At 37.3% G+C, this 144,179-nt stretch overlaps 1 protein-coding gene, 2 long non-coding RNA genes and 1 pseudogene across 7 annotated transcripts; all 4 read right to left on the bottom strand.

Moving 5' to 3' along the window:
- Positions 1-50,666: 50,666 nt before the first annotated feature.
- LOC121977532 lies at positions 50,667-53,705 on the bottom strand. Of its 2 annotated transcripts, XR_006110900.1 has the most exons (9): positions 53,556-53,705; positions 53,102-53,280; positions 52,932-53,027; positions 52,759-52,825; positions 52,508-52,632; positions 52,254-52,349; positions 51,104-52,169; positions 50,894-50,944; positions 50,667-50,815 (listed from the first exon to the last, which is right to left on the bottom strand). It is a non-coding gene; the product is annotated as an uncharacterized LOC121977532 (long non-coding RNA). The 2 variants fall into 2 exon arrangements; XR_006110901.1 differs by lacking the exon at positions 53,102-53,280 and having other exon boundaries at positions 50,668-50,815.
- A 185-nt stretch (positions 53,706-53,890) lies between these two features.
- Positions 53,891-60,096, bottom strand: LOC121978245 (annotated as a pseudogene).
- A 4,607-nt stretch (positions 60,097-64,703) lies between these two features.
- Positions 64,704-95,741, bottom strand: LOC121977531. The gene is made up of 4 exons (XR_006110899.1): positions 95,676-95,741; positions 87,105-87,195; positions 64,893-64,960; positions 64,704-64,814 (listed from the first exon to the last, which is right to left on the bottom strand). It is a non-coding gene; the product is annotated as an uncharacterized LOC121977531 (long non-coding RNA).
- An 18,180-nt stretch (positions 95,742-113,921) lies between these two features.
- On the bottom strand, positions 113,922-137,962 carry LOC121975036. Of its 4 annotated transcripts, none has more exons than XM_042526391.1 (8): positions 137,673-137,962; positions 137,119-137,318; positions 136,633-137,024; positions 126,912-127,492; positions 117,242-117,552; positions 117,115-117,165; positions 114,935-115,320; positions 113,922-114,523 (listed from the first exon to the last, which is right to left on the bottom strand). In XM_042526391.1, the coding sequence occupies exons 4-8, from the start codon at positions 127,466-127,468 to the stop codon at positions 114,074-114,076; spliced, it is 1,755 nt and encodes a 584-aa protein (XP_042382325.1). In that variant the 5' UTR covers positions 127,469-127,492; positions 136,633-137,024; positions 137,119-137,318; positions 137,673-137,962; the 3' UTR covers positions 113,922-114,073. The 4 variants fall into 4 exon arrangements, with proteins under 4 accessions (XP_042382325.1, XP_042382324.1, XP_042382327.1 ...); XM_042526390.1 differs by having other exon boundaries at positions 137,140-137,318; XM_042526393.1 differs by lacking the exon at positions 137,119-137,318.
- Between the last annotated feature and the right edge of the window lie 6,217 nt (positions 137,963-144,179).

The raw sequence follows: 144,179 nt of genomic DNA, 5'->3' as shown, positions 1-144,179 counted from the left end.
CTTAAATGAGCTTAGATTAATAGAACATTGGTAAGAAATCCCAGTCCAATTAGATTAGCTCTAATGAGGACAATGGACAGAGCTTAGGATCTGGATTCCCAATCAACCAATCAAATGGATCAGTCGATTTAGACTCCTGAAAATCAAAAAGATTTATTTTTCTTGATTAATAATGTTGGTTCTATGCCTATATAAATTAACACTACAAGAAATTTTGGATTTAACCACACCTAATAGACAATAATTTTTCAAGAAATTATTGTCTTTTTTCCATTTAACAATAGTTTTATTAAAAATTGTTGTTGTTCACCGTAATGTTTTTTAAATAATAACAGTTTTTCAAAAAACTGTTGTCTAATGTGTGTCAAAGACAACAGTTTTAAAAAACTATTGTCTTTTAGTGTTGCTTATGTGATAATATACAACATTTTTATTAAACTGTTGTCTATTGAATGTTGTTGAATCCTAAAAACACAACATTTTTTTTAACTTCATGAAAAAAAACCTAAAACCCACTTCTCTGTGACTCTTCAACGAACAAAAACCTATCTCCGACTCCTCCTTCGCGACTCCTCCGCGAAAGACGCTCCTCGTCGCTCTCACTGCTTTGCCTTTAAAGTGTTAGCGCATCGACTTTTTGGCGCTTCCTTGGGAGGTAGAATTTTTTTAAAATTTTTAGAATTTTTTTAGAATATAAACGGAGTCGGTATGACACATTTAATAGGGTAAATCGATTAAACTTAGAGAAAGCCTATTTCGAGTACCAATAAAGTGGGAGTTTATTTATTTAATAACCTACATATATAAATCTAAACAATCTCATTTTTTTCCCCATTCCTCCACTTCTCCTGCCGATCTCACCGTCACCGCGATCTCCTCTTCATTGCTGACCTCCGACGCAGCCGGCGCTGCCCTCACATTCCCGAAGACACAGCCATCGCCAGCCTTCGAGGGTGCTGCCGGTTACTCCCAATCACCGCCGCCCTTTCCCCTCTCCCCGTGCCCTAGTTTCCTATTGCAGTCGCACTGCCGCCCTTTCCCCTCTTCTGTGCCCTAGTTTCCCCTCTCCCGATCTTGCCGACGTCGAGCTCCTCTGTGAGATATCGGAAAATTAATTAAATAGGATTATTTAATTAATAGCCTTATAGAATTTTTTCAAAATTTTTAGAAATTTTCTGGGAATTTTTCGGAGCTCATGCGACGTGTTTTGAGGGGACAAAATTATGGATACGGATAAGACCTGTTTGGGATACTCGTTTAAATGAGAAAATGTTTAATTATTTATATTCCTTTTCTTATTATTTCTCCCTAGCCGATGTCGATCCGAGTTCCTCACCTCTCCCGAACCTTTTCCTTTCTTCCCTTCTTCCTCTGTTCTTTCTCGCGGACAACACTAAGGCGACGGGCAACAGAGTTCTACCTCCGATGATCGTCGACGTCGACTGGTAGCATGTCTCCGGAGCTTGCTAGAGATCGAAGCCCGGATCATCCTGATCTCTTCTTCTTCTCAACTCTTTCCACCCGAGCCCTAGGTTTTTCCGTCGCCGAGTCCTCCCTCTCCTCTCTCACGCGACGCCGACACTGCCGAGCTCTCCCTTCCTTCGCAAAGCCGTCATCACCTTGGCTTGAGGACAGATCGACAACACCGTTGATCGAGGGAGTGCGTAGGTTCCCTGTGCTCCGATTTCCCCTGAATCGTCGCCGGCGTCTGAGGTATAGCCGTGCCCTAATTTTTGTTCTGGTGTCGTGGGATCAAGCTAGAGCCATCCGATCGCCGGCGTGAGGTTGCCTTAGGGCTTCGAAGGTAAGCAACCAGCCCTAATATCTGAAGAGAATCACCATTGAATTTCGTTTTAATACTCTTTTTATATTTTGGATGATAATTTGCTTCATTTGGATTCAGATTCTGTGATTTTGCATAGGACAAAAAGTCATTGCAATTAGGGTCTGAGGACAACCTTTATGTGGAGGGTTTTGCATCAAATCTTTTTGCAAAGGCATATAAGCAAGATCGTGCTGGTCGTGCAGATCTGTATGTGAAGGAACATGTTTCTTTATCATTTTCTTATCTATCTAGGCATATTTATTAAGACATTTCACTGGCTTTTCTTAGTCTCACAATGGTTGGGAAATTAAGTACTAGTAATATTACAGGAATACTGCAAAAACTTTTTATGCTGCAAGTATATTTTTTGAGATACTATATCAATTTGGTGGACTTCATCCTCAAGTAAGTTTTGCACTTTGCCATTTTATAAAGAACTATTTTTTTGGTTCAATATGAGCAAGCAGACTAATTCTGATCATACTCTACTTTCCAGATTGAGCAAAAACAGAAGTATGCAGTTTGGAAAGCTGCAGATATAAGGAAAGCTCTTAAAGAAGGCCGGAAACCTAAACCAGGTCCTCCAGGTGGTGATCCTGATCAATCAATTTCCTCAGGCCTCTCGAGTTACACTTATGTATGCTCTATCACCTGTATTTCATAGCCAAATAAAAAAAATACAGAATGTTTCCTTTTTATGAACCATAACATAATGTTGTGGAGAGGCTTTTCTTTTGCTTGGTTGGCCTAATAATGTCATGCTTTTTTTTATCTTTTGTTAGGGCACACAACCAAGCGATGGATTGCCATCTAGTCAGCAATTTGACAATGCATCGCCTCAGCATATACACAAGGTCAATTTGAATGTGTAATTTGTGCATCGCTTGCTACATATTTCTTGCCACAGTATTGTTGAACCTCGTCTATTTTGTTTTTCTTTTTCTTTTCCTGTACATAATTCAGAAGGAAGTGAGCATTTTGTGGATAATTATAGAAATGCTGATTTACCCCCTAAAAATGCTGGTGAGCCACAGGGTTTTAGTCAGGCGCCACAGGATTTAAATCTAGAATTAAATCGTAAGTTAGATTAAATTACAGTTACTTTATCATTTCTTAGTTTTTTTTCTAACTTACATTTGCAATATTTGCATCTCGATTCATTCGATTATGTTCACTTTGTATTCAACATGAAGCTAAAAGGTGTTTTGTACATATTAAAGACTCTTTGGTGGTTTTTTTAGTTTCAATCTACTGCTCTTTTTAGCATCTTTATCCTGCTATAATGTTATTCTTTAAGATTATGTTGCATTGATTTCTAAAAGTTGCATGACATCTCTCTACTCTGCCTTCAAAACTAACGATTTATATTGTTTCAAGTAATTACTGCAGCCATTCCTACTATTGTTTCAAGAAGTTACCATTTATGTTACATAGATAACGCTTTTTGCACTTCTATTAGATGACTATATCAAATGGTTTTTATGGTTATGTAACATTTATGCAGTGCAATTAGAATCACGCGTACATTTTAGTTTCTAATTTGTAATATATATCTTTATTCGAATAGGTGTCCTCAAGAGTATTGGGAAGAATGCCGACAAGCTAAAAAAATGGAGAGACTTTAACAAATTAAGGAGCACTAGGAGCTGCAATCCCTTCTCTTCACCGACATCTAAGTAGAAAATCTCGTGTTATATTATTCTACCTTTGTTTTAATAGTGTTATCATTTTGTTGGCTGCTTATGAAATTTTGTTGGTTGCTTATGAAATTTCTTCAGAATGTTATAGATATAATTTTTGAATGTAAAAAAATTGTATATTAAATTTTATTTTGAAATTTAGTATTTTGAATGATTTATAATATTAGAAAATTGTGTATTAAATTTTTTTATTTTTTATCTAAAAAAGATAACGGTTTTTCACCGTTGTCGTAGATAGTTTAAAACTGTTGTTGAAGACCCTGTTATTAAAGGTAGACGCTCAAAGACAACGGTAAAAACTGTTGTCTTTGAAGGAAAAGACAACAGTTTTTCACCGTTGTAAAAATGTTGTCTTTGCCTTCAAAGACAACGGTTAAAAACTGTTGTCTTTGGGCACCCCTTTTAACAACACGGCCTTTAACAACAGTTCAAAATGGGCTACCACAACGGTGAAAAACCGTTGTTGTTAGGTATTTTTCTTGTAGTGTAAATTAAGTCGATTTTGTACTGGTTAGTTGGTTTTGTACTAACTTATTTAATTTCAATGTAAAGATGGCATAATGATTACCAGTATTGGAAACTCGAATAAGAAGAGTTTCCAATCCTAGATAACTACAAGATCTGGGCGTTGATTCGTTCACTGCCATAGAATTGTAAGGTGGTAGCACACCAGATATGGAGGCTCTCCGAAAGGAGAACCTTATATGCATAGTTGTGTGTGGAGATACTTCACCATGAGTTCCTAGAGGAAGATCTTGAAGAATTTGGGAAGGATCCAGAGGAGGATCTTGTAGAATCTAAAGAGGATTCTGAAGAAGTTTCGATGATGGATTAAATTGAAAATCTTGAAGTTGGTATATCTAAGATTGCCTCAAATGAGTTCAAGTTGAAGGGGATTATATTAGTCATTGCACTAGTTTCTATCCTAGTAGGAGTGGTATCAACCTATCTAGTTTGTAAGAATTCTGTTATTGTTACTGTCATTATGTATGAATAGTATTAGTCCATTTAGTTTATGTCTGTTTGTTATAAGTTAACAATATACGACATGTTTATATGAATGATATGTTCATTCATATGCTAATTACTCTACATGATACATGAAAAATGATTAGTTCATTTTATTAAATGATTAGATCATTTAATTAAAAAAATCATGATAGAACGATGATTAGTTCATTTGTTGGGATGTATGTAATAGTATTGATCAATGTTAATTTGATTGGGCCATACAAATGATGAGTGGAAACGTAGTTATCACTTAATTTTGTAAACCAACTCAAATTAATATTGAGTCAATCATAAATTATATGTATATGAATTGCACTGAATATTAAATAATATGTTTATTTATGTTAGATCGTGACAAATAAGAACATTATAGCTAAACTCAATAATAGAGAGAAATTATGTGAGGATAACTACAAAACCTGGTAACTCAAAATACAATATGTTCTTGAGAGAAAAGAAGTTTTTGAGGCTATAAAATAGGTTATGGAAGAACCTATAGATCCCATTACACAGAATAGACGAGATCTTGATGCCTATAAGGCATTGGAAGAAGAAGGACTCCATTGCTAAGGGAATATTAATTAGTTCACTAGTTTTTTAATATGAGTCATATCTTACGGCTCATGTAGTTTGGGTAGCCCTTAAGGAAAAATATAGTGGAGTAAATCTCAGTAAGCTCCGTCAGCTAACAATTAAGTTTGATAGTTGTATAAAATACTCGAATGTTACCATGGCCCAACATCTCAGGGAGATGGGTAATATGATTCGAGAGCTTACGACTGTTAGTCATGCGTTGACTGATGAACAACATGTTCAAGCAGTAATTGTTTCCCTTCTTGATTCTTGGGAAACGATAAAACAGAACTTTATCCATAGTGAGTATTAAGACTTTCACTGATGTCTCATGCCATGTTGAACTTGAGGCTGAGAGGATTGAATCCACAAGGATTTCTGGTCAAGCTTTTGTAGTTGAAGGTTCTGATTCTAAGAATAAGAAAAGATGATTTAAGAAAGGAAAGGAAAAAAGGAAAGGAGGCTAGTGTCGTTGCTGTTAAAAACCAAATCAAGAAGAAAGGAAAGAAATATGGACAAAAACCTAAGAGCAAGTTGACTTGCTTCAACTGTGGCAAGAAGAGTCATTTTGCTCGAGATTATACTGAGGCTAAAAAGGTAGATCCATCTTTAATTTCTTTCAATGGGCATTATGTTGTAAGTACAGTGTTGTTAGCTGATTCTTATCCTTTGTGGATTGTAGATTCAGGAGCAATGAACCATGTAGCTCGTGATCAAGCTACATATGTGGAGTACTGTCGGGTACTAGTTGGCAACAAATGGATATATGTAGGAAACAATGCAAGAATTTAAGTCAAAGGAATTGACACTTGCAAGCTCAACCTACATGGTGGGCATATCTTGTTTCTACATGATGTCCTGTATGCTCTTGAGATTTGACGAAATATGGTTTTCATCATTTTTCTTAATTTAGGTTATTGTGTAAATTTTTATAGCCGTTGTGTGGAACTTTGAATTAACTTTGTGTTAATTGGGTATGGTTATGTAACAAATGATTTTGTGGTTCTTGATATAAAACCAAATAATAATGATGCTTATTTTTCAAACATTGCTCTTACTAGTAATGCTGATATTAATGATGAAATTTGGCATGCTAGAGTAGGACATATAGGATAAGAACAAATGAATAGATTAACTAAGGAGGGCCTTTTAGGACTCATGCTAAGATTAACTTGTCTATATGTGAACATTGTCTTGCTGGAAAGACAACTAGGAAACCATTTGGTAAAATTATTAGGGCCAAATCACCATTACAATTAATTCATTCGGATATTTGTGATCCAATGAATGTGAAGGTTAGACATGGAGCTTCCTATTTCATTACATTTATTGATGATTTCTCTTGTTTCGGTCATGTGTATTTGATTTCTCATAATCTGAAGTATTGGATTACTTCATTCATTAATGAATGAAGTTAAGAATCAAACAAAACGTAAAGTTAATATTTGTCTGATATGTTCAAGACAATATGTAATGATAGAGGGATTATTAGACAGCTGACAATCCCAGGAACTCCACAGCAAAATGTAGTTGTTGAAAGAAGAAATATAACTCTTTTAGATATGGTTAGATCTATGATGGCGCAGGATAATTTGTCGATCTCCTATTGGGGAGATGCATTATTAGTTGCAGTCCATATACTTAACAAGGTGCCTTCAAAGTTAGTTCAATCTATTCTATATAAACGTTAGACGGGCAGAAAATCAAATTTGAGTAATCTGAGACCTTGGGGGTCAGCTGCATATATTCATGGTAGTTCTCACAAATATGAAAAACTAGGATCTATGGGTAAGAAATGTATCTTTATTAGATGTAATGAGACCTCCAAATGTTATGTTTTCATAGGTGAGCAACTAGATGGCACCATCTCCAAAATAGATTCAAGAGATGCTACTTTTCTTGAAACTAAGTTCCCAACATGATGTGAAGTTGATAAGATAATTCCTCTATATGAAATATAGGATGAGGATAATATTCCTTTATCAACAAATCAGGAGATGCCTAAATCTAATCAACCTAGTGGGAGTAATTTGTCACTGAATGAGTCAGTTTCTCAAAAGACTAACCTACGAAGAAGTAGTCGCCAGATTATTCCTCGGAGAATGTTTGATGTTGAGAATGAAGCATTGATGATTCTCCCAGTTGATGATGATGAACCTCAAACAGTTAAGGAAGCTTTGAGATGCACAGTTAGAAAAGAATGGAAAGTTACAATGGATGAAGAAATGGAGTCAATGAAAAAGAATCAAGTTTGGGATTTAATTGATCTTCCTCCGGGCCAAAGGGCTACTGGGAATAAGTGGAATCTCAAACGAGGAAAGTATATGGATCGATTAATTGATACAAAGCTTGATTAATTACAAAAGGATATACCCAAATGGCGGGTATTGATTTTGAAGAGATATTCTCTTCAGTTGTGAAGTTTGTGTCAATATATGTCATCCTAGCTATAGTAGTATAATTTAACATGGAATTACATCAAATGGATGTAAAAACGGCTTTCCTTAATGGTAATCTTGATGAAGAAATCTATATGGTACAACTAGAAGGTTGCGTTGCTGAAGGCCAAGAGAATAGAGTATGTAGACTTAAGAAGTACATATATGGGTTAAAGCAAATATCAAGATAATGGAACATAAGATTTAATGAATTCATTTTGTCTTATGGTTTCAAAATGATCAATGAGGATCATTATTTTTACCTTAGAAAGGAAAAAGGAAAGTTTGTCATTTTATCATTATATGTTGATGATATGCTAATAGCTGGAAGTGACATAAAGTATGTGATAGAAGTCAAATCTTGGCTTTATTACAATTTGACATAATAGATATGGGAGAAGCAGAGTACATCTTAAGAGTGAAAATCATTAGAGATTGGTCAAAAAGGCTTTTGGGTTTGTCTCAAGAAGCTTATATCATTAAGATTCTACAATACTTCAATATGTTAGATTGCAACATCGAAGAGATGCCTATAGCAAGAGATACTGTCTTGACCAAAAGTATGTATCCCAAGACTCCTGAAGAAATAGCCGAAATGAAGAAAAAATCATATGCCAGTGCTATTGGTAGTTTAATGTACACTATGTTGTGTACTCGTCTTGATACAAGCTATGATGTTGGCTTAGTTAGTTGTTTCCAGTTAAACACAGGATCGAGACACTAGAAAGCTGTGAAGAGGATATTAAAATACCTCAAAAAGGATAATAGATTATTGTATCTGTTTCCAAGGATCTATGATGAACCTGAAGGGTTGTACAAATGCAGATTGGGCAGGAGACCTTGATAACAGAAAATCCATATCTAGCTATACCTTCTTGCTAAATGGTGGCGCCATCTCATAGCAAGAGGCAGGCTTATGTAGCCTTGTCAATAATGAAAGTTGTGTGACTTGGCTTGTGTAGCCTTCTCGACAATAGAAGATATATGGCTTGGCTTGTGTCGCGTTGTTGACAATGAAAGTTATGTGGCTTGCTCATTAGTTGTGTAATAATCTGCTTGGTTGAAAAGGTTCCTGAAGTATTTGAAGATTGCTGAAGATAGTGGGAGTCTTGTTACAGTGTATTGTGATAATCAAGCTGAGGATCCCAAATATCACAGCAAAGACAAGCATAAAGAATTAAGTATAATTTTGTAAGAGATATTGTGGATAAGAAAACGATAATTCTTGAGTATATCCCTACACATACTATGTTTACAGATATTTTTACTAAGCCATTGACTAAACAGTCATTTCAAAGCATGGGAAGTCTTTGTGACATCGTAAAATATAACACGTTGTAAAATATCATGATCTATTCAGTGTATAAGTTGTTACATTTTGGCTTAAAGTCTCAATGAGTATGTTGGAAGGTTAAGATTGGTCCACTCACATCGACAATTATCTCTATTTGTTAAGTATAACTAAAGATAAGACTGTTACTTATAGGACAACATATATAATTATGAACAGAGACAGATTCTTAAGTTAAGGTCGCCTTGATAATTGGGTCAAGATGAGATCATTTATGTTGAATAATGATCGAAGTAAATGAACCCACCATTTACTAAACCTGTTGAAAGCCAAATTGGAATTTATATGTTGAATTCAAGATTAGACATTAGGTATGTCTAGATCGAATCTGTACGATGTTAAAATTTGAGAAAAATATGCGCTATTTTTAGTAAAGAGAATAACATCGTAGTATGTAATTCATACCACATGTGCTATGACGACAATAAAAGTAGTAGGAGAATGAATCTCTGTTTCTCTACTATGTGAGACCTTTGAGATTATAAGTTAATCTCAATTTTTGCCCTTAGTGACTATTTAGCTGTTTACTTTAAGTTTTAATCACCGTCTGCTACTTTAGCATGTATCCTATGGTTATAGATGATTTGTTCTATGGAGCATAACTAGGAAAGCGACTGATTGAAATGAATAGATTCTACCTAAAAAGGAAAATTTAATAGATTTACATCTTTTGACATTATTCACTGGTCAACCCATTTCTGTTATGTATAGAAATGAATGTGAATATTGAATATGGAGCATGCTCTTGACATAATGGTCATTATAAGATATTAGAGACGTTCATATTGATGTAAATGAAGATTATTTAATCTGGGTAAATAGCAAGACATGAAAATCTCCAAGATAATAGCTGTGTGCCACTGGGAGATTGAATGTTTCCTGGATAAGGGCTATATGCCACTAGGAAAGAGAGGTTATGTGTCATTATGAGGATGTCTCTTATTCGTTGCTCAAATAGGGGTTATGTAAAGTGTAATGATCTTCTTAGCATCTATCTCTCAATGTGCTTGCTATCGCACGAATCATTTTCTCTAAAGTATGAATTGGATGTTCATTTTTTTGGTCTTTGTGACTGACTAATTCTTATTTAGTCTTTGTGACTAATTAATATTTTACTTTGGTATTCGTGACTTAATTATCATATACTCTATGTGACTTATTTGGCCTTTGTGACCAATTAATGTTTAGCTTTGGCCTTGTGATATGATCATCTTATATTCTATATGATTGACATGGTCTATGTGACCAGATAACATTTATGGATTGATTTGAACGAGTGGGAGATGTTGGACGTTGCATTAGTTGCAACATTAGGAAGATGAAGGGATACCCATTCACCTTCATCTTCCTCCATTATATGCCATCAAAGCATCGGTTACAAACCGATGCTTTCTTCTTATATAATGAAGCATCCAAGAGCAATCGGGAGAAGGTGATCAGTATGTGCACAGCGGAGGCGACAGTGGGCAAAGAAGAACATTCAAGGTTGGTTTGTCCTATCTCGCAAGAGAGATTTGGTTTCTGAACCATGAAGAACTTTCCGATTCTGTGATCGTTCTTCTGTCAGCAGGTCTTGCCGGAGCCAATTACTGATCTATAGGAGATTGTTGTAAGTGTTTATTATTTTTCATGCTTTAGAACTATCAACAAAAATGATCAAACACAAATTCACTTTAATGATGCAATTTAAAGGGAAAAAAAATCATAAAGTCTAGCAAAAAAATCATACATTTTCTCTTGTTCATTGGTTTTTTTTCTTGGTTTGAACAAAATAAAGCAAGTTGCTTCTTCATTTAAAAGGTCAGTTGCCTCTCTGATTTTGACAGCCGACTCCATTCGATGGGCATAATTATCGATAGTTTTGGGTAGAAGCCAATGTTGGAAATCGGAAGGGGAAAATGTATTATGAGGGTTTAATTAGAACTGAGGATAATGGAGTAAATTCCTATACATTATGGAGTTAATAAATAAATCTATTTGTTAGAGAGTGGAAATGTATTTCATCTGACACAAAAAAGACTGATGAGAGAGTTGGAATTATCATTGAGGATTCAAAGACAATTTGTCCAAAAATTAACTCCATTCGTTAGTTATAGTGCTAGCTCTAAACAATTTGATTGTACATAGAGAGTCTATCTGACTAGTAGGAGCAAACACCTCAATCAGCTAAATCAAGTTTCAGCCAGGGAGCTCGCCACGGCCATGGCATGCATGACTGTGAGCTCAGTGGCGGCTGCGGCGTAGCATATGGCTGCGAGATCGGCCACTGTTGAGCTGTGACTAGACAAGCATGTGGACATGGTGGGCTCGTGATTGCCACGGGCATGAGCTTGCATGCAGCGACGGGCATCAAATTCAACATGAAGGTTGCGAAAAAAGGAGAAGGAAAAATTTATATCAATTCCTGTCAACTTAGCATGAAATTTTTTTTTGAATAACCTAAATATTTGAACAGTGCATAAAAGGGCTCTCTGTATTAAGTCCAAATCTTTGTTCCCAGATCTCGTCTCCTCACGTCCCTTTATCGATCGGACATGATAATTAAAAACCTAAATTAAAATTATCTAAAAATTTAAATTTAAATTAAAACTTAAACTTTAAACTTAAAATTAATTAAAGTTTTAAATAAATTAAAAACATAAATTAAATTAATTAAAAATTTAAATTAATTAAAAACTTAAATTAAATTAATTAAAAACTTAATTGAAATTAATTTAAAAATAACTTAAATTAAAATTAATTACATAATTAAAATTAATGAAAAAATTAAATTAAATTAATTAAAAACTAAAATTTAAATTAATTAAAAACTTAAATTAATTAAAAACATAAATTAAAATTAATTAAATAATTAAAAATAATTTTTTAAAAAACCTAAATTAAAATAATTAAAAACTTAAATTAAAATTAATTAAAAACTTAAATTAAAAACATAAATTAAAATTAATTAAAAACTTAAATTAAATAAAAACTTAAATTAAATTATTTTTTTTAAAACTTTAATTAAAATTAATTAGAAAACTTAAATTTAAAATTATTAAAAAACTTAAATTAAGATTAATTAAAAACTTAAATTAAAATAAAAACTCAAACTTTAATTAAACTTAAACTAAAATTAAACTAAATTTAATTTGAAAAACTTATAACTTAATTAAAAATTTCCACTAATGTAACGCCCGAAAATTCTCAAAACTATTTTAGAAATATTCTATGATTTTTCAGGAATTTTAGGATATTTTTACAGAATTTTTAGAGTAACGGCAAAAACAAATAGAAAACAAAAACAGCTTAAGCGGGAATTGAACCCGAGACCTATGGTTTACAGATAACTCTAGTAACCAGTTGAACCCAGCAGGGCCATGCTGAAAGAAAAGGGAATCAATTAGATTTATATTTGAGTTGGGTGAATTACCCACTTAATATAAATAAGGAATTAATTAGTGGGGAGATAATTTTTAACGTAACTTTTCTTCTCCTCAACCTAATTCCGCCGACCCCTCTCCCTTCCTCTTCTTCTCTCGGCGCCAACCACAAGCACACCTAGGGATTTCGTCCCTAGGGCCATAGGAGGACTTTCGAGCGACATCTTGGATACGAGGACGCTCCTCTCCGCGAGAGGAACGCATAGACGCAAGGAGATCGTCGAGAAGATCGTCTCCACCGGAAAACTAGCGACTAGATTCGTAAGAAAACTAGCGCAAGAGGTAAGAAACCCCTCACCTGCAGTATAAGTAGCTTTTCGTACGATTGAATATTTTTAAATTAGCTATATGTAGACTTTTCGACGCATAGGGTGTATTTAACCCTCCTTTTCAGGTTTAGGGATCTAGTTGAGCACCTCTAGATGGGCCAGACACGTTTTCTCCTTTCAGTTGGAGATTCCAGACGTTGTCAGGTGCCTAGAGGTGGTCTCCCTAACAGAGAGGAGAGTTGGAGCACACCAAGTGTTCGATAAAATGCTTAGCTCAGTAAAATGCTACAGTAGACATTTCTAATAGCTCAGTAAATGCAATAGAAGCATTTAAATAGATTAGTTAGTCTTGCAACAGCTTATATGGGGCTACGGTCCAATGGGTGGGCACCCACAGTCGCCTCTAGGTTCAGATAACCTAGTAAAAGCAAGATAAATTAATTAGCTATGATTCAGTATTTTATTTTCAGTAGGGGCACTGTACATGATTAGATATCCATTGGGCTGGGCTCCCATAGTCGGTCCCTAGGTTTAGATAACCTAGTAAACCCTACTAAATGCGGGACTTGCAAACCAGGGTCTAGCTAGGGATGCGCGCACAACAAGTACAGTTGCCGGGCCCAAACAGCAGCATGATTACTATTTTCACTTATTATGATAATAGCTTTCAAACTCGTAATCTAGTTATGTGAATATAGTGTTAGCTCAGTTTTAGTTTCAGTTTCAGTTTAGTTCTCCTAGCTGATACCATGAAATAGCTCCATGCTTAGATTTTATTATGCATGCCATGTTTCAGTATTTATGCCATGTTTCAGTATTTATGCCATGTAACTTCAGTATGCCATGCTTTAACAAATTCAGTGCATGTTTTTAAATAGCATTCTTTAAAAACATGTTTGCATCGTTGCATGTTTTAGTGAGGTAGTTGGTTTCTTACTAAGCTTAAAGCTTACAGATACTATTTTCCCTTATACTGCAGATAAAGGTAAAGGGAAGATGGACTAGCAGAGGAAGCTGGAGGTCAATGCAGAGATGGTGTGTGTGGCAGGAACCTGGAATGAAGATCCTTAGGGAGTTTAGCAAATTAATAACTTAGTTTCTTTTCTTAAGATACCTTTATGCATTTCTAGTGGCTTAAATGCTATAAATTAATAAACCTCGCACTATATCATGTTAGAATGCTAGTTGATAGATATTAGAACGTTTTCCATGCATTATATAATTGTTGTGTGAGATTTTGGCACGAACAAGTGCTGAAATCCGGGGTTCTGATTCGAAATCAGAAACCTGATCGATCTACAGATCGATCAGAAGTGGGGTGTGCCACTGGATCGGTCAGCTCCAGATGCGAACAGAGAGTACAGAAGCTCACTGATCGGTCAGCCGACTGATCAGTGAGCCACTGGATCGGTCTACCGACCGATCAGTGTACTCCTGGATCGGTCGATAGACCGATCCAACCACATACAGAAGCGATAAAGCTTGTGGATCAGCCAGCCGACCGATCCAGAGTTTTCTCCGTGCCGGTATCAAGCTGGATCGATCCGACAGCCCAATCGATTCATGGATCGATTGAAATGCCTGATTACAGCTAGCAGGACATCCGAGAGGCATAGATTGTCTTCCCTAGCATGTGTACAACTCCTAGGTACACCTAGAATATTAAGTTCATATTTTATAGTAATCAGTTTAGTAAAATTTTAATCAATCCAGATTTCCGCAATAGTATAGCATAATATAGCGATCGACCTCACAGCCTAGTCAGTAGAAGGCGGGTCGTTACAGAGTGGTATCAGAGCAGTTTCCATACTTCCTACACACACATCAGCATTGTACCTGCAGCTTCCAAGTAAGAATACCTCTCACTTTGTATGTTTATTGCTTTTCTGTTATGGATAACTAAAGCATGCTTGTTTATGATAGTAGTTAACATGATAACAATAGTTTCTCTATTATGCTTGTGTTAGTCATGTATGTCCTGCATGTCTTTAGAAATGGCACGAGGACGCCCAGCTAGAAGGCACCGACCCGAGCCCCAGGCGGGCGGTTCGGTGCCTCCCGGACCTTACACTAGTGGCTCGATTCTGACTAGGCTGAGCAATAGAAATAGCCACCTTAAAGGATAGTCAGCAGAACACTCCCACTGTCACCCCGGAGCCTAACTTAGCGACACCCGTGGTTTTAGAGGTTCCACCAGTCCAGCCTACGGCACCAGTAGCCCCAGCAGCAGGGACGTAGAGAGAAGCCTATCTGATCCAGTGGCAGAGAGTCAAGCCAGAGAATTTCTCAGGCAGCAATGAACCATGGGATGCTCAGGCATGGTTCAAAACACTGGAAAGTACGATGGAGCTTCTGGACTGGCCAGAACATGAGAAGGTGAAGTGCGCCTCCTTCTGTCTGACAGGAGATGCACGTATGTGGTGGGAGAGAGAGAAGCGCCCAGTGAACCAGATGACATGGGCTGACTTCGAGAAGGAATTCTTTGAGGAGTTCTTTCACGTGCGGGTCACCAACCGTCACTACGACGAGTTCACTGAGTTTCGTCAGGGCAACCTATCAGTTGAGGAAGCCGTGAAGAAATTCAACAGGTTGGCTCGTCTATGCCCTGAATTAGTCAGCACAGAAAGGGAACGAATCCGGTTGATGCTCAAGATGCTGAGGCCGGAAATAGCAATGAACGTGGCTGGTGGCGTTCATAGGCCACAAACCACAGAAGAATTAGTGAGCAGTGCTCTAATCACTGAGCATTACCAGAATAGCATCAAGCAGCAGAAGCAAGTCCTCTCAGAAACTAAAGGTCAAGGAGGCTCAGGCACTCAGAAACAGCAGGACCACAGCTCCCATGGCTCTAACTGGAAAGGGAACTCCAGCAACAAGCGCAAACCAGGGAGTTACCCAAAAGGAGGGCATTTGCTGAGAAGTTAGCAGTACCTCCAGAGGTACTCAGTAGCTAGTTCCTTACGACGTTACCCTCAGGAGAAATCATGGCGTCTACGCACTGGCTCAGAGCAGTGCCGGTCACTATAGCAGACAGAGAGCTCTTTTGCGATCTGATAGTGATTAATATGACCGACTACGACGTCATCTTCGGGATGGACTTCTTGATCAAATACGGTGCCTCCATCGAGTGCCGTAAACAGAAAGTCATATTCCAACCTGAAGCGGAAGCACAGTTCAAATTCGTCGGAGAACCCAGGAGAAAGGCCAAGAAGTTTCTCTCAGCTATGAAGGCACAGAGGTTGATGGATTCAGGATGTACGGGGTTCTTAGCACACGTAGTCAGCACCAGTCAGGACAAGGACCAACAGCTAGCAGAGGTCCGAGTCGTATGTGACTACCCAACAGTCTTCCCTGAAGAGTTACCAGGCCTAGCACCAGACAGGGAGATCGAATTTGAGATAGAGCTCATTCCCGGTACAAATCCTATCTCCAAAGCACCTTACCGCATGGCTCCAGCAGAACTGAAGGAACTTCATGAGCAACTACAGGAGCTGCTTGACAAGGGCTTCATCCGTCCTAGTCACTCACCATGGGGAGCACCTGTATTGTTCGTGAAGAAGAAAGACGGGAGCATGCGCCTGTGTATAGACTACCGGGCACTGAACCAAGTCACAATCAAGAACAGGTATCCTCTTCCCAGAATAGATGACCTGTTTGATCAGCTAAAGGGAGCAGCAGTGTTCTCTAAAATAGACCTCAGATCAGGTTATCATCAGGTGAAGGTTAAAGAAGGGGACATACCCAAGACAGCATTCAGGACTAGATACGGACATTACGAGTTCGTAGTCATGCCCTTTGGCGTGACAAATGCTCCAGCTACTTTCATGGACCTTATGAACAGGGTATTCAGAGAATATTTAGATAGGTTCGTTATCGTGTTCATCGATGACATCCTTATCTATTCCAGAACTCAGGAAGAACACGTAGAGCACCTGAAAATAGTATTGCAGACCCTTCAGCAGAATCAGCTGTACGCCAAGTTCACCAAATGTGAATTTTGGCTAGATCAGGTGTCCTTCCTGGGTCATATCATCTCAAAGGATGGTATCATGGTAGACCCCAGTAAGATAGAAGCTGTGAGCAACTAGAAAAGACCCAAGAATGCCAGTGAAATCAGAAGCTTTCTGGGATTAGCAGGTTACTACAGGAAATTCATAGAGGACTTCTCCGGGATAGCCTCCCCACTGACAGCTCTTACCAGAAAGAACAGAAAATTTCAGTGGACAGAGGACTGTGAGAACAGATTGACCAGTGCACCTATACTGACTCTACTAGAAAACGCAGATAGCTTCGATATATATAGTGATGCCTCGAAGTTCGGACTAGGAGCAGTGCTGATGCAAGATGGCAAGGTAATCGCCTATGCCTCTAGATAACTCAAGGATTATGAGAGGAATTACCCCACTCATGACCTTGAGCTTGCAGCAGTGGTGTTCGCTCTCAAGATTTGGAGACATTACTTGTATGGAGCTCAGTGCAGAGTGTATACAGATCATCAGAGTCTGAAGTACTTCTTCACTCAGAAGGATCTGAATATGCGACAACGTAGATGGCTAGAACTGGTCAAAGACTATGACATAGATATCCTCTACCGCCCAAGAAAAGCGAATAGGGTAGCAGACGCCCTCAGCAGGAAGTCCAGCGCTACCCTATTATCTCTAGCAGCCATGTCACTGCCCCTACAGAAGGAGATCTCATATTTCGGTCTCGAGCTCATAGTCGGACAGCTCTCTACTATGACATTAGAGTCAACCTTGCTCGGTGACATCCAGATAGCTCAGGAGCAGGATCCTGAAATTCAGAGAATCAAACAAGGTTTAGCAGAATCAGAAGGTGGAGAGTTCAGATATCAGATAGCGGGGTGTTGTATTTTGGTGACAGGCTATGTGTTCCGGATCAGGAGGAACTACAGAGGAAAATCCTAGACGAGGCTCACAAGACTCCCTATGCGATGCATCCTGGCTCCACCAAAATGTACCAGGACATGAAGAAACATTTTTGGTGGCCTGGGATGAAGAGAGACATCGCTCGATATGTCAGCACCTGCCTAACCTGTCAGAGGGTTAAGGCAGAACATCAGAGACCAGGGGGAGTTTTGCAGCCCATACAGATACCAGAATGGAAGTGGGAAGACATTTCTATGGATTTTATAGTGGGATTACCCAGAACCACGAATGATTTTGATACCATCTGGGTAATAGTCGACAGATTGACTAAATCAGCCCACTTCTTAGCTATCAGGATATCCTACTCCATGGAACAGCTAGCTCAGTTGTATCTCAAGGAGATCGTTAGATTACATGGAGTCCCAAGAACCATTATTTCAGACAGGGACAGCAGGTTCACGTCACACTTCTGGGAGTGTGTACAGACAGCTTTGGGCACGAAGTTAAAGTTTAGCACAGCCTTCCATCCTCAGACAGATGGACAGACGGAGCGAGGATATGCTCCGAGCATGTGCCCTCGATTTCAAGGGAAGTTGGTGCAAATATCTGAGTTTAGCAGAATTTGCATACAACAACAGCTATCAGGCCACTATTGGTATGACACCTTATGAGGCTCTCTATGGGTGGAGGTGTAGATCTCCAATCTGCTGGTATGAGAGTGGTGAACAGAAAGAGCTAGAACTTCAGACAGATCTAGTGGCAGATACCACAGCAGTTATACAGCAGATCCGCCAGAGGATAGGACAGCTCAGAGCCGCCAGAAAAGCTATGCTGATACACGGCGCAGACCTTTAGAGTTTTCAGTTGGGGATTCAGTGTTCCATAGAGTAGCTCCCATGAAGGGAGTAATGCGTTTTGGGAAGAAGGGCAAGCTAAGTCCCCGATATGTGGGACCATACCTTATCAGCAGAAGAGTGGGCAAGGTAGCATATGAGCTAGAGCTACCCCAGGAAATGTCAGCTGTCCACAATGTATTTCATGTCTCTATGCTGAAGAAGCATATCCCAGATGCCACCCAGGTGATTGAGCCCCAGTCGGTACAGATCCGCGAAGACCTCAGCTATGACAGCCGGCCTATTCAGATAATAGACCGAGCAGTTAAGAAATTGCGGAACAAGGAAGTACCATTAGTCAAAGTCATTTGGCACAGTCACACAGCAGAAGAGGCAACATGGGAGACAGAAGCCAGCATGAGACAGAAGTACCCAGAATTATTCTAAGTTCGAGGACGAACTTTTTATAAGGTATGGGGGATTGTAACGCCCGAAAATTCTCAAAACTATTTTAGAAATATTCTAAGATTTTTCAGGAATTTTAGGATATTTTTACAGAATTTTTAGAGTAACGGAAGTAGCAAAAACAAATAGAAAACGAAAACGGCCTAAGCGAGAATTGAACCCGAGACCTATGGTTTACGGATAACTCTAGTAACCAGTTGAACCCAGCAGGGCCGTGCTGAAAGAAAAGGGAATCAATTAGATTTATATTTGAGTTGGGTGAATTACCCACTTAATATAAATAAGGAATTAATTAGTGGGGAGATAATTTTTAACGTAACTTTTCTTCTCCTCAACATAATTCTGCCGACCCCTCTCCCTTCCTCTTCTTCTCTCGGCGCCAACCACAAGCACACCTAGGGATTTCGTCCCTAGGGCCATAGGAGGACTTTCGAGCGACATCTTGGATACGAGGACGCTCCTCTCCGCGAGAGGAACGCATAGACGCGAGGAGATCGTCGAGAAGATCGTCTCCACCGGAAAACTAGCGACTAGATTCGTAAGAAAACTAGCGCAAGAGGTAAGAAACCCCTCACCTGCAGTATAAGTAGCTTTTCGTACGATTGAATATTTTTAAATTAGCTATATGTAGACTTTTCGACGCATAGGGTGTATTTAACCCTCCTTTTCAGGTTTAGGGATCTAGTTGAGCACCTCTAGATGGGCCAGACACGTTTTCTCCTTTCAGTTGGAGATTCCAGACGTTGTCAGGTGCCTAGAGGTGGTCTCCCTAACAGAGAGGAGAGTTGGAGCACACCAAGTGTTCGATAAAATGCTTAGCTCAGTAAAATGCTACAGTAGACATTTCTAATAGCTCAGTAAATGCAATAGAAGCATTTAAATAGTTTAGTTAGTCTTGCTACAGCTTATATGGGGCTACGGTCCAATGGGTGGGCACCCACAGTCGCCTCTAGGTTCAGATAACCTAGTAAAAGCAAGATAAATTAATTAGCTATGATTCAGTATTTTATTTTCAGTAGGGGCACTGTACAGGATTAGATATCCATTGGGCTGGGCTCCCATAGTCGGTCCCTAGGTTTAGATAACCTAGTAAACCCTACTAAATGCGGGACTTGCAAACCCGGGTCTAGCTAGGGATGCGCGCACAACAAGTACAGTTGCCGGGCCCAAACAGCAGCATGATTACTATTTTCACTTATTATGATAATAGCTTTCAAACTCGTAATCTAGTTATGTGAATATAGTGTTAGCTCAGTTTTAGTTTCAGTTTCAGTTTAGTTCTCCTAGTTGATACCATGAAATAGCTCCATGCTTAGATTTTATTATGCATGCCATGTTTCAGTATTTATGCCATGTAACTTCAGTATGCCATGCTTTAACAAATTCAGTGCATGTTTTTAAATAGCATTCTTTAAAAACATGTTTGCATCGTTGCATGTTTTAGTGAGGTAGTTGGTTTCTTACTAAGCTTAAAGCTTACAGATACTATTTTCCCTTATACTGCAGATAAAGGTAAAGGGAAGATGGACTAGCAGAGGAAGCTGGAGGTCAATGCAGAGATGGTGTGTGTGGCAGGAACCTGGAACGAAGATCCTTAGGGAGTTTAGCAAATTAAGAACTTAGTTTCTTTTCTTAAGATACCTTTATGCATTTCTAGTGGCTTAAATGCTATAAATTAATAAACCTCGCACTATATCATGTTAGAATGCTAGTTGATAGATATTAGAACGTTTTCCATGCATTATATAATTGTTGTGTGAGATTTTGGCACGAACAAGTGCTGAAATCCGGGGTTCTGATTCGAAATCAGAAACCTGATCGATCTACAGATCGATCAGAAGTGGGGTGTGCCACTGGATCGGTCAGCTGACCGATCCAGTCGCGAACAGAGAGTTAGCAGAGAAGCTCAGCGATCGGTCGGTACCGATCGGTGAGTAATCGATCGGTCTACCGACCGATCGGTGTACTCTGGATCGGTCGATGGGCCGATCCACCGCATCTGGCGATAAAGCTTGTGGATCGGTCAGCCGACCGATCGAGAGGCGATCAGAGATCATTGGATCGATCGGGCGACCTCGATCGATTCATGGATCGATTGAAATGCCTGATTACAGCTAGCAGGACATCCGAGAGGCATAGATTATCTTCCCTAGCATGTGTACAACTCCTAGGTACACCTAGAATATTAAGTTCATATTTTATAGTAATCAGTTTAGTAAAATTTTAATCAATCCAGATTTCCGCAATAGTAATTTAGCACAGCATAATGTAGCGATCGGCCTCACAGCCTAGTCAGTAGAAGGCGGGTCGTTACAACTAACCAAACTTTAGTCTAACTCTTACATTTTGTGTAGGAATTCAATGATCTAGATAAATGAATTTTGGATAGCAGCTACTCCAAGTATATGACTAGGGATCTGCACAAATTCACTAGTATCAAGTTCAAAAATTTAGGTTCAGTTGCCTTTGGAAATAATAACAAAGTAAAGGTAATTGGTACAAGAGAAATTCAATTACAATCAAGTATATCAATTAAAAAAGTATTACTTGTTGAACATTTTCATTATAATTTGCTTAGTATAAGTCAATTATATGACTCTAAATTTAAAGTAGAATTTTTATCTTCTGAATGTCAAATAAGTTACACAAACTCATCTAATATATTATAGAAAGGATTTAGAGATAAAAGTATTTATTCAATAAATCTACCAAAAATCTCACATAATTATCTTTTAACACAACACGAAGAAACATGATTATGGCATAGGAGACAATCTCACACCCATGTTAGAAATTTACTTAAATTAAACAAAATTGATTTAGTTAGAGGTCTACCTAAATTATGAATCCTTGAAAATAAAATATGTAATCCTCGTCAACAAGGAAAATAAATTAAATCCACTTATAAACTAACTAATCAAAATATAACTAATAAAATACTTAAATTGTTACACCTAGACTTATTTGACTCTCATGGAGTGAAGTCACTAAATGGAAGTCTTTACTACTTAGTTATAATAGATAAGTACTCCAAATATATCTGGATTAAATTTTTAACTCATAAATATGAAACTTTTAAAATATTTAGTAATTTCTACAAACAAATAGAAAATAAAAAAGAAATTAAAATAAAGAAAATTAGAAGTAATAATGGAGGAGAATTTAAAAATTAAAATTTTACAAACTTATGTTAAGAAAATGGTTACCATCACGAATTTTTATGTCCCAAGACCCCCACAACAAAATAGAATAGTAGAATATAAAAATAGAACTTTACAAGAAGCTGCAAGAACAATGCTAAATGAATTTGATCTACCTAAATATTTTTTTGCTTTAGCCATTAATACGGCTTGTTATGTTCAAAATAGAATTATAATAAATAAAATTCTAAATAAAACATCGTATGAAATTTATTTTAATTGTAACGACCACCCTTCTTACTACTACTACTACACTCTAAGGATGACCGTTACTTAACTACTAACTCTACTTAACCGGTATGATCAAAACCACAAGGAATCCCTACCGAAAAATTTCGACAGAGTATCCCCTGTACCGGTGACCAAATTCATCAATACATGCAAATAATAAACCATCAGCCACATGCGGCTGGTATATATACTTCACAACCACGCAGTAATAAGACAACTTTAAAAAAAACTACTCTAGCAATAGTAAATGAATAAAGCTCCAACAGTGGAACAACCAAACTAACAATGTGGAATAGACTCAATTAGCAACATCAGAAAAATAAGACTCAACTCCTTAAACAATCTCAATTGACATAAATTATAAAGTACGACTCAATTTCCCAGATCTCTCCCACAGTCCTGGCTTCACACACCATCCGCACCACCTTGTCGCCTTCCTTGCTAAATCTTTTCCTTTCCTTTATCTGCAGTAAGAGGAAGTGCAATCTATAAGCAAAATTTGCTTAGTAAGCGCTATCTAATTCACAAAAACACGAATATGCATGTATACAGAAAGAACTAGAAACTATATGCTCTAAAAGAAAGTAAAGCATAAACATATCTGCTCATGTCAAACTAATAGCAAATAAAAGCTAAGGAATCTACTCATGTAACTCTAATAGCTAATCATGCTATACAAGGATAAAACTGCATGCTGGTAGATAAAGCTAATCATGCTCAATAAACTAATCAGGAAACAAACAAAACTAATACTGCATGCTTCAAATTAAAAGAAGTTAAACTTACTGACTCTAAGCATAAATGAAGCTTGTTTCATTTGTTTCAAAACTTATACTTTATTACTAATAATCAACTTCTCTTAGGCCCGGCATTGTACCAATTTACGCGCATCCTTAATATGAGTCGAGGTAGCTAATCCCGAAACTACTAAGGTACTTCTAGGCGATCTTGTGCCTAGGGGCGATCTAGGAGCCCACCCAATGGACTGTTGATTGCTACTCGGAAAACCTAATGGTTCCACTGTACAAAAATTTTGTACAAAGGTCTGAACCTTTTCCTAGCTACCATATGTTCTTTTAAATTAAACTTGGATCGCCTGCGGAACTTAACACATTTGATCCAAAGTTTAATCTATTTGTTCTTTTAGGTTTAGACTCGGATCTCCTGCGGAACTTACCACGTTCGATCCAAATCACCTAGGTTATTAATTTCATTAAATATTAATTTCCAAAATTAGCTTTCAGTACTGACGTGGCGAGGCACATGGCCTTCTTGGATATGGGAACAACCACCACCGACTAGACAAAGCCTTTTAAGGAAAGTTAATATTTAATTTCCTTAAATACTTTAGGTCAACCGAAAAGAACAATCAAATCACAAGGAAAAGTAAAAAACAAAAGAACACAACATCGAAAACAAATTCGAAATACTAGAATCGCATGCCTCTTGTATTTGGTATTATTTCCAAAAATAACTAGTATGATGCGGAAAGGAAAAATACTAGTTATACCTTTTAGAAAAACCTCTTGATCTTCTACCGTATTCCTCTTCTAACCTCGGACGTTGTGTGGGCAATGATCTTCCGAGATGAGAAACCACCAAAGCACCTACTTCTCCTTTCTTCAAGTTTCGGCCAAGCACAATGCTTCCAAAAGATGAAGATCTTTTTCCACCAACCAAGCTCCAACGGATGCATGAAACAAGACTCCTTTCTCTCCTTTTCTCCAAGCTAGATCCGGCCACTTCTATGCCTCCAAGAGATGATGAAGTCTCGGCCACAAGAAGGAGAAGAGAGAAGGAGAAGGGGAACCTCTAGGGGCCGGCCACACCAAGGAAGAAAAGAGAGGAAGAAAAAGAATAGAGTCGTTCTTCATGAAGCCTCCTCTATCCCCTCTTTTATAATCCTTGGTCTTGGCAAATAAGGAAATTTAAATAAAAACTTCCTTAATTCTTTTGCCATGAAAAGGAAAAATTATTAATTAAAAATAATTTTCTCTTCTCCAATTTATTTGGCCGGCCACCTCTTTCCCCAAAACAAGGAGAGTTTTAATTAAAACAAAAATTAAAACTTCCCAATTTGTTTCTAGAAATTTATAAAAATTTCTCCAATAATTTAAATCCCTTCATGATTGGTTAATAAAAAGAAATTTTATAAATTAAAATCTTTCTTTTAAACATGTGGATAATTTCCAAAAAGGAAAGTTATCTCTAAAAATTAAAATCTCCTTTCAATCTACAAATAAGGAAAGATATTAAATCTTTTCTTAATCTTTTGTAGAAACTAATAAAAGAGAATTTTTAATTTTTAAACTTTCTTTTAAATCATGAACATAATTAAAAGGAAAGTTTTTACCAAAATTAAAATCAACCTTTTAATCTACAAATAAGGAAAGAGATTTAGCTCTTCTCTTAATCTTATAAAAGGAAAGATTTAAATTTTTAAACTCTCTTTTAAATCATGTTATCCACATAAGAAAAATTTTAAAAATAAAAATCCTTTTATTTTAATTTGGGCCGGCCACACCAAGCTTGAACCCAAGCTAGGGCCGACCACCTTGAAGCACCCATGAACCAAACTTTGGCCGGCCCTAGCTTGGTCTCCAAGCTAGCTTGGCCGACCCCTATGGGATGGGTAAGAAGGTGGGTATAGTACTCTATAATTAAGAGGCTATGATAGGGACCGAGAGGAGGAATTGATTTTGGTCTCCCAATAAAATTAAGCATCCCGTGTTCGCCCCGAACACACAACTTAATTTTATCAATAATAATTCATTCCACTAGAGAACTATTATTGAACTACCGCACCAATCCCAAATTACATTTTGGGCTCCTTCTTATTATGAGTGTGTTAGTCTCCCTGTGTTTAAGATAACAAATGTCCACTAATTAAGTAAGTTACTGACAACTCACTCAATTAATATCTATCTCCAAGCGTAGTACCACTCAACTTCATCGTCATGTCGGACTAAGTCCACCTGCAGGGTTTAACATGACAATTCTTATGAGCTCCTCTTGGGGACATTCTCAACCTAGATCACTAGGACACAGTTTCCTTCTATAATCAACAACACACACTATAAGTGATATCATTTCCCAACTTATCGGGCTTATTGATTTATCGAACTAAATCTCACCCATTGATAAATTAAAGAAATAAATATCAAATATATGTGCTTGTTATTATATTGGGATTAAGAGCACACACTTCCATAATAACTGAGGTCTTTGTTCCTTTATTAAGTCAGTATAAAAGAAACGACCTCTAATGATCCTACTCAATACACTCTAAGTGTACTAGTGTAATTATATAGTTAAGATAAACTAATACCTAATTACACTACGACCTTCCAATGGTTTGTTCCTTTCCATCTTGGTCGTGAGCTACTGTTTATAATTTATAAGGAACCGATAACATGATCTTCTGTGTGTAACACCACACACCCTGTTATCTACAATATAAATTAATTGAACAATTACATTTATAATAAATATAGACATTTGACCAATGTGATTCTTATTTCTTGATAAATGTTTATACCAAAAGCTAGGCTTTTAGTATACATCCTAACATGGACCTTGTGTCCGGTACATGCCATTAAAAAGTAAAATACTTATTTTCTTTTTAACTATAACTTCCTTATAATAAAATGCCTTGGCATTTCTTTGAGCACTTGATGTGCTGCTGATCCCAATACTTAAAATTTACGGATTCTATCAAGACCTTGGTCTTTTCTCTACTCACAACTTCTCATAATCCCCTAAGAGAGCTTATTAGAACACTGTAAGTATATCTAACAAGTAGTGAATTGCAACTAAATGAGCATGCTATAAAATAAAGCAAAGGGAAGAAAATCTGACTCCTTTAAGCATGCTACCATAAACATAAATCTAAGAAAAGCAAATCTGAACTCTCTAAGCATGCTACAATAAGCATAAATCAAACTTTGCAGAACCAGATTAGTCATGCTGGAATTTAGGTAAGGCTGTCCGAAAAATAGCAAGGAGAGTCTAAGCCACAAATGCTAATATGAAAGGCATGTCCCTGCTCCTGGATTAGCAAAGAAAACTGAAAACGGAAAACTGAAATACTAACTACACAACGAAGATCAAAGATAATAAATTCAAAAGACTAACCCTTTTTAGCTATTTCTTCTTATTAAGGATACAACATGAAGAAAAATAACTGAGTTGCTTAACCACATGTCATCCTAAACAATTCATTCATTTTCCCTAACCTAACCACAATAGACTGCTAACACTACCATTCGTTCACAATTATACTGTACTTTATTAAGCTATTGGATCTAAAATTAAGGCTTCATTTATCAAATCACACTAACCATTCTTAGGTGATTGAGACGTTATTATTATGGACTTTAACACATGGTTAGGCCAAGTTCAATTATTCCATTGGACAAGTAATGGTAGGACATGTTCTCCCTCAGGATTATATTTGATATAATACCATTAATATTGTTATCAAACCAACCCAAAACTGATAAAACTTGTAAAGGAAACATGAGCATTCTGATCACAGTATCACCATCTCATCAACATCTTTTAACTCTGATTAAGGCTTTCAACATTTGGTATGCAACAAATTAACCAGATCATCATCATCAATGATATTAAACCATGCTTACCATAGCTATTTGGACTCAGCTATATAGGTTTTATTCCTCTATTAAGCCCATTGAGTCGTATGAGACTATACTGCTAGTAATATTCACATCAACCGAATTTAATCCCTTTTGGCAACAATTCATCTAGATAGGAATCAGGATTCATCAACACAGAAATAAACCAAACTACATGCTCCAAATTTATCTAAAACCTCTTCTCATCTCCCTGATGAACTCCACGGCAGAAACAAAAAAAAGAATTGCTACTGGAAACTCATGCAAAGCTTCAGAAACAAGCAGAGAAACAAGGAATAAACCTCAGAGCTATCCTACTGCAGGTGAGTAGCGACTTACCCTTGCTTTTAGGACTTACAACTGAAGAGGAAGAGATCTAGGGTTCGGGTAAAGCTTCAAATCTCGACTCTTCTTCGTGCTCAAAGCTTCTCCTTGACGAGAAGTGAAGAAAACCCCTCATAGAAGAACCTCGCCGGCCGCCGGAGACGTGATCGCTCGCTGTCGCGATTTCGCCAGAGAAGGAGAACAGCGCCGCGCCACGCGTGCGTGAGAGGAGAATAGGGTTTCGGGTGAGGAAATTAAATAACTTAATCCTCTTAAATCCTAGGTATTTCTGTTCTCAACTATAACTTAAATATTATTCACTCTTTCCTTAATTAACACCGCCTGCCAGCACACTTGGTTGACTACGTTTTCGCCGAAACCCTTGGTCACGGTTTCGAACCCTCAGCCGAGCCTTTTTATTCCAATTTATTTCCAATTTCTTAACTACTGCTTAAATATATTTCACTTCCTAATTTACCAGCAACGACCAGGTCGGCCGGGTTTTGACCGAGTCAAAGGTCGCTGGTTCAAACCTCGGCTTGGACATTTTTTTGTCAAAACTTCTTTCGTTTAGTAAAAATACCAAACGACCTCCAAAAATTGCATAAAAATACTTTAAAAATTTCTAAAAATCTCTAGAATATTTTAAAAGAATTTCCAAATATTTTTAAGGACATTTAGAACTCGAAATAGGGAAAATTGGGTCGTTACATTAATAAAATTTCAAATATTAAATACTTTAATGTATTTGGATATAATATACATATTTTAAATCTAAAATAATAGATGATGTCATATCTTAACCTGATTGGATAACTGTAATGCAAGAGGAGATGAGTAAATTTGAAATAACCCAAGTATGAGGTTTAGTCTCTCCACCTAAACATAAGTCAGTTATTAGCACTAAGTGGGTCTTTAGAAATAAATTAGACGATAAAGGAGAAATTGTGAGAAACAAAACCCGTCTAGTTGCCAAAATGTTTAGTCAAGTCAAAGGACTGGATTACGATGAGACTTATGTGTTGGTGCGGAAAGCATCTGTCGATCGAACCAAAGTTTTGATAATGACAAAGGATTCAAAGTTAAGGTTATTTATGATCTAATGTGTTTGAATGAGTTCACAGGAAAAGTCCTAAGGTATCTTAGGCAAAAGTCCTAGCTGCCGTTAGGCAGGCAGAAAACCCTAGGGGGTGGTAATCCTTGGTCCTAGGGGGTGGTAACCCTAGGCGGAAAGCCTTGGCGAGTCGAAGTCTTCGGGAAAAAGTCCTAGAGTCAGAAACTCTACGTGAAAATTCCGGTGTTGCGAATCGGGTGGAAAGTCTGGGCGGGTCGTGGAGCGAACGTCCAGTAGAAAGACTTGAAGACTCGGGCGCTGAGCAAAAGCCCAGTTGATCTGGAGGATCGAACTGGCAACAGGTATACTCTCCTGTGAGGACGCGTTCCCCGTTGAGGGAACAGTAGGCATCGGTTCGACATAGAGATTTTTAGACGAAAACCTAAAGTCAAAATCGGACAGTCCAGAGACTATCAAATACTTCTGTTATCATGTTTATAGTATGATAACTTTGTTTTGCAGGATATGTTGTTGTTTTATGGACTAACGTATCGTAGGACGTAAAAAGAACTCAAATCTCGAGATGAACAGTGTCTGGGGCACCTCCATGGAGCTTGGAGGCACCTCGGGTGCTTTGGCAGAAGCTGCATAGAAAGCTGGGTTGAAGGCGCCCTCCTAGAGTGCTGAGGCACCTCGGACGGACTTGGAGGCGCCCTCAAGGGCATCGGAGCCGCCCTCAAGAGGATAAGCAGTGGGTGAAGCGGAGCTTATCCGCGCTGCGAATCCGCCGGTGATGGAGGTGCCCTCAAGCGCTTTTCAATCCAACAATTGGTATAAGAGCGGGGTCGCTTCGATTTGGTGCAACCACCAATTAAGTATATTTTTTTTAGTGATTTTCATTTTTTCGAAGTCGATCAGAATCGGTATTATTGCCACCTTCTGATCTAGTTTTTTCACGATTGAATTTTTCCTCGAAGTTGATGCAACACCACTTGAGTTCGCGTGTTTATTTTTTTTAACCCACACTACTAAATCCAAGACCTAGTCTTGGAATCTTTGTCGTTTATTTTTGTGTGTGCGAGATTCATTTCTTAAATGGGCCATCAAGAAGGCTATAACACTGCCCGACCACCGCTCTTCTCCGGGGAAGACTTCGTCTACTAGAAGGGTCGAATGGAGTCCTACCTCCAAACTCAGTTTGAGGTATGGATGATCATCAAGACCGGCATCTCGCTCCCACTTGACAGCGCAGAAAAACCCATATCATGCGAAAACTGGGAACCTAACATAATAAAGAAGGTAGAAGCCAACGCAAAAGCAACGTGTATCCTCCAATGCGGCCTTACAAAGAAAGAGCTGAATCGAGTCAGTCCCTTCTCAAGTACAAAAGAGTTGTGGCAAAAACTGATCGAGCTACACGAGGGTACATCAGACACGAAGGTAAGTAAGAGGGATCTCATTTTTAACAAATTATATGGAGGGTGAAATGGCAAGCCAATTGCATGCACGCATCCAAGACCTCCTCAACGGTCTCCACGCAATCGGACAAAAGGTGGAAAACAGAGACATAATCAGGTATTCACTCAATGCTTTTCCGAGGAATACCTTGTGGGCATCCATGGTTAGATGCTTACAAGGTATCCAAGGATTTATCTCTAATTAAACTTGATGAATTATTTTCTGAATTTAAATTACATGAACAAATTAATGCTCGATCGGTCGAGAAGGGTATAACTTTGATTGCAGGTACAAGCAGAGCGCGCGAACCAAAAGCAAGACGCAGAATCGAACCGGAGTCAGAACAAGAACCAGACTTAGATGACGATGAGATCACAGCTAAACTTGTCAACTTAGTAAGAAAGCTCTACAAAAAGAAGAAGGGCTTCAACAAGAAGGACATCAAGAAGGTGATCCAGTCCAAGGAGGTTCAACCAAGTTCAAAGGTGAAGTTCAAAGTAACCTGCTACGGCTGCAACCAAAAGGGACATATCAAAGCCAATTGTCCGAATCAAAAGGATGTAAAGAAGCAAAGAAATAAAAAAGCTCTGAAGGCAACTTGGGATGAGTCCTCATCAGAAGAGTCCGATGAAGAGCTTGAACAGACGAGCTTCCTTGCACTGACGACCCAGAACCAAATCAACGAATCCGAAAGCGAGAACGAATCGAAAGCAGAATCGGAGAGAAGCCACGAATCCGTATCCGTTTCCGAAGGGCCTAACCCCAATGTAAGTATTTCTCAATTGCATAATCTAGTCAATTATCTTATGCGTAAATTAGCTAAATCTAACGTTCGGATCAAATCACTTCTAAAGGAGGTAACAACCCTTTTAAAGAAGTGACTAACTTCGAATCCTTGACTGGCCCTATTCATACTGAAACCTCAACTCAAGTCCAAAAGTTTGAGGAGGAGAATTCCAGCCTGAAAACTCAAGTCAAGGATTTAAAGATCACGTTGGAATGGTTTACACTGGATTCCAAGAATCTTGATTTGATTCTTAGAAAACAAAAGGTAGTATACAATCGATCCGGACTAGGATTTAGGACAAAAAAGAAATACCGTTCATATATATCTCCTATCAATAGAACAAACAAGAAACTAGTCCAAGCATGGGCCCCCAAGTCAAACTTGGTTAATCAAGTTGGACTTGGTAAATATTAGATTTCCAAGGATCAAATTCATTACCTTGATAAACCATATCGAGGCTATGATCTAGGGGGAGTCAATAGAAAGATCATTGTTAGAATTGTTTGATGAATGCTTTGTTTTTTCTGCTTTCATTATATGCTTAGATTAGGATAGATTAAGGACCCAGGTAAAATTTACACTTGATTGGTTAGTCCTAGGAGTTTCAAAAAATAAAATTAAATGCCCAATTTCTTTGGGCGGCTTTGTCTAGAAGTGGTGGATAATCCTATACCCAAGAAGGCCTAGTGCTTCGCCACAGCTTGGAAGCTAATCTTTGAATTGTGCATTTAATTGACCAATTGAAAAACCTGAGTATAACTCAAATGTAAATTAATCCTTAGACATAACATAAATCAAAGATAAAATTAAACTATCTCACAAAATCTATAAGGATCCATGATTGACCATTTAGAAATGGGTGAGATGAACCTAGGTAAAATTTAGAAGTGAATTAAAATAATTTTAAATAAACAAATTAACTTTAAACAAATCAATTATAACCTAATTAAATCAATTTCATTTTAATTAATTTTAACTTAATTAATTTTAACTTAATTTTCACTTAATTAATTTTAACTTAATTTTCACTTAAAATAATTTCAACTTAATTTTTACTTAAATAATTTTAACTTAATCACTTAAATAATTTCAACTTAATTTTCACTTACAAATTCCTTTTTTAGAAAGACACTAGTTCTAGCAACAAACTGTTAGCTAGAGTCCTAGAGCCAATCATTTGATGATTGTATTTTTGGACTTGTTGTATCATATTCTATATAAATAAAGGCATTTGGTTTTTTGGTTATTATACTTACTTGTATTGGTGCCAAATAAACTAAGTATAATAACGTCCTTGAGTAGAAGGTTCTTACCTATATCAATCGATTGGTTGAATCGATAGTGAGATTATATAGGGAACACTACTCTTAATCATTCCTAGTCGAGTATTAACATTCAGGGACAATATTAATGCAATAAGACTAGCATGTAGGTCAACTCGATGACTTGATCTCACAAGTCATGGATATAGAGATATCAAGTTGACACATGGGTATGCATTGGAGAATGTATACTGAATGACCCGCCATGAGAAAGTATCATGGATCGTTATATGAGTGTCATATACTTTCTCATGTGACTATTAGTATGACTATTGGTCCTTAGACCTGAAGTCACCATGGTTCCCTACATAAGGAGTTATGTACTTTGGTTTCGTCAAACGTCACCCGTAATTGGGTGGACTATAAAGGCGATTACTGGATATATAACGAATTATGAAGAGGGATGTGAGTGATGTAGATGGGATCTATCCCTCCCATATGACGGGAGCGACATCGATATTCTTGATAGAGTGAGACCACGAAGTGCATGGCCATGCCCAAATGAGTCAACATGAGATGTTAAGCTCATTTGATCGAGTGAGTCTACTTGGAGTTCAAGATTTAGATTGATTAGAGGATGACACGGTCTATGCCTCACATTGATCAATCTAGATGTCTAGGATAGAAGGACAATGTCATATATTGTGAGGAGTCACAATTAGTAGTCACAAGGTGATGTTGGATCTCAACATTCTTGTAACTTGGGTAGCAATGATGTATTGCTAGAAGCCGCTCATTGTTTATGTTTCTAAAGGAGTTTAGAAACATTGCCAACGTTACAAGAACCTATTGGGTCACACACAAAGAACAAGTGGATGGAGATTAGGTTCATATGATGAACCAATTGGATTAGGTTCATATGATGCACCAAGGATTGGATTCGGATTAATTCAAATTAGACTTATTGAGTTAGACTCAATTAGATTCAATTGTTGAATAAGTCTAATTTAAATTTGATTCATTGAGTCAATTTGTATTAATGAATTGAGATTCATTAAATTCAAATTGACTTGAATCAAAGGTTGGATTTAACTCGACAAGGAAGATAATTGGTCAATTTTGACTTGACTAAATGAAAGTTGAAACATCAAGTTTGAGTTGATGTATTGCCACATCATGAAGGTTGACTCATCCTACATGGCATGACTAACCTTGCCACATCATTTCCACCTCATAATGGTGTGCCACCTCATGGAGGTTACACATCTTATACCACTTAATGTGGCCGGCCACATTAAATGAGGGGGTTACATTGTGTGGCCGACCACACTAATGTGAAGAGGGGGTTTTTATTTTGTGGCAATTATGTGTGATGAATGTTATCTTCTTCCTTTGGTCTTTTCTTCCTCCTTCTCTTGCTGTTTCCGTGGGTTTCAAGAAAGGGAGAAGGTGTGTGAGTTGTGTTCCAAGAGAATAAGGGAAAGTGAAGGTCACAAAGGAGGATACTACTAATGAGTGTATAAGATTCCTTTTTGCTTTCTCTCTTTTCTCTCTTTTAAATCCTACCCGAGAGCCCAAGAAGTGCTAGCACACTTGTGGTGCTCTCTTCTCCATCCTTGAGTGTTAGAGAACACTTCTTGTTCATGTGGATATCACTAGAGAGTTGTCTACATTGACAACTTCGAGATCCGGCGTACCGTTGGACGAGCGGGATTTGCGAGGGCACGCTTCAAAGGTATAACCTTGTCTTCATGTAGATCTAGGAGTAGACCTAAGTAGAAACTCGTACATGTAAATTTTTGAAATCTATCCTTCGCACGAGATCCAGTGGCATGGGTGATTCGGGGTTTTCGCGACGTGAAAACGCGGTTTTCGCGGCCCGAAAAACCCAACACAAACAATTTGCCTTGTGTGAGATTATTAAAGTAATATCCCTTTGTTTCCTTGGGATATCTTACAAAATAACACTTGTATGATTTGAGTCCTAGTTTATTTGAGACTTGTCATTGAATGTAAGTCTCACATCCCCAAATCTTCATGAAAGACATCTTGGAATTCTTCCCAGTCCATGTCATATATGGTGTCTTTATGATGGTCTTAGATGGAATGCGGTTGTGTGAAAACGACCATCTCTAGAGCATGTCCGCAGAAAGAAGTTGGAAGATCTATTTGACTCATCATCTATCGTACCATATCTAATAAAGTACGATTTCTTCTTTCTGATACTCCATTCCATTGTGGTGTTCCAGGTGGAGTGAGTTGAGATATGATCCCACACTCAACGAGATGGTCATGAAACTCTTGGCTAAGGTATTCCCCACCTCGATCTGATCGAAGCATTTTATTCTTACCAAGTTGGTTTTGTACTTTATTCTTGAATTCTTTGAACTTTTCAAAAGATTCAGACTTGTGTCTCATCAGATACACATAGTCTACTGAAATCATCAGTGAAAGTAATGAAGTAATGATAGCATCCTCTAGCTGTCATTCTGAAAGGGCCCCATACATCAGTATGTAGGAGTCCTAACAAGTCATTAGCTCCTTCACTGTATCAACTAAATGGAGTCTTTACCATCTTCCCTTGAAGACAAGAATCACATATCTCTTATGATTCAAAATCAAATGAGTCCAAAAGTCCATCCTTATGGAGTTGGGATATGCGACTCTCATTTATGTGACCTAAGCGATAATGCTAGAGATATGTTTGGTTCAAATCATTAAACTTGAACCGTTTGGTATTTATGTTATAGATTGGGTTGTCAAACTCTAGAACATAGAGTCCATTCACAAAATGTGCACTACAATAGAACATTTCATTGAAATAAATAGAACAACATTTGCCCTGTATTACAAATGAGAATCCTTTCTTGTCCAAACAAGAAACAGAGATGTTGTTCTTATTTAAGGCAGACATATAACAACACTCTTCAAGTTCTAAAACAAGCCCAGTGGACAAAGATAAGGAATATGTTCCTATAACTATAGCAGCAACTCTTGCGCCATTGCCTACTCGTAGGTCCACTTCGCCCTTTGTCAATGATCTACTATTTCTCATCATCTACACATTAGTACAAATGTGAGATACACACTCGGTATCTAATACCCATGAAGAACAAATAGATAGATAGACTTCTATAACATATATATCTAAGGCGGAAGTCTCATTTCTCTTCCTTTTCAGTTCCTCCAGTGCAACTTGCAGCTCCTCTTCCAGTGTCTGATCTTAGCACAGTGGAAGTAGGTTCCTTACTTAACAACTCTACCTTTGGGTTTCAATTCATGAGTCTTACCCTTGCCTTTGTCTTGGGTCCTACCTGTTGGAACCATAAGGTTGTTTTGGTGTGATCAATAAGTTAAGTTAGGTCCTGTGTGTTTCTAACCTTGTGTCTAAGTGTGCAGGAGCTTAGGAGCATAGGTAGTCGAGCGGAAGACGCGGCCAACGAGAAGGACGGCACGAGGTGCATCCGAGGGATGAGGTGCTGCGGAAGAGTACACTGACGAACGAGAAGGAAGCGTGCAGTGGTTCCGAGGGACGAGAAGCCGGAGCGGAAGACTGCTCGAGGAGAAAGAGACGCAGCTAGCGAGAAGGTCGGCATGAGGTACGACCGAGGGACGAAGACTGTGGATGAGTACGCTGGCGGACGAAAAGGAAACACGCGGAAGACCGGAACCTGGGTTCGGGTGAGCCCTTTTCCGGATGACAGAGATCACCCAAGCGAGCGGAACCAAAGTTGAAGACCTGGACCGAGGTTAAAAAAATCAACCAGAGTTGACTTAGGGTTCGGGGCGCCCGGACCAGCCCAGGGCGCCCGGAACCCTTCCGGGCGCCCGGAGATTGAATTTTGACCAGATCAAGTCAAATCTTGATCTAAACATTGGGGGATAAAATTTATCCCCCCAGGGCGCCCGGAACCCCTCCAGGCGCCCCGACCAAGGCTATAAATATAGCCTTGGTCTAGAAGCTTTAAATTAATTCAGAACAACTCATTGTAACAATACTTGTACGCTCTCTCTAGTTTAGCTTCTCTAGTTGTGCACTTCACTGCTGTAAAAAGGCTTCTCCGCCAGAAAGAGATAATAGTACGACATCTTCCTTGGATTAACAACCTCTCCGGTTGTAACCAAGTCAACTCTCTGTGAGCCTTTTACTTTCTGTTTTCTATTTACTTTATTTGATGCAAGTGTTCTGTTGAAAGTTCGAGAAGGGTGTTTTTGTTTTTATTCTACAAGGCTATTCAACCCCCCTTCTAGCCGGCCACAATGGTCCTACAAGTGTTATCAGAGCCGAGGCGCTTCAGAAGGACTAACCGCCGAATGAAGCAACGAGATGGCCGGACCAAGCATCCACCCGCCGAAATACGAAGGGGACTTCGCCACCTGGAAAAAATTGATGCAGGTATTTTTTACAACAGATTTCGAATTAGTTTTAATAATGGAATCTAGCTTTGTAGCTCTAGAAGGTAAGGAAAAATGTCAATGGACAAAAAAGGAGCAGGCTGAATACGTGGCGAACGACAAAGTAGAATACCATCTGCTAAGCGTTCTTCCACCTCAAGAAATCAACAGGATCAGACACTACGACTCAGAAAAGGAACTTTGGGAGAAGTTCCTCGAACTGCACGAAGGGACGTCTGAAGCCAAGCTTGCCAGAAGAGATCTGCTTCGCAATCAGCTCACCAGCCTGCGACTTGGGGAAGACGAGTCAGTCGCACATTTGCACTAGAGAATAAAAGAACTTATTACCTTACTTTCGAATCTCGGAGAAAAGGTAAGTAACCGAGATTCACTCAGGTACGCACTGAATTCCTTTCCTAGAAATACCAAATGGGCATCATTAGTAGATACCTTTTACATTTCTAAAGATTTGGAAAAAAATTCGTTAGAAGAATTCTTTTTAACATTTGAAGTGCATGAGTCAAGATGTGCATGAATGAAGGAGCCCAAGAACAATGTCACCCTCAAATCTTCGAGAGACGAACCAGAGTCAGAATCTTCTCTCGACGACGAGAAATGGTAATGATGGTAAGAAGATTCAAGAAACTTTGTAAATCCAAATCTACTAACCATCCGTAGGGGAAGAAGAAAAGGACGATCCGCTGCTACCATTGCAATGAAGAAGGGCACGTCAAGGACAACTACCCCAAGCTGAAGAACAAGGACAAGGAGAAGGGTAAGAAGCCTATCCAAAAGCGAAAGGCCCTAAAGGCGACGTGGGACGATACGTCGTCCGAATAAGAACTCGAGGCATTCTCCGGACTCACACTGATGGCGAGTTATCAAGACGACGACTATGATCCAAGCTCTTCCGAGATGAGCATCGAGAGCATTGATGAAGGGGGAGCTTCGTCAGAAGAAAGCAGCAGTTCAGGGGGAGACACGGACAACTAACTCGACAAAGTAAGTCAGGTACGTTCTCTTCCTCCCGATAAACTTTTTAAGTTTGTTAAATTATTAACTAAAGACTGCTGTAAATTAGAAAAAGAAATAAGAAATTTAAAAATAATTTTAGCTAAATCCTTCCCTTTAGAAGAATTAGATAAATCAAAATTGGAAAATGAAAAATTACAATTAGAAAATCAAACTTTGAAAAATCAAATAGATAACTTGAAAAACTATGCATGCTCATCTAATTTTAGAAAATTTAAAAATTTAAATTGGTATTATAGATATCATCCAGGATAAATTAGGAACATTTCAAGAAAATATATCCCTAAAAATCTTTTAGTTAATCCAGTAGGCTGGAACCTTTATTGGGTTCCTAAATCTTGCTTAGTCTAAATATTAATAAAATTAACGCTTTCAGTGAGAAAATTAAATAATGAATTTCTCTATGAGACTTTGTCTAAGGAAGTGGTTGTTGCTCCAATAACCAAGAAGGCCTAGTGCCTCGCCACGACCTGGAAGTCAAAATATTGAAATAAATGTTTAATTAACTTTCTGTCAAAGCATTAAAATTAGAATTAATTAATGCTTTCAAAGTTTTTCAAACATTTTTTCTCTCAAAATATTTTTATATTTAGAAAAATACTTTTAAGTGAAATTAACTTAGAAATTTAATTACTTATAAAGATTTTCAAAGATTTAAGAAAATCTTTTGTCAAAAATATTTTTTTTACTTAAAAAAAACTTTTTTAGTATTTTTCCTCTTAAAAAATTCTCTTTAATACTTAGAAAAATTCTCAGAAGACATTTTGTTTAAGTTAAAGGTTGTTATGAAATAAAAAAATTTTGCTTAAAGTTTTTAAGAATTTTTTTTTAAAAAAATATTTTTGCAAACTGTCTAAGTTATAATTTTTTTCCTTATAATTTCACCTAGAAAATTTTATTAAAATTTTACTTAAATTTTTTTTAGAGACTGTTTATGTGAAAATTATTGTAAATTTTTAAGGATCTCAAAATTTTCTAAGTCTTTAACCCTTAGATTTTTTCTTGAAACCCCATTTTTTGTGATCAAAGAGGGAGAAGGATTAGTATAAGTCTAGGGGGAGGTAGACCAAAATTTAACTTATTTTATTTTTTGCACTTAAATACAAATTTAGTAAAGTTTATTTTATGTCTATTTTTACCCTAGCTTAACTTGGGTTGCTCACACCAAAAAGGAGGAGATTGTTGGAACCCGAAGGTTGTTTTGGTGTGATCAACAAGTTAAGTTAGGTCCTGTGTGTTTCTAACCTTGTGTCTAAGTGTGCAGGAGCTTAGAAGCACAGGTAGTCGAGCGGAAGACGCGGCCAGTGAGGCGGACGAGAAGGAAGCGTGCGGTGGTTCCGAGGGACAAGAAGCCGGAGCGGAAGACTGCTCTAGGAGCAAGAGACGCAGCTAGTGAAAAGGTCGGCACGGGGTGCGACTGAGGGACGAAGACTGTGGATGAGTACGCTGGCGAACGAGAAGGAAACACGCGACGATTCCGAGGGACGAGAAGCCGGAAGGATGTCTGCTCGAGAAGACCGGAACCTAGGTTTGGGTGAGCCCTTTTCCGAATGGCAGAGATCACCCAAGCGGGCGGATCCGGAGTTGAAGACCCGGACCGAGGTGAAAAAAGTCAACCGGAGTTGGCTTAGGGTCCAGGGCGCCCGGACCAGCTCGGGGCGCCCGGAACCCTTCCGGGCGCCCGGAGATTGAATTTTGACAAGATCGAGTCAAATCTTGATCTGAACGTTGGGGGATAAAATTTATCCCCCCAGGGCGCCCGGAACCCCTCCAGGCGCCCCGACCAAGGCTATAAATATAGCCTTGGTCTAGAAGCTTTAAATTAATTCAGAACAACTCATTGTAACAATACTTGTACGCTCTCTCTAGTTTAGCTTCTCTAGTTGTGCACTTCACTGCTGTAAAAAAGCTTCTCCGCCAGAAGGAGATAATAGTACGACATCTTCCTTGGATTAACAACCTCCCCGATTGTAACCAAGTCAACTCTCTGTGAGCCTTTTACTTTTTGTTTTCTATTTACTTTATTTAATGCAAGTGTTATGTTGAAAGTTCGAGAAGGGTGTTTTTATTTTTATTTTACAGGGTTATTCAATCCCCCCTTCTAGCCGGCCGCAACGGTCCTATACTACCCTTACCTTTAGGCTTCCATTTGCCTTTGCCCTTTTGTACCATCAAAATGGTACTTGGCTTTGCCTTCTCAAGGTTGAGTTTAACAGTTCTCAACATGCTCAACATCTCAGGCAATGGTTTGTCAATTTCATTCATATTATAATTCATGACAAATTGATCGTAGCTCTCAGGCAATGACTACAGAATAAGGTCCGCGATTAATTCTTGTCCTAGTGAAAATCGTAACCTTTATAAATTCTCCACATACCCGATCATTTTGAGCACATAAAACCCTACGGGCCTTCCTTCTTGCATTCTACCTTAAAATAGAGTCTTGGAGGTCTCAAATCTCTCATGCCTTGCTTGTCCTTGATATAGTTGTCTAAGATGTTCAACCATATCATAAGCATCCATGTTCTCATGTTGCTTCTGAAGCTCAGAGTTCATGGTGGTGAGCATAAGATATGATACATCAAATGCATCATCTTCATGCTTCTTATAAGCATCCCTATCAGCTCTAGTGGCAGTAGTGGGGGTGGTTCAGGAATGGGTTGCTCTAGGATGTAGAATTTTCTCTCTTGCTTGAGAACTATTCTCAAGTTTCAGTGCCAGTCTAGGAAGTTAGCTCCATTAAGTTTGTCCTTATCAAGGACAAATCACAGAGATAGTGTATTCGATGTACTAGATGACATGATGATTTATAACAATAAAATTCAGAAATAGGTATCATATTTAGATCATTTAATTAGGTCTTGAATTAAATGATTCTCCCACTGAATTCTAAAGCTTGGTAGGAGCAAGTCACTACTAGCTCTAAACCTAGGAGCAAAGACATTCAAGTGGGACAAGATCCATATTATACCTCATCTTGAGTTAGCTTTAGCTAATCGCACAAGACTTGTATAACTTAGGTAGGCAACACATACCAATAGGACAAGATCCATATTATACCTTATCTTAAGTTAGCTTTGGTTAATCGCCCAAGATTTGTTTAACTTAGGTAGACAATATTTACCAATTACATCCTATGTAACTCTTGTATCATTGGGTGAATAAGACTATTTGAAGGCGCTGGAATTCCATTCTATTTCAATTTCCTTGTATAAAAATTTTACAAGTACAGAGCTTTTCCTAGCAACTCGCATGTTCGATCAGACATATGTTTGATCAATCAAGCAAATTCTTAATGGATCAAAGCGCATATTGATCGAAGTACAAGATCGCTGGCCTCCTGTATTGGTATTCAAAATCGATACAAAGAAAACTAAACTAATTACGCAGTAGAATCAAAAAACTAGTTATACCTTTCCTTTATAGCTAAAGACCTTTGAATCTTCTGTTGTATTCCTCTCCTCTTCTTGGATGTCGTGTGGGTGATGATATACCAAGATAACAGACACCCTTCACTTCGTTGTTTCCAAACCGCCGACCACCAAGAGAATAGCTAGGATGGGGCACCTTCTCCTCTTCTTCTTCTTTTCCAATCCGCCACCCTCAAAGGAAAGCTAGAGGAGGCGTCGGCCCTAGCAAGGAGGAGGCGCCGACCCCTAGCAAGGAGGTGGAGGTGGCACCAGCCCTAGCAAGGAGGAGGAGGTGGCACTAGCCCTAGGAAACGAGGAGGTGCTGCCGGCCCTAGGAAAGGAGGAGGTGCCACTGGCCCTAGGAAAGGAGGAGGTGCCACCGGCCCTAGGAAAGGAGGAGGCTAACCAAAAACAACAACTACTATACTGGATGGGTGGATGCGAGGCTTTATATAGAGGCTACAACAGGGACCTAGAGGAGGAATTGGTTTAGGCCTACTGAAGGGCTTGGGCTTCCTGTGTTCTGCCCGAACACTCAACTCAAGTCCATCAATAATAGCCTATACCACTAAAGGGTTATTATTGAATTACCGCACGAATCCCATATTACAATATGGGCTCCTTCTTATCATGAGTGTGTTAATCTCCCTGTGTTTAAGATATCGTATGTCCGTTAATTAAATGAGTTACTGACAACTCAATTAATTAACATATAATTCCAAGAGTAGTACCACTCAATTTTATTATCATGTCGGGCTAAGTCCACCTGCAGGGTTTACATGATAATCCTTATGAGCTCCTCAAGGGGACATCATCAGCCTAAATAATTAGGACATAGATTCCTTCTATAATCAACAACACACCATATAAATAGTACTATTTCCCAACTCATCACGCATATTGATTTGACGAATAAATCTCACCCATTGATAAGTTAAAGAAAAATAAACACTAAGTATACGTGTTTGTTATTATATAGGGATTAAGAGGACGCACATCCATAATAACAAAGGTTATGTTCTTTTATATAGTTAGTACAAATCAAACAACCTCAAACGGTCCTGCTCAATACACACACCATGTACTAATGTAATTTTATAGTCAAGACAGACTAATACCAAATTACATTAGAACCGTTCCAATGGTTTGTCCTAATCCATCTTGGTTGTGAGCTACTATTTATAATTTATAAGGAACCGATAACATGATCTTCTGTGTGGCACCATACACCATGTTATCTACATTATAAATTAAATGGATAACTGCATTGACATATATATAAATATAAAATGTAAACATTTAACCAAAGTGATTCTCATTTTAAAATATTTCAAAATAGATGTTCATACAAAAGCTAGGCTTATAGTATACATCTCAATAGTTCATTTACCCATCTTATGAAATCCACATTATAACACATCTTTAGTTAGCTTTAGCTAATCGCCAAAGACTAGTATAATTGAATTACATCGTATTGTATCTTAGTAAAGTCACATCCAAAGTCCAATAGTCAGACATTACAATTGTCCTGTCACATTCTACCAAGATAAAATGAGTCACTTTACTTTGGCAAAACCTGACTACAAATGATCGAGGTAGTAGTGAGTACCAATCTTTGGTAGGCATATGAAAAGGACCTAATTACGATAGCTACACATGCATCATATGCATTTATGGCATATCATGGCATAATCAATATATATGCTCATTAAATGTGACATGGTTTTGGCCCCATAAACTACAATCTTCTCAAGCCAATGAGAAGATCGAAAGGTCAACTTAGGTCAAAGCATCTTCTCCAAGTACTTCCTTGGTCGCCATGTGTTGTTGTCCTTCTCCTTTTTTTTCACCATCGTCCAGTAGACTCATTCTTTCTCTAATTTATATATTACAAAATCTAAAGAAATCTCGAGTTACATTTGAGGGTAGTCTAAAGTTACAATAAGAGTGATAAAAGATGAAGGCATGACTCGCAGGCCGTATTATGAATTATAACATCACACATAGAATATATTGGGGTAGAGGATCATAACCATGCACCATGTCATATATATTCATAATATCCTTATGACATAAAATCTATTATGATTTTAACAAAGAGTTATGAGTCACAACACCACGGCAGTCTCGCTAGCCGGTTAGCGAGCGGGTCAAGGGGGCAACGCCCCTTATGGAGTGAGGGGGTAGCGCCCCTGAAGCAAAATTATTTTACATACTCATTTGTATGAGTTGCTTCCATACCCGAGACCCTACTACACACAATACCAACTATATTTCACTCCCAACAAAATACCTTTGGATGAGACCTTGCTGGTCACAACACCAACTATGTTTCATTCCCAACAAAACACCTTTTGATCAAGACTCATAATTTGGCTGAGACTCAGTTTGGTTGAGACCGTTTTGTTCACAACAACTTTGTTTCGGTCCCAACAAAACATAGACTCATAATCATGAAAATCATAGTAAACATCTCATGCAATTTATATATCACATATAAAATCTAACAACATAGTATTCGCCTTCGCAAGTGGCTCTGATACCACTGTAGGGATCTAACACACTAAACACACGAAAAGCACAATGGAAAATATACTAGATCCTCTCCAGAAGATCCATTCGAAGGAGAAAATACACATATACTAAGTTTGATGAGATTTATACCTTTGTTACGTGCCCTTTGCAATCCCGACAGTAACTTTTCTTTGGATACATATCTCAGCACGATCAAGCGTTCGCGCCTCTATGGTATTCACATGAACACGTTCTATCCATCACACGAACTCATGATTTGGAGAAGAACAAACTTTATGGTGCTAGCTACTTAGAAGATTCGACCAAGAGTAAAAATTTGCCCAAGAGAAAGAAGAGGAGGAAGAAGGAGAAGATGAAGAGTCTATTTTTCCATCTCTCTAATAAAAAATCTACTGAAAAACCTATTTATATTCATCTAATAAATACCAAGGATTTTTGTCTCTTTGTATTCCTCTTATTAGGTTGGATTATTATATTGGATTAATCATTAATCCAATAACCCAATGAGTCTAACCTATTAATCCAATAACCCAATGAGTCTAAACCATTAATCCAATATGTCTAATTTGGATATGACTCAATCCAATGAGTAGATTCATTTGAGTCTAACTCAATGGGTAACCCAAAAAGTCATCTCATAATTGGCTCTTAGGGCTAATACCAACACTAGGCAAGGAAGACCCAATTGGGAACCTCATAGCATAAAGACCTAATTGGACTAGGCAACGAAGAAATGATTGGGAACCAAGCAAGGAAGACCCGGTTGGTGTTGGAACCCCAAGGTTGTTTTGGTGTGATCAACAAGTTAAGTTAGGTCCTGTGTGTTTTTTACCTTGTGTCTAAGTGTGCAGGAGCTTAGGAGCACAGGGAGTCGAGCAGAAGACGCAACTAGTGAGAAAGATGGCACGGGAGAGTTCGTCCAAGGGATGAGGCGCTGTGGAAGAGTACACCGGTGGACTAGAAGGAAGCGTGCGCTGGTTCCGAGGGACGAGAAGCCGGAGCGGAAGACTGCTCGAGGAGCAAGAGATGTAGCTAGCGAGAAGGTCGACATGGGGTGCGACCGAGGGACAAAGACTGCGGATGAGTATGCTGGCGAATAAGAACGAAGCACACAACGATTCCGAGGGACGAGAAGACGGAGCGGAAGCCTGCTCGAGAAGGTCGGGAGTTGGGTTCGGGTGAACCCTATTCCGGATGGCAGAGATCACCCAAGCGAGCGGAGCTGGAGTGGAAGATCCGGACTGAGGCGAACGGAGCCGGAGTAGAAGACCCGGGCTGAAAAAGTCAGCAAGGTTGACTTTCCCCATCCGGGGCCCCCGGAACAGTCCGGGGTGCCCGGTGTTAGAGTGTATACAAAAATTCTAGCTTTTGTAAACATTTATTTTTGAAATAAAAGAATCACATTGGTCAAAAGTCTACATTTTATTTGTTAAGTGTAGTTGTTCAATTAATTTATATTGTAGATAACATGGTGTGTGGTGTCATACACAGAAGATCATGTTATCAGTTCTTTATAAATTATAAACAGTTGATCACGACTAAGATGGAAAGGAACAAACCATTGGAATAGTTGTAGTGTAATTATGTATTAGTTTATCTTGACTAATAAATTACACTAGTACACTCTAAGTGTATTGAGTAGAACCATTTTAGATAAGTTCTTTTTATACTGACTTAATAAAAGAACTAGACCTTAGTTATTATAAAAGTGTGTGCTCTTAATCCTAATATAATAACAAGCATATATATTTAGTATTTATTTTTTTAACTTATCAGAGGGTGAGATTTAGCTCGATAAATCAATAGGCCCGATAAGTTGGGAAATGATATTACTTATAGTGTCTGTTATTGATTATAGAAGGAAACTGTATCCTAGTAATCTATGTTGAGAATGTCCCCAAGAGGAGCTCATAAGGATTGTCATGTTAAACCCTGCAGGTGGACTTAGTCTGACATGACAATAAGGTTGAGTGGTACTACTCTTGGACTAAGACATTAATTAAAGTGAGTTGTCAGTAACTCAATTAAATTAATGGGCATTCGATATCTTAAACACAGGGAGACTAACACACTCATGATAAGAAGGAGCCCATAATGTAATTTGGGATTGGTGTGGTAGTGCAATAATAACTCTCTAGTAGAATGAGTTATTGTTGATGAACTTGAGTTGTGTGTTCAGGGCGAACAAGGGATACTCAAGCTCATCGGAAGGCTAAAACCAATTTCTCCTCTAGGTCCCTGTCGTAGCCTCATTAATGCCCCAAGTCTACTCATGAAAAAGCACTTCTTGGTATCTAAGAGGGGGACGACCCATGGCTTGGTGACCAAGCCATAGGGGTCGGCCAATTCCTTCTAAAAGGGGTCGGCCCTTTGCTTGGTGTCCAAGCAAAGAGGGTCGACCACAATAAATTCAAATAGGAGGGGTGTTTTGAATTTTTAAAATCTTCTCTTTGTAGAAATCTACAAGTTTTAAAAGAGAGATTTTAAAATTAAAAACTTTCCTTATTTGAATTAGGTCACATGGTTTAAAAGAAAGTTTAAAAGTTTGAAAACTTTCCTTTTTTAACCATCCTCATGGTTTTTAGAAAAAAGGAAGTTAAGTTTTAAATTTGAAACTTTCTATTTTTGTAACCATGTTAAAAAAGAAAATTTTAGAAGAGAAGTTTTAAATTTTAAAACTTGGTTTTAAATTTTTAAAACTTACCTTTTTTAACTTCCACAATAGGAAAGAGAGCTTGTAAAATTTTATAAGAGGATTTTTTCTTTTATAAAATTTTATAAAAATTATTTTTCTCCTTGATGATGTGGCCGACCACCCTTGCTTGGTGCCCGAGCAAGGGGTCGACCAATCAATCCATGATTGCTGATTGAATCAATCAAGAGGAAAGAAAAAGAAAAATTAAAAGGGAAAAGGAAAAATAAGAGGATGATTTAAATTTTTGTAAAAAATCATTCCTTATTTGCCTTGGGCAAGTAATATAAAAGAAGGGGAGGAGAGGCCTCATGATTTATCAATTCTTATTCTCAAGTTGGTGCTTCCTCTTGTGGCCAACCCTCTTCCTCTCTTTCTCCCCTTGCTCTCTTTTGTTCTCTTGTGGTGGTGGCCGGATTTTAGAGAAGGAGGAAGAAGGCTTTTGGGTGGTGTTCATCTTGGAGGATCATTGCCCACACGACATCCAAGGTGAGGCGAGGAATACGGCAGAAGATCTCGAGGTTATTAGCATACAAAGAAAATGTATAACTAGTAATTATTTTCCGCATCATGCTAGTTATTTTTCTTTGTAAGAATTCCAAACACAAGAGGCATTATCTTCTAGTTTTTCGAATTTGTAATTCGTGTTTGTGTTTTTTTTGTTTTTTGAATTTGTTATTTGATTGTTCTTTTTGGTTAAACCTAATATTATTTTAGAAAATTAAATATTTAATTTCGTTAAAAGGTTTTGTCGAGGCAGTGGTGGATGCTCCCATACCCAAGAAGGCCATGTGCCTCGCTATGTTTGTCCTGGGAACCGATTTTCGAAATAGATATTTAATTGAATTTGTAACATAGGTTGATTTGGATCAATAGTGTTAAGTTCCGCTTGCGATCCAAGTCTAAACATTAAGAATAGATAAGTTAAATTTAGAATCAATAATGTTAAGTTCCGTTTGTGATTCATAATTTAACTTCTAAAGAACACAATAGGTTGTTTAGGAAAGGTTTGACACTTGTACAAAATTTTTGTAAAGTGGAACCGGTACGATCTTCCTAGGACCAACCAATAATTGGTATCAGAGCTAGGGTTTGCCTCTGTGTGTTTTGGTTTTCAATTAATTATGCACATGTCATACATAATTTAGGCAGGATAATAGTAGGATGTGCTAACTTTGTGGTTGCAGGCTCCAACTATTATGGCTTATAGATGTTGTGTGTGATTGGACCCTTGGACATGTCAAGGGCATTATTTTGTGTGTGCATGATTGTATGTATCAAATATAGCAAGAGTTGTATTAGTTTTAGAATTTTACTTTTTTGTTTGATCTAGAATACATGTGCATTCCTTTATGGAATATAGGATCAATATATGTAAAATTCTATATTTGTCGCAGATCGTATCCTTGCGAGGCGTGGTTCTATTGAAGGACCAGAGGCGTAGCGGAATAAGAAGCAAGATAGATGCGATGACTGGACCCGATGGCGGTGGCTAAAGATGGCAGTAGCTAGGGTTGGAACACACGGAGGACAGTGATGGAAAATGTCATAATAGTTGGAAAATTAATTTCCACATTTATTGCTTTTATTTACTGTGATATGTGTGTGTGCATGTGATATATGCTAGCATAGGTTAAAATTCCTCACCTCAAATAACTAGGTGGGAGAGGGATTTTTAAATAAATTCCACGGTCTCCATTATTGGTTTGTAAGTGATGCAACAAGCTTGCATGTTGGCTCTGAGTGCCTCCTCCACAATGGATGGGTTTGTTGCAGATCACTAGATCAAACTTCCTTTATGGATGGTTATAGGAAATTATTTAGGAGTGTGTGATCTTCTCTAACTGAAGGGGCACAATCCTATTTAATGGACTAAGTATCAAGTAATGGTATACACTTAGACGCATTCAATAGTATCCTCCCCAACGGAGTCACTGCTATTGTTTTTTGCGTGACCAAAGTAAAACCAACTATTAATTTTATTTGTCATAAAGTTAGGATGACAAGATAATAAAATTAATGGGTAAGACCCTCCTCTTACAAATGTTGAATTTGTATATGTCCACACAAACGTGGCATGCAATATTCACGGTGTTTTAAGGTGTTGGTAAATTTAAATAGTATTGTTTGAGGAATCAATATTATTCTAAATTTAGAGTCCTTACCAAAATTTATTTTGTGATTCTTAGGATGACTTTCAACCCACTGGCCATTATATTAAAAGAGAACAAACTTATTGGTCCCAACTATATAGATTGGAAAAGAAACCTGGATATTGTCTTAACTACTGAAAGCTATAAGTTTGTACTGTCAGAGATATGCCCAGATACACCTAATGGTGATTCTACTCCAGAGGAGATTGAGTATCATAAGAAATGGGTAAAAGCAGATGAGATGGTGCGGTGTTACATTGGCTTCAATGTCAAATGTATTGTAACATGAGCATCAAGATTTACCAACTACTTATGATATAATGAACAATCTCCAAGAACTCTTTGGGCACCAGAGTCGGACTGCTAGGCAAGAGGCAATGAGAAAGTTAATGACAGCCACCATGTCAGAGGGGACACCCGTAAGGGATCATATCCTTAAAATGATGGCTTATCTGAACAAAATACAAGTCCTTGGAGGTGAAATATAATCGATGAGGAAACCCAGGTCAATATAATTCTCCAAACGCTACCCAGAAGTTTTGAGCAGTTCCGCCTGAACTATAACATGAATAAAAGGGAGTATACATTGGCGAAACTTCTGACAGAACTACAGGCAGCATAAGGTATATTTCGTCACAGTTCTCAGATTCACTATGCTGAAAATGGTTCTACTTCTAAGTCGAAAGGCAAGAAGAAGAAGAAACAGGTCTTTTCAGCAAAGAAGGTGAATAAACCTTAGGGTACAGGACAAAAATCTAGAATGAAGAAGTCAAAGGGCAAGTGCTTCATCTGCAAGCAGTCAAGACATTAGAAGGCGGACTGTCCTCGTAGGAATTAGAACAATAAAGGTATATCTCATTCTCTAGTAGTTGAAACATGTTTAGCGGTGTTATCTACCAAAACCTGGTATGTTGATACGGGAGTCACTGATCATGTCTACAACTCTTTGCAGGGGTTCCAGAAAACTCGAGGACTATTTGAAGGAGAGATAACCATCTACATGGGCAATGCTACTAAGGTAGCGGTTGTTGCAGTGGGAGACGTCTACTTATCTTTTGATAGGAATAGAAGTTTGGTTTTAAATAATTATCTTTATGTACCCAGTTTTAGAAAGAATTTAATTTGAGTTTCTAAACTGTATTTGGATGGATATTCTGTTTCTTTTAATAGCAATGTGGTTATAAAGAGAAATAGGGCTATTATCTGTTCTAGTGCATTGGTTGACAATTTATATACTTTAAATCCAATTACTTCCATAAAGCAAAAAATGAAAATTAATAACACATCTTCTAAATCCAATAAGAGAAAGGAACCTTCGGAAATGAACCAAACATATCTTTGGCATCTAAGGCTTGGTCATATTAATTTAAGTAGGATTCAAAGGCTTGTAGCCGATGGACTCTTAGGTTCATTAGAGTTGGAAAACTTTTCAACCTGTGAATCTTGCTTGGAAGGTAAAATGACCAAGAGACCTTTTAAGGTCAAGGGGTATAGAGCCAAAGATGTGTTAGAACTGGTTCATTCTGATTTGTGTGGTCCTATGTCTGTCAAGGCAAGAGGTGGTTATGAATATTTCATCTCCTTTATAGACGATTATTCAAGATACGGATACATTTACTTGATGCACCGCAAGTCTGAATGCTTTGATAAGTTCAAAGAATATAGGGCTGATGTGGAGAAACGTCTTGGTAAAAGTATGAAGACACTACGGTCTGACCGTGGTGGCGAATACCTCTTTGGAGAGTTTAGAAATTACTTATCAGAAGCCGGGATTCAATCCCAATTTTCTGCACCTGGTACACCCCAACAGAATGGTGTGGTAGAACGAAGGAATAGGACTCTTATGGAAATGGTTAGATCGATGATGAGTTATTTAGAATTACCAAATTCGTTTTGGGGATATGCTTTAGAAACAGCAGTATACATTGTGAATATGGTACCTTCTAAAATAGTTCCTTTTACTCTCATGGAATTATGGAATGGGCATAAGCCTAGTCTGAATCATATCCGAATATGGGGTAGTCCAGCACATGTGCTGAAGGGAGATACTGACAAGTTGGAATCACGTACAGAAGTATGTCTGTTTGTGGGATATCCTAAAGGAACGAAAGGGGGTTTGTTTTATAATCCTAAAAATCAGAAGATCATTGTTAGCACCAATGCTCGATTTTTAGAAGATGATTATGTAATAAACCATAAGCCCATGAGTAAAATTGTTCTAGAAGAAATAAGAGACACTACAACAAAAACATAATTGACAGTGTTGTTAAAAGTGGGGGGCTACGACAACGTTTTTAAACCGTTGTCTTTGAATGAAAAGACAACAGTTTTGCAACGATTTTAAACCGTTGTCTTTGAATGGAAAGACAACGGTTTAAAACCATTGCTATTTAGATCATTTTTCTGCATGTTACAATCATTTTTGGGGCTACGACAATGGTTTTTAACCATTGTCTTTGAGAGTGATAGACAACAATAACAGTTTTAAACTATTGTCTTTTAAATTATTATATTTTAATACCAATATATCAGATTTCAATTTAAATATATAATAAAGAATCATAATCAAGAAAGAATATTATTTCCCACATCAAAATCATTCAAAATGTTAGTTATACAAGAATTACAATCATAAAAGAAGAAACATATCTCATGTTCAAATAAAATTTATCCCAATACAAATAAACAAATAAACTCTATTTACAACTAATGAACAATAACCAAAAGACTAGAAACTTTTAATGATGGTTCACGCCATGTAGGATTGCACTTAATTGTAGTTCTTCTTCATGCTTCTGATTGTGGTGTTGAGTTTGGCGGCAAGCAAATGTCGATCTGAATACTGCTACCTTTCTTTCCATTCATTGTAGTTCTACATGTAAGAAAATAACATCGATAGCACTGGTATACAAGAAAATTTAAAAAACAAAAGTCTATCTATATATATTACCTGAAGAATAGGGTGATTGTTGATGTATATGAAGCTAGCTCTTTGTTGGTGCTGAAATGAGTGAATGGAGAGATCGACATCAGAGAGCATTTAAAGAGAATTGGTAGATGAGATCATGGTGGTGCATCATTATTCTATTGATTGACAACAATTCAAGGGAAAATCTAACATGTAAGTATAGTTATATAAAGAAGCTATTGTAAAACTTACTTGAGTCAAATTGCTAACTTGGATATTGAACCTTTGAATGACTGCAATAATGTTCCTCTTTGGCACTGTGGTTTCTTCAATAAGGCTACTTGTTATATATCTATTTAAATACACACTTTAAAATTTAAACAATGTTAAATAAGGTCCAATGCATTATAAACAAAAAATTATAACAAGTATGAGGTCAAAAAAAACATTGAACAACAGACATAAATCTTAAATGAGTTTCATATGCTAAATAAACTCCATCAAGAAGCTACTACTTGATTAAAGGATAAAGTTTCTAGTCTTAGTGAAAGTACAAGCTCAACTTGCAACTTTAATCAACTTATTCATGCAATAGCGGATACAACTTGATCAAGGGTTTCATGTAATTCCCACTAGTGGATGACTCCTAATCAACAATTATTATCTCAAAGGAGGGATAAGGGATTCTCAGATAAATCTGTTGTAACATTGTAGAAACTAAGCTCCGATAGGTCTTGTTTCACCATCAAGTGTCTGGAAACAAAATAAAACCATTAGTGTGTTTAAGAAAACAAAGATTTCTAATCTACTTATCTGTCAAGCACTCAAGAGGTATGAGCTTCATCAAGACTAATAATCTGTGAATAAAGTCAATACGAGATAAAGGACTAAGATTAAGGGCACTTTCAAAGAGAAACAATTATAATGTCAAGTAGAGGGAAAAATATAGAATTAAGTATTCAAATTATACAGTAGCCCAGCACAAGTGACACAATAGACTTCTTCCGAGACAATTAAGATATTAATTGACTTATTTTACACTCATTTCTATCTCAAGTGTCATGTTCTTGCATTAAAGAAAATGTTATCTTTCACATAATCAAATAAAACAGATGCAATGTGTTGACGATTGCTGCTCACGAAACTTAGAAGCAAGGAAAGGCCTAGTCAAAAGAGAGAGCAAGGAGTCATGATCAGAGAGCACCGAACCAGACGAAAGCTTATTGTGTGCATTCTGAAATGCATTTGATATCTTAGGTAGTTCAACCCAGCGGACTGTTCTAGCAGAATTTTCCATTCACTCGAAAGGATCCTCTATCTGTAAAGTTGAAAGATCATCAACTAGCTATAGACTGCAAGTAATCATTCCAAGAAATTTCAGTAGAAACATCAACAATCTTACAATCAGGGGCAGCGATCAACAAAAATGATGGTTTTTTTGTTGTCCTTCATATGTCGAGATGCTATAATCTGAACCAGAAGTTCTAATATCTGAAAACTGCACATATAGATTTAATATTGATCAATATCCCAATAGCCTCTTTCTATCATAACCTACTTTATATAAATTCAAGATAAGAAAATCGAGACTTGCTCAGTCTAAAACGCTAAATGTTGTACAATTAGGTAACTAGCCATGAATCTAAAAGATCGCACCTTGTCGAAAAAGGACAGCAAAAGTTGAGCAAGAGAGCTTTGGTTTATGATTCTGCTAGATCTGAACCTCTGTATATTTGCGGAACACACATCCTCAAAAGGACTCCCAGAGAAGTTACTCCATCCTGCAGCAACAAACAGTAGAAAATACACATACACTAAGGAAAGGCCTATATCATAATTATAGACATGCAGGCATGCAAAAAAGACGTAAGAAATAAAGATGTTTCAAGGCTCTAGAAGATATATACCTCGATCAGAAATTCTTTCTTCATTAATTATTGCTTGCAGTGGTGGGAAAATTGGTGGTTCGCAGGTCTGCTAAAGAAAAAGTAAAACAACACGAAGGATTCTAGAAAAGAATTTGATAGTTGATATTGCATCAAGAAATGAGCAGAAAAGAATCACAAACTCACAACTTTACCTGAAAATGGAAGATAACCAACAAACAAAGGGCATAGGAACTTAAACTCCCAGACTTTGGATCATTAATATCTTGTGCTTTAGCCCACTCCTACAGCTGAGAAAAGGAATGGAATAACATCACAAAGAAATCTAATAACACTTTAAAAAATGCTTACAACAAATGCTAACCACTAAAACCATGTCACAGAAACGGTTATCAATTTCAGATAGCCATTTAAGAACGTTGGACTTCATTACACCAAGATGATTATTAACGGAGACATCAAAAGAAATATTATGTTGCCTGCTAATGTATTTAAGCAAAGGAACTCTTGCATTTGGAATGTACTCAACAGAACTAGCAAGACCTGAAACAGAGATAGGAAATAGAAATCAATCACATTTTTATCGTCTGTTGAAGATTCCAGATAGATAATGTAGATAGTATTAAAAATTTTCTATTTGCAGATTTTGTTGTGCCTTTTTAAAATTTCAAAATAGGTCGACAATTGTTTAAAGTATACCACCATATAAATAATGAGTTATTATAATTGTATAAATTATTTCTTTGTGGGAATCTAGCTTTGCATGCTTTTCATTTAGTATCATATATAAGAAGAATCAACAATGTCGTGTTCATTACCTTACTCGACGATTGGAGATATTGTGATTGATTTGAAAATCAGTAGAGAGGTCATGATAGATTTCAGCAGCCACCTAGATTATGAATGACAGATATTGCATTTCGTTCTCTTAAGCATTTGGGCGAACAATTGGTCTACACACAACAATCATCATCAGTCAATTAAACTGCCTGAGTTGGTTCTCCAAAAAGTTAGGAAATACTAAATATTCATTCTTAAAAAAGCATAACCATGATTCGTTTATCCAAATTCAATAGTTTTGGAGATCATAAAAATAGATAACTGCAAACAGACAAGGAAAAAAAAGCACGGACCTGAAACAGGGATGATGTTGAAGGGTTGTTAAAGGACTTTCAGCAAGTCATCGGTGCCGCTGAAGGTAAAGGCACCTCCATCCTCCAAGTTGAGCACTTTGACAACTCCATCTTCTGCCAGCAACGCATAGCGCTGGGATCGGACGCCTAGGCCCATGGGCTTGTCTGACAGATCCAACTCCACCCCGAGTGCCAGGGTGAACTCCCTATTTTCGTCGGAGAGTAGAAAAACCTCGTCCCTAATGTTGAGATCCTTCTTCCAAGCATGCATCACGAAAAGCGTCGTTGACCGAGATGCAGGCAATGGTGTCTACGCCTTTGGCATGCAGCTCCCCAGCCTTTTCCACAAATCCAGGGAGGTGCTTCTTTGAGCACGTCGGCGTAAAGGCCCCGGGACGGCGAAGAAGATGGCTTTCTTGCCCTTAGTGAGATCAGAGATGGTGACGGTCTGGAGCTCCCCATCAGAGTCGAAGTAGGAGTGGTTGGTGTCAGGAAGATTGTCTCCGACGGAGATGGTGGTTGCGACGACAGGGGCGGAGGTGGAAGAGGTGAAGAGGCAGGGGAAGAGAGAGGACCTACGAGTGTACAGTCAGAGGTGTAGAGTGGTAGTGGAAACGGAGCGGTGGAAGCGGGCAGCAGAAGGGAGGAGGCGGGGCAAAGAAGGGGCAACGGGTTTAGGGCTTGGGCAAAAAATTTCGGGGAGAGGGAAAGAAAAACGCCGTGGAAAAAACTGGCGAAGGGGAAAAAGCGGTGAAAGAAAGAAACAACGACATTCAACAACACTTAATAGACAACAGTTTTTAAAAACCATTGTCGTAATACCAAAAAAAAGCGCACATAGACAACAGTTTTAAAAAACTATTGTCGTAGCCTTTAAAAATCGTTGTCGTAGCCCCAAAAAAACATAAATAGACAACGATTTTTAAAAACCGTTGTCATAGGCAAAAAAAAATTACTAAAAGACAACGGTTTTTGTTAAAACCGTTGTTAAAAGGCAAAAAAACAACCATTTGGTATAAAACCGTTGTTGTTTGAGTGTTGTTGAATGACGTTTTTCTTGTAGTGAGAGGGCATGTCTACTTTATTAGTACCAACAGTACAAGATAAAGTACCACAAGAGACTGCAACACGTGTCACACATGATACACAACCAGAGACAGTGCCTCGTCGTAGAGGGAGGGTTGTAAAGCAACCTGAAAGATTCATGTTTTTGGGAGAGTCTTCGGACTTGATCCTGGGTAAACATGAACATGTTCCCCGGACATATGACGAAGCACTCCAAGATAAAGATGTAGTATCTTGGCAAAAGGCAATGAATTTTGAAATAGAGTCTATGTATTCTAATAAGGTCTGAGAGCTTGTAGAACCACCAAATGGTGTAAAAGCCGTTGGATGCAAGTGGATCTACAAAAGGAAAAGAGAGATAGACGGGAAGATAGAAACCTTCAAAGCAAGGCTTGTTGCGAAAGGGTATACTCAAAAAGAGGGAATCGATTATGAGGAGACCTTTTCACCAATAGCTATGCTTAAGTCTATCCGGATACTCTTATCCATTTCCGTTCATATGGATTATGAGATTTCGCAAATGGATGTCAAGACAGCTTTCCTTAATGGAAGTCTTGAAGAAAACATCCATATGAAGCAACCAGAGGGATTCATTGAAAAAGGCAAAGAGCATCTAGTGTGCAAGCTGAATCGATCAATTTATGGGCTGAAGTAAGCTTCAAGATCTTGGAACATCCGGTTTAACGAAGTAATCCAGTCATATGGATTTATTCAGTGTCCGAATGAGTGTTGTGTATACAAGAAGTGTAACGGAAACGTGATGGTATTTCTTGTACTATACGTAGATGATATTTTGTTAATTGGAAATAATATCAAAGTGTTATCGGATGTAAGGGTATGGTTATCCAAACAATTTGATATGAAGGACTTAGGAGAATGTGCACACATTCTTGGGATCAAAGTCATAAGGGATTGCAAGAAAAGGATGTTGTGCATATCTCAAGCTTCATATATAGATACAATCCTTGCTCGTTTTAGCATGCAGAACTCCAAGAAAGGTTTCTTACCTTTTAGGCATGGAGTAGCTTTATCCAAAGAGATGTCTCCAAAGACATCAAAGGAGATAGAGGACATGAAGGCAGTTCCTTATGCTTCGGCTATGGGAAGCCTAATGTATGCAATGTTGTGTACGAGACTAGATATCTGTTTTACCGTGGGCATGGTTAGCAGATATCAGAGTAACCCTGGACAAGGACATTGGACTGTTGTAAAGCATATATTAAAGTACCTGAGAAGGACTAGAGATTATATGCTAGTTTATCAAGCAGACGATTTGCTCCCTATGGGTTATACGGATTCAGATTTCCAATCAAATAGGGACAATAGTACATCTACATCAGGCTATGTGTTTACTTTAGGAGGTGGAGTCATTGCATGGAGGAGTGTCAAGCAGAAATACATTTCAGACTCAACCATGGAAGCTGAGTATGTGGCAGCCTCTGAGGCAGCCAAAGAAGCTGTATGGCTCAGGAACTTCCTAATGGACTTAGATGTGATTCCTGGTTTGCCCAAAATCATCACAATTTATTGTGATAATAGCGGTGCAGTTGTAAGAGTAAACATATAGAGCGCAAGTACCACCTGATTCGAGACATCGTCAAGCGAGGAGAAGTTGTTGTCGCCAAGATTGCATCAGCAGATAACCTGGTAGATCCTTTCACTAAGGCCCTTCCGGTGAAAGCTTTTGATCGGCATGTGGAGGGGATGGGAATCAGATGTATGGCAGTAGATATGACAGCTTAGTCTTTTGTATAAGTGGGAGATTGTTAGAGTGTATACTAAAAGTCTAGCTTTTGTAAATATTTATTTTTGAAATAAAAGAATCACATTGGTCAAAAGTCTACATTTTATTTGTTAAGTGTAGTTATTCAATTAATTTATATTGTAGATAACATGGTGTATTGTGTCACACACAGAAGATCATGTTATCAGTTCTTTATAAATTATAAACAGTTACTCACGGCTAAGATGGAAAGGAACAAACTATTGGAATAGTCGTAGTGTAATTATGTATTAGTTTATCTTGACTAATAAATTACACTAGTACACTCTAAGTGTATTGAGTAGAACCATTTTAGATAAGTTCTTTTTATACTGACTTAATAAAAGAACTAGACCTTAGTTATTATGAAAATGTGTGCTCTTAATCCTAATATAATAACAAGCATATATATTTAGTATTTATTTCTTTAACTTATCAAAGGGTGAGATTTAGCTCGATAAGTCAATAGGCCCGATAAGTTGGGAAATGATATTACTTATAGTGTGTGTTGTTGATTATAGAAGGAAACTATGTCCTAGTAATCTAGGTTGAGAATGTCCCCAAGAGGAGTTCATAAGGATTGTCATGTTAAACCCTGCAGGTGGACTTTGTCCGACATGACAATAAGGTTGAGTGGTACTACTCTTGGACTAAGACATTAATTAAAGTGAGTTGTCAGTAACTCAATTAAATTAATGGACATTCGATATCTTAAGCACAGGGAGACTAACACACTCATGATAAGAAGGAGCCCATAATGTAATTTGGGATTGGTGCGGTAGTGCAATAATCACTCTCTAGTGGAATGAGTTATTGTTGATGAACTTGAGTTATATGTTCGGGGCGAACACGGGATACTCAAGCTCATCGGAAGGCCAAAACCAATTTCTCCTCTAGGTCCCTGTCATAACCTCATTAATGCCTCAAGTCCACTCATGAAAAGCCCTTCTTGGTGTCCAAGAGGGGGTCGGCTCATGGCTTGGTGACCAAGCCATAGGGGTCGGCCAATTCCTTCTCAAAGGGGTCGGCCCTTTTCTTGGTGTCCAAGCAAAGAGGGGCCGACCACAATAAATTCAAATAGAAGGAGGGGTGTTTTGAATTTTTAAAATCTTCTCTTTGTAGAAATCTACAAGTTTTAAAAGAGAGATTTTAAAATTAAAAACTTTCCTTATTTGAATTAGGCCACATGGTTTAAAAGAAAGTTTAAAAACTTTCGTTTTTAACCATCCTCATGGTTTTTAGAAAAAAAGGAAGATAAGTTTTAAATTTGAAACTTTCTATTTTTGTAATCATGTTAAAAAAGGAAATTTTAGAAGAGAAGTTTTAAATTTTAAAACTTGGTTTTAAATTTTTGAAACTTTCCTTTTTTAACTTCCACAATAGGAAAGAGAGCTTGTAAAATTTTATAAGAGGATTTTTTTTCTTTTATAAAATTTTATAAAAATTATTTTTCTCCTTGATGATGTGGTCGGCCACCCTTGCTTGGTGCCCAAGCAAGGGGTCAGGCAATCAATCCATGATTGATGATTGAATCAATCAAGAGGAAAGGAAAGGAAAAATTAAAAGGGAAAAGGAAAAACAAGAGGATGATTTTAATTTTTGTTAAAAATCATTCCTTATTTGCCTTGGGTAAGTAATATAAAAGAAGGGGAGGAGAGGCCTCATGATTTATCAATTCTTATTCTCAAGTTGGTGCTTCCTCTTGTGGTCAGCCCTCTTCCTCTCTTTTTCCCCTTGCTCTCTTTTGTTCTCTTGTGGTGGTGGCCGGATTTTAGAGAAGGAGGAAGAAGGCTTTTGGGTGGTGTTCATCTTGGATGATCGTTGCCCACACGACATCCAAGGCGACGCGTGGAATACGGCAAAAGATCTCGAGATTATTAGCATACAAAGAAAAGGTATAACTAGTAATTGTTTTCTGCATCATGCTAGTTATTTTCCTTTGTAAGAATTACAAACACAAGAGGCATTATATTCTAGTTTTTGAATTTGTAATTCGTGTTTGTGTTTTTTTTTATTTTTCGAATTTGTGATTCGATTGTTCTTTTTGGTTAAACCTAATGTTATTTTAGGAAATTAAATATTTAATTTCGTTAAAAGGTTTTGTCGAGGCAGTGGTGGATGCTCTCATACCCAAGAAGGCCATGTGCCTCGCCATGTTTGTCCTGGGAACCGATTTTTGAAATAGATATTTAATTAAATTTGTAACATAGGTTGATTTGGATCAATAGTATTAAGTTCCGCTTGCGATCCAAGTCTAAACCATTAAGAATAGATAAGTTAAATTTGGAATCAATAATGTTAAGTTCCGTTTGTGATTCCTAATTTAACTTCTAAAGAACACAATAGGTTGTTTAGGAAAGGTTCGACACTTGTACAAAATTTTTGTACAGTGGAACCGGTACGATCTTCCTAGGACCAACCAGCACCCGGAACCATTCCGAGCGCCCGAAAGTTGACTTTTAACCAGATCGCGTCAAGCATGATCCCTTACGTTGGGGATAAAGTTTTATCCCCCCAGGGCACCTGGAACCCTTCGGGGCGACCCGACCAAGGCTATAAATATAGCCTTGGTCCAGAAGCTTTCAATCAATACAAGCAATTCATTTTCTAACACTTGTATGCTTCAATTTAGTTAGCTTCTTTCTTTTTCTACTTCATCGTTGTAAGAGGCTTCTCAGCCTAAAGGAGATACTAGTGTGACATCTTCCTTGGATTAACAACCTCCCCGGTTGTAACTAATTAAATCTCTGTGTGCCTCATCTTTTATTTTAGTTTTCTTTTATCATTTATGCAAGTGTTACTTTGTTGAAAGTTGACAAGGGTTTCGTTTTATTTTTGCATGCTATTCAACCCCCCTTATAGTTGGCCACCTTGATCCAACAAGTGATATCAGAGCAAGGACGCTCAGAAGGACTAACCGCCAACTAAAGCAACGAGATGGCCGAAATGAACATCTACCCACCAACGTTCAAGAGGGAGTTCGCTTTTTGGAAGTGACGGATACAGGTATTTTTTTAAAATAGATTTTGATTTAATGTTAATAATGAAAAATGATTATGAAGCACCAAAGAATACGAACGGAGAGGAAATCGAGAAATGCCTCTGGACCAAAAAGCAACGTGATGATTTTACATCAAATGGTAAGGTTGAATTTCACCTTTTAGGCGTACTACCGGTTGAAGATCTCAACAAAATCGGCAACTATCAGAGTGCAAAAGAACTTTGGGAAAAGTTCTTAAAGCTCCATGAAGAACCAAAAGAAGCCGCATCCAACTCCTCAATGGGCACCCAGTCATCATCAGAAGAATCTAAAACCGAGGAAACCGCCAGAATAGCCTTAATAGCCGAGTACCTACCAGAAGACGAAGTAAGCTCATCCTCAATGAACATCGAGAGCATCGATGAAGGGGGAGAGTCTTCAGAAGAAAGCAGCTCAACAGGGGGAACATTAGCAGGCGACAAGGTAAGTCAGATACGCTCTTTACCACCTGACTAAATATTCAAATTTGTAAAGTTTTTAACTAAAGACTGTTACATGCTAGAAAAAGAAAATAAGAATTGAAATTAATTCTAGATAAATCTTGTCTGTTAGAAGATTTTAAAAAATTAGAATTAGAAAATAAAAAATTGAAATTAGAAAATGATAATATGAAAGTACAAGTAGATAACTTGAAAAACCGTGCATACTCATCTAATTTTAGAAAATTTAATAATTTAAATTGGTATTTTAGATATCACAAGGGATAGATTAAAAATATTTCAAAGAAATACATCCCTAAGAAATTTCTAGTTAATCCAGTAGGTTGGAACCTATATTGGGTTCCAAAGTCATGTTTAAATTGAACGGTTAATTAGATTTAGCGCTTTCAGTGAGAAAATTAAACAATAAATTTCTTTATGAGGCTTTGTCTAAGAAAGTGGTTGTTGCTCCAATAACTAAGAAGGCCTAGTGTCTCGCCACGACCTGGAAGTCAAAATATTGAAATAAAATGGTTAATTAACTTTATGATAAAGCATTAAGGTTGAAATTTAATAATGCTTTAAAAAGTCTTTTAAACATTTCTTTTTACTTAGAAATTATTTTTGTGTAAATCTTATACTTAGAAAAATAAGTTAAAAGTTCTTCTGAAATTAGAAATTTTTGCTTAAATTTTTACTTAGAAAAATTTTCAAAAATATTTTTGCAAAATTTCCTAAGTCGGGATTTTTTAAAAAAATTCTCATACTTAAAGCTTTACTTAGAAAATTTTTCATATTTAGAGTTTTTACTTAGAAAATTTTCTTACCTAAAGTTTTACTTAGAAATTTTTTAACTTAGAATATTTTTTCATTGAAAATTATTGCAAATTTTTTTTCAAAGTTTCAAATTTTTTTTCCCTTAGAGTTTGTCTTTGAACCCCATGTTTTTATGTGATCAAAGGGGGAGAAGGAAAAATATAAGTCTAGGGGGAGGTAGAAAAAAATTTTAAATTTTCTATCTTTTTACACTTTATTGCAAAATTAGTTAGTTTACTTTTTATGTCTAATTATCCTAGCTTAACTTGGGTTGCTCACATCAAAAAGGGAGAGATTGTTGGAACTCCAAGGTTGTTTTGGTGTGATCAACAAGTTAAGTTAGATCCTGTGTGTTTTTAACCTTGTGTCTAAATGTGCAGGAGCTTAGGAGCACATGGAGTCGAGCAGAAGACGCAGCTAGCGAGAAGGACGGCACGAGAGAGTGCATACGAGGGATGAGGCGCTATTGAAGAGTACACTGACGAACGAGAAGGAAGCGTGCGGTGGTTCCGAGGGACGAGAAGCCGGAGTGAAAGACTACTCGAGGAGCAAAAGACACAGCTGTTAGGATGTATACTAAAAGCCTAGCTTTTTGTATAAATATTTATTTAGAAATAAGAATCACATTGGTCAAATGACTACATTTATGCTAAGTGTAGTTGTCCATTTAATTTATATTGTAGATAACATGGTGTGAGGAGACACACAGAAGATAATGTTATTAGTTCCTTAAAAATTATAAATAGTAGCTCACAACCAAGATGGAATGGGGCAAACCATTGGACTGGTTGTAGTGTAATTTGGTATTAGTTTATCTTGACTATAAAATTACATTAGTACACTATGAGTGTATTGAGCAGGACCATTTGAGGACGTTTCTTTTATACTGACTACATAAAATAACAAAACCTCTTTATTATGGAAGTGTGTACTCTTAATCATGATATAATAACAAGCATGTATACTTAATATTTATTTCTTTAATTTATCAAAGGGTGAGATTTAGTTCGTTAAATCAATAGGTCTGATAAGTTGGGAAGTGATATTATTTATATGGTGTGTTGTTGATTATAGAATGAAACTGTGTCCTAGTAATCTAGGTTGATGATGTCCCCTTGAGGAGCTCATAAGGATTGTCATGTAAACCCTGCAGGTGGACTTAGTCCGACATGACAATAAGGTTGAGTGGTACTACTCTTGGAGCTAGATATTAATTAAGTGAGTTGTCAGTAACTCATTTAATTAGTGGGCATTCGATATCTTAAACACAGGTAGACTAACGCACTCATGATAAGAAGGAGCTCATATTGTAATATGAGATTGGTGCGGTAGTGCAATAATAACTCTTTAGTGGTATGAGTTATTATTGATGAACTTGAGTTGGGTGTTCGGGGTGAACACGGGATGCTCAAGCTCATCGGGAGACCAAAACCAATTCCTCCTCTCGGCCCCTATTGTAGCCTCTTATTTATAAAGTCTTATATCCATTTAAAGCCAAGCTTCTTACCCATCTTGTTGTGGCCGGACAAGCCAAGCTTAGAGCCCAAGCTAGGGTCGGCCAAGCCATAGATTGGAGCCAAGTTTATGGCCGGCCAAGCTTGGAGCCCAAGCTAGGTGGCTGGCCACATTAAAATAAAAGGGTATTTTAAATTTTAAAATCTTTCCTTTTGTGGAAGCCATGGTTTTAAAAAAGAGTTTTTAAATTTTAAAATATTTCCTTTTACAGCTTTCTACAAAGGATTAAGAGAGAGGTTTGATATCTTTCCTTATTTGTAGTTAAAAGGATGATTTTAATTTTTGATAAAACTTTCCTTTTTTGTAACTGATATGGGTCAGGTTTTGTGGGTCTCCCGATGAGGAAAGAAAAGGAGGAAGGAAAAGAAAAACAGTTAAGTATATACCGGCCAAGACATATCTCCAAGGCGGAGTTAGGTTAATATCGGCCGGGACATAACATCAGGATGAAGATAGGCTGATATCGGTCGAGACATACCCCGATAGGAGGTAAGCCTATATCGACCGAAATACGTCTCCCAGGAGGAATATATATACTTTAAGAGAGTAGGTTAATATCGGCTAGGACATAACTTCAGGATGAAGATAGGCTGATATCGGTCGAGACATACCCCGATAGGAGGTAAGCCTATATCGACCGAAATACATCTCCCAGGAGGAATATATATATACTTTAAGGGAGTAGGTTAATATCGGCCGGGACATAACTTCAGGATGAAGATAGGTTGATATCGGTCGAGACATACCCCGATAGGAGGTAAGCCTATATCCACCGAAATAAGTCTCTCAGGAGGAATATATACTTTAAGAGAGTAGGTTAATATCGGCCGGGACATAACTTCAGGATGAAGGTAGGCTGATATCGGCCGGGACATACCCCGATAGGAGGTAAGCCTATATCGACTGAAATACGTCTCTCAGGAGGAATATATACTTTAAGAGAGTAGGTTAATATCGGCCGGGACATAACTTCAGGATGAAGGTAGGCTGATATCGGTCGGGACATACCCCGATAGGAGGTAAGCCTATATCGACCAAAATACGTCTCCTAGGAAGAAGATATATATATATACTTTAAAGGGAGTAGGCTAATATCGACAGAAATATACTTCTCAAAAGTAAGATTCGCATTAACTGACATATACCCCAGAGGAAGTTAGGCTAATATCGGTCGGGACATGCCTTCTAGGAGGAGTCGAGACCGGTTGAATGACCCATGATTAGGAAAGACACTTGATAGAATATAGTGACTTCGATCGATATAAGGAATATTGGTAGATGGAATTAATTACAGCAGGAGGGGTGAAATGATGATTAATGGAGATATTTATAGTATGTAACTATATGACAGAAAATATATATTTTGGCGGGAAATGTGTCTTCATAGTATTTTGTAGGTGCTAAACGATAAAGAAGGTACATCTGGGGTACAAAAAAGATTCCTTAAAAGTGATTCACCGCAAGTACGCCGCTGACGTCATCTCATAACGAACTCTAACAAACCGGGGTCCACTTCATGACTACGGGGGTTATATGAAGTGGTATAAAAAGGAGAATCCTCTCCGTTGGCTAGGTAAGTTGACAGGTTCACAAGTTCACAAGTGGACATCATTATACACATTCATAACCCTAGTTTTTCAACGACTGTTCATCTTCTTCTTCCTTCATCGACACCTATGGAGAGGACTGACTTGAGCGTCGGAGGGCCTAGCCAGGGATTCCCACCCCGGTCTTAGGTCACTGACGATAGTGTTGGTTGATCTGGTGTGCGCAGGAAGTCTGGGAAGCTTCGGAGTGGGGTTTCTTCTCTTTCAGATCCGGTTTCTTTCTTCGTCATCAGGTCTTCATACAAGTAAGTTTCCGGTGACTCTACTTTTTCCCGATCCGCTTTGGGTTTCTCAGATTGGTATTCGGTAGACATTATTCTTCATCAGTACGGTGGGTTTCTTTTCTCCGAATCTTCGTCGTGTCCAACTTCTCAAACAGGATCAAATTTGGCGCCGTCTGTGGGAATCTCACCTGAGTCTGAGACTACGTGATGGAAGAGGCCGGGAAATCAAACCTACTTACTATTAGTCGGGAGGATTTGGATTCTCTTATCAACTCCCATGTCCAAAAAGCCTTGCAGCAACAACAATAACAACTTCAAGCTCATACTGGAGCTACTCTGCCGACAGCTCATAATCCAGCAATATCGACTACTGAGCAGCGGAAAGGAAAGGAACTAGAAGAAGAGGAACATGCCTATTTTCCTCCAATTGCTGTTTCTCCGACGAGGCGTCCTCGAGCCTTCCTTCGTACTCCTATGGAGCAGGGGGGTAGAAGACCTGTGTTCCAAGAATCCTCTGGTGAAGCACCTGATAAAGAAAAGCGTAAGATCAAAATGATAACTAGTGATAGCTCACCTGAGAAGGCCATCTCCCCATTTTCCCAAAGTGTATTGGATGATCTGCCTCCTAAGCGGTATCAAAACCTGCAAATCGGGGAATATACTGAAACCACAGATCCAGAAGATCATCTGCTGAAATTTGAAAACATAGCATTATTACAACAATTCTCTGATGGAGTGAAGTGTCGGATGTTTCTTACTACCCTCGGAGGAGCAGCACAGCGTTGGTTCAAAAGATTACCAGAAAAATCTATTCGGAAGTTCAAGGACTTCAAGAAAGTCTTTCTGCACCATTTCTCTAGCAACAAGAGGTATCATAAGACTCCTTGGAGCTTGTTTTCAATCAAACAGTCATCTAAAGAGTCTATCCGAGCATACATCAAAAGGTTCAATCAGGTAGCTATTGATGTGCCTAATGCTACTACTGAAATATTAGTAAGTGCTTTCTCTCAAGGTCTGAACGATAATGATTTCTTTAAAGATTTAGTAAGAAATCCCCCCTGTTAATTTTGATTCCTTGATTGAGCGGGCTACTGAGTTTATTAATGTAGAAGAAGCTCAAGCTGCTTGTAGAAAGGAGAGTGTCACCTCTTCTCCTACCCAAGTTAAAGAGAAAGCTCCAGCTCCTGTGCCTCCACCAAGAGGTCCTAGAATAACTCATCCACCCCATCGACAACCCGAGTATCGTCCACAAGCTGTACAACATGTGGAGATACAGCCAGAAGCACCCAAGAGGTGGTGCACTTATCATAAAACTAGCAGTCATCATGTTGAAGACTGTTTTGTTTTAAGAAATAGACGGGTCAATAGAGAGTGATATCAGAGGCAGAACTACTATCGACAATAATACCCCAGGCAGCAAAGTCCACCCAAATTGGAATATCATCTGGTCGAGACTCGGCAGGAGGAAATACCAGTTCCGGCCGGCACTAGCCAAGTATCAGAAAAAGCACCTTCTGAAATTGTGATGACTCGACAGGAAGAAAACAGAAATAACGCTGCTCGAGGCAATATTAATATGATTGCGGGCGGACCCACTGATGGGGATTCTAATAGAGCCAGAAAAGCGCATGCCTGAAGATTGGAGATTCATGCAGTAGGATGCAGCATGGAACGAGCAGCTGGCCCTGAAATAAGTTTCGGGCCCAGAGATCTTGAGGGGGTAGAAATACCTCATGATGATGCTCTGATCATCAAAGCTGTGATAGCCAATTACGCCATTGCTCGTACCTTCATAGACACGGGTAGCTCCGTCAATATTATATTCAAGAAGGCTTTTGATCAGTTACAAATTGATCCAAGTGAACTTCAACAAATTGTTACTCCTCTGTATGGATTCACAGGCAATGAGGTACAACCTTTAGGTCAAATAAAGTTGGCTATTTCACTGGGAGAAGAACCTCTAATGAGAACCAGAAGATCTTATTTTATGGTGGTAGACGCTCCATCTTCTTACAATGTGATATTGGGTCGACCTGCCCTAAACGAGTTTAGGGCAGTCGTTTCTACTTTTTGTCAAAAGATCAAATTTCCTGTGGATGATCAAGTTGGAGAAGTACGGGGTGATCAGAAGACAGCCCGAAAATGTTATGTAGAGATAATTCGAGTTGAAGCTAACACCGCCCGAAAGATACAAAGAATGGAAGTTAACGCCATTAGGGAAAAGCAGCCCGCCCTGGTTTATGAAGAGAAGGAGGAAATTCAGATCTAGGCCAGTAGACCTAAAGCTACTACATATATCGCGGCCGATCTTGAGCCTACTCTAAAGGCTGCATTAGTACAATGTTTGAAAGAGAATAATGATGTCTTTCCATGGACTCCCAAAGAAGTCTCGGGCGTTTCTTCGGCCGTCATGGAACATTCCTTGCATGTCTTCCCAGATGCCCGCCCGGTCATGCAAAGAAAAAGAAGTTTTAGTGCAGAACAAAATCAAATCATCAAAGAAGAGATTACCAAACTTATGGAGGCAGGTTACATTAGAGAAGTACAGTTCCCAAGCTGGTTGGCTAATGTGGTGTTAGTCTCTAAACCAGGAAATAAATGGCGAGTCTGCATAGACTTCTGGGATCTCAACAAAGCTTGCCCGAAGGATTATTATCCGTTACCCAGGATTGATCAGCTTGTTGACTCCACCGCCGGATGTGAATATATCTCTATGTTGGATGCTTATCAAGGTTATCATCAAGTTCTTTTGGCCAAAGAGGATCAAGAAAAGGTCAGTTTTATAACATCTGAAGGTACTTATTGCTATAATGTTATGCCCTTTGGACTAAAAAATGCAGGAGCAACTTATCAAAGGCTTATGAATAAGGTTTTCCAGAAGCAGATTGGTAGAAATATGGAAGTATATGTTGATGACATCTTAATTAAATCTCTTCAAGCTGCTGATCTATGCAGGGATATAGAGGAAACTTGCAAGACTCTAAGACAATATGGGCTCAAGTTGAATCCCAGCAAATGTTTATTTGGCGTGAAAGGAGGAAAATTCCTGGGATATATGGTGTCCGAACGGGGGATAGAGGCCAACCCAAGCAAGGTCAAGGAACTGCAGAACATGGAGCCACCACGCAACATGAGGGAAGCTCAAAGATTGACAGGCCGAATCACAGCTTTGTCTAGATTTATTTCTAGATCGGCTGATCGTAGTTTTCACTTCTTTAAAATACTCAGAAAGGCTAATAAGTTTCAATGGAATGAGGAGTGTGATAAGGCTTTCCAAGAATTGAAAGATTATTTAGCTACTCTCCCTGTGTTGGCTAAACCTATAGTAGGAGAAACTCTGTGGGTATACTTGTCGGCTAATGAGAACGTCGTAGGTTCTGTACTAGTGAGACAAGAGGGAAAAGAGCAACAACCTGTATATTTTTCTAGCCATTTAATAAAAGGAGCTGAGTGTAGATATACCACATTAGAAAAATTGGCTTATGCCCTAGCATTGACTGCTCGGAGGTTGCGCCCATATTTCTTAGCACATGAGATTATTGTATTAACTAACAGCACTCTTGGGCGAGTATTACTCAACCCAGAGGCATCGGGACGGCTGATTAAGTGGACAACTGAACTTGGGTAGTATGATATCCAGTATCAACCTCGCTTGGCCATCAAGGCACAAGCTTTGGCAGACTTCATCATAGAAGTTCAAGGCCCCGAGGAAGAAAACACCTGGAAGGTTTATGTAGATGGTTCTTCAACTAGGCAAGGTAGCGGAATTGGTGTTCTTCTTATATCACCAAGGGAAGACAGATTGCAACTCTCTATCAGGTTGAACTATAGAGCTACCAACAACGAAGCAGAATATGAAGCCTTAATAGCCGGTTTGCAAGCTGCTCGGCATATAGGGGCAGCTCGAGTCCTTATTATTCCGATTCTCAATTAGCAGCTCAACAACTATCAGGTAATTTTGAAATCAATAATGATAGGCTTAAGCTATATGCTGAAGCGTTTGATAAGTTGAAGTCTCAGTTTCAAGAAGTAAATATACAAAAGGTTCCCAGATCTGAAAATCAAGTAGTAGATGAATTGGCTAAATTGGCTTCTGCTATAGTACCATGGAGTTTAGACAGACCCGTGGAACAAACTCTGTTAGTATCTTGTATTGAAAGACATGCTGAAGCAGAGATTCAAAGTGATTGGAGGGCTCAGATTATCTTATACTTGCAGCAAGGTATTCTTTCTAGCGATGTAGAACAGGCGAGAGTATTTAAGAAAAGGGTCGCTCAATACACTATGGTGGGAGAACAGTTATATAAAAGGGATTTTTCCAGACCTTTGCTTAAATGTATTGGCACAGAAGATATATAGTTTATTTTACGAGAAGTTCATCAAGGTTCGTGTGGTAGTCATATAGGGGGAAGATCTTTGGCCCGTAAAATTCTGTTAGCAGGATATTTTTGGCCCACTCTACATGAAGATGCTAACAAGCTGGTGAGAACTTGTGTTTCTTGTCAAAAGCATCAGAATGTCTCACATCATCCTACACAGTAATTGAGAACCTCTATAGTTGCATGTCCCTTTGATCAGTGGGGCATGGACATAGTAGGACCGTTTCCTATGACAGCTGCACAGAGAAAATTCTTATTGGTAGCAGTGGATTATTTTTCTAAATGGGTGGAGGCAGAACCACTTGCTCGAATTACTGAAGATGCAGTTATTAAATTTTTGTGGAAAAATATAATCTACAGGTTTGGCATTCCTCATAAATTGGTCTCTGATAATGGAAGGCAATTTCAAGGAGATAGGATTTTAGACTGGTGCAACAGTTACGGCATTGTTCAGGCCTTCACCTCTGTAGCTTACCCACAAAGCAATGGCCAAGCAGAGGTAACTAATAAGGAGATCATTAGAGGTCTAAAAACCAAATTGGATCATGTCGGAGGTAGCTGGGTAGACGAATTGCCAGTGTTCTTTGGGCTTATCGCACTACACCCCGGGAAGCTACAGGAATCACGCCTTTTCAGTTAGTTTATGGAGGAGAAGCAATAATTCCCATTGAAGTGGGGGTAGAATCTGATAGACGGCGATTATATGATGAGGGCAACGAAGGTCGACGACTTATGGAGCTAGATTTGATAGTGGAAATAAGAGATAAAGCTGCTACCCGTCTTGTATCATATCGACAGCGGATGAGGTAAAACTATAACAAGAGAGTGATACCCAGATTTTTCCAAATAGGGGATTTGGTATGGAAACGAATTAAACCTGTTGGGGATGTCAGTAAGCTGGCACCACAATGGAGAGGACCTTACAAAGTGGTAGAAAAGCTCGCATCCGGTTCATATTATATTCAAGATGTTGAAGGGAGAATTTTGGAACGCCCTTGGAGCGCTAATCATTTACAGCCTTATCGAACCTGACCAGATCACACTATTTAAGAAAATGTTCACAATTATGTGAAGTCCTGGGGGGATTGAGGACAAATATACCTACAGTTTATGTACCTTATTTCTTTTAATAAAAACTAGGCAAGAAAAATATCATCACAGGAAATAAGTATGGTTCATACAGATTGACAAATATCAAGAGAATCTTCATTTTCTATTTTGGGCAATTAATAGGAGGAAATCCTAATCGGCCCCTGTAGCTCCCCACAAGGTCAAGAAAAACTGTAAATAGGTTAGTACCAAAGTCATATTTTCTGCATAGAGCAAAAGTCGATCGGGAAATTCTATGAAGTAACTCGGTCAGGTCTTCATAGGAGGAACCGGAGACTCTAAACTATTCCAGAGCAAAAGTCGATCGGGAAATTCTATGAAGTAACTCGGTCGGGTCTTCATAGGAGGAACCGGAGACTCTAAACTATTCCAGAGCAAAAGTCGATCGGGAAATTCTATGAAGTAACTCGGTCGGGTCTTCATAGGAGGAACCGGAGACTCTAAACTATTCCAGAGGAAAAGGCGATCGGGAAATTCTATGAAGTAACTCGGTCGGGTCTTCATAGGAGGAACCGGAGACTCTAAACTATTCAAGAGCAAAAGTCGATCGAGAAATTCTATGAAGTAACTCGGTCGGGTCTTCATAGGAGGAACCGGAGACTCTAAACTATTCCAGAGCAAAAGTCGATCGGGAAATTCTATGAAGTAACTCGGTCGGGTCTTCATAGGAGGAACCGGAGACTCTAAACTATTCCAGAGCAAAAGTCGATCGGGAAATTCTATGAAGTAACTCGGTCGGGTCTTCATAGGAGGAACCGGAGACTCTAAACTATTCCAGAGCAAAAGTCGATCGGGATTCTATGAAGTAACTCGCTCGGGTCTTCATAGGAGGAACCGGAGACTCTAAACTATTCAGAGCAAAAGTCGATCAGAAATTCTATGAAGTAACTCGGTTGGGTCTTCAGAGGAACCGGAGACTCTAAACTATTCTAGAGCAAAAGTCGATCGAAATTCCATGAAGTAACTCGGTCGGGTCTTCGGAGGAACCGGAGACTCTAAACTATTCGAGCAAAAGTCGATCGGAAATTCTATGAAGTAACTCGGTCGGGAGAGGAACCGGAGACTCTAAACTATTCGAGCAAAAGTCGATCGGAAATTCTATGAAGTAACTCGGTCGGTCTTCATAGGAGGAACCGGAGACTCTAAACTATTCCAGAGCAAAAGTCGATCGGAAAATTCTATGAAGTAACTCGGTCGGTCTTCATAGGAACCGGAGACTCTAAACTATTCGAGAGCAAAAGTCGGGAAATTCTATGAAGTAACTCGGTCGGGTCTTCATAGGAGGAACCGGAGACTCTAAACTATGATCGTGAAATTCTATGAAGTAACTCGGTCGGGTCTTCACAGGAGGAACCGGAGACTCTCTATTGAGCAAGTCGGGAAATTCTATGAAGTAACTCGATCGGGTCTTCATAGGAGGAACCGAAGACTCTAAACTATTCCAGAGCAAAAGTCGATCGGGAAATTCTATGAAGTAACTTGGTCGGGTCTTCATAGGAGGAATCGGAGACTCTAAACTATTCCAGAGCAAAAGTCGATCGGGAAATTCTGTGAAGTAACTCGGTCGGGTCTTCATAGGAGGAACCGGAGACTCTAAACTATTCCAGAGCAAAAGTCGATCGGGAAATTCTATGAATTAACTCGGTCAGGTCTTCATAGGAGGAACCGGAGACTCTAAACTATTCCAGAGCAAAAGTCGATCGGGAAATTATATGAAGCAACTCGATCGGGTCCTCATAAGAGGAACCGGAGAATCTAAACTATCTTTGAGCAAAAGGGATGATTGTCTGCAACTAGAATGGGTCTTCTAAACCATCACAAATCACAAGTAAGAGATCTTATAATTTCAAGACCTAATCAATCGAGATTATGTGGACATGAGGCTGGAATTCAAAAGGGATGCTATACATATGATGCATTATTCATTTGGAGGACTATCCATTTAGAAGTCTTTATTTTCGTCTGGAACAATATATTCAGCCCAGAACTTAGGAATTTTACACCGTTTTCTATCTAGAGATCAGTTGAAATTATGCATTCTTTTGGAATTATGAAATATACTAGATGTGGTCCGCAGAAGAACTCATCGAGACAGGGCTTAACTTCATGAGACAAACCAGGAATTCTCGAATAAAGCTTATACTAGACAATCAAAAATATTTTAGAAGGGATATTCTCATATCAGCATGATGAAGAAGCAGGTAAATATCAAAATTTTCTTATACACTGCAAGTACTTAATTATACAAGCTTTAATTACACTTGTTTTTTCATTAGTAGATCCTATAGTACAAGTCTTTTATAAATAATCTCTTCAAACATTCGGAAAGGGGCCTTTTAAATCTGCGGGTAGCTCTTCATTAAGCCTACGGCGATTTATGAAAGAAAGGGGAGGTTCTTGGGGTAAATAACCACCCTCTCTTAATTGTTGAAGAACTCCCGATACAGAATGGTTTAGAGCACCTACTATCCTACGAACAAATTCCCGAGCAAAGGCTGAAGACTTCAAATAAGCCTGACGCCATTCCTCCCACCGGTTCTTCTCTTGCTCCTTGTAACTTTGAAAATCAGCTTGTAGCTTGGCGTCTTGATCTTTCAAAGCATTCTTCTCTGATTTGAGCTGCTCCAATTCCTTTTGAAGCAATGACAATTCAACCTCTTGAGCTTTCCTTTGCTCTTGTTCCTGTAGGAGAACGAAATCATGAGAGGCTAAGTCCTGAGCTTGGTCATAAAGATAGGCATTATGGAGCTTCTCTACTTTCTCTAAAATAAGGCTTTTTTGAGAAGCATCCGAAAGAGCTTTCTCTTTCAAAGAAATCTCTAGTCGAAGACCAGAGTGTAGCCTCTCCACCTGTAATTCTAACGTCCTCCTAGCAAGCTCTTTGTCTTTCAACAGTTGTTGACATTCCTCCAATTCTTGTTTCAATGTTCCCAATTGTTGATTCTGCAAGGTCACCTGCTCTTGCAACTGAGCCCTATCACCACTAGAAGAAGGCGAGGCAGACTTCAATGTCTCCAATTGAGCTTTCAACTTATTGTTCTCATGGTCTTTAGCTGTAAGTAGTTGATCGATATGTAGACACGTGGCGAGGAACTAAACAAGAGGATGATGTAAGTGAAAGATGAAGTTACAAAGCTAATAACACCTAACTAGGAATACTTACAGCCACTGCCCGACGACTATGGCGATCCGCTCGATGTGGGAGACTAAGGCCTCGTAATTGTTCATAACCCTGCATCCAAGATTCGGCCAATAAACCTTGCAGTTGCAAAGTGCCATAGCCAGGAGGACTAGAAGGCTGTCCCAATTGAGAAGATAAGCCCACAACCAGTTTAAATAAAGGAGGGGGAATAGAGGAAGCCGGAGATGGAGAAGAAGAGGAGGCAATAGAAGGAAAAGGGATAGTAGAAGCAGGAGGAGCAAGGTAGGAACTAGATGGAATAGGAGGTAGTAGCATAGGAGGGGTCGTTGCAATTGTGGAAACACTAACAGCTGAAGGGATGACACTGGGAGAAGATCTTCGGCAAGGTGTTCGTTTTGCTCGAGGCCTATAAGCCAAGGGAGGTAAGGCCAATGCCGAGGAGGTAGAAGGCACGGGAGGGATAACGGCCATCTCAGAGGTAGAAGCAGGAAGAGCTGAAATAATAGAAGAAGAAGAGATAAGCAGACCGGGCCTCATCATCCGAAGAGCATGATTGGAGCTAATATTGGTAGGAGTCATTGGTGCCTTACCTCTCTCAAAAGAAATAGGCGCCGGAACAAGAGGAGCTTGCACAAAAGTACCAAAAAAATCGCCAAAGGGAGAGTCCTTGGTAAGATTTGGCTTTTTAACTAAAGTAACAAAAGACTCTTCTTCCTCCTCTTCCATGAGTGCGACACCCTCTGCTCGCCTTTCTTCTTCGGAAAGCAAGCCCAAAGTAGAGGGATTAGGATCGGATCGGCGAGCCAACAACCATTTCTCTCCAAGATTATTGATAAAGGACTTGGTCATAGCAGAATTCCTGTACATAAAAGCCGGAAGAATAGCATCGGCTGAAATACAGAGGATAAACATTGTTATCATAGAGATATGCTAATCAGCAAAGGCGAAGTAAAATAATTATACTCACTAAAGGAACTATCCAAAGGAGTATCAATGTTGCCTATCCCAAGGGGAAACATCAAACCCTCTTCAATTAGATGTGGCAAACTGAATTTCGCTCCTCGTAATTTAGGTAAAGCAGAAGCAACAGAGGGATCGTTAAGAAGATCATGGATGTCCGGAAGTGGAGGTAAATCATGTATCCATTGGATAGGAAACGGAGGGGGAGAAGGGAGGCGCATGTAGAAAAATTTACGATACCATTCACCTTGAGGAGGAATGCGGTTAAATAGAATGGCTTTGGGACGAGACTGAAACTTGAAAACGCCAACATCCACTCGGTGAGGAATGAAGAAGTGATGAAAAAGACGGGGAGACAAGGGGAAATCTAACAGATTCGATACCCCAATGAAACCCATCAGAATAGAAAAAGATTGAGGGACGAGTTGGTTTAGCGGGATATCAAAATAGTGACTGACATTGCAGAAAAAAGGATGAAGGGGAAACCTAAAACCTTGTAAGACTTGGTCCCTGAAGATGGAAATACATCCCAGGGGGGGAAGATGTGGACCCTCATGAGAGGCAGGACGAATGATATAAGAAGGAAAACCATAGGTTGCCTGTAAGTCCACTTCTTCTGTATCTGTGAGGTCAGAAGAGCATGAGAGAAACCATGCAGGAGAAGAAACCGCCATAGGAAGAAGACGAGAGATGAAGAAAAACAAGAGAAAACTTCGTAAGCCCTTATCTTTCTTTTTGCCTTGTGCTAAAACCCTTGAGATGAAACAGCAAAAGGGGAAAAAGGTGCTCGGAGTATCGATCGTCATAAATAGGTGATGATATTAAAGAATAAAATCAGAAAAGTAAAGTTAAAAAAGCTACCTTAGAAACAAGGTGTGAGTTTCCTCAGAAGTATTCTTAGGAAACCCTGACAAGGACAAATAGAAAGTAATACAATAAACCATAAGTTTGAGGTGTGGATGTAATAAAATGGAAAGTCAAGCGTCGGAATAGTAGTTAATAGACGAAATCTGTAGATGAAAATCGAACGGTTTTGATAAATTGGCCGAAATAAAGATCATTCAAAATATATGGATCAAAGGCTTATTATAGTAAGGCGAATAATATACGTTATAATAAAACCCAGTGAGGATACCATGGTAAATCGGTAGAGCAAAAACAAATCGACCAATATCAAGGATAGCATGACGAAGCCATGTTAAATCGGGCGAGATATAACTAAGCTATAAACTATCGAGCGGTATTTAGTATATATCGGTCGATTGTTAAGAAAAGACCCATAGGGAAATCTCGTGTTATGATAAACCAAATAACATGAGATATATTTACAGAAAACAGATATCCTGAGAAAGAGTAAGATTCACAACCCAAGAGGAGTAATCAAAGTCACACGAGCTTATCATTACAGAATCGCAATAACTCGAACCTAAGTCAGAGTCAACCTAGGGTATAGATCAGGAGGTTTGCTTTCAATTAGTTTGCGTTTGTTCAAGAAATTAGGAGGAGGATCACGAGATAAATAATGCTCTTCTTTTAATTGCTGAATCGCCCCTTGAGCTCCTGCAGTAAAAGCGGATAGAATGGACCTTACGATCAGTCTGTTGAACTCGGGAGATTCAATCATGGCCATGGCTCGCTCCTTATAACGAACATCCTCGCCCCCTTTGTAGATCACCAACGCCATCTGAGAGGTTTTTAATTCATCTTCTTTGGCAGAAGCTTCAGCTTTAGCCAAATCAAGGGAGGTGGTCAAAGAGGCTACCTCATCCTCTTTCAACTGTAAGGCTTTGAGCTTCTCAGTCAATTCCGCTTCATAATTATCCTTTAGCTCTCCAAGCTTGGAAGTCAATTCTCGATTGAGGTCCATAATCAATTTAAATTTTGCCTGAAGGTTTTCAATTTGTACTTCAAACTGCTCCTTGTCGGCAGCAGAAAACGCAGCAGAAGACAATTCAACAACCTCTTGCTTTAGCTTGTCATTCTCCGATCTCAACCTCTGGTTTTCAGAATATAGGTTGTGCAGTAGTCGAGAGATACCCATATTTTCTAGCCATCTCTGGAAACGTGATGAGAAGTCATAAGATAATAGTTGAGAAATAAAAAATAGGCTTTAATAAGCATACCTGATTCTCCTTATGAGAGAAGCGATCAATTGCCTCAGCAATAGAAAGCTCTTCAAAAAGGGGACGAACTTCATCCCAAGAGCCGGCAAAAGAACCCCCTAATAATATAGGGAGAACAGGAATGGTAGAAGAACCGGCCGAGAAGGAAGAAGTAGGAATAGAGGGGGGAGCAAAGACTAAGTAAGAGGAAGACGAGGAAGGCAAAGACCCAGAAGTTGGTATAGATAAAGGAAAAGTAAAAGAAACATCTCCAGAGGCGCCGGCACTGGAGAAAGGCGAGGCAGGAAAGTTGAGAGAAGGATAGAGCTCCGCCAGCGTCGGCTCATCAGAAGGAAGGCTACCCGAAGAAAAGTCTTCTGAAACCAACTCGTTCGCACGGAGAATGAGCCTCCTTTTTGAAGGAGGAGCCTGGTTAGTTTGCGTCCTGGACGCTTGCCTGCGGAAACTTCGGCTATCAATTTACCCGAGCTACCAGGAGACGTGAGCTCAATTAAAGAGGTAGATGAGGAGACAACAGCAACCACTGGAGAGGTAATAGTGGGTATAGGATTGGGAAGGATCTCTACGGTAGGATCCTCAGGAGAACCTTTAGGAACCTCACGAGCCCCTGAAGAGCTAGGTACTTCGGTTAAGGAAGCCGGCTCTTCAATTGAGGGTGGAGGGGCGATAGCGGCCAGAAATTCGGCCTCCTTGGCGCGAAGCAAGTCTTCTTCCACGGGTATTTCTTCGTCAATCAAAGCATCATAAAAACTCTCCACTGTATAGAAAAGAAAAACAGTTTAGGCGGTTAAAAGCGAGAAGAAAGGAACAAGATGTTACCTAAGGAAATGTGGGTATCAAGTTTGACGGGGCTTAAACCAAATAAGTATAGAAGCTCGACCTTCAACCATTTTGGGATCGAGAGTCGGTGACCTAATAACTTCTCACAATAAATAGGAAAGGAGGGAAGAAGATGAAACTCTCTAATGTCGGGCAAGGGAGGCAAGAAAGATTTCCAAGCATGAGACCAAGGAATAGGCCCCATAAACTTTAAAAAGAAAAAACGAGATTTCCAAGCTTTGAGAGACGACGGCATATCTCCAAAAAGGACCATTTTAGTGCGCGACTGGAATAAGAAGACACCAGGTTCCGAGTACTTGGGATAGGAAAACATGAAGAAATTTTGAGGAGTAGGAGGAATATCTCGTAGACGAAACAACATGTAAGTACCGCACAGATAACGAAATGCATTAGGGGCAAACTGCTGCAAAGGGATGTCAAAATACCTGCGTATCTCAATCAAGAAAGGAGGAATGGGGAATCTTAAGCCCCCTATCAACTGATCCCTGAAAAAAGTCACGAAATTATCAGGGGGATGATGAGGCCGAGCATTCGATGTCGGGAGTAGGATTTTGTATTCCTTAGGAATTTCATATTGACGACGGATGGATAATCTAGCATTTTTGTCAAAGGTAGAAGACATATGGACATACCAAGGAGCAATTGTTTCCGCGGCCATGGGCAAAGGTATAGGCTAAGAAAACAATGGATTACTTACTGGAGACCAGAAAGAGGATCGTCGTAAGACGGTGAGCACGAGGTCTGGTTGAAGGCAGCAACAGGAAAAGAACTCTAGAGAAGAAAAGGTGGAAAAGAAGACGAAGGTTGAAAAGAAGACGAAGGGTTTAGGGTTTTGAAAAACGCACGATTGTCGTCAGATCAGGACACTGGTATCTCAACAGACGTTGGTGATCGTAAAAGGCAAAAGACCTACGTGACGTGGCGGCCAGAAAGGATATGTGTCAGGTCATCATAAAAAAAATAAAAAAAAAGGGCATTTATATCAGATGTGATGAATCGGATCACGATAGGGTTGGTGGTACCTCGAACATTCTCTCACCCGAAGGAGGGCCAACCACCAGTTCAGAAACCTCGAAAGAAGATGTGATCGACTGGGCATAATAAATTAAAAAGGACTGAACTTTTTGACCAAACCCAGGCTATAGACAAAAACATTTTAAGAATAGAAATTTAGAAGAATAACAAGATTTTAAATTATCCTTATAAAACACAACTTAATATTTATCAAAATAAATTTATATTGACGAGGGAAACTGTGGTTATGCTAGATAAGTATGATATTGACTTCAGTCAATAAGACAACATCAGTTGGTATAACATTATCGAACTATACTAACAGTTAAGATAGCTTTAGCTATGATAAATGACACATAAGATACACGAAGGAATGATAAACACAACACCACATTTTGTAAAAGAATTCGTTAGAATCATTTGATTAGATACAAAGGTTTGTTTTTACACTTAGAATCTGATCAAATACATAGCATTACATTTCCCCCAGGAACAGCAAACCTCGAATAGATAGCAAATATTACAAGCATAAACTCTTAGAGCACTCAGAAAATCTTAGTCCCACTGGATTCAAACTTACCATGGAGCAGAGATGGAAATAGCCCACTCCGTCCGAGCTTGCCAAGGCTCATAAGAGGCAATATTTTGCCCGGGACGAAGAAAGCAACAAAAATAGAAAAGCTCAAGGGCGATGAGACAGGGAAACATTGATTCATTCCATAATGGAAAAATAAATATGAAAATCACTTCCCCTCTCAAGCCGTATGAGCTCAGCAAGTGAAGCAACCAATTTTAGCCCAAGGGTAATATGTGCTATGCCCTTCACACAACACCCCTGGGTCATTTGGCTGCCCCCCTATAAGTAGTAAAAATTTCTCTGAAGTTTCTAGGGTCCTTCAGAGCACCTGCATCTTTGGATAGAAGATCTGGATTGTGAGGCTTCATCTCTTAGGACGATCCCTTGAACTCCAAAAGTAGCCGGAACAAAAATCCCAACAGACTCATATATAGATCTCACCTTGTCCAACAAAAGTCGCCCCCAAAGAGGAGGATCCGAGACCATTGCCTTAGCAATAAAAGGTGTCAAGGAAGGAAAACAACTGAGATGAGTGGTGAATGAAGAGAAGGTTGTAGCCCTATTTAAAGAGGCGAACGACTCACAGGATCACTATGCTTGGTTTAGAGAAACAGTGGTACAGAAAATTTGTGAGGTCATTTCAATATCAGGAGAAGAGTCACGGGTAAGAAAAGACAAGACCATACTCATGTCTAGTCAGTCGTCTACACCTCCTTCGACTAGACTTGAAGGAAAGGCTAGTGATATGGGTTAAGTTTTGTGGGTCTCCCGATGAGGAAAGAAAAGGAGGAAGGAAAAGCAAAACAGTTAAGTATATACCGGCCAGGACATATCTCCAAGGCAGAGTTAGGTTAATATCGGCCGGGACATAACTTCAGGATGAAGATAGGATGATATCAGTCGAGACATACCCCGATAGGAGGTAAGCCTATATCGACCGAAATACGTCTCCCAGGAGGAATATATATACCTTAAGAGAGTAGGTTAATATCGGCCGGGACATAACTTCAGGATGAAGATAGGCTGATATTGGTCGAGACATACCCTTATAGGAGGTAAGCCTATATCGACCGAAATACGTCTCCCAGGAGGAATATAAATATACTTTAAGGGAGTAGGTTAATATCGGCCGGGACATAACTTCAGGATGAAGATAGGTTGATATCGGTCGAGACATACCCCGATAGGAGGTAAGCCTATATCCACCGAAATAAGTCTCTCAGGAGGAATATATACTTTAAGAGAGTAGGTTAATATCGGCCGGGACATAACTTCAGGATGAAGGTAGGCTGATATCGGTCGGGACATACCCCGATAGGAGGTAAGCCTATATCGACCGAAATACGTCTCTCAGGAGGAATATATACTTTAAGAGAGTAGGTTAATATCGGCCGAGACATAACTTCAGGATGAAGGTAGGCTGATATCGGTCGAGACATACCCCGATAGGAGGTAAGCCTATATCGACCAAAATATATCTCCTAGGAAGAAGATATATATATATACTTTAAAGGGAGTAGGCTAATATCGACAGAAATATACTTCTCAAAAGTAAGATTCGCATTAACTGACATATACCCCAGAGGAAGTTAGGCTAATATCGGTCGGGACATGCCTTCTAGGAGGAGTCGAGACCGGTCGAATGACCCATGATTGGGAAAGACACTTGATAGAATATAGTGACTTCGATCGTTATAAGGAATATTGGTAGATGGAATTAATTACAGCAGGAGGGGTGAAATGATGATTAATGGAGATATTTATAGTATGTAACTATATTACAGAAAATATATATTTTGGCGGGAAATGTGTCTTCATAGTATTTTGCAGGTGCTAAACGACAAAGAAGGTACATCTGGGGTACAAAAAAGATTCCTTAAAAGTGATTCACCGCAAGTACGCCGCTGACATCATCTCATAACGAACTCTAACAAACCGGGGTCCACTTCATGACTATGGGCGTTATATGAAGTGGTATAAAAAGGGGAATCCTCTTCGTTGGCTAGGTAAGTTGACAGGTTCACAAGTTCACAAGTGGACATCATTATACACATTCATAACCCTAGTTTTTCAACGACTGTTCATCTTCTTCTTCCTTCATCGACACCTATGGAGAGGACTGACTTGAGCGTCGGAGGGCCTAGCCAGGGATTCCCACCCCGGTCTTAGGTCACTGACGATAGTGTTGGTTGATCTGGTGTGCGCAGGAAGTCTGGGATGCTTCGGAGTGGGGTTTCTTCTCTTTCAGATCCGATTTCTTTCTTCGTCATCAGGTCTTCATACAAGTAAAGTTTCCGGTGACTCTACTTTTTCCCGATCCGCTTTGGGTTTCTCGGATTGGTATTCGGTAGACATTATTCTTCATCAGCACGGTGGGTTTCTTTTCTCCGGATCTTCGTCGTGTCCAGCTTCTCAGACAGGATCAGTAACCATCCTCATGTTTTAAAAGAGAGATTTTAATTTATAAAATTTTCCTTTTATAACCAACAAGGGATTTAAAAGAGAAATTTTTTATTAAAATTTCTTACAGGAAACAAATAAGGAAATTTTAATTTTGTGTTTAAAACTTTCCTTGTTTGGAGCACAAGTATAGGGTCGGCCATGACAAGCATTAAAGGAAGTTTTAATTTTTTGTTTTAAAACTTTCCTTTCTAGTCATTGGTAAGGAATATAAGGAAGTTTTAATTATGTTTAAAACTTTCCTTTATTGCCAAGACCAAGGATTATAAAAGAGATGGAGGGGTGCCTCATGAGATAATACATCTTCTATTCCTCTTTTCCAATCCTTTGGTGGTCGACCCTCTTCCTTTTCTCTTCTCCTTTTGTTTTCTTCCTTGGAGGCCGGCGGCATCTAGTGTGGTGATCTCTTGGTGGCCGGTTGTTTGAAGGAGAAGAAGAAGAGAAGGAAGCTCTCTTGTCTAGCATCCCTTGGAGGTTAGTTGGTGGCCAGATCTTGGAAGCAAAGGAATAAGCTTGGGTGGATTTCATCTTGTAAGATCATCACCCACATGATGTCCAAGAGAAGGAGTGGAATACAGAAAAAGATCAAGAGGTCTATAAGCTACAAAAGGTATAACTAGTTATTAATTTCCGCATCATAACTAGTTCATCTTTTGTATAGATCTTGAAAAACCAAACACAAGAGGTTATCGGTTTTAAGTTATCATTTTTTGTTATCGATTTTATTTTTCAATTTCAAGTTTTGATAATATGTTTCTATTGAGGTCTTTGTAGTTAAACCTAGTTTACTGTAAGAAGTTAAATATCTGATTTCTTTAAAAGGCTTTGTCTAGGAAGTGGTGGATGATCCCATACCAAGAAGGTCTAGTGCCTCGCCATGTTTAACCTGGAAGCCGATCTTTGAAATAGATATTTGATAACTTCTGTAATATGGTTTAACTTAGGAAGATCACATCGATTAAACTTGGAGTAAAAATGTTAAGTATCATTTCCAATCCAAGTTTAACTTCTGAAGGACAATTTGGATTAATAATGTTAAGCATCATTTGGAATCCAAATTTAATTTCAGTAGAGCACATGGGTAGCTAGGATAGTTTTATGCTTGTACAAAATTTTTGTACAGGGGAACTAGAATGATATTCCGAGTAGCAACCAATAGCAGCTAGCGAGAAGGTCGGCACGGGGTGCGACCGAGGGACGAAGACTGCGGATGAGTACGTTGGCGGACGAGAAGGAAGCACGCAACGATTCTGAGGTACAAGAAGCCGAAGCGGAAGCCTACTCGAGAAGGCCGAGAGTTGGGTTCGGGTGAACCCTATTCCGGATGTCACAGATCACTCAAGCGAGCAGAGCCAGAGCGGAAGACCTGGACTGAGGCGAACGGAGCCGAAGCAGAAGATGTTGGAGGATCTTGCGGTCGGCTAGAAGGGGGGTTGGATAGACGGCGCCCCCAAATACTCTCTTCCTACGTATTCGTTAGTGCGCAAGCGAAAATACAAATACTAATAACGAATACAAAAGCTAATGACAAAGAAAAGAACAAGAAAACCAATGCACGTTGATGTAACGTGGTTCGGAGATGATGCTCCTACTCCACGGTTGTCCGTAAGGTGGACGATCCTGATCCTTCGGTGGATTAGCCCCCGGCAAACTCCGGCTACTCAAGTAACTCCTTGTGGGTGGAGAAACCTCACCACAACACCAACCAAGAACACTTGGACACAAGAGACCTTGAGCACTTTGGTGACTACTAATTAGGCTTTAACCAAGTCTAATTTCGTCACCTTGGCCGGCCATACCAAGCTCCTTCTTATAGAGCTTGGAACAAATCAGAACCTGATTTGCCCATTACCAGTCGAATGGTCCTTACACCAGTCGACTGATGCCAGCCCAACGGCTCTCTCAACGGCTATCTGCTACAGCGCATCAGTCGACTGGTCCATACACCAATCGACTGCTACAGTAAAATCCTAAAACTATGATTTTACTCCGAGTACAATCTCTCATGCACTCGTACCCTCACGACTCATTTGACTCTTCTTTGCAGCCTTGACCTCTTGCCTTCAAGCCTACTTCCTTTGGCTCTCGTCCCTCGGATGCATCCAAGCCTGCGGCTCGTCCCCAATGCCTCAAAGTCGCTTCCCTCGGCCCTTGTCCTTGCTGCCTTGTCCACGGTCCCTCGGATGCTCCATCCTTCACCGGACCCGAAGCCGTCAACCTGAGTCACATGTGTCACCTGCAGTCCTGCACAACTCAAGTACACATATCAAATAACAAGGGTAAACCTAACTTAAACCCTTTGCCCAAACACCAAAACACATGGTCCCGCGGACCATTGGGATTGCTCCAACAGAAGACCCGGGCTGAAAAAGTCAACAAGGTTGACTTTTTCCATCCGAGGCGCCTGGAACTATCCGACGCGCCCGGAACTGTCTGGGGCGCCCGGAACTGCCCGGGGGGGTCGCAACAATTCCGGGCGCCCGGAAGTTGACTTTTGACCAGATCATGTCAAGCTCGATTCGTTGCGTTGGGGATAAAGTTTTATCCCCCAGGAGCCTGGAACCCTTCGAGGTGCGCCCAGAACTGCCCGGGGCAGTCGAAACCATTCCGGGTGCCCAGAAGTTGACTTTTGACCAGATCGCGTCAAGCATGATCCGTTGCATTGGGGATAAAGTTTTATCCCCCCAGGGCGCCTGAAACCCTTCGGAACGCCATGACCAAGGCTATAAATATAGCCTTGGTCTAGAAGCTTTCAATCAATACAAGCAATTCATTTTCCAACACTTGTACGCTTCAGTTTAGTTAGCTTCTTCCTTTTTCCGCTTCATCATTGTAAGAGGCTTCTCAGCCTGAAGGAGATACTAGTGTGACATCTTCCTTGGATTAACAACCTCCCCGGTTGTAACCAAGTAAATCTCTGTGTGCCTCTTCTTTTCTTTTAGTTTTTTTTTATCATTTATGCAAGTGTTATTCTGTTGGAAAGTTGAGAAGGGTTTCATTTTATTTTTGCAGGCTATTCAACCCCCCTTATAGTTGGCCGCCACAATCCAACAGTTGGGAACCATACAAGGAAGTCCTAGGTGAAGAAAGTCCAAGAGAGTCAGCTGGAGTTGAGGTCTTGATAATAAGTCAAGAAAGTCAAGTAGGAGTTGAGGTCTTAGTAACTAAGTTTTGATGGATCAGCTGGTAGTTAAACATCTAGCAAAGGTACGTAAATCACTTATAATACTACTACTTATACTTATTAATGTTTATCGTGCAAGGAGTTACTCGACAATTCTTGGCAACCAAATGGAGTTTTGGGCGACTAGCTAGGGACTCAACTAATGGAGTCAAGAGGTTCTAGGTGACCAAAGAGAGGAGCGGGGTGACCTAGGCATCCAGGGGACCGAAGATGGCTTCCAAGAAACTAGAGATAACATTATCCAGTGATCCAAAGGAGGCAATCAAGATCGTTTTACCATAGTCCAAGGGCCTGGAGGGAGTCCAGCCAATCAGAGACCGCGGAAACATTATTGTTATGAAGCCGCAAGTGCACGACCACATTGTTGGTAATAAAAAGATATTGAACCATAGGGACTATTGATTAAGCACTAGAGATTTTGTACGGTGAATTATCTAGACAATCATAGGTTAGGAAGATGATTTAATAAGGGGGAGAGAGAGAGAGAGATCATCGTGAGAGGGGATGAGCTTAGGGAGATGATTTCTAGGATTTCAATTTCATTATGATACTGATTAATGTCCCTAGTACATGTTCACTTCCTTACCTTCGTGTCTATAATCATGTAGGAATTCTAACCTAATTACTAGTAAGCTACAATTATTTCAACATCATTTAGTAAAGAAATAATTCTAGAAAATCTTATTAAAGGGATACCCTCTGTCACTAAGGGCTCCCTGGTTGTACAATCTCTAAAGTTATCTCAGTTACTTCCTAATAAGGATTAAAGGTACCACCTGAGTGTTTACATCATTCTCATTAAATGTTACTAAGTAGAAGAGGTAACATAGAAAGTCCAGTTAAAGGGATACCCTCTGTCATTTCGGTCATACAATCACTATACTATACAAGTCATTTCCTAACATTAAATTAGTGTAAACCTGTTAACTCTTAGTTAGTTAATCCCTTGTGGAGGATTAGCTCCTAAATACTGTAGAAAGTCCAGTTAAGAAATACTCTCTATCATTGGGCCCTCTAGTCATCTGATCCAAAGTATCTCCTCTACATGATAACTAATCCCTCACATGTACATGTTTACATCATTCACACATTTCATCAAATACTTACAAGGCACAACATACATAGAACATGGCATAAATGTTTTATTGAACAATGAAATGACATATACATAGTTTATACATCAATAAAAATATCATAATTACTTCCTACTCCTAGAATCTAGAGGTCTACTCCATGGAGAAGGAATAACAAACTAAAGACATGAATAACATTCTTACAACCCAAATACAAGAAATGAGGAAAAGAAATGCTTAGCGATGCGTTGTCGATGTCTTCATAGTGTCTCTTTGCTCTGGAGGTGGACGAATCATTGATGCCTCAAAGATGAAGGCTCTAGGGTTTTCCTTAGAGGGAAAAATCCTTCCCCAAGGAGAGGGGCGGAACCCAAAACCCAAAATAATTGAAAAGGGGGAGCGAATCCCCTTTTATAGGTAGGGGGCATGCCCCCTCATTTTCTCCGCCACATGACTGTGCTAGGGGGTATGACCGTGGCATGTGTAAGGCAGGCACGGTTGTGCCTGCTAGCATGGTCTACCCATGGGTGTTGCTGGAGAAATAAGGCATGACTGTGCCTTTTGGCAGGCCCAGCCGTGTCTTTATCTAGAATAAGAGGCACGGTCATGCCTCAAGGCATGGTCGGACCATGTTTTTCTCTAGAGACCAGGCATGACCTGCCTGTGGTTCTTTCCAGAAGAGGTACATGGTCGTTCCAAGGGGAAAGGCCTAGGTTACAGATTTGCTCTGATGTCCAATTCACTCCATTTTGAGCTCCAATTTCTATCATGTCAATCAAAACAAGCAAATAACAGATCTCCAAATAAGAAGAGTAGAAGTATGACAATATAATGAAATAGAGTGCAATAAACATAGATTATACTCATGAAATACAAGTAGATGTATGTCAAAGAATGCCTAGAACATATATAACCTACGCACATCATACCTCCAGACTTAAACTTTTGCTTGTCCTCAAGTAAAAACTACAATCTAAACTCTTGTAATTAAATAATGTTTCATAATCTCTAGTGAATCAGTCTAATCCTTTCAAATAATTTCACTGGTGAGCAAGATACAAAAGTTATTTGTGTACGACCTATGGAATAATTTTCTGTGCTTAGTGCAATAGTGGCCTAAGTTTATCAAGTTTCAATCCCTAAGCCTAGTCAAGTTGTCATATCTCTATGTTCCTTATGCTCCCAGCGATAGGCACTTACCTACCACATACACGATTCATATCTCTAAAACTATACAAGATCTCAAAGGATTACTCGGAATCAAAAGAAACATAACGTTTATTTCCCCAATAACGTAACTCGGTCTCAAAAGGGTAAATTATTAGTTTCCACTCATGACAACTCTTTTTATATCCCTTATTAAAATGATTTTGTATTATTTTTAATTTTTTGGGGGTGATTTAAAGGTATAGCACTAACATAAATACAAATACAGGAATTTTAATTTTTTCAAGTGAGTTGTCCTAATCTAAGATCATCCAATAACCAAAATATAATTGAGAAGTCACCTTAGAAATACAAATACTAGTCCAATTCTATGAATCATGACTATTTTTTAAGTTATTTACCATCTAAACTAGGCCAAGTGTAAAGAGATCCTAAAATAAGGTCAACACTAAAACTGCTAATGTAAAAATATTGCTCACTTTATACTATCATGGATAGAAAAAGATAGATCACTTATCACCATAAGTCAACAATAAACCACATGAAATCTAAAATAAGCATGCTAGCATTTTTATATTAAGGAACAAACAATCATGATGTGATGAATGATACAACTAGAAATATTTTATTATTTAAAAAGAAATATGACAAAAATTAAACTAAACCCAACATATACACATCCACTAGACTTAAATCTTTCATTGTCCCAATAAAAACTAGAAATATAATATGGAGGTTTTGAAGTAAGAGAAGTTACCAAGTGATTAGCTCCAAGTGGATGAGACATTCAAGTGCTTTTAAATACTCCTCTATTTGATGTTCACATTCTTCCATAACTTTGAATCCTACTAAAAGAAATTATACAAGAACAATTAAGTAGAGGGATTTGGGTTATTATGAAGAAAGAAAAGAAACTAGAAAGAAACTAAAGCTTAAATGGAAATAAAAAGGAACTTGGGTTGTCTCCCAAGAAGCATTTGTTTTAGGTTATTAGCTCAACCCTTATTTAGGCTTTTCAAAATCTTGCTCTGGCCGAAGTGAGAAACTTCCAGACTTTTCTTCTAATTACCCGTTTTATTATGAAGAGAGAAGTAGTCATACGATCAATATATTGTAGCACTGCTCTCTCCATCTTCATCTCCTTGTGAGTTCTTTTTGGGAGATCGAAGACGGCTCAGATTGAGCTTCCAATTATAGGCCTTATACAAATTGCACACCCAAAGAAAAAGAACACCTCCTACATGCATGTTAAATAAGTAAGAACTAGATCCATATCAAGTTTAGTTGAGCACTTATCATAAATGGAATCACATCCAACAAAATCTAACCTAGGTACCTCTATGATATTTTCTAAAAGATCACAAGAAATACTTACCTCAAAGTGCTTAAAGGGACATGAAAGTTCCAAACAAGTGGATGTGATTTCTTCTTGATCAAGTAAGGTCTCTAGCTCTAGCATTGGTGGTGATGTTTCAAAAGGTCATGATTCGTGGGGCTTTGTTTTTCCTACACAAGTCCCTACACTTTAATCTTCAACAATTCCGATCATTGCAACTCGGAAAATCATGAGAAGTGATTCTTGGGACATTGCTTGTATAGCGCAAGTCCCTACACTTTTCTCCACAATATCATCACTAGTATAGAAGAGTACATTGATATCAATGTCATCCAAAGGAGAGTTATTATCTTCATTGGTGGTTTTAAATTGATTATCCTCATCAAAATCATCATCTGAAAACTCTATCTCACCATTAACAAATATAATCCCCAGAGGGAAATCCAAAAATTTACAAGACACCACATCTCCATCACCATCATCATCACAGAATTTACCAATTTCTTGATCGTTCATGGTTTCCACCAACTTTTGTGAAAAGGAAATTTGTCGTGCATGAGTCCTTAGTGGAGGCATTGGGATGAAGTCATTTTCATCGATAGCTTGAGGCATATGAATCACATGTTGAGGAAACTATGCTTGTGGTGTATAAATCCCTGTTGGAGTGGCGGGTGAGTGGAGTTTTCTTGAGGGTTGTAGTGGAGGTCCAATGCATTGTGAAGTCACTCTATCTGACTTAGCTTCTAACTATCTGAAGCTCTCATTTTGCTTGATTATAACTTCTACATGGTTTTCAAGACTCTTGAGGGCTTGCAACGGCTCTTGTTCATCATTCACATTTGCATTCATGGTTTGCACTTCTAAGATTGTTTGGGAAGGTTCCATACAATTTTGATTTAACCACTGTTGGAGGTTATGTGTCACTTGATCAATTAACTCATATGCTTCGTTCAAACTTGTATTCATCAATGAACCTCATGTAGTATAATCCAATAAAGTCTTGTTTAAGAATAAATCCCCACATAGAATAGGTGCAGTCATTTCTCCACCCTAAGATGAGGACACTACTTCAATAAACTTTTGAATCTCTCCCATACTTTGAACAGTTATTCTTCATATATTTGAGCAAAGTTCATGATTTGGTTTTTCATTAATGTTGTCCTACTTGGTGGGAAAAAGTAATTTAGAAGCGTTACACCAATTGTTCCCAATTCGTTATGCTTTATAGAAGAAGGGAATTCAACCAAGTCTTTGCTCTACCCCTAAGGTTGAATGGAAATGCCAAGACTTGAATAGCATTTTCTAAGACTCCTTCACACTTCATTGTACAACAATATTCTTAAAATACCTCAAGGTGTAAGTATGGATTTTCAAAAAAAAATCCTCCAAATTTGTAACCTTGAATCATGGAAATCAGTGTTGGGTTAAGTTGGAAGTTGATAGCATCAATCTATGGTCTTACAATAGAATCAAGTCCTATTGCAGATATTGGTATGAAAAATTTTCTTAAAAGCCTACTTGACATATTAGTGCTCATAGAAAAAACAAAAGTGCTTAATTAAAAAAAAAAGAAAGAGAATGAAAAGATATGAAAAAGAAATTGTAAGATAGAAAAAAAATAAGAGAATGTAAAAATTTAAAAAGAAAAAATATCTAGAGTAACTCATGTGTTAATCAACTAATGTTAATCAAAAATAATCCCCGGCAATGACACCAAAAACTTATTACAAAGCCGCAAGTGCATAACCACATTATCAGTAATAAAAAGATATCAAACCATAGGGATTGTTGATTAAGCACTAGAGATTTCATATGGTGAATTATCTAGACAATTGAAAGTTGGTTGAAAGCTCATAAACAAGAGAGAATGAGAGAGAGAGAGAGAGAGAAAGAGAGATGATCTTGAGAGGGGATGAGCTTAGGGAGATGATTTCTAAGATTTTGATTTTATTATGATGCTTGGTTTTATTATGATGCTGATTAATATCCCTAGTACCTCCGTATCTATAATCATGTAGGGATTCTAACCTAATTATCAATAAACTACAATAATTTCAATATCATTTAGTAAAAAAGTAACTCTAGAAAATCTAGTTAAAGAGATATTCTCTCTCACTAAGGGCCCCCAGGTCATACAATCACTAATGTTATCTCAGTTATTTTTTAATGAGGATTAAAATCTACGCCAGAGTGTTTGCACCATTCTCATTCAATTACTAAGTAGAAGACGTAACATAGAAAAAGTCTGGTTAAAGTGGATACCCTTTGTCACTAAGGGCCCCCGGTCATACAATCGCTATATTACACAAGTCTAACATTAAATTAGTGTAAACCCATTAAGCTCTTAGTTAGCCAATCCCTTGAGGAGGATTAGCCCCCAATTCAAGTTGATATTCTGAAAAGTCCGGTTAAAGGAATACCCTCTGTCACCAAGCCCCCCGGTCATATGATCCAAAGTATCTCCTCTACATGGTGACTAATCCCTTAAATCTACATGTTTACACCATTCACACATTTCATCAAACACTTACAAGTCACAACACACATAAAATATGACATAAACACTTTATTGAATAAGGAAATATCATATACATAGTTCATACATCAATCAAAATATCATAATTACTCCCTACTCCTAAAATCCATAGGTCTACTTGATGGAGAAGGAATACAAAATCAAATACATGAATAATAGTATTCTTACAACTTAAATATAAGAAGCGTGGAGAAGAAATACTTAGCAATGTATTATCAATGTCTTCAGAGTGTTTCCTTGCTCCAGAGGTGGACGAATCATTGACGATATGAGGATGGAGGCTTTAGTGTTTCCTCTAGAGGGGAAAATCTTTCCCCAAGGAGAGGGGTGGAACCCCAAACCCAAGATAAGTGAAAAAGGGGAGTAAATCCCCTTTTATAGGCAGGGGTTGTGCCCCCTCATTTTCTCCATCACACGGTCGTGGTGTATGTGTAGCGCAAGGCAGGCATGATCGTGCCTCCGGGAAAGGATTGCCCGTGGATGTTACTAGAGAAATAAGGCACTATCAAGTCATATCTTTGTCTAGGATGAGAGGCATGGTCGTGCCTCAGGGCATGGTCATGCCTCAGGGCATGGTCGGGTCGTGTTTTGATCTGGAGACCAAGTACGGCCATGCCTTAGAGGCACGACCTACCAACATTTCTTTTTGGAAGGGACACACGATCATGCTAAGGGCACATCTTGGGTTACAGATTTGCTTCGACACTCAATTCACTTTATTTTATGCTCCAATTTACATTTTTTCAATCAAAACAATTAAGGAGCAAATCTCTTAACAAGAGGAGTAGAAGTATGACAATATAATGAAATAGGGTATAATAAACATAGATTATACTCATGAAATATAAGTAGATATCTGTCAAAGAATGCCTTGAAACATATATAATCTACGCACATCAATTATCAATGGGATAAAGTTTCCAGCCATGTCAGTGTGTTTTAGGCAACTGAAAGGGGCTTCCAATCAACCGGAATATGTGTCATGTCATCATCGATAGGATTCTATAAATAGAGGCTCAAGGTAGATCTTTCAAAAAATCAATCAATCAATCAATTCTCTTGTCTCGATACTCTATTCATTGTCTTTTGTATCTGTGTGCCGACGTGCTGCTCGTGCTTAAAGATCAATGACAACTTTAATCTTGTAATTCTTACCTTTCATGTTGCTGGTTTTTTGTGATTTAAATTCATGCTTAATTTTTATGTTCTTGTTAAGAGTTTTCTCCACCTCTAGAGACTTTTTGAAAAGGATAAATTTTAATAAGACTCAATTTTTTTATTAACTTAGATCTTGCACATTGATCTTATTTAATCTTCTAATAAATCTTGCATGCTTAAAAACTTATTGAATCTTACAAGTTAGTTTGTTCAAGTGTTCTTTAAATTTCATTTCTAATTCAAATCAAAAGGGTGTACCTTTTCTAACGAATCGTTAAAGGGATGTCCTATGTTGATTTATTATTGAAACGATATCTCACCCCCTGTAAAGTGACACAACTGTCCTCCATTATAAATTAGTAGCTTATTCTCATTATTATATCTCTCTTATTTTTTTCCCCTCCTAAATTGGCATGTCGTAGTAGCTATAAATCCATAGCTACTACACAATTGTAGCAACAATGATATCATAGTTGCTATAATTGTGTAGTAACTGTTATAACATATAAAAAAATTAATATTAAAATTGTTTGGAGCCTTCAAAAAAATTTAAATAATATTTTTTAGCTTGAAACCTGGCCATTACAAGTTTCACTTTTTTAACAAGTTGTAGATATCTGAACGAGTTTCGATTTGATATATTGTGCATCTCGTGATTCAACCCGAGTTAAAAGTTATGACCACTCAAAATTTAAGGTTTAATATTCATGTTGTAACAGCTATAATTTTGTAGCTGCTACAACTAAACTGCCATGCAATTGTAGCAGTTATAATTTTGTAGTTGTTACAACATGAATATCCAACCTAAAACTTTGAGAGGTCATAACTTTTAACTTAGGTTGAACTATAGGATGCATAATATATCAAATTGAAGATTTATGAACAAGATTCGATTTGATATATTATGTGTCCTATGGTTCAACCTGAGTCAAAAGTTATGACCTCTTAAAATTTACTTACCATACACATTGTAGCAACTACGAAACTATAGCTACTATAATTATAAGTTCAACTTTAAGATGTCATAATTTTTTATTTGGGTTGAATTATGAGATTCACAATATATCAAATTAAAGCTCATTTAGAGATCTTCAATTTGATATATTGTATGTCTTATGATTTAATCTAGGTCAAAAGTTATGACCTCTCAAAGTTTATCTAGTATACATGTTTTGCAGCTACAAAATCGTAGTTGCTACAACTACAAGTTATAACTTTAAGAAGTCATAACACTCGATTCAGATTAAACCAAGAGACGCATAATATGTCAAATTGAAGATCTCTAAACGAGTTTTGATTTGATATATTATACGTCTTGTGGTTCAATACAAATCAAAAGTTATGATCTCTCAAAGTTTAGGGTTTAATAATCACATTTTGGCAACTATAAAATCGTAGCTACTACAACTACATGACAGTACAGTTGTAGCAAGTATTTAAACTATAACTGCTACAACTACATGACATCTCAATTGTAGCAGCTATGAAACTGTAGCTACTACAACGTGAATGTTAAACCTTAAACTTTGTGAGGTCAAAACTTTTGACTTAGGTTGAACCATCTAATGCTCAATAAATTAAATCAAACCTCATTCAGATATTTACTTCTTATTGGGTGGATCTTGTAACAACCAGGTATCATGCTTAAAAAACATTATTTAAATCCTTTTCGGAGGCTCCAAAAAAATTTAGTCTTAGAATTTTTTTCATGTTGTAGCAGCTACAAAATCGTAACTACAACAATTGTGTGATAACTCATTTATAGTAGCTACAGGCTAGTAGTTGCTACAACGCATTGATTTAAGCGAGGAAAAATAGAAGAGAAATAATAATGAGAATAAGATACTACTTTATAGTAGAGGACAGTTGTGTCATTTACAAGGATGGGTCGCCCTTTTCATAATAAATCAACATGGAGGCCCTTTGATGATTCATTAAAAAAAGGCACCCTTCTAATTTTTGCCTTTGATTTTTTATCAAAAGGGCGCCCCACCCCCTTTAAAATGATACAAATACCCTTTGACACATGCACTCCCACTTATATTCCCATCTAAATCTATCGTGTTGTAGCAGCTATGAAACCGTAACTGCTATAACTATGCAACATCTTAGTTCTAGTAACTACGAAAGCATAGCTTCTACAACTATAAGTTCAACTTTAAGAGGTCATAACTTTTGATTCTGATTTAACTATGGGCAAATAATATATCAAATTGAAACTCATTTAGAGATCTTCGATTTGATATATTGTGCATTATGTGATTCAACCCTAATCAAAAAATTATGACCTCTCAAAGTTTACCCAACATATACATTGTAACAACTATGAAACCGTAGTTATTACAACTGTATAATAACTTAGTTGTAGCATCTACAAAACTATAGCTACTACAACTACAAGTTCAACTTTAAGAGGTCATAATTTTGATTTAGGTTGAATCACGAAACCCACAATATATCAAATCAAAGATCTCTGAATGATATTCGATTTGATATATTGTATGTCTAGTTCAACCTAAGTCAAAAGTTATGACCTCTCAAAATTTACATAACATACACATTGTAACAACTACGAAACTATGGCTGCTAATATATTGTACGTCTCATGATTCAACCCAAGTCAAAAATTATGACCTCTCAAAGTTTTCCTATCATCATATTGTAGCAGCTATGAAACCGTAGCTGCTACAACTATGTGGCAAATCAGTTGTAACAGCTATAAAATCATAATTGCTACACAATTGTTGCAGCTACGAAACGGTAGCTGTTACAACATGATCCGATTTAGGTGGAAATATATGCAGGAGTACACGTGTTAGAAGCATGCAATATGTCAAAGGGTATTTATATCATTTTACAAGGGGTGGGGCATCCTTTGATAAAAAATCAAAGTAGGGATACTCCTTTGATGATTTGATAAAAAAAGATGCTCTTTTGACTTTTGCCCAATTAGTTTTGGTTTTGGTTTTGGTTAATCAAGTTAGTTTTATTTTTCTGCTACTTACTTTGTGTTATGTTTAAAATTTGTATCTATTACTTCGTAAAATTGTAAATACTATTCGCCCCTCCCCCTCTAGCATCAATTAGATCCTACACTCATGATTGAGACATATGTGGAGTAGGGACATAAGGGTTGCCAAACCACTTTAAAAGTTGGTATTCTTTCTTGTTTTGTTTTATTCTTTATTATTCCGTATTACTACCACTATGATAGAAAATAAGGATGAGAAAAAGTAATACGCTATTCGCCTCTCCTCCCTCTAGCATTAATCATATCCTACACTGCAATCCCTCGGATGCCTCATATCATTTTTCTATAATCTCTATAGATCTCGAGCCAATGAATAATCACCAACCTTGGGCAAGCCAAATCGTATTTATGTGTATCCATCGAGTCCTTGCACTTTACCATGCAAATGAAACTCAAGTGAAAGTTTCATGGTGTGGGTTGGTTTGGCCATATTTGGAGAAAATATAATTGAAGCATATTTAATAACAAAATTTAGAGGTCTTACAACTTAACATGTATAAACTAGCTTAATTTGCAGCAATGCTAGAAGTTATACTAAGATTTCAAATTTAAAATTTGCCTTGATCCATATGTAAGTGCTTCAAATTCATAGCTATCTTTTCAAATGACATAGAGGAGCTTGAATCTTCAATTTATTAATTATTTACTGTCAGCATTACTTATTATTATTTCGTTGATATAATCTCTTTAATTTTTATCTCCTGCATATTCCTTTTATTAGTATAGTTTGGGTTGATTATAGCTAGGTCGTCGTGTCAAAGAGCCACTGCAAATTAGGAGAAAGGTCGCCCACCTAGAAGATTTGTCAGGCCAATGGTCAGGATACCTAGACTAATAACAAAAACAAATGACGAGTATAGTCCTACAAAACTAATGTCCATCTCTCATTAAGTTGGTCAAATATGGGAGATTATTACTAAAATTTATTGTATAAGTAGAATTCATTAAAATATGATCATTGAGTTAGTTAAGGATTGCACGTAGATTCTAATGTGTTAATTGTTCTAGTTTCTAAAAGCTTGGACAAAATTGAAGGTTCAAGTCAAGCAGTTTGATATTCTCTTTTACTATAGCCCCTGGTCAAAGCAATTGAAGATGTTTAGAGCTAATCATTCACTGTTATGTTTGTCCTAATTCTCCAAAGTCATTGTAAACTTCAACCTCAAATTCTACTCCTTTGAAAAATTGAAAGAAGTGTCTTAATTCTCTAATATAAATGGCTTTTAGGAGTAAACCAAGTAAATACACATGTTAGATAAGAACTTACATATTTAAGAAACAGACTCTTCTTATTTAAAACCTCAAACTTTTTAACAGATATTCCTTAGTAAGGCTCAAGGAACTCTTGAATGTCTTGCAAAGAATGAGTGATACATCTTAAATAGACAAGAAATAGACACTCCGGGTGCTCATTGGGCCCCATCATCAAGATGCCTTCTTATCTAATTAAAGATGAATATCACGAGGTGTCTTCTTTACGGGTCAAAGATGCTTATCTTAGCACCTTTTAGTAAAGCAAGATAAGATTCCTTACTTTACTTTACAACACGCACATAAAGTTATAGCTACTTTATTTTACAATACACGCAGACTGGACATAAAGTAATGATTTTACATAAAGTAAAGGATGTGATAAGATTCTTCCCGTGACTCAGCACTTATACTCTGAAATTATTCATTCGTCGTTCGGCATCACTAAGTTTGCTGATAGTTCCAACTGGTGATCCACCTGTCTTGTGATAGAGAGTCATCCTGACCACCAATTATCCTTGGTACTAATTGACTGGCACTCTCGTAGTTTAAGGGAGTGCAGGATTCGTAGCTATTGTAAAGCATTTGTTGCTTGTACTGCGGCTTGTTGTTGTAGTCGGTGTAGCTCATCCCTGATTTTGTTATCATCATCCAGGGATATAGGGTATTGCCTTTGGAGTAGTCTTTGGTACTACTCAGCCAGGTACAAAAGCGATGGAGTGTCTTTAGAAGCTCTGTTTCTGCTTCCTTGCTTGGGTGTTGTTGAACTTCCTCCAGTGCCATTGGGACCAACTCTAGTCCATTGAGAATTTGCATTGGCTATTCTGAAATAGTAAGACAAGTAATTAGTCGAGATAATGCATCAGCAAGTTGATTGTCCTTTCCGTCAATATGTTCGAAATGAATAGGAATGCCTGTTCCGGTTATATAATCGGTGAAGGCCAGCCATCTGATTCTAGAAGGTTTATTTGAAGCTATTTTTTCGAAGAAACTAATTATTGTCTGATAGTCAGTTCTAATAAGTAACTCCCATTTATCAAGATAATATATTTTCGAGGCCTCCAAAGTATTCATAACTGCATATATTTCAGTATTAATGGTTGATTTAGGCGGGGAAAACTTGCCACTTGCATAAGCATAGACCCTTTCTAAAGATTTTGGGTCAAACTTGCAGTTTTTCCATTTGCAAACCACACCCCATCCCTCAAGACATCCATCTGTTTCAAGATTAATAAAGCAGTCTTCAAGAGGTACCTCTAGGTTAGGGAGGTTTCTGACTATTTCTTTCTTCTTCTTTTTTTTAACCAAGGCCCAATCCTGAAAATTCATCCATTTATCACCTTTTGGGATGGTCTTCGCATAGAAAGGGCTTAGTAATTTGCCAAGATTAGGAATATAATTTCGAGCATAATTTAAAATTCCTAACCATGATCTCATGCCTTTCTTCATCATTAAGTCTTCGTCCTGGAATTCTGTAATCTTGGTGATGATATGTGGTTGTAATTTTATCCTCCTGTTGCCAAGTATCGCACCAAGGAATTCTATTTCCGGAACTGCAATCTTTAGTTTTGTGGGACTTAGGATAAGCCCATGTTGCTGACAAATACTAAGCATTATCTTTAAGTGCTTGGCATGTTCTGCTTTATTCTTAGAGAAGACAAGAATATCATCAATGTATACGGCAATAAATTCTTCAGTGCCTCTGAAGCAATTGTCCATTTTTCTTTGAAAAATGGCAAGTGCATTTTTGAGGCCAAATGTCATTACTAGCCATTCAAATAATCAATCAGGCACCCAAAATGTTGTCCATTCAATGGATTCAGGGTGCATAGCAATTTGATGAAAACCACTTTTGAGGTCAAACTTTGAATAAATAGAACATGAACTGACCTTTTGGAGAATTGTATTTATCCCTGGTAGACTGTATTGGTCTTTATTTGTTAAATCATTGAGACGTTTGTAATTAAAGACCATACGTTCCTTTCCTTTGACCTCCTTTCCTGTAACTAGGTCAATTGTTGTGCCGAAATTGACAATTATTGCAATGAACCCTTCTGGTTGCTTTATATGGATGCTTTCTTCAAGACTTCCATTAAGGAATGCTGTCTTGACATCCACTTGCCAAATAGATAAAAGAATCCGGATAGACTTAAGCATGGCTACCAGTGAAAAAAGTTTCCTTTTTCATCAGGCCTTGCTTTGAAGGTTTCAACCTTCCTGTCTATCCCTCTTTTCCTATTATAGACCTTTTACACCCAAAGGCTTTTACACCACTTGGTGGTTCTATAAGCTTCCAGATTTTATTAGAATACATATATTCTAATTTTATTATTCATTACTCTTTGTCAAGATGCTGCATATTTATCTTGGAGTGCTTCGTCATTTGTCCGGAGATCAGGTTTATGTCCTTCAGGGATCGAGTCCAAAAACTCTCCCAAAACATGAACCTATTTACCCTCCCACTGTGACAAGACACTTTATGCAATTGTGTATCATTTGTGATACGTGTTGCAGTTTTCTTGTGGTATCTCATCTTGTACAACTGGTACTAGGTTAGACATGTCCTTTATTATTTCCTTAAGAACAAATTTACTTATGAGCACGTGGTTCATTATATAGTCCTTTTCTAAAAATCAGTCATTGATACCAACAATGACCTTCTGATTTTTAAGACTATAAACCTACTTTTTTTTATCTAGGATAACAAACAAGTAAACTCCTATCCAACTTATCATTGTCTCTTTTTAACATATGTGCTGGATTACCCGAATCCGAATATGCTTCAAAATAGGTTTTCACCTATTCAGCAATTCTATATGAGTACAGAGTTCTAACTTGGAAGGTACTATGTTCACTTTCGTTTTCAGAGTTTATCCTTAAAATAAATTTGGTAATTTTCTGAATAACTCATCATCTATCTAATTATTCCATAAGAGTCCTTTACCTTCTTTCTACTACACCATTCTGTTGGGGTGTACCAGATGCAGTTAGTTGGGATTGAAATCCAACTTCTGATAAGTGACTCCTAAAATCTTTCAAGAGGTACTTGCCACTATGATCTTCCATAGTGACTTTTTACTTTAACATTTCTCCGCATCAACCTTGTACTCTTTGAACTAATCAAAGTACTTAGTCTTGCGGTACATTAAGTAAATTTATTTGTATCTTGAATAGTTGTCTATTAAATGGACAAAATATTCAATACTACCTCTTGTCTGGATAGTCATAGGATCACACAAATCAGAATGAACCGTTTTCAACATATCTTTGACTCCATACCCCTTGGACTTAAAAGCTTCTTGGTTATTTTCCTTCCAAATAAGACTCGTAGGTTGGAAAGATTTCCACTACCAATGAACCCAAAAGTTCATCAGCTACCAATGAATCCTACTCAAGTATAACCTAGCTTTAGATGCCAAAGATATAATTGGTTCATTTCCGAAGGTTGCTTTCTCTTAAAATTAGAAGATGTGTTACTAATTTCCATTTGTTGCATTGTGGGAGTTTATTGGATTATAAATTGTCAATCATCATACCAGAATAGATAACTTTCCTATTTTTCTTGATAACAACTTTGTTATCAAAATAGACATAATATCTATAATAGTTTAGAAACTGAAATCAGGTTCTTTCTAAACTTGGTACGTAAAGACAATTACTTAAAATCCAAATTTCATTCTTATCAAAAAATAAACATCTCCCACTGCAACAGCTACCACTTTTACAGTAGTGCCCATGTGGATGGTGATTTACCTTTCATTTAGTTGTCGGGTTTCCTGGAACCCTGCAATGAATTGCAGACATGATTAATGGCATCTTGTATCTACACTCCAGGTTCTGGTAGATAACACCACTAGACATGTTTCAACTAATGAATTAAATACACATAAATTGTTCTTAGTTCTAAGAAAACAGTCTACCTTAATGTCCAAGTCCTATTTCCAATCATTACAATTGGGACTACTAAGTCTTTTTCTATAGTATGACTACTAGGGATTGACAAACATCCTAAGAATCACAAAAATATTTGGTCAAGATCAACTCCTTAAAATCTCCATGAATTTTGTATATACAAAATCGAAGAGGAGATTTTATTCATTAATTTTATTATCTCGTCAACTTTACTTTATGACGAATAAAATTAATAGTTGATCTGTCTTTGATCAAATATTTGGTCAAAACTCTTTGAATTTAAAAATAACATTGATTCCTCAAACAATATTATTTAAATTTACCAACACCTCAAACACCGTGAATTTTGCATGCCACGTTAGTGTGGACGTATACAAATTCAACATTTGTAAAAGGAGGGTTTTACCCATTAACTATCTTGTCAACGTATCTTTATGACAAATAAAATTATCTCAAACACCGTTAATTTTGTATGTCACGTTAGTGTGGACGTATACAAAATCAATCATTTGTAAGAGGGGTTTTAACCCTTTAATTTTATTATCTTGTCAACCTAGTTTTATGACAAATTAATAGTTGGTTTCATTTGGTCACACAAATAATAGCAGTGACTCCGATGGGGAGGATACTATTAGATGTGTCTAAGTGTATACCATTACTTGACACTAAGTCCATTAATAAGATTATGCCCCTTCCGTTGGGGAAGATCACACGCTCTTAATTAACTTCCTATAGTCATCCAAAAATGGAAGTCTGTTCTAGTGATCCACAAACAAGCTCATCCGTTATGGAGGAAGGCACTCAGAGCCAACGCGCAAGCTTGTTTGCATCACTTACAAACCAGTAATGGAGACCATGGGATTTATTTAAAAATCCCTCTCCCACTTAGTTATTTATAAATGAGGAATTTTAACTATGCTAGCCTACTAAATATGTAAACCAACATGCACACACAGCACAATATAAAAGCAATAAATAGAAAATCTAATTTTCAACTATTATGGCTTTTATCTCTAGTTGTCCTCCGTGTGTTGTCATCCCAAGCTGCTGCCATATTTGGCCACCGCCATCCATCTTGCTCCTAGTTCCGCTGTGCCTCTGGTCCTTCGAAGGTTCCACGCTTTGCAAGATTAGATCCGTGACATAAATAGAATTTTACATTTTGATCCTATATTCCATAAAAGGAATGTACATGTATCTAGATCAAAATAAAATCCTAATAAAACTAAATACCTCCTGTATTTTATAATACAATCATGCACACACAATAAAATGCCCTTGACATGTCCAAGGGTCCAATCACACACATAATAACTATAAGCCATAATAGTTGGATCCTGCATCCACAAAGTTAGCACATCCTACTATTAACCTGCCTAAATTATGTATGACATGTGCATAATTAAACTAATACCAAATACACAGAGGCAAAACCCTAGCTCTGATACCAATTGTTGGTTGCTACTCGGAAAGCCTAGAGGTTCCACTGTACAAAAATTTTGTACAAAGGTCTGAACCTTTTCCTAGCTACCATGTGTTCTTTTAAATTAAATTTTGGATCGCCTGCGGAACTTAACACGTTTGATCCAAAACTTAATCTATTTGTTCTTTTAGGTTTTGACTTGGGTCTCCTGCGGAACTTAACACGTTCAACCCAAATCACCTTAAGTTATTAATTCCATTAAATATTAATTTCCATAATTGGTTCCCAGTACTGACGTGGCGAGGCACATGGCCTTCTTGGATATGGGAGCAACCACCACCGACTAGACAAAACCTTTTATGGAAAGCTAATATTTAATTTCCTAAAATAACTTTAGGTTAACCGAAAAGAACAATCAAATCACAAGGAAAAGAAAACAAAAGAACACAACATCGAAAACATATTCGAAATACTAGAATCGCATGCCTCTTGTATTTGGTATTATTTCCAAAAATAACTAGTATGATGCGGAAAGAAAAATTACTAGTTATACCTTTTAGAAAGACCTCTTGATCTTCTACCGTATTCCTCTTCTAACCTCGGACGTTGTGTGGGCAACGATCTTCCGAGATGAGAAACCACCAAAGCACCTTCTTCTCCTTTCTTCAAGTTTCGGCCAAGCACTATGCTTCCAAGAGATGAAGATCTTTTCCACCAATCAAGCTCCAAGGGATGTAAGCTTTCTCTCCTTCTTCTCCAAGCTAAAATCCGGCCACCACTTGATCTTCAATGAGGAAGAGAGGTCCGGCCACAAGATGGAGAGAAGAGAAAGGAAGGAGGCCGGCCACACCAAGGAAGAAAAGAGGGAGAAAATAATAGAGGTTGTTCACCATGAAGCCTTCTCTACCCCCTCTTTTATAATCCTTGGTCTTGGCAAATAAGGAAATTTAATTAAAAACTTCCTTAATTCTTTTTTCATGAAAAGGAAAAATTTATTTAATTAAAATAATTTTTCTTCTCACTTAAACATGGCCGGCCACTTATTTCCTCAAATCAAGGAGAGTTTTAATTAAACAAGAATTAAAACTTCCTAATTTGTTTCCAGAAATTTATAAAAATTTCTCCAATAATTTTATCCCTTCATGATTGGTTTATAAAAAGGAAATTTAATAAATTAAAATCTTTCTTTTAAACATGTGGATAAAAAGAAAGTTATCTCTAAAAATTAAAATCTCTTTCAATCTACAAATAAGGAAAGATATCAAATCTTTTCTTAATCTTTTGTAGAAACTTATAAAAGAGAATATTTAATTTTTAAACTCTCTTTTAAATCATGAATATGTTTAAAAAGGAAAGTTTTCTTAAAATTTAAAATCCTCCTTTAATCAACAAATAAGGAAAGATTTCAAATTTTAAACTCCTTTAATCATGTAGATGATTTACAAATAAGGAAAGTTTTTACCAAAAATTAAAACCATCCTTTTAAACTACAAATAAGGAAAGAGATTAATCTCTTCTCTTAATCTTTTGTAGAAAGTTATAAAAGGAAATTTTAATTTTTTAACTCTCTTTTAAAATCATGATATCCACATAAGAAATAATTTTAATAAAAATCCTTTTTAATATTCTAGTGGCCGACCACCTAAGCTTGGGACCCAAGCTTTGGCCGGCCACCTACATTGCTCATCCACTTGGACTTGGCCGGCCCTAGCTTGGGTTCCAAGCTAGCTTGGCCGGCCCCATTGGATGGGTAAGAAGGTGGGTATGCGGTGGGTATAAATCTCTATATACTAGAGGCTACGATAGGGACCGAGAGGAGGAATTGGTTTTGGTCTCCCGATGAAATTAAGCATCCCGTGTTCGCCCGAACACACAACTTAATTTTATCAATAATAATTCATTCCACTAAAGAACTATTATTGAACTATCGCACCAATCCCAAATTACATTTTGGGCTCCTTCTTATTATGAGTGTGTTAGTCTCCCTGTGTTTAAGATAACAAATGTCCACTAATTAAGTAAGTTACTGACAACTCACTTAATTAATATTTAGCTCCAAGAGTAGTACCACTCAACTTCATTGTCATGTCGGACTAAGTCCACCTGCAGGGTTTAACATGACAATCCTTATGAGCTCCTCTTGGGGACATTCTCAACCTAGATCACTAGGACACAGTTTCCTTCTATAATCAACAACACACACTATAAGTGATATCATTTCCCAACTTATCGGGCTTATTGATTCATCGAACTAAATCTCACCCATTGATAAATTAAAGAAATAAATATCAAATATATGTGCTCGTTATTATATTAGGATTAAGAGCACACACTTCCATAATAACTGAGGTCTTTGTTTCTTTATAAAGTCAGTATAAAAGAAACGACCTCTAATGGTCCTACTCAATACACTCTAAGTGTACTAGTGTAATTATATAGTTAAGATAAACTAATACCTAATTACACTACGACCTTCCAATGGTTTGTTCCTTTCCATTTTGGTCGTGAGCTACTGTTTATAATTTATAAGGTACTGATAACATGATCCTCTGTGTGTGACACCACACACCATGTTATCTACAATATAAATTAATTGAACAACTACATTTATCATAAATGTAGATATTTGACCAATGTGATTCTTATTTCTAGATAAATGTTTATACCAAAAGCTAGGCTTTTAGTATACACTCTAACAATCTCCCACTTATACTAAAAGACTAAGCTGCTATATCTGATTCCCAACCCTTCAACATGTCCATCAAAAGCTCTCGCCTTAAGGACCTTAGTGAAAAGATCTATAGGTCATCATCTGATGCATTCTAGGCAAGAACAACTTCTCCTCGTTTATACGATTTCTCGCATTGGGTGGTACTTGCGCTCTATTGTGTTTACTTGCCTTATAGACTTATGGTTTCTTCGAGTTTGCTACTGCACCAATATTATTACAATAAATTGTAATAATCTTTGGACAAACCAGAAATCATATCTAAGTCTATCTTGAGGTTATTGAGTCATTCAGCTTTTATGGCTACCTCAGAGGCTTGCCATATACTAAACTTCTATGGTGGAGTCCAGAAAAACACCTATGCTTATCACTCTTCCATAGTTATGACTTTACCTCCTAAAGTAAACACAAAACCCCGAGGTTGACTTATTATTGTCCCTATCCGATTGGAAGTCAAAATCCATGCAACCCACAAGGACCAAAATAACTGCCTTGTAAACTAGCATATAATCTCTAGTGCATCTAGGGTACTTCAATATATGCTTTACTGCAGTCCACTGTCCTTGTCCAGAGTTACTTTGATATCTGCCAACTATGCCCTTGGCAAAACAGATTTCTTATCTCGTGCATAGCATTCATTAGGCTTCCGACAGCCGAAGCATAAAGAACTGCCTTTATTTCCTTTATCTCCTTTAATGTCTACAGAGACATATCTTTAGATAAAGTTACTCCATCCTGAAAAGGTAAGAAAACTTTTTTTTTTGTTTGGAGTTTTGCATGCTTTAAAACGAGCAAGGATTTTTCCGATGTATGAAGCTTGGGATAAGTAAAATATTCTTTTCTTGCGATCCCTTATTACTTTGATCTCAAGAATATATACATTCTCCCAAGTCCTTTATATCTAATTGTTTAGACAACCATACCCTTACTTCTGACAACATTTTGATATTGTTTCCAACTACCAAAAATGTTATCTACGTATAGTACAAGAAATACCACCACGCTTCCATCACACCTTTTGTATACACAAGACTTATCCGGTTACTAAATAAATCCATAGGTCTGAATTACTTTGATAAACCGGATGTTCCAAGACCTTGAAGCTTTGCCTCAGTCCATAGACTGATTGAGCTTACACAAGATGCTCTTAGTACTGAACCCTTCTGGTTGCTTTATATGGATGCTTTCTTCAAGACTTCCATTAAGGAATGCTGTCTTGACATCCACTTGCCAAATAGATAAAAGAATCCGGATAGACTTAAGCATGGCTACCAGTGAAAAAAGTTTCCTTTTTCATCAAGCCTTGCTTTGAAGGTTTCAACCTTCCTGTCTATCCCTCTTTTCCTATTATAGACCTTTTACACCCAAAGGCTTTTACACCACTTGGTGGTTCTATAAGCTTCCAGATTTTATTAGAATACATATATTCTAATTTTATTATTCATTACTCTTTGCCAAGATGCTGCATATTTATCTTGGAGTGCTTCGTCATATGTCCGGAGATCAGGTTTATGTCCTTCAGGGATCGAGTCCAAAAACTCTCCCAAAACATGAACCTATTTACCCTCCCACTGTGACAAGACACTTTATGCAATTGTGTATCATTTGTGATACGTGTTGCAGTTTTCTTGTGGTATCTCATCTTGTACAGTTGGTACTAGGTTAGACATGTCCTTTATTATTTCCTTAAGAACAAATTTACTTATGAGCACGTGGTTCATTATATAGTCCTTTTCTAAAAATCAGTCATTGATACCAACAATGACCTTCTGATTTTTAAGACTATAAACCTACTTTTTTTTATCTAGGATAACAAACAAGTAAACTCCTATCCAACTTATCATTGTCTCTTTTTAACATATGTGCTGGATTACCCGAATCCGAATATGCTTCAAAATAGGTTTTCACCTATTCAGCAATTCTATATGAGTACAGAGTTCTAACTTGGAAGGTACTATGTTCACTTTCGTTTTCAGAGTTTATCCTTAAAATAAATTTGGTAATTTTCTGAATAACTCATCATCTATCTAATTATTCCATAAGAGTCCTTTACCTTCTTTCTACTACACCATTCTGTTGGGGTGTACCAGATGCAGTTAGTTGGGATTGAAATCCAACTTCTGATAAGTGACTCCTAAAATCTCTCAAGAGGTACTTGCCACTACGATCTTCCATAGTGACTTTTACTTTAACATTTCTCCGCATCAACCTTGTACTCTTTGAACTAATCAAAGTACTTAGTCTTGCGGTACATTAAGTAAATTTATTTGTATCTTGAATAGTTGTCTATTAAATGGACAAAATATTCAATACTACCTCTTGTCTGGATAGTCATAGGATCACACAAATCAGAATGAACCGTTTTCAACATATCTTTGACTCCATACCCCTTGGACTTAAAAGCTTCTTGGTTATTTTCCTTCCAAGTAAGACTCGTAGGTTGGAAAGATTTCCACTACCAATGAACCCAAAAGTTCATCAGCTACCAATGAATCCTACTCAAGTATAACCTAGCTTTAGATGCCAAAGATATAATTGGTTCATTTCCGAAGGTTGCTTTCTCTTAAAATTAGAAGATGTGTTACTAATTTCCATTTGTTGCATTGTGGGAGTTTATTGGATTATAAATTGTCAATCATCATACCAGAATAGATAACTTTCCTATTTTTCTTGATAACAACTTTGTTATCAAAATAGACATAATATCTATAATAGTTTAGAAACTGAAATCAGGTTCTTTCTAAACTTGGTACGTAAAGACAATTACTTAAAATCCATATTTTATTCTTATCAAAGGATAAACATCTCCCACTGCAACAATTACCACTTTTACAGTAGTGCCCATGTGGACGGTGATTTACCTTTCATTTAGTTGTCGGGTTTCCTGGAACCCTGCAATGAATTGCAGACATGATTAATGGCATCTTGTATCTACACTCTAGGTTCTGGTAGATAACACCACTAGACATGTTTCAACTAATGAATTAAATACACCTAAATTGTTCTTAGTTCTAAGAAGACAGTCTACTTTAATGTCCAAGTCCTATTTCCAATCATTACAATTGGGACTACTAAGTCTTTTTCTATAGTATGACTACTAGGGATTGACAAACATCCTAAGAATCACAAAAACATTTGGTCAAGATCAACTCCTTAAAATCTCCATGAATTTTGTATACAAAATCGAAGAGGAGATTTTATTCATTAATTTTATTATCTCGTCAACTTTACTTTATGAATAAAATTAATAGTTGATCGTCTTTGATCAAATATTTGGTCAAAACTTTTGAATTTAAAATAACATTGATTCCTCAAACAATATTATTTAAATTTACCAACACCTCAAACACCGTGAATTTTGCATGCCACGTTAGTGTGGACGATACAAATTCAACATTTGTAAAGGAGGGTTTTACCCATTAACTATCTTGTCAACGTATCTTTATGACAAATAAAATTATCTCAAACACCGTTAATTTTGTATGCCACGTGAGTGTGGACGTATACAAAATCAATCAGTTTTAAGAGGGTGTTTAACCTTTTAATTTTATTATCTTGTCAACCTAGGTTTATGACAAATTAATAGTTGGTTTCATTTGGTCACACAAATAATAGCGTGACTCCGATGGGGAGGATAATACTAGATGTGTCTAAGTGTATACCATTCCTTGACACTAAGTCCATTAATAAGATTATGCCCTTCCGTTGGGGAAGATCACACGCTCTTAATTAACTTCCTATAGTCATCCAAAATGAAAGTCTGTTCTAGTGATCCACAAACAAGCTCATCCGTTATGGAGGAAGGCACTCAGAGCCAACGCAAGCTTGTTTGCATCACTTACAAACCAGTAATGGAGACCATGGGATTTACTTAAAATCCCTCTCCCACTTAGTTATTTATAAATGAAGAATTTTAACTATGCTAGCCTACTAAATATGTAAACCAACATGCACACACAGCACAATATAAAAGCAATAAATAGAAAATCTAATTTTCAACTATTATGGCTTTTATCTCTAGTTATCCTCCGTGTTGTCATCCCAAGCTGCTGCCATATTTGGTCTAGTTGTCGCATCCATCTTGCTCCTAGTTCCGCTGCGCCTCTGGTCCTCAGAAGGTTCCACGCTTTGCAAGATTAGATCCGCGACATAAATAGAAATTTACATTTTTGATCCTATATTCCATAAAAGGAATGTACATGTATCTAGATCAAAAATAAAATCCTAATAAAACTAAATACAGCTCCTCATTTTATATATACAATCATGCACACACAATAAAATGCCCTTGACATGTCCAAGGGTCCAATCACACACATAATAACTATAAGCCATAATAGTTGGATCCTGCATCCACAAAGTTAGCACATCCTACTATTAACCTGCCTAAATTATGTATGACATGTGCATAATTAAACTAATACCAAATACACAGAGGCAAAACCCTAGCTCTGATACCAATTGTTGGTTGCTACTCGGAAAGCCTAGAGGTTCCACTGTACAAAAATTTTGTACAAAGGTCTGAACCTTTTCCTAGCTACCATGTGTTCTTTTAAATTAAATTTTGGATCGCCTGCGGAACTTAACACGTTTGATCCAAAACTTAATCTATTTGTTCTTTTAGGTTTTGACTTGGATCTCCTGCGGAACTTAACACATTCGATCCAAATCACCTAAGTTATTAATTCCATTAAATATTAATTTCCATAATTGGTTTCCAGTACTGACGTGGTGAGGCACATAGCCTTCTTGGATATGGGAACAACCACCACCGACTAGACAAAACCATTTAAGGAAAGCTAATATTTAATTTCCTAAAATAACTTTAGGTCAACCGAAAAGAACAATCAAATCACAAGGAAAAGAAAAAACAAAGAACACAATATCGAAAACAAAATTGAAATACTAGAATTGTATGCCTCTTGTATTTAGTATTATTTCCAAAAATAACTAGTATGATGTGGAAAGGAAAAATACTAGTTATACCTTTTAGAAAGACCTCTTGATCTTCTACTGTATTCCTCTTCTAACCTCGGACGTTGTGTGGGCAACGATCTTCCAAGATGAGAACCACCAAGCACCTTCTTCTTCCTTTCTTCAAGTTTCGGCCAAGCAATGCTTCCAAGAGATGAAGATCTTTTTCCACCAATCAAGCTCCAAGGGATGTAAGCTTTCTCTCCTTCTTCTCCAAGCTAAAATCCGCCACCACTTGATCTTCAATGAGGAAGAGAGGTCCGCCACAAGATGGAGAGAAGAGAAAGGAAGGAGGCCAGCCACACCAAGGAAGAGGGAGAAAATAATAGAGGTTGTTCACCATGAAGCCTTCTCTACCCCTCTTTTATAATCCTTGGTCTTGGCAAATAAGGAAATTTAATTAAAAACTTCCTTAATTCTTTTGTCATGAAAAGGAAAAATTTATTTTAATTAAAATAATTTTTCTTCTCACTTAAACATGGCCGGCCACTTATTTCCTCAAATCAAGGAGAGTTTTAATTAAACAAGAATTAAAACTTCCTAATTTGTTTCCAGAAATTTATAAAAATTTCTCCAATAATTTTATCCCTTCATGATTGGTTTATAAAAAGGAAATTTAATAAATTAAAATCTTTCTTTTAAACATGTGGATAAAAGAAAGTTATCTCTAAAATTAAAATCTCTTTCAATCTACAAATAAGGAAAGATATCAAAGCTTTTAATAATCTTTTGTAGAAACTTATAAAAAAGAATTTTTAATTTATAAAATTTCTTTTAAATCATGAATATGTTTAAAAAGGAAAGTTTTCTTAAAATTTAAAATCCTCCTTTAATCAACAAATAAGGAAAGATTTCAAATTTTAAACTCTCTTTAATCATGTAGATGATTTACAAATAAGGAAAGTTTTACCAAAATTAAAACCATCCTTTTAAACTACAAATAAGGAAAGAGGTTAATCTCTTCTCTTAATCTTTTGTAGAAAGTTATAAAAGGAAATTTTAATTTTTAACTCTCTTTAAAATCATGATATCCACATAAGAAATAATTTTAATAAAAATCCTTTTAATATTCTAGTGGCCGACCACCTAAGCTTGGGACCCAAGCTTTGGCTGCCTTGCTCATCCACTTGGACTTGGCGGCCCTAGCTTGGGTTCCAAGCTAGCTTGGCCGGCCCCATTGGATGGGTAAGAAGGTGGGTATGGTGGGTGTAAATCTCTATATACTAGAGGCTACGATAGGGACCGAGTGGAGGAATTGGTTTTGGTCTTCCGATGAAATTAAGCATCTCGTGTTCGCCCCGAACACACAACTTAATTTCATCAATAATAATTCATTCCACTAAAGAACTATTATTGAACTACCACACCAATCCCAAATTACATTTTGGGCTCCTTCTTATTATGAGTGTGTTAGTCTCCCTGTGTTTAAGATAACAAATGTCCACTAATTAAGTAAGTTACTGACAACTCACTTAATTAATATCTAGCTCCAAGAGTAGTACCACTCAACTTCATCGTCATGTCGGACTAAGTCCACCTGCAGGGTTTAACATGACAATCCTTATGAGCTCCTCTTGGGGACATTCTCAACCTAGATCACTAGGACAGTTTCCTTCTATAATCAACAACACACACTATAAGTGATATCATTTCCCAACTTATCGGGCTTATTGATTCATCGAACTAAATCTCACCCATTGATAAATTAAAGAAATAAATATCAAATATATGTGCTCGTTATTATATTAGGATTAAGAGCACACACTTCCATAATAACTGAGGTCTTTGTTTCTTTATAAAGTCAGTATAAAAGAAACGACCTCTAATGGTCCTACTCAATACACTCTAAGTGTACTAGTGTAATTATATAGTTAAGATAAACTAATACCTAATTACACTACGACCTTCCAATGGTTTGTTCCTTTCCATTTATGGTCGTGAGCTACTGTTTATAATTTATAAGGTACTGATAACATGATCCTCTGTGTGTGACACCACACACCATCTTATCTACAATATAAATTAATTGAACAACTACATTTATCATAAATGTAGATATTTGACCAATGTGATTCTTATTTCTAGATAAATGTTTATACCAAAAGCTAGGCTTTTAGTATACACTCTAACAGGAGGTAGACTCCACATTTCATTATTGAGTCCTCCTTGGAATTTAGTTCTTTCTTTTGGAAAGGTTGGTTGGATTGGCCGAGATGGTCCTGGTTCTTTGAGGGCTGGTGGGTAACCAGGTGGCCCCATTGTTGTATCATTGGGTGGTTGATATGGTGATACTACTGTACTGGTGGAGTATACTTGTTGTTCTACTGGTTCTGGTAGTGCATTAACCAGCTACTTTAGTATAGGATACTCCATTTCATGACCAACTACGATTAATTGTTGTTCTTCAGAGGGAGTATAAAAAGGATTTATCCAATTTTTTGCGAGATTTTCATTGTCTTCATATTCATCCCAGATGGTTTCTTTAGGAGTATTTAGCGCTGCCAAATACTGGATATAAGAAAATTCATCATCTTCTTCTGTAGGATTCTCATCTTCCTCTATAAGAGTCTCAAGGGTAAAATCTATGGGCTGGAGTACAGTGACCCCTGGACTTGTAGCTCCTACATAGTTTATCCCTAGATCTTCCTGTAGATGCCAGATGAGGGTTTCCTCTTCAGCAAATGTAGAAATTATTTGCTTTTCTTTGGATAAAAGGACGTCCCAATTTGGTTTATACCTTGTTGAATGTGGTTCAGGATTACTTGATGATGTACCATCATCCGTAGAGCCAAAGTCGTCTGAGCTTCTAGCAGTTACTGCCAGTTGTGGAACTTCATAGACATCGGGATGGATTATTTTTTCAAAAATAATTTAAGCAACTGTCATCCCTTGTGTAATAATAATTTGTTGGGCAGGGTGGTTAAAAACCATTATCTTGATTTCACCCCTATAATCAGAATCAATACCACCAGCCCCTACATCAAGGCCTAAGTTCCACGCGACACTTGATCGGGTTGCTATGCGACCATATGTTCCCCAGGGAATTTTCAGGCTCAGCCTTGTAGAAATTAGGGCTCGCCCTCTGAGCTCTATGGCAGTAGGTCTATCAGCCGCTAAATCAAAACCCGCAGCTCCTGATGATTTTTGTTGTAGCATCACTGCATGATTAGTTAGTTTATGAACTAGAATAAAAGGGAATTCTTCCTTATCTGCTGTTGCCGTGATTAGGTTGTAATCATCTTCATATCCTAAACATATATCAATGCCAGGATGCTTCTCCGTAAGGACAGCAATAAGTTCATTTTCCTCATTCTCGTCTTGAGGATCCCTTGCTGCAGTGTAATTAGAAAAACTGATAGATATTCTTCCATCTGTAAGGTTTCGGCTGTTTACCTCTGTTGGTTGTGACGGAAGGCAAATTTGAGTTGGGCGTATAACCCAATCTAACTCAAGTAGTGGTGTTGTTGGATAACGGCGTTCTGGTAGAACTCGTACTCCATGACTTGTTAAATAATCCACCACGCCTTGAACTTCATATGCAAACCCAACATTCGAGGTATTAGATAGTCGTCCAACCATGCCTCTTGTAATTAGTAGGTTAGTTTCTCCGTTTCGCCACTGGTCATATCCCCTTGTAAGGATGGATATCTGTATGCTCCTGAAGAAATCATTAATAGTCATCATAATATTAGGTATAACATAAATCATTTGACTTCCTCGTGTTAAGTCAACTTCCATGGTAGCCAGTATAGCTTGATCGCCCATCCACCGATTGTCTCTGAAAATAACTAGTGCCAGAACACCTTCTTCTTATCGGTGGAGTGTTTGTATTCTTACTAGGAGAATTCCAATATGAATATACTGCATCCGGCTTCTTTGAAGTCGATGAAAACTTTCTTCTTGTATAAAGTTTTGGTCTACCTGGTTAGAATTGATTACCAGTAATGGTTCTTCTGATCTATGAACATAGATCCGATGATGTTCATCATCTCTTCTGGAATGATAAAGTACTTCTGCCCGAACTATTGAGGCCCGTTCATTCATGGATGTTTGAAGTTGGACTTGTGGATCCAACTGTTGCTCAAGTGTATATACCGGAGGAGCTCTTCCCGTGATTCTCCTGCCGATGCGTTGTGCAGCTCTTCGAGTATTATGAAGCCTTCGTTGATTCTGTCTATATTCTCGTATTTGATCTTCAAAAAAAGAGGTTGGGGCTGAAGTTGTGGTTTGACTTACTAATCGTTGTTCCGCCATTACTTCTTGAGCTTCGCTTGCTCCTGTTTTAGTAATTGATATGGGTCTTGGAAGACTCTTAGTTTTCCTATTACCTCTTTAGGTTTTTCAGTTTTGCCAAGGATTAAGTTTTACAATTTTGAGATTAAGTCCTTAGGTAATGTTGTGGACAGAGGTGGCTCCTTGATAATCACTTGGTTTGGCAAAGTCTGCTGCTGGTGTTTCTATGGGATCGGTTGCTTGGATGGCCTCACGGTAGGGTAGAGTATTTTTGGTGATAACATAATTGCTCATAAGATTAAAGGTCTAGAGGATAGTATTGATCCTGAAATTGATTATCGTTAAAAAGGATAGTTCCTTACCAAGCTAGACTCACACAAGCATTTGCTTGGACTTATAAGGTCGTTTGTCTGTGATGTCAAGGTAAGACTTGTTCTTTTGTTAGCTTTAATTAGTTTACATAATACCAACATTTTAATAATAATAGTTCATGAAAAAAACTAACCTTGTTCTGATACCAAAAAGAGAACACTTGTGAGAAGAGAAGAAAAACTTGGAATATAGATAGCTGTGGATCAAGTAACAGGGAATAAATAAAGAAATAAGATTTAAGAAACAGACTCTTCTTATTTAAAACCTCATGTCGTGGAATTTTTATGTTTAGATTTTTCGAGGATAGCGTTTAGACTTGTTTGAATGTTTCCTTCAACAATTTGAACAAGAAGCTGAATTTGGGTATTATTTTACTTAATGATAGTTGATAATGCAGGGGATCAAAGAACTAAGTTCTTATCTCATCTTTGTTTTAATTCCACTGCATATTTTATTTTGCCTGTTAATATAGCAAAAATCACTAATAACCCCTCTCTATCAAAGAAAATGACCTACAGGATTGTGGGGATGACTCTTGCCACCATATTCAATTGTTACAACTACAAACGACTGTATGATACCTGACACAACGAGACTGTTGGGGAATGGAACCCCAGGAATAACCAAGGGTAGTCGTATCATACAACTTTTGTTCAGTTAATGAATGTACAGTCGAGTCAATGGATGTACAGTCGAACACTAACTTGTGTTTTTTTTTTTTTGCCAGTCGGTCTTGGCACGTAGCCTCAAGGGACCTGAAGTCTCAACACACTCATGTCTTCTTGCCAGCCAATCTTCGCAGCTTAAGCCTCTCACTCCTCCAGAGTTTAGGGCTTGAAGCCAGAAGCTTCTCAGTCTTAGAAGGACCACGAGTATGAGCCCTGCTGCTCCTTGAAGAACTAGATACATGAAGCTTCTTACTCTTTGGTTGAGGCAGAGCAGCAACCAAACGGGCTTGCCTCTTTTTTTTCTTGGGCTTTCGTCCTCTCCTTTTACCGGTGTAGCAGGGCTTCAGAACTGTTTGCGATGGCATTTCAATATTAGTTTCTGGTTGACTTGCTTCTCGCACTGGCACCATCGGTGCAGTACTTTCGTTGCCGGAATGGATCTCGCTGTTTGACTTTTCCATATCCTCAAGCTTATCAGTTTCATGACTGGCATTCTCAAAGTTCTGATATTCTTCCTCAGCTACTTGGTTATCAATCAGCACATCTTCTTCATTCTGCACCCACACAAGATAGAAACCAATCAAAAGATATTCTTGATAATATATATTCAATAAATAGAAGAATAATTGACATTTTAATACCTAGTTTATTCCTAATACTCTGATTACATAAACATGGTCCAAGCACTAAACCTCTCCTCAGGTTGATAAATAAATGATTTTCAGAGCAGTAGCTATGACCAACCAACAGTTTTCTAAAACAAAATTGGGTAGGACACTGGAAGCCCTGTGGGTTCCCAGTTTTCCTGTTGAAGTGCTTCTATAAATAGAATTGGGCCAGTTTGACCTCTAGCCGGATGACCACTAGCCAGTTCCAGTTCAACCAGTCAAACATGCTGATCTGGCACAGGTTTGAAAACACACAAGGAAGCAAGAAATACAAAGAGCAGAGAGCAGACTTCTTACGTCTTTGCACAAGTCTCTCCTGTGGTGCTGATCGAGGGTTACATCACCAGCAGACAACAAGCCATAGCTTGAGCCTTCACTCACAGGCATAACCGCCTCCGTCTCACATTCAGATTCATGGTGTGGTGGTGTACCTGGCAACCGAGTTGACAATGTACCTCCACCAGTAACATTTTGCAGAAAACTCACGGGTGGATCTCCCAGAAATAAATTGGCATCTGATCGAGCTCTTACATCTCTGCCCATTACATTGTTGAGCTGAGTCTTCAACGTCACAATTCGAGATTGAACAGATTCAATGTTCAAAAGAACTTGTTCAAGGGAACCATCGCCGCCTTTCAAGCCAAGCAACCACTCATTATCATCATTGCCTATGATGTTGTCATCTGATGCAATCATTCATGATAAACGTGGTCAAAAGATGTCACAATGGATAATATAAACAATCTTGTATTTCTATAAAAAAAAAACCTAAATTCTTAAGAGTTAAGCAAAAATGTCTTAGAAAATTTTGAATTTTGAATTTCTGATATACGTTATTGTCTCAAAATAAAAGATATCCGTGAAAGTAAATCTCAAAAAATAGTTATCTTACAGGTAGAATATGTTTTCACTAACTGAATTGTTTTAGGCATAACTAGTGCTCCTAGGAAGAAATGACACAAAGGCACTTATTTTTCCACAGCGTTCCTCTCAGATAATTTCCAAAGCTAGTTATCATTCTATTCACTGGAATTGTATAAGCATGTGAAGCAAAAAAGAAGAAAGACTATTTAAGGAACTAGATTAGGAGTGGAAAGAAAGCAACACCCATATTCTTCTTTTTCAGGTCCACTATAAAGCTAACTCATGATTTAATCTCAGGTTACAACTCAGGATAGCACATTATTACGAAGAGTGTCGTTGGCCACCAGATTGTTGGCTTGTTGCCAGATAGACATTCATTGATGAATCATAAAAACTCTATATCGCTTAAAGTAATAACTAAGGCTGCATACCGGTCCTGTGTTTGACGAGCACATGAAAAAATATCAAATCAATAAATTTGGTGAAAAATATAAATTAAGTTTTTGATTCACATTCAAATTAATCATCCTAAATAATTCATACTTCAATATGGATTATTTTGTATGGTGACAAAACATATGGCTCAAAACAGATAGCATTTAACATGCATGACAAAAATGTAATCCAAACAATAAATACATCACAAAACACATCATTTAACATATATGTCAACCAATCAACCAGTACATCGAAGGAAAACTTACAAGATAAACTACTCAATACATAACATATGGGTCTTGTTTGTCTATGCGGCAAAATTGTTTGTCATTATCTTAGACAGGATTTCAAATTTAACAAGCCAGGATTAATTTGGTTTGAATAACTTTTATGTGGCCATGTTAAGAGAGAATGTTTGGTATCTCATGCATAGCTTGTCCTCCATATAAGTGGTTTATGTTAAAACTTTTAAAATATTGGGTAGGAAAAAAAAACAAAATAAACTACAATTCTAAATTACATTTTCTCCTTTGAAAAAATAAGGTATACAGAAAAAAATTACTAAGAGTCAATTTAATGAAGAACGAAAAACACACACACACATCTTATAACCTTTCTCTAATTTAAAGGAGCATTACGAGAGTTGTGATATCACAATCCTATTTCATAATCTTTTGAAAGTAAAAAACCACTCAATCTATCTGGAAAATCCAATGTAGAAAAAAAATATATTTTAATGGAACAAATACATTATTTATTGTAGTTATGTATTTCTTTGCATCAGAAAGTGGTAAATGAAACAGAAGTCTTCAGGTGATGTTTCATGCCAATCTTCTTTTCCCTTCATATAAAGTTCAACTAGGGAGTTAGATAACCGGATTCATCCGCTCAGCAATTGTCATACATGTTCTCAAATAGAATGTTTATGCAACGAAGTGACTTTTCCTTGTTAATTCATACTGCTACTTCATCTTGTGGAGGTTAACACATTTTCATCATCATCAACAACAACAACAACAACAACCAAGCCTTATTGTTGTTGTTGATGAAAATGTGTTAACCACACATTTTCATCATATCTCATTAATACTATGCATTACAACAATAGAATAACTACAACACCATTTATTTTTTACCATAATCAGAAAATCCTGAACATATGCAGAAAGCATTACCTTCACCACAATCATCAACTGAGTGGCCATCTGTATCAGTTCTCCTATTCTCTGCACAACACTAGCATAAGTTACCATGTGTTGCATTAAAATGGCAGGAAAATAAGTAAATTGAACTGATAGCTACCATAGTAAGAAAATACAACATGATTTGACATATATGACGATATGTCAACTTTATCTTCTGTTCTTTTCCTTTTTCTCCTTTTCATGACTCTTTTCTGATTGTTTCGAGATGGGAAGGGAACTGATCTAGAGCCAGAAGTATCTAACTCAATAATCTTCGACTGAAGTTCTTTTTCATGCTTGTATGAAGCAAGCTCCTTATCATACATTGAAGCTTGCGAGAATAATTGTTTCATGCGCAACTCTAACCATTGGCATCTCCACAATAGAGGACTGATACATTTTCTCCATTGGGCATTCACTTTCTTCTTCCTGGAAAGTTGAAACGTCCAAAATGTTCAAAAAAACGAATTCATTTTTGAAATCAAGAGATATCTTTAAACACTAACAACTTTTGTGACTAATGGATTATATCAGTCACCAACTATGTGAAAATTAAAACCCAAGAATCCTGGTACTCTATACTTGCCTTTTGCCATAGATTAAATTTTACACTATGAATATCTTAAAAATTTGTGCATTAACTGATTTATATTTGTTTTAGCATGCTTATATTTTCTAAAAATAGTATCTGAAAAAAATTAGGATCCTAATAGATCTGGGAAAAATAGGTGATGCGCGTAGGTTATATACATTTGTAGGCATTGTGGCGCACATCTATTATGAGTATAATCCATGTTTATTGTACCCTACTTCATTATAATGTCTTACTTCCATTTCTTTTATTCGGAGATCTGCTCTTTGCTTGTTTTGATTGGCAGGCGAAAATGGAGTGGAAGGCACATTGAAACAACTTTGGAAGATCAACAATAGGGGTCGTGTCAAGAAGCACGGCCGTGTGCCCTCTCTCGAAGCAAAACAAGGCAAGTCGTGCCCTGAGGCACAGTCGTGCCTCCCAACAAAGAGCCAACAAGGTATGGTCGTGCCTCCCACCTATAGGATTCCAGGGTGTGGTTGTGTGAAACCACACGCTCATGCCATATTTCCAGAGCCAAAGTAGGGAAGGGTCATACAGCACGGTCGTATCTCCCTATCCAGGGGCAACACACACCCTGATCATGCCAAGAAGGCACGGTCGTGACACAACTCCCCTATAAAAGGGGTTTTCTCCCCTTTGTTTTAGAGGGGATGTTCTAATCTAGGGTTGGGGACTCTACCCCTTTCCTTAGATAAGAGTTCTCCCCCTTGGGGGAACCTTAGAGCTTCCTTCGCCGATTTCAACAATCCATCCACCTTCGGAGCAAGGATTGCAAGCAAGAAAACCGGCGACGCGTAGATAAGCATTCTCCTCTCTTTATCTCGTGTATTGAGTTGTAGATTGTTATTCTTCTTGTTTCTTATTTGTTATCCTTTCACAATAGAATAGATTCTCCAGATCTAATATGTAAGGAGTAGTTGTGATTCAATGTAAATTCTCCATAACCAGAACCATGTATTTGGTTGTTTTCTTATTCAATGATATGTTTTATAGACTTGTTTTTATGTGTTGTGCCTTATATGTGTTTGATGAAATGTGTATGAGGTCGATACATTTAGATGTAGAGTTTTGGTCACCGTGCAGAGTAGGTGCTTTGGATTGTATGACCAAGGAGCCCTATGACAGAGAGTATCCTCAATTCAAGGAAGTTCATTAGAGTTTGAGGAGTTTTTCCTAAATTAATGTGAGGAAGTGACTTACATAATCTAGCGATTGTATGATCCTGTGACAAAGTGTATCTATTTAACCGGACTTTCTAGGTTACCTCTTTTACTTAATTGCATTAATCTACCGTTAGAAAATAAATCAGATAACTCTAGCAACTGTATGACCGGGGATCCTAGGGTATCACTTTAGCCAGACTTTCCAGAGTTACTTCTTTACTTAATGGTATTAGAACTTAGGTAAACTCTCCAATGCGATCTTTGCGAGGTTGTGCCGGACTTTAGTTAGAAAGCTCTACAAGAATGTAAGCATCGAGTTAGATGAACAATGCATAGGGGCATTAACTAGCATTATAATGAAACCAGAATCCTAAATTCGTCCCCAAATCCAACTTTAACTCACTTACTCTCACTCTCTCTCTACTCTCTCCTCTCTCTCTCTCCCCCTCTCTTCTGTCAATTTCTTAAGCATTCTGACAAACTACTTTCCAATTATCTAGATAATTCACCTTACAAAATCAATTAGTACTTAATCAACAATCTCTGTGGGATCGATATACAATCATGCACTTGTGGTTATACAATTAAGTTTTTGGCGCCGTTGTCAGGGACTATTTCTGATTAACTGATTAGCATATGAATTACTCTAGATATTTGTCTTTTTTTTTTTAAATTTTGTACTTTTTTTAATCAATACAAAATTCGTTAGGTGCTTTGCTATGTCATGATTACTTTGGATTAAATTTGTTATGATTTGTAGAGTTTATGTAACTTAACCATGACTCCATATATCATATTCCAAAAAGATGGTAGATTTGGATTGAAAAAATTAATAATATCTGTAGAGTTTGCGGTAGCATCCCATCCAACTGCTATATGTCACTTCTTCCAAAAGGCTACTAGCTCTATAACAGAACTTCAGTGCTTATTCCAACCTTAATATCAAGATATGTATGATTCAGTTCCTAGTATTTCTAGTTATGACTGGGGATCATCAAACTCAGAATTTTTAACCCTAGCACACTTTTGAGCAAAATGAGCAATTATAACTGTAGTATATCCCTGACCCACCTCAACACTACAATCAGGATGGGATAGATCATCAAAATTTTGATTATAATAGCATACAAGGTGTTGAGAAATTTTCTCAAGCAAATGAGAGTCCATCAGAATTTTAGGATGATACACTGTTAGACGGACCACACCAATTGCAACTTGATGAGCCAACTTACTGGGACTCCCAAGACATGGAAACTCCAGCTCCCAGTTAGACAAAGACCACATTTCAAGATTTAGAAGAACTCATGGTGTAACGAGGGATCTTGTTTCTCCAATCCCTACATCAAGTTGATGAGTCAAGTCCATATTTGGAGATACAGTTAAATCACGTGTTTGAGGGGATGGAGTGTAAAGCTGATGGCGATTGTGTCCATGATTCTATAGGTCTACATGACTCCTATACTACTGTTCATGGTGATGATATATTTGATGATACTCTGGACATTGATAGGACTATTGATGCATGTTCAACCAACTTTGTTGTTCTTATTGCAACTCCTAATAATACATGCTTAATTGATGATGGGATTATAGATAAGGAAGATGATGATATTAGTGTGCAACCCTCCGAGTGGAAAGTGGTGGATAGCTGGAGACCCAAAGCTGGACACTCCCACTCTCGCCAATGCCTCAATTTCTTCATAAAAAGGTCTCAACATTAACTGTAATAATTGTGCTCTTAGCCTAGATACTTCAACTGCACTGTCTCCAACCTATAGAGAGAATCTTCAAGGAGAAGGAGAGAGTGATTCCTCATGATATTTTTCTCATGATGAAAGTTCCCTCCGCATTATAGGTCATTAGCAAGAAAGTCCGGAGATATCTTACGTCGGCAAGATCACGATTTAAGAAACCTGAATAAGGGATCGTGTTAATGACCTAAAACAAGCGCTTCTTGGGAGGCAACCCAAGTTCTTTCTTGTTTTCATTTAAGCTTTTAGTTTCTTTTCTTTTTCATAACCCAAACCCTCTACTTAGTTTTTCTTGTCTTATCTTCTTTTTGTATAATTCAAAGTTGTGAAGGAATGCAAATACCAGATAGAGGAGTATTTTTAGCACATGAATGTCTCAGCCATTTGGAGCTCATTACTTGGTAACTTTTCTTATTTCAAACCCTCCTCCATACTATATTTCTTATTTTCATTGGGACAATGAAAGATTTAAGTCTAGGGAGATGTGTACATGTTGGGTTTTAGATTAATTTTTGTTATATTTTTTTTACATAATAAAATATTTCTAGTTGCATTATACATCACATCATAATTTCATGTGGTTTATTGTTACTTATGGTGCTAGTATGTTTAGTGATCTATCTTTTTTATCAATGTTAGCATAAAGTGAGCAATATTTTTACTGTAAGAGTTTAAGTATTGACATTGTTTTATGATCTCCCCCACACTGCCTTGTTTTAATGTAGATAATTCTGAAAATAGTCATAATTCATAGAACTTAATTATTACTAGTATTTCCATGATAATTTCTCAAACTATATTTTAGTTACTAGATGAGGCTCGAATCATGTTAAATTTATTTGGAAAAATTAAAATATCCCTACATTTACATTGATGTGCATTTGTGTTCAAATGTTGCACCTTGCAATCACTTAGAGAAAAAAATTAAAAAAAATGAATAAGGGATATAAAAAGTAATTGTCGTGAGTGGAAACTAACGAGTTACCCCTTTAAGACTGAGTTAGGTTACTGGAGGAAAGAACTGCTATGTTTTTCTTAATATTGAATACGCCTTTAAGACCCTAGGTAGATTGACAAGCATGAAGCATGTGAGTGGCAGATAAGTGTCTATCGCTAGAAGCATAAGGAACATGATCTTATGACGGCTTGACTAGGCTTAGGGATTGAAACTTGAAAATTTCAAGTCATTTTACACTAAGCATGGAGAACTATTATTTAGGTCGTACTCAAACAATTTTTGTATCTTGCTGAAATCATTTGATAGGATTAGACAGATTCGCTAAAGATTACGATACACTATTTAACCAGTCTAGAGTGTAGATTTTTGCTTGAGTACAAGTAAAGGTTTAAGTCAGTAGTGTGATATGCATAGATTATATATGTTTCTAGACATTGTTTGATGCACATCTACTTGCATTTCATGAGTATAATTTATGTTTATTTCACCTTACTTCATTATAATATCTTACTTTTATTTCTTTTGTTCGGAGATCTGCTCTTTACTTGTTTTGATTGATAGCACACTAATTTAGAGCGAAATGAAATGGAAAGGCGCATTGAAGCAACTTTGGAAGATCAACAATAAGGGTCATGCCAAGAGGCATGACCGTGTGCCCTCTCTCGAAGCAAAACAGGGGCAAGTCATGCCTCTAAGGCACGGTCGTGCCTCTAAGGCACGGTCGTGCCTCCCAACAGAGAGCCGACAAGGTCTAGTCGTGCCCCAAGGCACGGCCGTGCCTCCCACCTGCAGGATTCCAAGGTGTAGCCGTGTGAAACCACATGGTCGTGCCATATTTCCAGAGCCAAAACAAGGATTCATGCCTCCCCATCCAGGGGTGACACATGCCCTGGCCATGCTAAGGAGGCACGACCGTAATGTAGGACCGTAAAGATGCTAGAAGGGGGGAGTGAATAACGTTCGTCATTTTTTCGGAAATCACGAGAATATGCAGCGGAAAATAAAACAATCGCTAACTCAAGTTTTTTTTACTTAATTTGGAGCCTTCGACGACGCATACACTAAGACCCGTACTCGCTGGGTGCTTTCGTTGAGCAATCATTATAATCACAAAATTATTACAAAATCAAGTACAATGTAGTAATTAAATTATACCGACAACAGAAGAATGAAAACTTAATCATTGGTTGTCGGAATAGCTTTTTGATATCCCCGAGACATTTTCAAAGCAACACATGAGTACGAAAGTCGTAGTAATTGATGATTTGAAATTGTTGGTCGAAACTGCTTTTATAGGCTATTTCGGGCACCTAGACTACGAAATGCGGACTGCTAACATGGCTGCACCTTGTCAAAACTTCATCTACGAAGTTTTATCCACCTCCGGGGGCCTGACCCTAAAGTGTGCCGACCAACCAAAGTACCCCACCTCATCCTGCCGCTTATTGGGTTCGGCCCATTCCAGACGCCTGGAGCAACTCCAAGTGCCCGAACCTCCGAATGCCTAGAAGCAATCCGAGTGCCTGGAACCCGAGTTTTCCAGCTTTTTCCCTGCATTAAAGTGTTAGTAAAAATACCCTACAACTTTACACAGTATAAAATGAACAGAATGATTATTAATTAGATCCTGTCTTCCCAAGATCAAAATTTAGTTATGGTCTCAACTTAGACTTCCAAAATGCCTCTAAGCTAGACCGGCACCTACAACCTCTAACTGGGTCTTGCCCTTACTGGAACTCTCTCCTCTAGTGCTTACCTCACTTACCATTACAGACCTACTTGACTCTTCGACCCACTAGGTCTTCCTGTCAAATACCCCATCTGGATTTCAGCAAATTGTCAGGTCCCGCGGACTCAACTGGACTTCCTGCCAAATCTCATGTCACTTCTTGACCTATTTGAATTTCATGCTAGTTATCAGGTCCTTTAGACCTAACTGGGCTTCAGCCTGGTGTCAGGTCTCTATCTTTCAGTCCTGCACACTTGGTAGAAAGGTTAGACAACCAACACATCTAACTTTAACCTATTTGTCATATATCAAAACCTGATTATTAATATAACCTACACCAACACGTAACACGGATCAGGAAGGGTCATGCCCCTGCCTATGAAAGAGGTTTTCTCCCCTTTGTTTCAGAGGGATGTTCTAATCTAGGGTTGGGGGATCCGCCCCTTTCCTTAGAGAAGGGTTCTCCCCTTGGGAGAACCCTAGAGCCTCCTTCACCGATTTCAACGATCTGTCTACCTCTGGAGCAAAGATTGCAAGCAAGAAGACCGACGACGCATAGATAAGCATTCTCCTCTCTTTATCTCGTGTATTGAGTTGTAGATTGTTATTCTTCTTGTCTCTTGTTTGTTATCCCTTCGCAATGGAGTAGATTCTCCAAATCTAGGATGTAGGTAGTTGTGATGTAATGTTGATACATGAACTATGTATTTGGTCGTTTTCTTGTTCAATGATATATTTTATATACTTGTTCTTATGTGTTGTGTCTTGTATGTGTTTAACAAAATATGTGTGAGGTTGATACATTTAGATGTAGAGTTTGGTCACCGTGTAGAGGAAGTGTTTTAGATTGTATAACCAGGGAGCCCTGTGACAGAGGATATCCTTACTTTCTAAGGCATTCTCTTAAAACGGAAATCAATTCTCTATAAGGGAAACTAATTAGAGTTTGAGGAGTTTTTTCAAAATTAATGTTAGGAAGTGACTGCATAATCTAACGATTGTATGACCGAGAGCCTGTGACAGAGGATATCCCTTAACCGAACTTTCTAGGTTACCTCTTCTACTTAATTGCATTAATCTACTGTCAGGAAGTAAGCCGGATAACTCTAGGGTATCCCGTTAATTGAACTTTCTAGAATTACTTATTTACTTAATGGTGTTAGAACTTGGGTAAACTCTTCGGTACGATCTTCATGGAGTTGTGCCGGACTTTAATTAAAAGTCCTGCAAGAATATAAGCATGTAATTAGATAGACCAACAATGTATAGGAACATTAACTAGCATCATATTGAAATTGAAATCCTAGATTCATCCTCAAATCCAACTTCACCTTAACTCACTCTCTCTCTCTACTCTCTACTCTCTCTCTCTCTCTCCCTCTCTTCTCTCAATTTCTTCTCAAACGTTCGTGATAAACCACCTTCTGATTGTCTAGATAATTCATCGTGTGAAATCAACTAGTGTATATCGATATTTTATTACTTGATAACTATGCACTTGCGATTGTACAACAATAGGTACTCTTTGGATTTCCACATACGAAGACGGATGGATTTTCTCCAATAAGCATTTTGTTCTTCCAAGAAGTTGTTTGTCCAATTTGCTAGAGTAATATTGGCCATGTTTAACAAACAAATTTATCTAAGATATCAAGAGTATCTTTAACCTCTGAAGTCATGACCAATTTATTCAAGTTATATTTGTGTGAATTGTGGAAATTAGAACTGAAGGATTGTATTTCTTTTATATAGCATAGGAAGTTAGTTCACTTAGATTGATCTCAGGTCTAGTTATTTAAAATTAATTTCTCATCTCGTGTTTCAGACTTGTTTGGCATAGTTCTGGATAGTGATAAGAGAACGGATTGGAATTTCATGCCATGCTAGGTGAACCAAGATTTGCCATTCAATGTGGGGAACAATACCTAACATAAGTTGGCACAGGTAATCTAGGTGGATCACATCCTGTGATTTCTGTTGCCAACACCCCACTCACAAAGATTGCTCATCCCATGAGTTCTGTCTTGATTTTAATTGTTGGCCATGGGTGGGAAGAAAAGAATATATAATAATAAAAAGGAAGGGATGAAGGTAGTGACGTACTGGAGGATGTGGCAGTGGCGAAGATATCATGGACACACATAAAGACATGGAAAAGGAGGCACTAAGTGATCTAATCAGGTGAAAGGGATCAAGTGCAGTCATGAGGGTCTACTGACAGTGTGATGTGCTGTGTTAAATTAATTGGGATGTTAACTAATTGATTAATTATATGATTTTTAACTTCAAATACACATTTAAAATTATAGAAACAAATTGATTAATCACTAGTTATATGTCTATGGGGGTGGCGTTTAATAATTCAGAAAAACATATTTGTAAATTATCCTAATTATAATGCATATTTAATGTAGGATATTAATAACGTTTATATTTAATTAAGATGTATATTTATAAAAATTATTGTATTATAATAATTAATTAATTCTTAATTTGTAGTCATTCATAATTTATGATTTTGATGGGTTATATTTACAATTGAGTAACTAATTAGTTATTAATTATAGCTGCTTCAACAGTAGATGCTTAATACTTCTTTTGCTTCTAATAAGGTATAATTGTTACTTAGATGCTTGTTTGTAACTTGTTTATTTAAAATTTCAATTCAAATAACTTTCTAATTATTATAGCCATATTTTTGAAAGTAAACAAGCCAAGTGCAAGAATATTTAGGATTAAAGGTCATCTCAGAATGCTTAGAAACATGTGGAGTGCTGACACAATGCTGTGAACGGGAATCAAAACTCCAGCAAGAAGCTCTACATATTTTTAATTAATTTGTTATATACTCAAAAGTCAGTTAATCAACAAAATTGAATACATTGAATATGTTTTAGTATTCTTAAAAAAAAATTTGGTGTTTCAAGTGAGAAGTTTCTTAGCTTTTGAAAATTTAGAATTTTTAATATGATATTACAATACACGCAATCTATGTTATGCATTCTCTAGGGACCTGCTTCAACACAACATGATCTCTACTAACGGCATGTGTCAAAAATTTAGGTTCCCTTTACCCTATGTTTTGACTTGAGAACATGATATGTTCAACACCTAGATTCGTACTGGGGTTCAATGCTCCTATACAAGTGACCATAAGATAGAATCCATCAGAAAAAAATTGAATCTAGAGTTCCACTATTAAAGTAACCAATTACAGTCCTTTAAAGTTTCATCTAGGCATGAAAATGTTTGTCCTAACATAGTATATCATGTCTTCATACTACTAATCTAACATGTCTCCTCTGCCAGTGACTTTCTCTTCCAATATGTTCCACTCTTCGCATCAATTTTCCTAAAGTTACTCAGCACCCTCAAGGCACATATATGACAGACATCTAGAATAGTCTCCTTTATTTTAGCTCCTCATAACTTCTAGCCAATGACTTGATTCAATCAGAGTCTATAGTCCCAAAAAAGGGGGGAAAAAAGTAGATACAGTGGCATAGTTACAGATAAAATAATCGTATAAAAAAAAGAAAAATGAAAAAGTAAACACTTAAAAAAAATGATGATTGTGTCTGCAAAAGCTTACCTAAAATCCCTATTAAGCGCATCCAATCCAGTGGGATCCCCATTTGAAGGAACAAACGGTGAATCAACTTCCATATCCCCATTCTCCTGCTTCATCTCACTCTTTAAGCCTGAGAAAGTGTCCCCAAAAGAGCTCGAATACTCAGTTGCATCTGGGTCATCAAAATTCACTGTCTTGCTATCAATGCCTTCTGTGCAACTGACAATGTCAATTTCCTGATCCACGTCATTGTCAACCTTATTCAAGGAAGTAGAGGATCCAACACAATAATCAACGTCTTCACCTTTGTTTGTACACAACAATCCTGATGCATCTTTGTCATCCACCAACACCAATTTCTCAGATTTTAAAATGTGGTTCAGTTTTCTTTCGTCCAGGACATCTACATCCCTGGCTGTGTCTTTCAAGGAACCATCACAGAGTATGCCATCTTCACCATTATCTGAACAAAAACCTACAGCCTCTTTTGTGTCTGCAAAATCCTTGTTCTCTGATTTTACTGACACGTCAGATTTACCTTGTTCATTGGCATCAGACAAAGATTGAGCAGGGGCCATGGTACCATAAATCTCTTGGACAGCCTGAAATACCATCATGATAGGGATATGAACATGTCTAAAAAACCATGTAAATAAGTCTCAAGCCAAAAATAAATATGTTTCCACAAAAAAGACTACAACTACAGAAAATTTTCACCCACAAAAGATTATATCGAAGTCACAATCATCAAGAATTCCAAACTCCATCTATAAAGGAGCATTCCACAACCAAAGCTTGTTGGAAAAGTGAACCAAAATGATTGAGAGAATAGTCCGGCATTAGGAGTTTCATGGTAACAAAGCTAGTTTATATTGAATCACAGCCAAAGATGTTGTGAGAAATATGGGTGAGAGACTCTCTTATGCGCGTGCCTATAGGAGGTTGCAAATTGAGTGCTCAGATTACATTAATTCCGATTGGCTTGTTTATGAGCACGACCTGTGATTTACCAAGCAACCCAACCTAGATCAAGAAAAAATTGCCCAAGCAGTCCATCCAAGCGTTTTGCCACTCAAGATTTTCATGTCACCTCAAACCTGAAATGGGTGCACTAAGGGTCGGTCATTGCAGGCCAACCATTAATCACCGGATGTTGGAGTTTTGTACCAACAAAGGCAAATAATGACCAAGTAATGGTCATTATGTTGCAGAATTAATGGCTGCTAGAATTTTAAGCCTATAAATAGAGGCTTCCTTGGACAACAAAAATCCAATCCAATCATCCACACGCAGTCACTCTTCCACACTGCTCATCCTCCACCTTGTTCCTAGTGATAGAATTCGGATACATGTTCAATTCACCATTGTATTATGAGAAACAACATACATCTATTCAAACCTCTAAGCACTGCCGAAGATGGAATGAATCTATTTTATAGAAACGGTGTTAAACACTGACCTCAACTGCTCTGCAAAGTCCCAACTCAGCCTCCCAAGTTCCTTGGGAGTTGGGCTTCCCAAGTGATCGACGACTCTTTCCTGCTAGGTTTCGATAGGATTGTAAATGAACTAAACGTTCGTGAACAAGTTTGGTGTTCGACTTAGTAAGAGATTGTTTATGTTCGTTTAATATACACAAGATTAATTAAACAAACAAGCTTGTTAAGCTAAACAAACGAGCTTGAACACATATGTGTTCAGCTCGTTAACGTTCGTGAACAATGTTCGTGAATAACATTCATGAACAATGTCACGAACCATATTCATTAATAAAACCCTTTTCAATATGTTAAATAAACAATAAAATAAAATAAATAAATAAATTTAAGTTATCAAGCTCAATAAATAATCAAACAACTAAAAGTTTCAAATAATCAAACAAGCTTGAATTGAGAGCTCGATAACATCTCGAACCAAGCTCAAGCCAAGCTTGAATTGAGAACTCGATAACATCTAAACGAACCAAGCTCAAGCTCATAAAAAATAAACCAAGTCAAACTTGAACAATCATTTCAAAAGCTTGGTTCATTTTAAGCTCGGCTCGGCTCGATTACCATATCAAAAAAACTTGAACACCCCAAAGCTCAGCTCAACTCGGCTCGTTTACAGCCCTAGGTTCTGAGTTGGGCGGCTAGGCCTTCCCTACTCGATAACTGGACCTTCTCAACTCGGCCTTCCCTGCTCAGCAACTTGGCATCCCTAATTTCAACCGTCTAAGCCCATCTTAGCAGACCATATAAGTTTTAATTTTTTAAAATTCAGTAATTTTCCATTTACTCCGGCACCAACAATCTTTAAACAATTCGTTTTGTTGAGATAACAAGTGAAAGTGTTAACAAGCAAGCTGCACAAGACTCACAAGCCCCTTCTGCCTTGGTTGTGATTATTATAGTCAATCATAAGGAGAAGCCAGAGAAATTCTAGGTTGAAGTTCAAGCGGTGGTAGAAAAAGATGTTCTTCTATCTAACTACGCTTAAATGGCCTAGCCTAATTTTTTTGATAGAGGAGCCTCCTAAGTAGGTTGAGAAGGACACCAAGCTATAAGATCGTGAGTCATGTCAATCAGGAAGAGTGAAATTTAACGTTCCACCCGTCAACCGACATGACACCGAGCTTCGAACCTCGAGATTGCAAAGGCCTTACGGCATGCTGTAGAGGCACCACGACCTCGTGTCAGGTCATAGGATTATTATTTTTCCCTTTTTCCCCCCTATTTAGATTTTTTTATTTTTCACAAATATTTATTTTTTGTCTATTAGTTTCTTTTCCCTCCCTCTATTAATTTTTTTCCGCTATCCATACATGAAAGAAAAAAAATATAATTTATTTTCCTCCATTCGTCAACGGTTAATTCATCCATCCATCCACGAGAGGTAAATAGAAAGAAAATAAGTCTCTTTAAGGATGAAATATATATATATATAGAAAAATAAAAATATTAAATAAATATAATTTTCAACCTTATAAAATATACAACAACAACCATACATTATCCCACTAGATGGGGTCAACAAATAAAATATGCTACTATAATTTTTTTATATAAAATATACTACTATCAATAAATTAAATTATTTTATATATAAATTTAGTTTAATTTTAAATTGATCAAAATGAATTCAAATTAAATCTAGTTTAAACCTATTTACTTGGTGAAATTCAATTAACTCTATTCGACTTTTGCTCAATGAGTATCAAATGTTTTACAAGATAATATCAAATTTGACTCAATAGTAAGTATCGACGACAATTAAATATTAATAAATATTTTTAAATTAGTATATTTTATATTTTAAAAGTTCTGAAACTATAATGACACTACATCGTATCGTTCTGATCACAAACTAAAATTTTGATAGCTCAAAATTTTAAACCTTGAATGACATTGATGTTGTAGAAGCATGGAACCATTCAAAGTTTCTAAGCCAAAATTATATTCTCAATTGTCTTGCCAATTTGTTATACAATGTATACAACATGAAGAGAATGACAAAGGAACTATGGAATCTCTTGACCAAAAATACAAGACAAAGAATAAGAGGGCTAATAAATTTATTGTTGACCGACTCTTGAACTATAAGATGGTCAACTCCACAACAATGATCGGTTAAGACAAATCCAAGAGCTTTAAGTAATCCTATATAAGAGTAGGCATAGTAATGAGTGAAACCTTTTAAGTAACAACTATCATTGAAAAGTTGTACCCACCTAGAAAAACTTCAAAAACTACCTAAAGCATAAGCAGAAGGAGATGAATGTCAAGAAACTCATTGTTACATTTTGCATTGAGAAAGACAATAAGAGTTAGAACAAAAGAATGTTCTGCTATTGTTAAAGTCAATGTGGTTGAACATGATCAAAGAACGAAAAAAAAGACCCCTAGTTCATCCAACAAAGGGGCTAAAATGGGACCCGTAGGAGGCGTCAGTAAGAAGTTCCTTGGAAAATGTTATAATTGTGATCAAGTCAGTTACAAATCCTCGAAATGCAAGAAGCCGAGGAAGAGGTGTTAGGCAACGAGGGGCTAGACTTGGACCTTTGTATTGTGGTCTCCGAAGTAAACCTAGTGGATTCAAACCTGAGACGATGGTGGATTGATACCAATGTTGGTACACTTGTGTTCCAATAAGAAGTTGCTCCACAACTTTAAAGAAATCAAAGATGGAAAAAGTTGTTCATGGGGAATCTGCAACCTCGAACATCAAGGGCCACGGTAAAGTGATTCCAAAGATGGTCTCAGGAAAGAAACTGACTCACAACAATATATTCCAACAATTTGAAAGAATGTAGTGTTCGAATCGCTTTAGGTATTTGAGTTGGAGTTAGTAATTCTATCTAAAAATGAAATATTTATAGGGAAGGGTTATGTATGTGATGGATTATTCAAACTAAGTGTAATGGTTAGTCAGCCTAAAATCAATAAAAAAAATAACTCGTCTATTTAGTTTCTTGAGTCTTCTAACTTGTGGCATGGTAAATTAGGACATGTTAATTATACTTTACATATTAATTAACTTAAAAAGCATGCCTACATTCCAAATTGATTTGAAACACAAGTGTAAAACTTGTGTTGAGACAAAATTAATAATGTCCTCCTTTCAATCAATATATTAAAAGTAGTGAACCATTCGACTTAATCTATATAGACATGTGCAACTTAAAAAGGGTATAAACACGAGGTGGAAATAAATATTTCATCACTTTTGTTGATAATAACACAAAATTTTATTATATATATTTTTGTAAAAGTAAAGATGAAGTAAATGAGAAATTTGTTATCAATAAAAATAAAGTTGAAAACAAACTTAATAAAAATTTAGGTGGTGCACAATGACCAAGAAGGTGAATATATATCACCCTGAGTTTTATATTGAACATGGAATTAGAAATGAAACAATAGCCTCATATACTCCTTCAAAAAGAGAAGCACAACAACAACAATAACAATTAAGTTTTATCCCACTAGGAGGGATCAGCTTCCTTCAAAAAGGCAAGTGTTTCTGCTTAATTTCAAAGAGGAAGTAAGTTCCTCAAAACAAACATATGAAACACAAGAACAAGATGAACCCGATGAGGCTGAGCATAAATGAATAAAAAAACTCGTATAGAAAAAAATCATTGATATAGATTTTCTTACTTTCATGGTTGAAAGTGAACCTCAAAACTATTTAGAAATTATAAGTTCTTCTAACAAATCTCAATGGAAAGAAACAATTGCATTTGAAATTGATTTGATCGTGTAAAACCATACTTAATATAGGTGGATCCTCCTCAGGATGTAAATCACTAGGTTGCAAGTAGCTTTTTAAGAAAAAATGAAATTAAATAGAATCATTGATAAATACAAGGCAAGATTAATAATTAAAGATTACTAACAAAAAGAAGGTATTGATTACTTTAATACTTAACAATAGCCTTCATCATAATATTACTAGTCGTTGTCGCTTCATGGAATCTAAAAATATGTAAAGATAATTATTTTAGAATTTAGAAGCAGAACTTTACATGGAGTAATATGAAGGGTTTCTACTTCAAGATTGGAAAACAAAATTTGTACATTAGTGAAGTCGTTATAAAGCTTGAAACAAGCTTCAAAGTAGTAACATGAAAAATATAATAACACCATGAAAGAAAATGAATTTAAAATTAATGAATGTAACAAATACATTAAAGACATAGGAAATAATTGTCATTTTATGTCTTTATGTAGATGACTTATTATCATTGGAAATAATGATAAAATAAAAATCCATTAAACATATGTTGAACTCAAGATTCAATTAAAAGGCATCGGCCTAACTAATGTACTTTTGGAAAGGACTTGTTATGAGTCAATCTCATTACGCGGACAAGGTTCTTGAGAGATTTAATAAAAATGATTCTATAGTGGCATGAATTCGATAGATAAGAATTAGCGTCTATTGAAAAGTAGAAGTGAGAGTATTTCTCAGATAGAGTAGGATTATTGAAAATCATGTATAAAGATTATAGTTGATAAGTTGTACACAACCAGATATAACCTATGCAATGAGCAAACTAAATAGATACACAAGTAATTTTGGTGTTGAATACTAGAAAGAGATAACAAGAGTATTAACGTACTTAGTGTTAGGATGTATATTAAAAGTCTAGCTTTTTGTATGAACATTTATTTTGAAATAAGAATCACATTGGTCAAATGTCTGCATTTAGTTAAATGCAGTTGTCCATTTAATTTATATTGTAGATAACATGGTGTGTAGTGTCACACAGAAGATCATGTTATCGGTTCTTTATAAATTATAAATAGTAGCTCACAACCAAGATGGATTGGGACAAACCATTGGAATGGTTGTAGTGTAATTTGGTATTAGTTTATTTTGACTATAAAATTACACTAGTACACTATGTGTGTATTGAGCAGGACCATTTGAGGTTGTTCTTTTTATACTGACTGCATAAAAGAACATAACCTCTGTTATTATGGATGTGCATACTCTTAATCCCGATATAATAACAAGCACATATACTTAGTATTTATTTCTTTAATTTATCAATGGGTGAGATTTATTCGTTAAATCAATAGGCCCGATAAGTTAGAAAATAATATTATTTATATAGTGTGTTGTTGATTATAGAAGGAAACTGTGTCCTAGTTATCTAGGTTGATGATGTCCCCTTGAGGAGCTCATAAGGATTGTCATGTAAACCCTGCAGGTGGACTTAGTCCGACATAACAATGAAGTTGAGTGGTACTACTCTTGGAGCTAGATATTAATTGAGTTGTCAGTAACTCACTTAATTAGTAGACATTCGATATCTTAAACACAAGGAGATTAATGCACTTATAATAAAAAGGAGCCCATAATGTAATTTGGGATTGGTGCGGTAGTTCAATAATAACTCTTTAGTGGTATGAGTTATTATTGATGAACTTGAGTTGGGTGTTCGGGTCGAACACAGGAAGCTCAAGCTCAACGGGAGGCCAAAACCAATTCCTCCTCTCGGTCCCTGTTGTAGCCTCTATAAAGCCTCGCGTTCACCCGTTTTGATTTTCCTTCTTACCCAAATGAGGGGTCGGCCACATCCTTGCTTGGTGCCCAAGTAGGGGGTCGGCCAAGTCCTCTTGGTGCCCAAGATGTGGGTCGGCCAAGCCATGCTTGGTGCCCAAGCATGGGGCAGGCCATACAAGAAGAGAAAAGGAAATTTTGTTGAAAACAAAATTTTGTTAAAATCTTTCCTTTTATAGCTTTCTACAATGGATTAAAAGAGATATTTTAATTTTGTTAAAATCTTTCTTTTTTGTGTAGTTATCTACAATGGTTAAAAGAGAGATTTTAATTTTGTTAAAATATTTCCCTTTTTTTTTTTGGAGTTATCTACAATGGTTAAAAGAAAGATTTTAATTTTGTTAAAATTTTTCCTTTTTTGTAACCAACCATTATAGGAATAAAAGGAAGATTTTGTTTAAAATAAAATTTTGTTATAATCTTTCCTTTTATAACTATTTACAATGGTTTAAAAGAGAGATTTTAATTTTGTTAAAATCTTTCCTTTTTTGTAACCATCTACAATAGCAAATAAAAAGAAATTTTATTAAAAACTTTCCTTATTAGTCGCTAGCAAAGATTATAAAAGAGGAGGAGGGGATGCTCTCTAAACACAACCAAGGCTCCTCTTCTAATTTCTTGTGGTCGGTTCTTCCCTCTTTTCCGTTTCCTCTTCATAAGGGTCGCCGGCACTTGGAGAAGGACCTTCACCTTGTGGCCGGTTGCTTGGAGGAGAAGAAGAAGAAGAAGAAAAAGAAGGAGGCCTCTTCACTTTGTATTCTTTGGTGGCCTAAAGCTTGGAAAAGAAGGAGAAGGTCGGGTGTCTTTGTCTTGGTAGATCGTCGCCTGCACGACGTCCAAGAGGAGGAGAGGAATACAGCAGAAAATCAAGAGGTCTTTAGGTTACAAAGAAAGGTATAACTAGTTATTTATTCTGCAGCATACTAGTTTAGTTTTTCTTTGTATAGATCCTAAAATACCAACACAAAAGGCTTGCGATTTTGTGTTTCGATTTTGTGCTTCGATTGAGGTCTCTTTAGTTAAACCTAGGGTTTACTGTGAGGAGTTTAAATATTCAATTTCTTTGAAAGGCTTTGTCTAGGAAGTGGTGGATGATCCCATAACCAAGAAGGTCGAGTGCCTTGCCAACGTGGAAGTCAATCCTTGAAATAGATATTTAATCAACTTCTATAATATGGTTTAACTTCTGAAGAATACATGAGTTGAATTTGGAGTAAAAATGTTAAGTTTCGTTTCCAATCCAAGTTTAACTTATGAAGAACACGTGGTTTGAACTTGAAGTAAAAATGTTAAGTTTCGTTTCCAATCGAAGTTTAAGAACACATGAGTTGCTAGGAAAAGTTCTGTGCTTGTACAAATTTTTATACAAGGGAAATAGAACGGTATTCCAAGTAGCACCCAACACTTAGGATATATCCGTGACTATGGACTGCGCTATCCACCTATTGTCAATGAAGGGTACAATGATGCAAACAGGATATCTGATACAAATGACTTAAAGTCTAGTAGTATTTACATTGGAAGTTACAGTCATTTCATAGAAATCTTCTAAGTAGATTGTAATAACTAAATCCACAATGGAATCTTAGATTTGTATACACTATGATAAATAGTTAACTATTGGACTGGCATAGAGTCATATGTATAATGGTAAGTTTAAATATATATATTGTACTTTCAACTGACTGTCGACTATGTGAAGTCAAAGGATAATCTAGTAAATCCACTAAACAAATAATTAAAAAGAGAATTAATTGTAAACTCATCAATGGGAATGTGATTAAAGCTTATATAACAAGTTAATACAAAGGAAACCCGGCTTATGATGACAAGAGATCCAAAAAACTAGATTTAAAGGCGCAATATGTATAATGGTAAGTTTAGACATATATGTCGTAGTTTCAACTAGAGTTATCTCTATTGCCTGTGAAGTCAAAGGATAATCTAGTGAATCCACTAAGCAAATGGTTAAATAGACAGTTAATTGCAAACTCATCAATGGGAATGTGATTAAAGCTTATATAACAAGTTAATACAAAGGAAATCCAGCTTATAAGGGACAACCTAACTACACTGACTTAGTAGATTACTATAGGGTAATTACCTAATGAATCAATAGTAGTCGTCTAGTGTGAAAGTTAAGTGCGTGACTTTTAATGATCCTTATGCTTTCAAGCAGAGTAATGCGGGTTACTCTTAATTAAGAGAGAGAAATGGAGCAGCTTTAAAAAATAATTGTAAGACACAATTCTTAGAATCTCTTGCAGAATCAGGTGAGTATTAGGGCCAAAACAAACACAATCATGAGAACTGAATTATATCATGAAGAAGTTTAGGTGAAATATGTCATCGTTTATACAAACGGCAGATTAGTTCAAGAACATCGCATCCACTAGGCAACGAGTAAAGTAAACATATCTTCACAAATAAAGGTTCAAAGGGTAAATCCTACCTTTTCTATATAGGATTCAAATGTTTAATGTTATCGCCTGTACTCTTGATTTTCATTTATGTGGGGATTGTTGGAAAAGTAAATGAAAATGAATGGGCGAATAGTATCATATTGGGAGCTTCATGGCAACATGATTGGTTTATATTGAAGCACAAATAAAGATATCATAAGAAATATAAATGTCTCTCTTACGCATGTTCCTGCAAGGGGGTGCAAATTTAGGATCTGAATTGCACTAACCTCGTTGACTAATGTAAGAGAACGACCAATGCGTTGAATGTCAGGTCGATCATTGAATGTCAGGTAAAAAATTACCCAAGCAGCCCAGCCAACATTTTGCCACTCAAAATTGTTTTCCTGCCACTTCAAACCTGAAATGGGCACATTAATTGTTGTTGCCTAGAATGGCCAACATTAATCGTCAATTGTTGGTGTTCCAAGCAAGCAAGGCAAATAATGGTCGAGCAATAGTCATTATATGGTAGGATTAATGGATTTTGAGCCTATAAATAGAGACTTCCCTGAGCAGTAGAAATCCAATCCTCTTGTTCCCAATGATAGCATTTGGGTACACGTTCATTCCGCCACGAACAAATATTATTTGGTTATGAATGTGGTTGGGCAGTTGTATCCTGAAAACAAACATCCATTCGAACCTCTAAGTGCCATCGGAAAGGAGACAAATTTATTTTAAGAAAACTGTGTTAACATAGGTCTCAATTGTACTATGTAAAATCCCGATTCAACCTCACGATTCACTTGGCAGTTCAGCTTGCCAAGTGATCGATAACTCGACCTTCCCTACTCGGTTTCTAGCTCGACTTTCTCTACTCAGCAACTCGGCCTCCCTGCTTGACAGCTCGACCTTCCTAGCTTAGCCTTCCTTACTTGGCAACTTGACCTTCCCTGCTTGGTAGCTCAAATCCCTAAGTTCAACAATTCAAGCTTTTCTCAGCAAATCAGATAAGTATCAATTTTTAAATTCAGTAATTTTTCCATTTACTCCAAAACCAACAATCTTAAAAAAGCCAGCAAAGCCAACTAGGTAACAACCCCTAAACAGAAAAATATAGGCCACACTTTAAAAAGAGAAAATAGCCTACATCTAACTCGACACCAAGAAAACAAATAATAGAAGATAATAGGAAGATCTTTTACTCAGAACTTCCCTCCTAAACACCGAAGCATGTGCCCAGTAGGGAGAGGGACAACCGTCTTCCACCCAAAATAGTGAGCTCTGAATAGAACAAGAAGAAAAAAAGAAGGGTGGGAAGGATCACCAATATAATTGGGAAAGGATCGCCTGGATCTCGCGGAGAAGGAGCAGCAGATCTCAATTAACCAGATCCGCAGTCACTGGGAGAAGAACTCGGCCACACGAGACGAGATGCTCAACCACACGAGAAGACCAGGAGGTGCTCTCCAATCGCGCGCCAGAAGCTCGTCGATGCCGGATACCTCGCAGTTGGATGTGGCGCGGAGGAAGAAGCTCGAGGAAGGGAGTGAGATCGAGAGGAGAGGAGAGGCTCGAGTGGGTTTTTTTCGGCGCAGGAATCCGTCGTAACATTTTTTTATCCTAATAAAATCACTAAGAAAAACTAAATATCTTTTTTTTTAAAATAATGATAATCATAACACTCTTATAAAATTCCGTGGACTGGATCGGACTCAGGATTAAGGTTTATATATAACTGACCAGCTTAATTAACCGGTCAGTTATAAATTAAATCTTCTTTTATATAATTTGGGGGCTATGCGGGCAATCGAAATTAGCGTAATTAAATTTTTTATTATAATTATAAATTCATCAATTTTAAAAAAAAACGTACCTATTATTTTTTTTATTCTAAAATACTTTTACTGCACTGCTCTGCGGCTCTTATAGAATATGTGCTTATTCCGCGGGTAAAATTGAGTGTCACATCAGAATCTACATCACTTTTTAAATTTGCTTGATGGAATCGTCTACCCAACAATTGGGTTATAAAATTTAGATATTTAAAATAAAATTCAGTTACAATAAACCGATTTAATTTTTTAGGTTTAGCTTGTTAACACTGCTACGCATAGAGCAGTACTGTCATGAGTGGGCAGACTACAATGTTCGGTCCTCAATCTCAATGTATTTTTTTGGGATCTCATTCGTAATTAAGGATGAACATTCAGTTAATTCGGTCTATAAATTAATTAAATTAATCAAAAATTGATTTAGTTCCATAAATTAATTAAATTAATCAAAAATCGATTTAGTGTTGGCTAACCGAATCAAATCAAAATTTTATTAAAACTGAATTAACCGAATTAACTATTTCAGTTAACATCAAATTAACTAAATTTGTTTAAAATAATAATAAAAAGAATTTATACAAAATTAATATCAAATTAACCGAATTAACCGAATGCTCACCCCTATTCGTAATTTACATATCGGATTGTAATCAAAATCCGATTAAAATTAATTGTCACCTTCTCTGATTTTACCTTTTCACTTAAGTTATTATTTTCTACCGGCGATGGATGGACCGCTCTCTGCTAGGTACCATAGAGTTTGTCCATCATCGACAGTTTCCGACCGACTGAATCGACCCAAAACTATAACTTAAATGAAAATGTCAACTCAAAGGAGATTACAACTAATTTTGACCAGATTCTAATCTCAATCTGGCATACAACTTACGGAAAAGGATCATGAAAAATTTAAAGATTGTGGACCAGAGGATCTGATGGTACCATACTATTTATTAACTCAAGTAAATAAAATAATCAAAATAGTACTGATATTATTATAATAATTATGATCATAAATATTTTAATATAGAATAATTTACAACAATAATTATAATTTTATTAAAACTATAATAAATAAAATATTATATTGTTAAAATATTCTTTATTAATTTTACTTAAAATTATTTAAACTTAATTAATAAAGTTCTAACTTAGTCATATTACTTTAACATTTTATAATAATTATAATTATAACAACTATTATAATTATAACAACTATAATAACAATTATTATAAAAAGGCATAAATAAAATTAAAACAAGGAAATCAGTAGTGTATTATATAAAAGGTTTCAGATAATCAATTAATTAACAAGGCCTAAGTTGTTATAGCAAGGTCTAAAATCCATTTATAAATGTTTTGAATGTGAAAGATGTATAATCTTCTGTCCTCGTGTCCCCGTGTCCCAGAATCCTGTATCCCTTCTGTCCCACTCGTTGATCGGACATGTAATATAACATTTTAAGAATAATTGATTTTATTTTGATTTTTTATTTAATTTTAATTTATTTTAATTTAAGCTTTAAGTAATTTTAATTTAAGTTTTTAATTAATTTTAATTTAAGTTTTTATGTAATGTTAATTTAAGTTTTTAATTAATTTAAGTTTTAAATTAATCTTAATTTAAGTTTTTTAATTAATTTTAACTAATGTTTTTAATTAATTTCATGTTTTTAATTAATTTTAAGTTTAAGCTTTAATTTATTTAATTTTGTTATGGTTAAATTAATTTTAATTTTAAGTTTAAATTTAAATTTTAATAAGTTAAGTTTTAATTGATTAATTCTTGATTTAAGTTTGAATTTTAATTTTCTCAGAATTAATATTGATTAAATTTTAACCAACTCAAAATTAAAAGTTAAGTAATTTTTATTAATTTGGAATTAATATTTTAATTAAGTTAAGTTAAAATTGATTTAACTTATCAAAAAGGTTGTTTAACCCATGTTAGATTTAAATTTAGCTTTGAGTTAATCAAGCAAGCTTCCTTAGGATAAGTTTTCAGTAAATGACGAAGCATATGACCTTTTTGTGTATCAATGGTGAACTACTTTCTGAATACTTCCCAAAATAATCCTAACTTAAAAGACTTAATACTAGGTAGGACTATTTTTGACTGGCCCCATGTTTGACTGAAGTATGTTCGGTTAGATCTACTAAGTCTAGTACACCAGGTAGAATACACAAGATTCAGCCTAGATATGCCTTCGACAAAACTTCCTTGACGTACTATCATCCCACACTATTCTGATGCTATATTATTAAGGTTTGTTAAACCTTTTTAACTAACCATTCTAAACTAAGCATAAAAGTAAACATAATCCTAAGCATGCATAGTTTATGAATCAAATTGGTTGAACAGTTTTTCTATTTATTCCCCCTAAGTCATAGCTTAGATATGGTCTATTTAAGTAATAAATTTGACTCTTAAGGATCAAATATTGATTTAGTTTGATTGGTTTGGTTAAACATTTTTTAGGAACCCATGCTTGGACTTGATTCTAACATTTTGACTGATTAAAGATAAGTATGATTTGTTGGTTTTATTTAGTTTATAGCCAAGTTCCGATTTGTTGTACATGACTCATTCCGATCTAAGTACCATATTTAGACACTTGAATCCCAATTTGAACTTTTCCAACATTTTCTTGAGTCGTTCGACTTGACCTTTTAAATTAGAATTTTCTTCCTCAAGTTTTGCAACTTGAGTTGAAGTTCCAACTTGAACTTGATTAGTCGAGTTACTCAAGTTAACTTGCTCTTTAAGGTGGTCTATTTCCATAAGTAGTAAGTTATTTTGTTATTTTAGATTTTGTTAATTTTTTAATCAAATATTTTACTACTTTAAGTAAGTTTGACTTGGAATAAAAAGTTATCATATCGGGACATTCGGAAACGGATACGAATCAGTGACTTCTCTTAGACTCGGTGTCGGTCTCGGACTTGTATTCTTTCTCGAACTCGAAATCTTCGTTTCTTTCCATAAGGGCAAGATGGCTCAAGTGCTTTAGTTCTTCCGCATCAGACTCCTCAGAGGATGACTCGTCCCACGTCGCTTGAAGGGTCTTCTTCCTTCTTGCTGATTTTGGTTTTTCCTCCTTCTGATTAGGGCATTCATTTTTGAAATGCCCCTTCTTGTTGCATTCATAACAAATCATTTCTGATTTGTTTTGCATTTGGTTGATTGGTGCCTTCTTGATGCTCGTTTTAAACTTCTTTCTTGTTAGTAGTTTTCATACCATGTTGACCAGCTCTTCTTCATTGGTTGAGTCTGAGTCAGACTCACTTTCTGGTTCATTCTTGATTCTAGTCTTGGTTCTTTGCTTGATCCTGCATACAAAGTAATGCATTTCTCGACTTGACTCAAGTTAGACTGTTTATGTAATTATAATTCACAGAAAAATTTGTCTAATTTAAGAATTGAAAGATTCCTTGAAACTTTGTATGCATCTACTATTGATGCCCACAAGGTGTTTCTTGGGAAGATGTTTAGTGCGTACCTTATCGTGTTGCGATTCTCTAGGTTGTGTCTGATCAGATACAGACCATTGAGAATATTCTTTAGTCGAGCGTGTAGTTGTGTGGCAGTTTCTCCAGGGAACATTTTAATATTAAATAAATTATTTAACAGTAAGTCTCTCTTATTTACCTTAGATTTATCGGTTCCTTCGTATAGCTTTACCAGATGATCTCATAGTTCTTTTACGTTTTCATATGGCCCGACTCGGTTTAGTTCTTCCATGGTTAGCCCGCATTGAATGGTGTTGATTGCCTTATAATTTAGTTGCACCTTCTTGATCATCAGGGGAGTCCAGTCTTTTGGTTCTATCAACTTTCCATCAACTATCGGAGGAGTGTAACTTTTGATTACAGTGAACCAAAGTTCAATGTCTAACTTGAGGTAGCATTCCATTCTGTTCTTCTAGTAGTTGAAGTTCTCCCTTTGAATAGTGGAGGGCGGACGATGTTGTACCCTTCTTGGTAGGAGTTCGACATTCTTGCAATCAAAGAATTAAGAGATAAAAATTTCCAAGACTCTCTTCTTGAGATTAGTAGTACGGGAAAAAAGAAATAAGAGAAAAAAATTTCTATAGGGAAAAAGAAAAAGTTTTTAAAATTACTTAGAAAATGGTTAAGCAATTTCATAGCTACCATGCTTTGATACTAATTGAAGGATCGAAAGATGTGATAGAAGGAGGGGGGGGGGGGGGGGGGGGAATATCACATGTTAAAAACTTTTTGTTTTCTTGTAAAACAAGAGTAATGCAACGAAAAGTAAAGAGCACTTTTCAGTTACTTGGTTCAGAGCCTAGGTTAACTCCTACTTGAAGACTCACGATCCTTGATCTCACTATTGGGTAATCCACTAAAACTTTTTTTTCTAAAATCTTCAAAAAGAAGCAATACGTACAATATAAAGAATGTAAGATAGTAATAGACTACTATCTTTTAGAAATTAAAACAATACAAGCTTAAACAAAAGTTATACCGACACTAGGTAGAAGATGAAGCTTGGTTGACACTTCTGGAAGGAGCAACTTGCTTGTGAAGGTGAAGCGCAGAGTAGCAGAATGAACAGGAGCTTCGGATAATGTTGACTTCAAAAAACTAGATAATTTACCTCGAACCTCGAGCTCTGCTTATATAATCCTTGATCGATCGACTGATAAACCAATCGATCGACTAAATAGTTCGGTTGATCAAACCTCCTATCGGTCAACTGAACCCTGTGCTTTTCTTCCTTGCTTAGATCTGATCTTCACGCATTTATGAGCTTTAATGATTCAGTCGACCGATCACCTTATTCGGTCGACCGAATAGTGAACTTTACTTGTTCGTCGAGATTCACACTTAATTCATTGAGATATATGTAGATTATATATGTTATTTTATATCATTTAACGCGCATATTTCTATATTCATTTGATTATGATGTATCCTTTTGCACCCTTTCCTATCTCATTTCATCATAATTACTACTTTTCATCCAGAGATTTGCTTGATGTTTATTTTTATTTTCAGGAGCAATTTGGAGGGGGAAAAGATTTAAGGATGCAAAAGAAGATCACTTGAAGAAGATCTCTTCCTGTGGTGAGGAAAGCAAAAGAGTGGATTGCCCAAGTCAAGTTCCAGAAGGTAGTCGTGCCCAATGACATGACCAAGGAAGAAAATGAAGACAGACTATGCCAAATGGCATGGGCAAGGAAGCAAATGAAGATAGGATGTGCCGAATGGCACGACTAGGAAGAAGAAACAACGCAAGAAAAGGGGAGGTTGTGTTAGTTGCTACTCGGAAAGCCTAGAGGTTCCACTGTACAAAAATTTTGTACAAAGGTCTGAACCTTTTCCTAGCTACCATGTGTTCTTTTAAATTAAATTTTGGATCGCCTGCGGAACTTAACACGTTTGATCCAAAACTTAATCTATTCGTTCTTTTAGGTTTTGACTTGGGTCTCCTGCGGAACTTAACACGTTCAACCCAAATCACCTTAAGTTATTAATTCCATTAAATATTAATTTCCATAATTGGTTCCCAGTACTGACGTGGCGAGGCACATGGCCTTCTTGGATATGGGAGCAACCACCACCGACTAGACAAAACCTTTTATGGAAAGCTAATATTTAATTTCCTAAAATAACTTTAGGTTAACCGAAAAGAACAATCAAATCACAAGGAAAAAGAAAATAAAAGAACACAACATCGAAAAACATATTCGAAATACTAGAATCGCATGCCTCTTGTATTTGGTATTATTTTCAAAAATAACTAGTATGATGCGGAAAGAAAAATTACTAGTTATACCTTTTAGAAAGACCTCTTGATCTTCTACCGTATTCCTCTTCTAACCTCGGACGTTGTGTGGGCAACGATCTTCCGAGATGAGAAACCACCAAAGCACCTTCTTCTCCTTTCTTCAAGTTTCGGCCAAGCACTATGCTTCCAAGAGATGAAGATCTTTTTCCACCAATCAAGCTCCAAGGGATGTAAGCTTTCTCTC

Source organism: Zingiber officinale, chromosome 4B (genome assembly GCF_018446385.1).
Source record: "Zingiber officinale cultivar Zhangliang chromosome 4B, Zo_v1.1, whole genome shotgun sequence".
NCBI classification, from domain to species: Eukaryota; Viridiplantae; Streptophyta; class Magnoliopsida; order Zingiberales; family Zingiberaceae; genus Zingiber; species Zingiber officinale.
Note: the sequence above shows the minus strand (reverse complement) of the source record. Positions and strands in the feature narration are given on the sequence as shown.

Coding starts and splice junctions, on each gene's coding strand:
- LOC121975036 (XM_042526391.1), bottom strand. CDS start 127,468: ATGGCCCCTGCTCAATCTTTGTCTGATGCCAATGAACAAGGTAAATCT. Junction 117,553..126,911: donor GCGCTTAATAGGGATTTTAG/GTAAGCTTTTGC, acceptor TCAACTTTCCAG/GAAGAAGAAAGTGAATGCCC. Junction 115,321..117,114: donor AGTTGATGATTGTGGTGAAG/GTAATGCTTTCT, acceptor TGATTGCATCAG/ATGACAACATCATAGGCAAT.